Genomic DNA, 122,669 nt, shown 5'->3' with positions numbered 1-122,669 from the left:
CATTTGGAAACTACTTGTTACTCTTAGAAATATGACTTTCAGTTTTTCGAATTTTCTACAACATCACTTCAAATTATTATGAAAATAAAGCTTTAATGTATTTCATAAGTACAGAACCCTTGAAAAAGTCACGTATAAAATTTTCGAGAAATCGATTATTTTAACGCTGTAAATTCCTCAAATAAGCATATCATTATGAAGCACGAGAATGAAAAATATTGAAATTACAATAAGGGGGAAATACAGACTAATTTTAAAATTTCATTTCAGAGAGAGAAATTCTATTTGCAGATGGATGTAAGGAAATACATGAATTTAAAACAAGATTATAGTTCGAATTCCAACAAACTTTTCTAGCATTTATAAAATACAAAAGTTAAATAAAATGAATTATAGGAACGCTTTTTCTTTTCTTTTGAAAGAATATTCAGATTTCTGTTATCCCCGTTATTTTTCCATCTCTTTCTGCCAAGAATACACATAAGAAATAACAATCTTCTCATTAGGAGCAATTTCCAGGAAAAACAATCTTTCTTCAACAAGATTAAAATTATGTTTCGATAAATGAGGTATAATGACAACATTTTTGGCAAAACATTGGCAACGTCCCGTATTCCGTCGCATTCAATATTCCAATTTTCCGTATTTTTTGGCACTGAAATGTCGTCATCTAGTTTTAATTTTTTTTTTTCATGACATACATATTTGCTTACTGCGATTTGTATTAGCCCATAATTTCACCAATAATTGGAAATTTTAGTAAGAATTGACATGGTTTTTTGGCGCCAAATAGCAATATCCCATATTTAGGATCGCAATTTCCCGTATTGTCGATGAAATATGGCCGCCCGAAGTATGAGGGTTTAATTTTTCATTTGAACCCAAATGATTGATTATTAATGGTTATCAGTTAAGGTATCTGTCATTTTGGAAGAAAAATATCGATTCTTATATATTTTTCATGAAAGCCATATTTTTTGCGATTCCCAAACAGGCCTTGTTTTGTTTATATAACGCTTAGAAATGAAATTACATCCAGTTTAGCGTTGCGTTTTTACATACAAGTACGTTAGTAAAAATGTTAAACGCGTTTTAAGAATTAAATATGCTATTTTTGACATTTTACCTGAGTTTGAAACATGATTTAAAAAAATATATTCATTGCATCATTACGAAATTTTAATATTATATTCTGCTATGTATTTGTTGAGGTTATGAACCAGAATCTAAGATCTGTCATGTGTATTTGTCTAATAAAAGTGTTTTATGCAAGATATGTAGGATGAAATTTCAAAAAATTCACACGTACATGAACAGATTTCAGTGTAACTTATGACTCCACCATACCATCCTTTAAAATGTTGTTTTTATAACCTGCACCATTACTAGTTGAATGTACTGTGAAAAAGAAATTACTCTATTCATGGAATTTTTTTCGCAATCGTGTTTGGAATATTAAATGAATATTGCTTAAAATTTGACATTAAAAAAAATGAATTTTTTCATAAATAATGACATAGGTAGTCTAAAATGTATTATTGTTTTAACCATTTTGGGACATTTTCTATCAAAAATAACATATATCATAATAAATAATCTAAATATTCTATCAAAAAACATAATATATCGGTAAAGTTCTCTCTTGCACCATTTTATAGAAAAATGACAGGAAAGAGATAGTCGGATGCCTTAAACAATTGAATAATTTTTCATTCAATTAGAATTGAATTATAAAATCTACCTGCCGATCACTTGTTCCATCGTCACCAAAGCAGTATTAAGAGAACTTTCAAGCAGCTTTGATTGTCACGGACTACCTCTAGTCCGCAGACTATAGGTTGAGAAACACTGTTGTAGAACATCAAGTTTTCCATGAGGCTTTCACTTACATCGAAATTTATCGATACACATTCTCCCAAAACATTATTATAATCTATTAAACTTCTAAAAAAATGTTATGTAAAAGTAGAATTATCAATAAAGGCTTCAAGATAATATTAATTTACACAAAAATATCAATTTCAATACGTGTGTATGTGTCATGAATTCTGTTGAAGTTAAATAAAAATCATTGTTCTCTCTCTCTCTGGACATACAAGTAGATACGAATATTTCAGATTCAAGATAAGAGTTTTTTATGATACAGTCGTCCAGACTGAAACTAATTAGTACAGCCCGGAAGTTCGGGCAAGATGTCATGAATGTCTTTTTTTGCCTATTTTGAAACCTTTTTGTAAAACGGCCTTTTTTGAATTTTTCCTGCCATAAATGCGTATTTCAACATCGTTATATCTTGATCCGCGAATTTTAGATGCCATGTATTCTGCAGAACTTTGACATTTTCAGCATTGAGAATTCCAAAAGAATTGTTCTTTTTACAATCTTCAGCACTTTTAGCACAAATTTTTATCAAAAAGCCTCCTCCCAGCACATATATAAGCACATCAAAGCGTAAGTGCCTGAGACAGAAAACGATGTTATTCTAAGACATTCTTTCTCTGCTATACATAGCTTTCAGGTATCATAGAAATAAACAATCCGTTGAGCTCACATTGCGAAGTATTGTAAGAGTGTTCTCTAATTGTAACAAACAGAATTACAATTACAATTATTTACTAATGCATGAACTTTGCTTTAGCCGGATGGTGTCAGACAGGAATGTTTTGATCCAGACAGTTGCTGCACTATGTATATGAAAACCTGGGAATGAATTTTGAAGTTTTGTTTCCCCACGTACTTCACATAACATATCTTGCTTACACACTACACAGCATTGTAGATAGACCAGAGGACTCTATATCTGAAAGATGCTCATTGTTTATTTATTTTATTTTTTACTCTATGAATGCGCTGAAAACAACTATGCCAAGTCATTTTAGATGTGGAAAGAATCGTCGAAATAGGACAAATCTTCTCTTACAATGCAATACAAACCAGATCGAATACAAAGTTTAACGTTTGAAAATTCTGTGAAATATGTGGTTATTATGAAAATAATATGTTTTATAATAATTCCACATGAAAAAAAATTATAGTTCTGGTACAATTATTGTTCTTCAATATCAGCTAGCATTATTTTGCGTGTTAGCTAATAACGTATTTGACGTTCGAATAAATCACTCGTTTTACGATGACGGACATACTATTGCATTCAAACGCCAGTGGGAATAAATTCAATCCAGTTCTTTGTGTTTTCTTTCCTCTTTCTTCACCATCGTCAAGCTTTATAGTAACCCTATCAACTGAAGTTGCTTTTTTTTTCTTTTCCCCTCCTTTCTTTCTATATTCCTGTTAATGATTTTTTTACACATATAATGTATCTCTCTACTGTATTTGCATGTAAGAGCGAAAGAGAACACGTTGTGTGAGGGTGAAAAGAGACTCTAAAATTTTTTTTCTAATATACGCGTTATCTATATTATACTTTTTCTTTTATATTATTTTTCCTTTCCCATCCTTTCTCTTACGTGCGATTAGGTTAGTACGAGGTTACTAGATTTATCGCCGATTTGTCAAATAGAGATAATCCAAATTTGTTGCCAAAAGCTGGTACGTGAAGGTGATTAGGAACTTTTCCTTGAACAGTTTTCAATTTTCGGATCTGTAATATATCTTATATATTATATTATATCTTAATGTATCTCAGTTTTTGGTTACTTTATTTTTTCCATTAATTATAAATACTTCTTATTAGTGCCTATTGTAAGCATTTTTAATGGCTTTTCGACCTGCCTGTCTTGACTATTTTCAGTGCTTAAACTTCATGGTTCTACTAATTAGTTTCCAGCAAACTTGTAATTTTTTTTATTTTCGTCTTAATAGTAATTTTTACTTTTTGGGCTTTTTTTGTCGATTTCATCACTAACCGGAATTTCGTAAACAATCTAGTTAACATACATTTACTTTATTTTACCGACAATCTGACAAGAAACGCAAATGAAACAAAAGCGTTTTAATTGCTTAAACTGTTTCTCTCAGTTACAGAAAACCAATCTTAAGAGTAAAAAATAATCGAACTTTTTTTTTTGATTACGTTTCCCATCAGCTTTAACCTCGAATGAAGAATATACGAAAGATATTTGCACATTGCGTTTGCGGCTCAATTCTCGCACGTGTTGCGTTATGCTGGTATCAATGGTATTGATTTCCCTTTAGAGAAGAAAAAAAATTACATTTTATTTTTAGATTCAAATTTAATCAGATATCCCTTTAGGGAGAAAGGAAATGCATGACATGTAGACATGTAAACAACAGTCACATCACTGCAAAAAAAAATTGTCACTTGCATTGAATAAATGTTTAAAAAAAGTCATTTGTTTAGATAGAAAAATTAAATGGCTATTTTTAAGCAAAAAAAAAAGTTTTTTTTTCCGATGTTTCTCGGTGTTTGAAAACCAATTTAAAAGATGACGATGACATTTGTTGAGCACGTGGAAGAGAATCTTTTAAAGAAAGATGAACATTAAGAAACAAGAAAATTATTTTCCAATTAATTCCTGTTTTTTTTCCCTTCAGTACTCTCCCATGGATATGTAAAGCCCGGATTATAATCAAATGCATAAGTGCATATGCAATTGCATATTCTAGCGCTTTTTACGGTTAGCGCATACAAACGCATAAAATCAACGAAATTTTAGAATAAGTACATATTTCTTAGCATTTTTTCCTATTGATCGCATTCACTAATGTTTTCAAGATTATTTTTATCTTCTCTTTATCCTTCAAATTTAATCAAATTTCTTTAATTTTCTCAAAAAAATATTTCAACATAGAATGTTTTTCAGTTTAGAGAATTTTTTATATTCGTTTTCAAATGCCTATTTTTTTTCCACTCCAAATTGCTTGTTTTATTTTTATATTTTTCTTCTTATATTTTTTGCTATATGCAGTATATCATAGCCACCGTGAGTCACGCTGGCAATGAGTATATACGGTTGACACTGCTAATTAGAATCTTGCTTATAAGAATGATAACATTATCTATCTCATCTCTAGATAATGTTACCGCTTATTAGAATCTTGGATAATGTTATCATTCAGGTATTGTTATCGCTTTTGTAAAGTACGGAACAAACCGACACCATAACATAGAAAAAAATTCGTTTTTTGTTATCGAGACTTCGGTTTATGTTAAACAGGTTGATGATGCCTGCATTATAGATAGTTCTACTATTCTACTGCCTCACAAAGTTGTCCCGTTTTACCAATACTCCTTTACCATATGTCCCATTCAATCAAACGGGATGTACGGTATACTTGCAAACGGGACTTTTTTTTTCACTTGTCATATTCTGTTATTGTTTTCAGTCCCAATGTGATCACATTAAGGGGTGAGGACTATATTTTGTTAGTTTTATTGCATATTTTTCTTTTCTTTTAGCCCATACTTCAGTGCACTTAAAAATGCAGAAATATGCCCTAAAAAAGAAAAATATGTACAAAAATGGGAAACCAAAAAATATGCACATTTTTAAAAATTACCGCATTATGAAAGAGGCGAAATGAAAACGACGCTAGGTTCATTTCTGGTTTCATTAATATCATCTATAATCCCAGTATCAACGCCCTCAAAATCTCTGCCCTCAACACAATATCCCTCAAGTCAAAAACTTTATCAATGATAGCAAATGCAATACACAATTTGCAATATGATATGTAGAATATTAAAATAATGTTTTAAAAGTCATTAAGATGTTAATTTTGTGCTCTTCATTCAAAATAAAAATAATTGCAAAACATCTTTAAAAACGTTCCCTACTAAACCTATACTATCACCTCGCCCACATTTCCCTGTGGAACTGCTAATGAGTTCGTACATGTTCATGTTGTGAACCTGACGTAAAGTTTGCTTCTGTGTAATGCTTTTTATGTGTAGTGCTGTCATCTGCCATCGATATGACTAACTATGAGTGAAGTGAAGTGTAATGAATCATTACTAATGATTGAAGATTTTACCGTTATAGGTCTGTTGCTCCTAGTCATTCGCGTATGCAAGGGGGCCCCTTGAGGGAAGATTATAGTGTTATTTTGCAGGAAAAAACGTAAACCTCCTTTCTCAGAAGGGAAAAAAAATCTGAACCCCCCGAGAAAATTCTGCATATGCCTATGCTCCTAGTGAATAGACTTTTTAACGCAAAACGTTCCCTGGAAATGGCCTGCTAATGCATGGATCACACCAGGCCAGTCATTTGGGAGATCGGGGATGGGAAGCAATTGCCCCCATCTTTTTACAAAAATTTGAAAAATACAATAGAAATGCGCAAACAAGGTGAAACATATATACATATATTGTGCATATGTTCTTTGCCCCCCCCCCACTGCCTACCCGGAAAAAAGTTGAAATGAAGGGCCTGACTCACATAGTGGATAATAGGAGTCGTATTTGGGAGCGTGAACATTACCCCCAGATGAAATCAAATTTTTCAACTACAGTAGTTCTTCTCTCTCTCAAAAATAAAAAAAATAGCCACGTGAGACCACAGACTCTTCTGAAACATCCTTCCCTCAAGATTCAGTCCTCCTGTGTGTTCGTAAACCTAATTTTTCGTTGTTCGTAAACCACATTGTTCGCAAACAAAGCCGTTCGTAAACCGAGGGTTGATTGTACTACATGTGAGTAAATGTTAACCTGATTCAAGCTATACACAGCCTCGAAATTTTGGTTCAAGATTGAATTGGGTTTTATTTTCATCCGATTTTAGAGCTATGACAACTTTTCAGTTATTCGTATCCACTGAATAACATTTCTAATCACTTATTAATCTCTTCTAATGTAACAAATATGTTTGTCTTAAAAACTTCAAATATCCTTGTATAAATACACATTTTAAAAGCACAACAGACAAATTGCGCTGCATAATAACTTGAAGAAAAAAACTTAAAAAAGGAGATGAAAAACATTTAAAAAAATTTGGATTTCACAGAGACAATACAACAACCCGATTTAGAAGTAACTCAAGCAAAATAAACTAAGAAATGTTAGAAATTTTAAAAGGGATCATATCTTAAATGGAGAGAAATGTTTTTTAAATAATTATCTTTATAGGTATTCTTCGCAACATCGTAATTACTTCTTCGTGAAAGTTTAAAAGCAACTTTTTAATGACAATAACAGTTCCAAGAAGAACTTTAGATAATAATAGCTTCAAACTATTCTGTAGGTAACGAGGTGTATTATACCGTACTTTCGAACAATGTCTATAAAAAAGAAAGTTCTCAATCACTTCGAATGAAAATTGTTTAAAATTTTATTTCAGTAACCTTATTGAAAACTGGCACACTTAGACAACAATATTTTAGGCACAATATGGATCCCAACAATACATAATTTAAATGCAATATGTAGGGATACGTAAATTTCGCAAAAAAAAAAAATTCAGAACAGAAATTTCGCATTTATTCACAATAACGAATTCCAAATGAAAAGTTTCACTTTCGTTCACACACACACACACACAAAAACAACAACAACTCTAATAAATGAAACTGTTTAAATCAAAAATTTCGCATTTAAAAAAAAAGTATCTCTATTTTTTTCTATTAATTTAACCTTATTTTTCAAATGCTTTTTATAGCATCATTTTCCGAAATTCTTAAAATTTGGCCCATTCACGTCTATACATTTTCATCTCTGTTATAACATACAATGTGGATGTAACAAACCAAAAAATAATCCAGTTATAACACGGCAAAAACAAAGGACCCAGGGAAATATAGTCAAAAACAGCCTTTTATGGACAACATTCCTTGTATACGGGTGATATCTTAGACCTAAATTTTTTCAATAAACGCGAAAATACATGGATGGAACAGTTACACTTTCTAATCAACATATAGCACTGAATATTATAATTGACAAACTTTAGCGCCACCTGTCGATAATAAATGTAACTATTTTAACATTTAATAAAAATCCCGTTTTTCTGTGCAGAACTGTATCGTCTATGCTTTTTTTGAGTTATGGAATTTTTACTTGTTTTTATAACTTTGTGATCTTTTTATTGGTGGTCTCAATTCAAGTTGAAATTGGTGGAGTACTGGTATCTAATTCAAGTGTATTATTATTGATTGGTGAATTCATGAACATCAGTGGGATTATTTTTTCTGAATTTTTTTAATTGTACAATACTGTCAACTTCAAAGGGAAAAACCATTAGCTCAAACTCAAAAAAAATCATTAACATTTCAAAAAAATAAATAAATTTCCAAAATTTTCAGATACCAATCAAAAACTATATTCATGCTACATTATATTTCAATTATGTAAGGCATAAGCTTATTTTTTTCCACGACTATCTCAATAATGCATATATGTCATTGCTACGTAATCTAATTTCAACACCTCCCTTATAACATACACGTCGGTTATTACATACACTTCTCGAAACACCTAGGGGCTAACCGAACTCGACTGTATTTACATCTAACACAACATTAAAGGCGAAAGAAGTGATGCTTGTGGTTTCCCTTTCAAGCACGCTCACAAGTACTGAGCAAAATTACTTTTCCACTTCAAAAAGTGTAAATTACCTAGATTTCGCGAAAAAGTAGTAAAAAATCAAATTTGAGCATTTATTCGTCAAAGTTGGCAAATTTCGCATTTATTTCGTAAATTTCGTATTTATCGCGGTTATTTCGTAAATACGAAATTTACGTATCCTAGCAATATGGAATCCAACAATACATACATTATAGATATAATATGTGGATTCCACAATACATACTTTAGATACAAGGTTTTTCCATTCCAACAATACATACTTCACAATTTACATTCCAAAAACACTTTAGATACAATATGTATTCCAACAATACAAACTTTAGATACAATATGTATTTCAACAACACAAACTTTAGATACAATATGCATTCCAACAATACATACTTTAGATAACTATGGAACAACCCTTTTTAAACACAATATGTATTCTAAAGTATTGCTCGCTTCCAACAATACTTTAGATGCGATTATGAATTTCAACAATATTTTCAGTACAATTATGAGTTTCAACAATATTTTCATTACAACTATGAGTTTCAACAATATTTTCAGTACAATTATGGGTTTCAACAATACTTTGCAATATGTATTCCAACAACACTTTAGATACAGTATATATTTCAACAATACTTTAGATACAGTATATATTTCAACAATACTTTAGATACAATATGCATTCCAACAACACAAACTTTAGATATAATATGAATTTCAACAATATTTTCTCAATGCAATGTGAATTTTTCAACAATATTTTCAATGCAATGTGAATTTCAACAATATTTTCAATGCAGTGTGAATTTCAACAATATTTTAGATACAATTTGCATTTCAACAATACATATTTTAGATACAATTTGCATTCCAATAAACATATTTTAGATACAATTTGCATTCCAATAAACATATTTTAGATACAATTTGCATTCCAATGAACATATTTTAGATACAATTTGCATTCCAATGAACATATTTTAGATACCATATAAATTCCAACAATACTTTATTTGCAATATGGATTTCAACAATGCTTTATTTGCAATATGGATTTCAACAATGCTTTATTTGCAATATGGATTTCAACAATGCTTTATTCGCAATATGGATTTCAACAATGCTTTATTCGCAATATGGATTTCAACAATGCTTTATTTGTTGCAATATGGATTTCAACAATGCTTTATTTGCAATATAGATTTCAACAATGCTTTCGATACAATATATATTCCAACAATACTTTAGATACATTATGCATTCCAATATAATACTCTTGGATAATAAACTTCTAACTAAATTCTTTTGATGCAGTATTTTGTACAATAGTTCACAACAGTATAGTCAGTGCAAAAAGAATAATGTGTTAAGTCAGCACTTAGCAAACAAGAACAGTCAAAAACCGAAAATTTGGAGAAAAACGTTTTGAAAGAAATCTCACCATACTTTGACCATACTTTTTCTACCTTTAAAAACGCCATGCTTTCAAAGAAAAAGACTTTCCGTGTATACTGTATTAATGCAGAGACGAACTTTTTGAACAGAAGAGTTTGTAGTCTCCACCGGAAATCGAACCCAGTTGCTCATGTAATGTCAGCAAGCGCATTGACCAATATACCACAGAGACACAATATTTTCTCTCTTATAACACGTGCAATAGCGTGATTCACTGAGTTCAGGCAGAGTAGCCTCATTTCTCCCCGTTCTCTGTGTTTTTTCACCGAAGACTTTGATATGAATATTTTAGAGCAAGAAATATTACAAAATTATTTTCTATTTTTGAAAATAATTATCATAAAGTTTTTACAGAATAGTTTATTTTTACAGCAGTGACCCAATATATCACACATGCTATACCCATGGGCCTATAGGCCAAATGTGGCCTTCGGAGTCATCTGGTGTAGGCTATATCATGTGGCCAGTGAATTCAAACATTTTTTTTTTTAAATTAACTAATCGTCATATTTCCAGATCACTTAAGTGACTCGCGGTGCTGTTCCACCCCACTTGAGTGACCCGTGACATATTCCCAGATCATTTAAGTTACTCGTGGCATATTCCCAGATCATTTAAGTTACTCGTGGCATGTTTACAGATCATTTGATTGACCTGTGCCTCCAGATCATTTACGAGATCCGCGTCACATTCGCAGATCACTTAAGTCACCAGCGGCACATTCACGGATCACTTGAGGAACCAGTGATACAGGTACAGAGTTCTTAAGTGGCCTTTGGTACAGTTCTACTCATCAATCAAGTTACCCGCGGCACAGTTACAGATTACTGTTTCGCGACAAGCGACACATTTACGGGTCACTTAAGTGACATACGGCACAGTCCCAGATCACTTAGGCACGTTTTCGAAGCAATAAAGTGGCACACACTCTCCTAAAGCTTGAGCACCCTCTCGCTGTAAACAAATAATTTTTTTTTAAGAAGCTACGGAATAACGACTCTATATAAACCTATATATGATCGTATTTACAAAAAACTCTACAATGGAAAAATTAATTGGCGAAATAGTTCTCACATTAACCATGTCCTTGTGAAATCGTATATAGTCTGAGTTTTGAATTAATTCTTCTGTTTGAACTGAATCATAGTCAGTGTATGAATACCGAGGGTATTAATGAAGTTAATCAATTCTCCAGAACTTACGTTCCGCCGTTGTCATTCCCATAAGAGAAGAGGGGGGGGGGGAGAAATCAATTTTAAATTTTCTTAGCTATTCAAATGACGTCAATTGATCTCGTGGTATTTGAAAGCAGCGAATTTTCAAAATAAAGGGATGATTAAAGAATCGCCGAAGACATACGGCTCTTCGATATCTTGATTAGTTTTATTTCGTTGAAAATCTTTTGTGGGTTTTTTTTGTTTATTTCAAACGCAAACAAGAATTTTTCCACAAAACGACCCTAGAGGCGATGTCGGCCACGGGATCCGAAAATTTCGCCTCCGCCGTTTCGTCAAGGATAATTTCACCCCTGACCGTATGAGTGACCGTGTTATGAGTGATCAAGTGAATGGGTGTGACCATATTATGAGGGACCAAGTGTGTAACCATATGAATGATCGGGTGAGTGATTATATGAATGATCAAGTGAGTGGGTGAGTGACCACGTGACTGAACAAGTGAATGAGTGAGTGACCGTATGAGTTACCAAGTGAGTGACTGTATGAGTGATTGAATGGGACATTTTACCCCGGGCATTTCAGCTTTGACATTTTGCCGTACATAAACACAGTATAAGTATGATGCAAAAAATTTGAACAATAGGCCTACATATAATTTTTTTAATATAGTCAAATCACAATATGATATTTTATTGATTATACACAATATAACGATATCATATGGTCACTCACTTGGTTACCAGTACGGTCACTCGCACACTCAGTTAGTCACTCATACGGTCACTCGCACACTCAGTTGGTCACTCATACGGTCACTCGCACACTCAGTTGGTCATTCATGCGGTCACTCGCACCCTCAGTTGGTCACTCATACAGTCTTTCACTTAATCACTCACGGTAACTCTCACTCATACGGTCAGGGTTGGCGAAATGTACAGGGGACGAAACGTCAGGGTAAGAAATGTCGGAGGAGAAATTTCCGTAAACCGTCGGCAACATGTAATAAAGAAAGCATTTAAGGGTCGCGAAATACTTTCGAGTTGATACTCGAAATCGGTGGTCTTTTGTCATTGATTTCCTGCGCTTTTCTCACCCCACCGCAACATCACAAGAACATTGTCGAAGATTTCCGTAAAAGTTTCGATTGCTTTCACGCTACAGGTTTTACGCGTCTCGTGCGATTCCTTTTACCCACACGCACCCCCCTCCCCACCTGAACCTTTAAACGATATATATAAAACTGCTTTCTCTCTCTTTCTCTCCCAAGCAATTAATCTTTCACGTTTCACAACATATATTGATTAGCATTTAAACTGATCAATAAGATAGACAGGAAATTAAAATAATGTTCTCTTGAAAACTTCAAGCGCGAACTAATTGCCTCCTTCTCTCTCTGATGCGAATACCTTCGAACTTTGGGGAGTTTGGACGTTCACTTCGACTCGACAGAGTTTTAGCAGAGAGAGAGAAGTTTCGTGATTCTTGACAAAGTATACTGCTGATAGAATTTGATTGATAGTTAAATATGTATTTCTTCAGTTCCACCCCCCACCCCTAAATGTGGCCAGATTTCTCTGTTACTTGGAAGATCCCTATTAATTGATTGAGATGAATGTCTATGAAAAAGACATTGAAAAAAAATAATGAAAAAAATAAAACTTTCTGTGAATTTTCAGAACTCCAGGCTATGGGCATCTTGAGACCTCAATCGGATGCATTTTGACATCACGTGTGGAAAATTCATCTTCAAAAATTCACCGCCGGAAAACTCACCACCACACAATTTAAAAAAAAATTAAAATTCACCGCCACGCAATTCACCGATAAGAAAATTAACCGAGAAACAATTCCAGCAGCAAAGTGACATAGTAACGGCCGTATTCACCAACACGGTTTAAACTGCAATCGCAGGTGAAATTATTGAAAAAGATCGAAACGGATTGGTTAAATTGAGGATTTTAACCAATCCGTGTCGATCGCAAATCCTTTAACCTGCGATTGCTGTTTAAACGATGTTGGTGAATACGGCCGTAAATCGCTCACTCACTCGATAACTCCCGCACTTACTAGATCACTCATCCGCGGGACCGCAATTAGATACTTGGTCAGCCGGAGCAAGAACGCATTTTGGCGCTTTTTTTGTAATGTTGAAAAAGAGGTTAAACTGTAAAATTTGCCGTTTCCCTGGTTCGGCACCCGGGGCACCAGATCAGCCTGCTCCCCCCCCCCCCCAGTTGCAACCCTGCTCATACGATCTCGAAAACCATGGGATCAGGTCTCATCACGTAGGACCCCTCCCCCATTGACAACAAGCTGAGGCTCATGCCTAGATATGTCCATGTGCTAAGATGTCCCTGGTTCTACGCAGGGCCCTTTTAGCAGCACCAGGGGTGCCCCCTACCCAGCTGGGAACACCAGTGCATACAAATGAGTGTACTCTGGTGTATACAAATTTACATACTTATTCTCGAAAAAAATAGTATCAAATCTCATTATCGCGCGACCCTTCTAAGTGCTCAAGTCTCCGGGCTGTGTCCGGGTAGGCGAATGTGTTAAGATGGCCCTAGATCTATGGGCAGTTCTGCTTCATTCTAAAATAGTTACATTTTTCCCTATATTTCATTTGAAAGTTTGATTTCTTCACAACCAAATTTACTTTTTTCACAGCTCGCTGCTACCCCTTCAACATGTCATACCTCTCGTTTCATTTTATTTTCATCCGTGGGCCTCAAGGCCTCCCCACAAGGGCGAGACTGAAAAGAGCTCCAGCCCGGGGGGTGACTGCATGTGTGTGATTCTTATCTTTTTTTTTTATTTCACACTATAAATTCAATGTGTGTGCCGCTTACTTCATTCTTACAAAATTAGCTTTGAGGTCACGGGCCGCATCAAAAGACTCCGAAGGCCGAATTTGGCCCACGGGCTGTGGGGTGAGCATGTATGACAGGGCTGAACAAATAGCTAAAAAAATCTAGGTGCCAAAAACTTTTTACCCGAAGGAAAAGATCCAAAATAATGCTTCTTTTGACTTTTTCACGGCATAATGACCCTCTTTCATGTTGGCAGATATGCTGCTACAAATTCCAAACGTTTTGTGCTGCTCTCAGCCTGCAATCTAGTAACTACACAAAGAAAAATTTAAGCCCCAATACCAATTAACAATTTTTTAGTTGCCATACTGCTTATTCGGGAACGAAATTGAAAACATGGGGGAAATAAAAATGTAGATTATAACATACAATCTACATTGGTAGCATGTACTACAGGGGATTAACCCCCTTTTTAGCCACAACCCAAAATCAACAATATCAGCTCCGCGATCCATAGGGCTTTGTTTTTTACAGTTAGTGAAACCAGTGACGCAATAAGTGTATTTGTATCAGGTTTACAAGTGGATTTGTATGACTCATCTATAGGAAGCCCTTGCGAATCAAGTTTGAGTCGTTGCCCATACCTCAGTGACCTAACCCTGACAGTGAGTGGATTTCTACAGCCCTTCTCGGAATTTCTCAACCCCTACGACCCATTTCGGAAGTCCTTGGGACTTGGGTCACGTCCCATAGGTTAAGAACCTACATGTATCTACATCTGCATATTCCGATATAAATAAAATGCTATCACATGATTATAACATGCTACGATTTGTACGATAAAGGTAAGAATCAAGGAATCGAAATCTGGTTTTATTTCACTCGACAAATCATCTGACTTCAATAACGGCGGATGTACGTTATTACTACTGGATTAGTCTGAGAACGAGAATTTCCAACACTAAATTTTTTTTTTTTGGTCAATGTCTTTCCGGTCGAAATAGATGTAGGCAGGAGATCCAATCACATGGCCGGTACGGCGGGCTTCTTTTTCTTGGCGGCCGACTTCTTCTTCTTGCTGCTGGCTTTCTTCTTGGGCTTGGTCTTCTTCTTGGACTTCTTAGCGGAAGCCTTCTTCTTTTTCTTGGCGGCGGCAGCCTTCGCCTTGGCCTGTGTCTTCAAGACTTTTGCAGCAGCAGGTTTAGCGACTGGTTTCACGATCTTCTGGCTCGAAGCGACGGTGACGTTACCTTGCTGCTGCGTTTCTCCGGACGAGGACTTTTGGGTGATCTTCGGATCCATGATATTATGTATCACTGCTTGGCACTCGATTCCTGAAGGGCGAATAACTGATTGAAAGAGAGAGAGAGAGTTTTCTTCTCAAGCTTCTGATGAAGAGCTCTGACACTATTGGACGAATGAGATGGTTTCAGAACGTCTGTTCGTCTGGAAAATAATCCTCGAAGATCGAGATCACGTTAGTACGAAAATCCGCTCTCAGCCTTTTCAATGGACGTCGTTTTAATTATAATTTTAAATGAAAATTCGACAATGATTCCTGTTTAGTATACTGAATAATTCGTTTCAGGAGATATATCATGATTTTTTCCGACAGTGATTTCAGTGTAATTATTGTGCGATACAAAATTATTACAGTGGAACCTCCTGCATAACGGTCCCGGACACTTTCCATAAACGGACACTTTTTAAATTATGTCAACGGGCTCCGATGGGCTTTAACTGTCTATAAGCTCACACTCCCCGTTAGTGGACAGAATTTTTGGTCCCGAGGGTGTCCGTTATTGAGAAGTTCCACTGTACTGCTTACATGCACCTCATAAGCATTCCCCTGAACAATTTCTAACGAATTGGTGCATGTTATGTGTATGTATGTGTACGTGGTCCTAACGTATTTGGTTTTAGAGCTGGTCTTATACTGGTGCTGCTACCGGTCTTGCATATTTTGAACTAAAATGTATTATTTTGCACCCCCCCCCACGACCCAGCCCTTAACGCTGGTGCTAGAATAACATCCGCTAAAGGCAACTTGCGTTATCATTTCCGAAGAAATTTTAACGGCGATTGGTTAAAGCTCTTGTGTGAGAAACCAAACCTGTGAACACCCAATGATGAGCAACTTACCCCGACCCGGCGAATGTGATTCGCCGTACGGGGGTTCCCCGAAGGGAGCATTTATTTTCTCAATCAAAAAAAAAAATTACATGTTAAAAATATATACATTCTATATCACCGGAGCACCCAATGATGAAAAATATGTGTTTCGCAGTGAATTTTTTTTCTCTAGAAAGAAAAATTCCGGTTCTAGTAGGGCTACTGTCCTCCCAAAAATTGTGGACAAAACAGTGAGATTTCAAAAACGTATAAGGATACTAACAATGTCATAGAGAACGAGGATGTCTTGTAACCATCTTTTCTGGTTAGAAAAGCTATTGTTGTTTTTCAGTACAGTAGCGCCACCTGTTGGCAACAGATGTAAGTGAATCGTTACCGAGAGGGCGTGAGCGCGCATCCTCATTTCGGAGTTTTCGAATCTGGTAACCCAACTATGTATTTTTTTTCACGCCTCTTACCGGTGTAAATCTTATGCTTCAAAATACAAGTTGCCATGTTTTTGTGTGTTTGTCACATAAAGACTTTTTAATTTTCAGTACTTTTCAAACTTTCAGTACTTTCAAAACTTTTTAATTACTTGTAGCTGCATCATAATATAGTATTATCTTTTAATTTTAATTAACTCATTTAGGAATAGAGAATTATTTCTTTTTTCCCCATTATATTTCTACATAAGAAATTATTGCGCACGCTATTTGAAGAGGGCATGCTCCGATCTCTGAATATTCAGAATTCCCATATTTAAAAACCTCAGAAATCTAGCGTTTTGACAAAAGTTAGATAACTCTACAATCACTCTATGGCTCTTACTCACTACTGCCCGTTGCGGTTGTTCGTTGGTTCGGAGTACTGAGTCTGGGTTTACATCTTCATCACTGGCTTTTCCATTAGGAAAAGTGTAAAATCAAAGGTGGAAATTTGCCTACTTGAAAATGGACAAAACATACAAGATAGAAATACCCTTGGGTGAGAGTCGCAGGGATTTGATATTATACCTAATTTTTATCTCATTCCTTAACTTTCAGTGCTCCTAATCTTTAGACCGGGCACATGAAAACCGAAAAGAAAGCATGTCGCAGGAGCAGGGAAAAATTTGAAAAAAGGCACCTATCGGTGCATTTTTTTTCATTGTTTTCTCACTACATACCTTTACCTTATTTACCCCCATACTAGGATATGGTCAGTGCCGTCTTAACACGTGGGCCCAACCGGGTCTCAAGAAAAGAAGGACTTCACAAAAAAAAAAAAGAACCGGTTGAAATTTTCGACAATTGGCTAGGTAGAACCTCAAAAAAATTACTTGGCCCGGGGGCCCATGATGCTCTTAAGATGGCCCTGTGTATGGTATTGTAAAACTTGGTTATATTACTAAATGAAAATTTACATAACACTAAGCTAGCATATTAATAGGCCAACAAATTGCTGTAAAATTAATAGGTCAAATAATTGCCAACAATTTCTATAAATTTATCATGGATTAAATGCGATTAACATAAGATACTGTTACAATTATCAATACGAAATAATAAGCACAAATGAATATACAATATTCACAAACCGAAAAAGTGTAGATTCCATCACATTTACGGAACAGCATTAAAGAGTAAACTTAAACTTAATTACTAGTAACTTACTAATTAAGTACAATAATTCAGTAATTCAAACTCTAAAATTTAATTATAGTGCAGGGTGTTTCAAAAAGAATCATCCGACATGGAAAAATCCTAAATATTCAGCTTTTAATCCGTTTTGATAGAATAACGTATAGGTAGAAAGAGGGAAATCTCGAGTTCCACGCATCGTTTTGTGTTCTAACCTTCGCGAAATGCGAGTCCGTGACAACTGTTCATCGTGCTTGTCGTCGACAATTACCTGCTTTAACTTCCTACCGCTCAGAGCACGGCCGCAACTGGGGGGGGGGGAGAGCAGGCGGGTCTCGTGCCCCGGGCGCTGGACCAGAGGGGGTGCAACTTTTATTCTCAAACCTCTCCTTCAACATTACATGGGGGCACCAAAATGCGCCTTTGTCCCGGGTGACGAAGCATCTGGTTGCGGCCGTGGCTCAGGGCATTAGGTGATGGTATAAACAATTCCGAGACACGAGTTGTCTGTGTGAAGGGAAATCCCCTAGCCGTCCCCGCATGTCAGACGAGAATGTGGAGAGCATCCGACAGAATTTCGCACGTAGTCCACAGAAATCCGCTCGCATTGGGTGCAAACATGCTCGCAAAAGTTTGGGACGAATTTGACTACCGTATAGACATATATATGCCGTGCATCCCAAATTGGACATATTGAGCTCCTTTATTTCGTTTATAAAAAACTTTATGATTAGCCATGTAATATGATATTAATCTTAAGTGTTTATGTGTTCAATATTTTTCGTAATATACGAATTTCAAATCGGGTGATTCTTTTTGAAACACCCTGTAGATACACTGATACAAGAGTTAAAAAAAAACAAGTTTTTGTGCGTTTTCTTTTCCTCCTAGTGCATTCAGAGCTCGTAGTTCTTTTTGTATAGCCTTATAATCTTTATGCATCAGCATATAGACCTTTCCTGATCAATCGGATTTTCTGTTCATGTATGACACTGTCCGGTTGGAAACATTTGTAAATAGGAATGCAAAGGCTAATGCTATACGGTTGCTGCTAGCTGGTGAGACAGTTTAAAAATTTTCTCCCGGAGTGACAGGACAAACCTGACAAATATAGTCTATGATCTTTACTGAATAGGTAAAGGATGTGGAAGTTTCGGCTTTGACGGTACTTGCTTCAAAGATTCGGTAGAACAACAGTGAGGGAGTAAAAGACATGTGATTAAAGAACATGTACACAGTACTTGCTATAAAGAAAGAACAGATCCCGGATAATACAGATTAAGGAATTGATCGGATGATCTGGTATTTCAAGCTCTGCATAATATACAGTGTAACCTCTAGATATACATAACGATACCGAACCAAGAAAAAATATCTTTGTAGAGGAATTATCTTCAAATCGACAATCAAAATGATCATCACGTGTCACCAAATTTATGCTGCTGTTGGCCACTTTTCTAAATAGACGTTTTTAGTATCACCAAAAAAGGCGCTTTTGAGTATTTATTCGCTGTAAAATATTTTAATTGATTAGCTGATAAACGAAATTCAGTTATAAGTGTATTGCTTCTGTAAAGGCGTTTATCGTGATATACTTTGGTGTATCGCACAAAAAGTAGCAATATCAAACACTTTTGGTGATTAGGATAATTTAAAAATGCCTAACACCGATATTATTAGACGTCCTCGGAAGAACTGAAACGTGTGACATGAGTTAAAAAAATATATACCGAAGGATATTTCGAGCGAAAAATAAATAGAAATAATAAAAGTAGCGGTTTTTCAAAATCCTTATAAAAATATTGTTATAGAGGGGTTTAACATAGAAAAGTATATCGTTGTATCGAGAAAAGTTTAACATTACAGACTATAGGTTGTTCCAAACAATGTTTGAAAAAATACCGTTGTATAGGGATTTATCGTTATATCGAGTATTGTTGTAGCGAGATTTCACTGTATGTGAACCTTTTTTGAGGGGGGGGAGGCATTGTATGTAAATTGAGCATAAGATTTTTTTTTGTGACATTGAAAACCGTTATTTTGGCACGCTCCCCTGAAATGTACTTTTCCTGTCATATACCTCTATTCAGCGGTCACCTCCGCAGACGGCCACTTTTTTGCGGAACGCAGAGTGGCCGTCTTAAAGGAGTTTCACTGTGCGGAATGAAAACTGTATTTTTTGCGATTAAAACTTGAATAATTACTAATATCTGTACTTGAATTAAATTTTGGTTGGTCCAGATTTCCTCTCTACCGTTTTGAAAACCAATATTTAAAAATAAGCTGTTAAAAAGACAAACGACTTAAAGCAGGGGGGTTCTCAAACTTTTTCCACCCACGGTGCCCTCTTACTTTAATCAACGTTTATCCGCGACTCCCAAGAGCTTCAGATCATCTTAATCATACTGAAATAATTTTTGTATTTTATTGTATCTGAGTATATTTTTCATATTTAAAATTTCTGGAAAATGTCACACTCGGTTGTAACGACACCTCGGCTGTAACAGTAAGATTTCAAGAAATCTTTGATGTCGTTATAACCGAATTTGACTGTATAACTCGTACAGGTTGAGAGCTTATGATTTTCCAAAACTTTGATTCCTACTTCATGTGATGTTGATATAAAAAGGAGGATTCGTAAAAAAGGATTTGTTATTTATACAGTATAAAGATGGTTTAGCACCAAATATTTTGTAAAGTTCTTGAAAGCTCACGGGTGTTTTGTACGATTTTATCCAGAATTTAATTCATTATTATGTTCGTAATTTAAATTGCAAAATGCTTCGACTTTTTCATAAGTGTTAATCAAGTCTAAATATATGGTCCCTATTTTTAGAAAAAATAAATAAAATTATACTAAGGGGGGGGGGGGTGCGTTGATTTGCAATATCCTGTTATTTGGTTGGCTAAAAGTATTTGTGAAATATCCAAAATACAAGGGTTCCTCATTGATCAGGTTGTTGCATTGTAATATTGTATTCAAACTCTTCAGTTTGAATACATATCTGTATCATACACTACATACACATAATTACGTATTAATTTACACAAAAATTGCCAAGTTTTCCAGACAAATTCTTCAAGGCAATTTTTGTATAAATTAAAATCAGGCAAAGTTTCTAATTTTTGTGATAATTACGTATTAAATGAACTGCTACGTGTAAAAGAAAAAAAAGGTGAACTTAGACTGAAGAATATTGAATATAATCCTCTTTTGGGAAGGATAAAATCGATAAATCGATGCCTGAAGAACTCGTATGAAAAAGTTTTTGTGGAATAAGTCACTGGAATATGTGTTCACCGCGGTGCGGACAACAGGTGGCTGCTTCGGTGAAATCTCGTACAAGTTTTGAGAGGGAATCCAAGAGAGAAATTCAGATTCTCTCCGCTGAAAGAATAACAGGAAAAAAAATACACAATTATGTTTCGTAATATTAAATCACTTTATAATAAAAATGTGAAAGTGAAAATATCAGAAGTGAGAAAGTGACGCTGAAAGTGCGTGAGCGTGAAGAAGAATTATTGATAATTCTAAAAATAATAATCAGTGTTTCGGTTTACCTTGAGAGAAGTCTGATTTTTCTTACACAAGTTTTGGTACTCACACGCAGGGCCGTAACTAGGCATTTTTTTTCTTTTTTTTTGGGGTGGAGATGAATTTGCCGCCCACGCCACTGTAAAACTCGGATTTTATAGCAGTGTTTTTGTTCTAACCAAAACATTTTCCGGCTTCTAGCTCCCTATAGTTTCTGCGCACAGGTTTTGAAAAATCGAAACATACTACCGTATAAATAAAGACGTTAGAATGAACGTAAAATATTACTTTATTTCAAAATTCAGGAAGAAGATTCTACTAACAAATGGGAAAAGTTCTTTCTCGTTTTTCAGCGTGAATCGAAGATTATTTTTAATATCGAAGAATCGTATAATAATATGAAAGACTGCGTTTTTTTTTATGCATATAGAAAATATAATGAAAAATTCTCCACGTACACACCTCCATTTCTACAAAAAAGGACTCTTTTTTTTTTTTTTTTTTTTCATACTCCAATTTACCCTTACTGATTCTAAAATAGTCAGTGACCAAATAGTCAAAGATGAGAGATAGGTGGTTTTTTTTCCTCGGTCCACAATACATTAAATCCAGAGACTTCCTGGTTATTATGTCGAGGTGAAATTGGGAAGAAAAGTTTGTAAGGAAAGAAAGGTCTCGGTGGGGCATATTGCAGTACAAGTCTATTGCTGTATTATACCAGTGCATATGATATATTACAGTAATGGGTCAGGGCACTTGCCTGGTTTGTAAGAGATCCTGGATTCGTTTCTTGGTGGAGACACAACAAAATTTTCTTCCTAAGTTCACCTCAACAACATTGTTATCCGAAAATATAATTTTGGAGAGTAATTTTACTCCTCTCAAAATTTTAAGGTATATTTTTGTAAAACAAAAGGGGTGTTTTTTTTTTCATCAGTGAAAAATAACTATTAAAAACTTTCCCCTAAAATTTGAAGGAGTATTTTCACTCCTCAATGAAATTTGGAGGAGTAAAATGGAATTTTAATGCGCGAATCGCGCATCTAGATGAGTAATGGTAAATATTAACATGGGTAGCTTATGCGAGGATGAAAAGGGGTGCAGTGCACGCGGGTGGCACATCTTGAGCTTTATATGGACACCAAATTTTTAAAAATTTTCAAAAGTAAAATTCACATGACATCACATGACTTTTGAGCCATATCTTACAGGATTATGTCACAAGAGGCAAGTGTGCATTCTGGTGCCCTCTCCCTCCCACCCAGTAATTTTTCCGGTAGAATTGAATATAAGCGGAGGAAAATTTCGGCTTCTCACTTGTCCGGTGTCTCGAGCACCAAAAATGCCTTAGATATAAATTTCTTGGTAAATGTCACCTAGTTATACAGTCGAATCCCGTTTTAACGAATACCGTTACAGCAAAAATCTCGTTCCAGAAATCTGATCCCTCAGATAAGTTTACATAGGAACAATGCAAAAACCTGGAATTCCTTTATAATAAAATTTCGTTATAACGAAGTCATTTCCTCCTGTCTTTTGGAGTTCGTTGTAACGGGATTCGACTGTATTTCCTATTTGACCTTTACCGAGTAATTGTAAGTAATGATGGATCATCAATAAGAGCTGTAATGTAGATTAAGCAAACTGGCATAATTAAGAATGATTAGCAGGAACTTTATGGTCAGGATGTATGGCCACGCTTATTTTGCTTGCTCTGCAAACACTGCAGTCGAATCCCGTTATAACGAACTCCAAGAGACCGGAGAAATCACTTCGTTATAATAAAATTTCGTTATAAAGGAATTCCAGGTTTTTGCATTGTTCCTATGTAAACTTATCTGAGGGATCAGAAAAGTGTTCGTTAAAACGGGATTCGACTGCAGTGAGTGGCTTTATACTAAAAAAATCAGTTTTATCCCAGGGTCCCCTAGTCTAAAACATTGTCATCCTTCCACCAAGATCACCTTTGGGGGTGACACCTGAAACGTTGCACTCAGCATTCTGGTAAGTTTGAGTGGGCGGCATGTAAGTTCGAGCCATGGCCCCCACATCCTAGAGCAGGGGCCCTAGGCCAGACTTTTACGGGGCTCTTTATGATGAATTTATATTGTGAAAAACAAAAAATGATGAGAATCATCGCAGGCCCTGTCAGCCCTACCCTTGTGAGGGGCCATGGTTCGAGCCGCCCTGTGCAGATACGTAAATAAAGTAATAGAGATTAGAGGAGAATACAGCAGTACTGTCGGTTTTCTGAATCGACTGCGAGTTGCAATACGAGACCGATCGGAATCGGAATGATATGACGGCAGAATTAAAAGAAGCTCTGATTATTAGTTGAGTACCCAAACGATTAACAAAAAAGTTTTAGTCATTAAAAAATGTCCGTGAAATATATATTAACTGAGATCCAAAATTTCGAATTCTTCCAGGGTTGTATTAAAGAGAAATAACTTTTAGGTAAGAAGAGGGAATAGTGGATACAAATGCTTCGGGCGATATGTCTCAGAACTAATTTTTTTTTTCAAATGCATTTCATGTTAATAAACTGTGCTATGGTAAGTGAAAATAAACAGAACAAGTGACATACGCCACCAAGCCTGAATGATCATCAAGTCCAATCAGATTGAATGCTATTGATTAAATTTCGCGAGCGTAAAGTATCAACTAAGCCAGGTGATCTAATCTAATGATACTTTCGATCGGAAGTGTCACATAGCATCATTAGATTACAGCGATTGTTGATTGTTGAAGTTAAACACAGAAAAATTTGATTTGAAAAGCCCTGTTTTGAATATTTAAAGTGAGAACAAATCTCAATAAGAGCATCGCCAACTTTGGAACTTTGAGTTAATTACAGTCACAATATTTCTTTAAAACATTGATCTTTCATATGTAATTTCTATTTATTCAATACTATTTAAATTTTTTTTACCAAATTCCAAATTCGGCGATGCAATTGTTTTGCAGAATGCATAGGAAAGTCTTTTTTTCCTGGAATAACTCGCGAACCGTTGATCAGAGAGGCATACTTCCAATTTGAAGAAGTATCCAAACAACGTGTGGACCTCAGATGCGTCATTCATATTGCAAAGTTGTATAATATTGCAATTGTTGTAGAGTTATTGAAATAAAAAAAATGTTATATTTTTTTATTTGGTGTCTTTGTCCTTAAAAAACCCAATTAAAGAGTTGTTGTCATGTCTCTTATTGGGCCCAGCAAAAATAGCCACGGTTTTTAAGTGCAGTATTCAATGAGATATTGGAATTCGAAAATCACTGAAAATGAAGGGAATTTTCATAAAATAACGAACAAGCTTATTTTATGCTTCTTGTGCCTGTTCTTTCCCTCATTTAAAGCGTTTTGTGGATTCTAATATCTCAGCGAATATTGCGCTTAAAAACATGGATTTTTTTAATTGGGCTCTGGAGAGACATGAGAACAACTGCTCAATTGTTTTTTTTAATGGGTTAGGTGACAGAATAAAAAGTTATTTTTATTTTATTTTAACAGCTATAAATATTGCAATATTGCCCCTTGCAATATGAAAGACATCTGAGGTCCACACCTTATTTAGATAATTTTTCTAATTGAAAATATGCTTCTAGAATCAACGGTTTGCGAATTTCCCCGGGGTAAAAACACTTTCCTTGCACTTTTATGTACAGTATAGTACTGTATTATTCTAATAATATATACACAATTGAAAGATTGAAACAACGTCAACCTTTTTCGGCCAAGTGATCTTTGTCATAACTTATATTGATCTATCTCACAAGTCAAAATTCTATATGAAAACCGTGATTACACTTAAAAACTCTCTCATTTTATAAACTTTTATAAATTTTACTTCTTTAAATTTAGTTAGTGTGTGCATTCGAAAACTCATGACTGTTGAGAAACATCGTGTTCAAAGAGGTTCGGATTTCTTACTCCATGTTCAGAAATTTTTGTAAACTACAAGTACATCAAAAACGCTGTCAAATTTATCTAATTAAATTTGAAGAATTTATTCAATTGAAAATCCTGACCGTATAAATATTAAAAAATATGTATAAACTTACAGAAAATGTTTTGAATTCTATTTGTTTGGCTGTTTATTAGTTGTTTGGAAAAAAAAGGGCAAGTTGTATATTGCTGTAGAAAAAAACATCGCCATAACGATACTCGATATAACAATAAATCCTTCTACAACAATATTTTTTAAAAATCTTGTTTGGAACTGCTTGTGGTCCATTCTTAATACTACGGTAAATCCCTCTATAATATATTTTTAGGAGATTTTTGTAAAACCACATCAAAAAACGCTATTTTTTTATATTTTGCTCAGATTCATTTTGAATTTATTTTCAACTTTGTTACTTGATTGCGTCCTTCTAAAGGCGTCTAATAATATCGATTATTTGTATCAAAGGATCACACAAAAAGAGCGCTAAGGAAGTTATTCCTGTTGATACTTTCAGTGTAAGACACAAAAGTGCAATGCAGTAAACCGTTTTACGAGGGCAATGCATCTAACTGAAGTTTATTTTTATTAATGAACTAATCAATTACAGTTTTTCGTGACGAATAAATGCATAAAAGCACATTTTCTGGTGACACTAACAATGCCGCTATAGAAAAAATGACAACAGTAGCATAAATTTGATGGCACGTGATGATAATGTTGTCTCTCGATATTACGATAATCCTTCTACAACGGTATTTTTTCTTGGTCCGAAGAATATCTTTTTATATTGAGGTGCAAAAGATATAAATTTGAATCTTTATTCAAGTATGTTATTATGAATAACTGGAGACAAAAATGGGAGTAAAATGCTAGTTGAACTTCGTGTGTGTCTTCGAATACATTTCAAGCTCTCAAAAGATCATCAGCAAAATTATATTTGAAACTTCAATCTTCGGGTATTATTCTGTTTTTACTTAATTTCCTGTATTATCAAGTCAGAAATTTCACAACGCTAATTAATCACGATGTAGTCTATATGAACAGTTCGAGATATCAATTTCTTTATCTCACGGGGGACTGAACAAATTTTTCGTCAAACTAAATGAGAAATGAACATCCTTAATAGCTTCTTGTGAATGTTTCTGGCATAGAACTAAAAGCTCGAATCGTCAAAAGAAAAGAAAAAAATATGAAAAAAAACTTCATCAAAGCTCAGCAAAGCTTTCTATTTATTTATTTTATATTTATATGTATATTTTTTTCTTTTCTTTCTTTCTTTTTTTTTTGCTTCTACAAATCATCATCATTACCATAGGGCCTTTTTCTCCATCTTTCTACAATCCCCCATCCGAACATCCCATCACCATCGCCATTATTAAGAACCGTCGCCATCGTTATAGAGAGACGCGAAAACTTCGGCCCTCGTTCGGTAATGAACATACAGCAAAAGTCAGCGAAGCTTCGGCTGTAAATGATAACTGCACTGAGTTTCGGTGTTCTGATGTCTGAAAACAGATCATGTAGGTAAATTACTGAGTCGGAATTCACAGAGAATTCCCATGCAGAAACTATTAGTTTCGGATTGGTAGAATTCAAAACTGCTCTTACTTTCACGCAAATGATAAAAAGTATTCAAGCTTCTGGTTTTTTATTTTTTTCCCTCTTCCTTTTTCTAAATGTAGTAAAAAATAAAATTGATTATTCTAAACAATATTGATTCGTTTTTCAATTTATTTTTTATTTATCATATTAAATGTGAATAAATGGTGTAGTAAAAGTAAATCCTTGTAATATTTCGTTTTGCAACACCTGTATATCAAAACTTGACACACTGTGCCTATAATTATCTTTACCCCCCCCGTAAAAGTATTGGTTTTTTTTTTTTTTAGAAAATAGGGCTGTAAATGGTACCTTTAGCATATTTTTAATTGAAAACAATGCACCAGTACAGAAATTTAATTAACTAGAGTGGATTTTTAATTAGCTAAAATGGTTAATTAAGGTGGGAAATATACAGTTTGCCTTGATTTTAATGTTATTTATAAACAGATAAAATCTTGCTTAGCAAAGTTGGAATAGTTGTTACAGAGATTTATAAAATCGCAACACAAATTGAGGGAACAATTTATTTCGATTTTATAAATCTCTGAACACATAAAATTTCAGCAGGTCCCAAAACATGACACCGACAAAGAATCAACTCTTTCTACATGAAAAAATATTATATTTGTGTTGTATCATAGAAAAGTATGTATTTACATAGCCGTATTTTGCACTGAAATAGCACTAAAATACCAAAAAAATTTAGAAAAGAAATATGGGTATAATGGGTTTTTTTTAAACATGTATTTGCATGTATATTCAAATATACACGAGAACAGATGTTAACACATTATTAAGTGTAAAGCTGTTTAGATATTTTGCTACTTCTCACTTCAAAACAAAAATTGCCCTTTACAATCAGTCGACTTGTAAAATTTCCAAGGTCTGTATACAGTGCCAAATATTTATTTCTATCTCTATAAAATATGCGAACACTCCTTCCTTTAGAAATGGCATCCACTGTACACCAAAACAGAATATTATGTACAGTATTTGTTTATTCAGTTCGATTAAAATTGATTTCAACAACTATGTTCGAAAGAATTAGAGATATTGATGCATAGAAATCCAGACAACTTAATAAGCTATTTGTGCTTCACGAGTCTATAAAAAAGTTCTAATTAGCTTTTATTGAGGACTAAAAATCAAATGATAGAGATAAAAAAAAAATTGAAATAAAAAATTCACGATTACGATAAAAATATATTATGCATTTATAATGAAATATGTTAGATGTTAACATTATTCATGATATTTATTTCAAGAAAATTACAGACCGAGACATATAAGCCCCGTTCACATGTGCAAATATTACGGTAGCATTGGGAGTTCTAGCACCCGCTTGACGACTTTTTTCCTCTCGTAAGGAAAGAAATGGGGAGCAGTCCTTGGTGAAAACTCTTCAAGCGGGTTTTAAACCCGCTTTTTCTATTTCCCATGTGAATGGGGCTTTAATGTATTGCCGTATGAGTGACCGTATAATCATGTACCGTATGAGTGGAATTTTATCTTCGAATGATGATTATCACAAATTTCTAATGACAGATAATCTGGTTGCAAATCAGACGCAAAAGTTGGCACGAACGATCAAGAATTATTTCTACTATAATAAGAATCAATTGTAAAACCGACAATTCTTAAAACAATGTAACTTTATTTATTATGAACTGCCAGAGCCACCTTTAGGGGGTGTGCGATAGGTGCGCCCAAGGGGGAGGCCCCGTACTTATGATATTACAAGCGAAAAAATACACATAAGGTAAGTGAGTTTAATATGGCCATGCTAAGCCTTCAGTGATTTTTGCTGAATCCTATATAGTAAATTCTGAAAAACAGACAATGTTAAAAAATAGTTTGAAAAGTTTCTAAAACAAAAACATAATGATCCATAGTATATGTCAACGAAAAATATGGGAAAATCAGTTTTTTTTTTTTTTCAAAGAGTCTACCTCTTGGCCATATTCCCAACAGGTGAAGGTAAACCAACGATAAATCATTCAATCATAACACTTCACTCATAGTTAGAAAAACTGGTGGCAGATGGCAGCACTACACATAACAAGCATTACAGGGAAACAAAAAAAACTTCACGTCAGGTTTCATTACACGTACACGCACATTCCTGCATGTACCGATTCGTTGGGGGAGTTCCGCGGGGGGGTGTGTGTGTGGGCGGGGTGCATGTGTGGTGTAGCAGTACCAGGTAGGGCCTCCAAAAAATGGCTCGGGGGATCCATGATGTTCTTAAGTCAGCCACCTCGTTGGGCAATTTGCCTGTTGTGGCGTTGTATTTGTATTTGTATAATACGGCCAATGAAGTGCTAATCTGAACAAATTAACAGGAATTTTCACGAGAACTTATTAGTTTAAAAAATTTCTTCAATTGCAACAGCAAACTTTCAATTGAAAATTGAATACAAAAGGAAATATACTTCAACTAATTTGATTCTGGAATTTTTTTCATCAATTTTAGAATTATTTCTTTTCGTCAATTTTTTCTTCCATAAACTTTGAATTTACATCAATTCTGGAATTATTTCTCTCATCATTTCTGAATTTCCTAGAATTTTGGAATTATTTCCTTCACAAATTCTGAATTTCCATTGGTGCTGGAACTATATAACTTTCAATTATTTTTCATTTTTAAATCATCAACTCTAAATTTTCATTAGTTCTTAGATCATTAGATTCTAATTTTTTTATTAGTTTTGAAATAATTTCTTTCATCAATTTAAAACTTTCTTCCCCTATGAATCGATTAAAAATTTTCATTAGTTTTTGTGTTAATTTATATTTAATTGTGTGTGTATATTATTTTTGAGTAAATATTTGACAATGAATGAATCCCTTCCCTCGCAAAATATGTAAAATCGGGACTATAAGGATCCCCGAAATTATTTTCGCATCGGGCCCAGCGTCTGATAAGGGCTTCCCTGTATACTGTACTGCAAATGCAATTATCAAACATTCAGTCTTTCAATAATTCAGTCTATTTTGGGTAATTCCAATAAATTTGCCCTTAATCCATCATAAACCAGAATTCCATTCTAAATGTACAAAATTGTTTTGTCAGATCTAAATTCCGAAACTAATTCTACCCATTTTAAAGCAAATTTTATGCATGAAGTAAATCGCATGGTATCACTTTCTAAAACTTTTTTAAAACTTCCCTTCGATATCACGTAAAGTTATTCCGTTTTAAAAATTAATGTGATTTGGAAAAAAAAAAAAAAGAAAAAATGTGTTGAAATTCAATCCGTCAGGATAAAAAAAAGAGTTGAAGATTAGTCCAACACAGAGACAGAGTGCGTTCAATTCGTTAAAAATCTTTGATATTCTATTACCATAGTAGTTTCAATGCCCAATCACATCATAAATAGATCTTACTAAAGCCCCGAAGTTTAGGCAAAATGTCCTTAAGTGTATAGGCTTTTTTAGCCTATTTTCAAACATTTTTGTAAGAATGCCTTTTTTTAAATTTTTTCTGTCATGAATACCTATTTAGACTTTTTTATGTTTACCATGAATTTCGAGAACCATATTCTGTATAACTTGGATATTTTAGGCATTAAGAACTCCAAAGCAATTGCTCTTTTCTAAAATTTCAATTTTTAGCATTTATTCTTATCAGAAAGGCCGTCCTAGCCCCATTTGTATGCAAATAGACATAAATGTCTGGGAGATGGATATCTAACAAAACAGTGTTGTCAGGTATAGAAGTTACAAAGATTTTTCATCTCTGCTACGCTTATTTTTCAGATAGTGCAATCAATATACCAACAAACTCGCATAGATATTCTAAGAGTTCAAATTACAATAACAATCACAATTATATGACGAAATGTAAGTCACTTTTCCCAAAAGAATTGAGTTGTTCTCATTCCAGAATCTGGTTCGCCAAAATTTTGGAAGGTGGAAAAATTTCATCTTTCTCTTTCAGTTTATGAGGCAATTGAGGCAAATTGTAATAAGTCAGAAAGCCACAGCATCGCATTTTGGCAAAATATTGTTTTCAAATTTGCCATCATGAAATTTTGAAAATGTGACTTATAACATTTAACCATCTGAGCGCAGTATTATAAATCAATATGGAACAAAGACGGAGTAAGGGCAGCCAAATTTCTTGCCAATTTTTGGACCCTTAATATCCCAATGTTTAATTATTTTTCCTTTTTTTTTTACATTAATTATAAATCTTTTTAATTCCTATTTTAAGCATTTTAGTGCCGTTTTGCCTGCCTAGTTTTACAATTTTTAGTGCCTAAATTTCTGGTCTCTTACGCATGAAATAAATTGACAAATATACATAGAAAATTTTCTCAATAAAGATTGAATATTGGAAATTCATGATAAAGATATGGATGATCTGCATGTGTTTCCATTTGTAGTTTCGAATGTGGTCAGAAATGTTCTCAAATTTTGAAGAAGCTTCTGAAATTAAAAGTTTGTGGGAACCATTTTTTTCCTGTTGAAGAAGCTTCGATCAGATATAGAAGAGGAGAAAATTGAATAGACATAAGAATGTGCTGTATATTTCCATGGGATCTAAAATCATTTTGTTTTTTAACCAGTAACAAAAAATTTGTCGTAGTATAGAGACGTTACTGGGATTAAATTAGTTATCTATTTATATCCGGATTTTTTTTCCCGTCATTTTCTTCTTGGAAGAACTTCATCGCCCACACCAACTTTCACTGTGCGTTTATGGCATATGCGCAGATAGGGGAAACGTGTGCGTTCGGTGGGTGCGCGTTTCTCTTCTTTTCGCCCCTGAAAGGGAGAAAGAACCTGAAACCGATAAATCGAAAACGTAAACTTGGGAAATATCACCAAGTTTCACTTCGACGCCAAAACTAGCAGACCTTACCCCCACACACGCAACTACAGAGAGGGAGATCTAGAGCCCAGCACAGCACAGCAGCCAGTAGTAGTTGTAGCCCTATTCATCCGGGATGAGGGGAAAGTTGCGTTGATTGGGAAGGAAGAAGAGAGAGAGAGAGAGACCACTCCGCTATCGGAATATAGTTCTAGGATCACATCTCGACTATCTCGCTCGATTTGGTGAAACCCGTAATAACGTCAGGCCATCGCTGAAAGTTTCGTCATGTTTTATTCCGTTAAGTCGATTGTAGTTTCTATAATTTTTACCTCGAGGCACAAAAACTCCGGGTTCTAATGAACTCGCGAACACCTCGTCACGCTCCTACCCCCCGGTCCTATCCCCATTGGTGTTGCTGCTGCTGCTAGTCGGACTGTTGAGTGTTTTTACTTTCTTGGCTGGGTAGCACCACTAAACTCCGGTATCTGCGCGAGTCGTTGGCGGCGCAGTGTGTGTGTTGTGTTTGTTTTTATTAAATTTTGTAATTATTTATCTTTTTTTTTTTTTCTTCCTCTCTCTGTGTCGCGAGTAGATGTTATTTTTGAAGATTTAAAATGGATTTAGAAACTTTACAGTCTCAAATGAAAGTGGTCATACAAAAACATCAGGTAATAGTCTTATTTTTTTTATTATTATTTTGGTTATGGGCGTAGAGCTAAGTTCTGTTATAGCTGGGGGTCTAAAGAATATTATAATCTGACATTAGATCTTTTAATGCACTCGTTCGTGAGCGCTCCTAATTTTTATGTACAGTCCCGTTAGTAAAATAGCCCGTTAGTTTTGGTGAATAATTGAGGTATATGGGTTTTTATATCTTCTAACTTTTATGAATTTTCAAACCTAAACATTATCCCCAACTAATGATGTAAACTTTTTAGTGATTGTGTGGAAAACTTTTAATATTCAAATTGTTGATATATATTTTTCTTTTTTCAGATTGTTGTGACAGAAATGAAGAAGGATCCTCAGGTAGGCTTCATTTGTTATTATTTTATTAAATAAACACACGCTTTTGAAAAATTATTATCAAATAGCAGAAATATATTTTGTCGTCTGCTTTTGTTTTTATTTTCACCTCGAATTGTACTTGAGCTTAATAAATCTTTGCACAGACTGTCGTATGCATTTATTGTTTCGTTTTATTTTGTAGAATCCAGTTTTACAAAGACAGCTCCACGATTTGAATTCAGAAATTATGAGCTTGAGCGAAAAACAGGTCAGTGCTTTAACTATGACATACTGTGGCCGTTCTATGCAATGTGTATTTATAATGATAATATTATTAAATACAAGATTGTCTTAATATACAATGAAAACTTATGAAATACAATGAACCCTTTTGTATAACAATAATCTTATATATATATATATATATATATATATATATTGGCGTTGATCTTTGGGTCCAGAAAAATTTCTTATATCGATAATTTACACCCATTATATTCCATCTATAGTAAAAATCCATTTTACAGTGCCTTTCTAACAATGATCTCCGATGTATCAATACCCCCCCATAACAATAATTCCCTTTATAACAATACCCTCAAGGTGCTCAACCTTCAGGAGAGTGCGTGCCACACTTCATTGGTTTGAAACATGTTGTGGTCCATTTAAATAAGTGATCTGGAGCAGTACCGCAGCTTAAGTGATCTGCGAATGTGCTTCATGCTGCTTAAGTGATTTGCGAATGTGCTTCACGCTGCTTAAGTGATTTGCGAATGTGCTTCACGCTGCTTAAGTGATCTGTGAATGTGCTTCACGCTGCTTAAGTGCTCTGGAACTGAGCTATGAGTCACTTAACCCTTTAGGCAGTTTTTAAAATTTTCCTGATCCACATTATAACTGTCACATTAGAAGTAAAAGCATGTCAAGAACCCTATATATTTCAGGGTGACCGAAATAAAGCAGATCAAGTTTAACGAGATATCTCATGATTGCAGAAGTGATCTGTAAATGTGGGCCACTTAAATGAGCTGGAAATGTACTGCAGGATGCTTAAGTGATCTATAAATTTACTGTAGGATGCAGTGCAGCAGGTCACTTATCTGTATTATGCTGTGATCTGTAAATATGTTTTAGGTCACAAATGAAATGTAAATATGTCGCAGGTCACTCAAGTGATCTGGAAATTTGTTGCAGGACGCTTAAGTGGTCTTCAAATGTGTCATGAGCCACTAAAGTGATGTGGAACTGCACATCAGGTCACAGTGATCTCAAAATGTGTCGTTTAGTTCACTGTAAAAATTAGGTTTACTGTCAACATGTTGAGCTCTATAACAATAATCTAGAAAACAATATCCTTATAACAATAATTTCCAATAAAACTATGGGAATAGACAGAAATTTGTTTTTGAGGAGTACCAAAGTGATAAAACAATAAGCTTATGCATGTTATTCGATGTATATCTGTTATTTTCTAACATTTCGGGGGAAAGGCGAATCCCGCCTCTTTGCTATGGTATATGTAACAATGCCCTCCATAACAATAATTGCCTGTATAATATAATGATATTACTCTTTAGTACAGGGCTTAACAAATCGAAAGAATGTTAGGCGCCAGGCAATATTTTTATGAACCCCCCCCCCCCCAAGAATGATTTTAATCTCAGGAAAAACTGTGCTAAAATAATGTTTCCTTTTACTTTTACTTTCCCCCATGTTAAAAGACATTGTGTCATAGAATCCAACAATTTTGTGCCATTTATAGATTCCAATTGGGTAGTCTCTTTAGCCCCCTTCAGAGAGTCAGGATGAAAGTTGTTTATTTCAATGAAAGTCTGGTTATAAAAACTATAATTCTCATAGGACTGTGTGTAATGCAACAAGGTGTACAACAATTATATATAAAATGCAGTAGTTAGCTGTAGAAAGTGATAGTTCTATATCAGCGTTTCTCAATCTTTTTAAACTAAGGACCAGTAAACTGTCTGAAACATTTCTGCAGACCACTATGAATAGTGTGAGTTTAAGTTATTATTTGTTTTCACAATCATATTTTACTGGAAATTCATGCGCTTCTGGTTGGACTGAGAATTTTTCATATAATTGCTTCATTCATTCAACGAAGCTCATTTTAATCTGTTATCTTTCCTAATACAATGAATGCAGATTATTTTCATAACTTTAACATTGTGATTATTATAACTATAAATATGAATATTTATATCGCAAATATATGCCATATTTTTTTTCAAGGAACTGCATTTCAACTGCAGTTTTCAGTATCTTCTTCAGTTACCTACCATTGGTGATTTTTCCATAATAACTGATGATTTTGCCAACTTATAGTAACATATTTTGCTGTATTCGAGATCCAAATTTTCCTTAATGATATGCAATCACCAAAGTGCGATTTGCAACACCATTGACCCTTAATTTCTGTAACTTCAGCAGTAATTGGCAATTTCATTAAGAATTGCATGTTTGGCAGCAATTATCGATCAGAATTTCCCGTTATTGTAGGAAGTGCATGTTTTGTCAACAATTATCATCACCCCAAAGATTGAGGAATATTTTTTTTATTTAAACACAAGAATATCAGTTTCACAATCGATAATCTTTCATTCAGTTGGAATGAAATTGTCAATCCTGCCTGCGGACCACCTCTGGTCCATGACCCATAGGTTGTGAAACACTGGCATACATCAAATAAAAAATAGCGCCTCCAACATTGAATAAAATGTTGAATTGAAGTGTGTATGTATACACTGTATTAATGTAATTTTTCTGGCTGGTGAGAGTATGAATCATGCAGTGCATCAATATGTATGTAAAAAAAAAAGCAAAAACAACAACGATCAATGTTTAATCACTTGCTAGGAAATGTAAAACTCCTCAGATAAAAATAGTTTTTATTATTAAAATATTTTATTAACTGTCTGTTGTGAGTGATGTCTATCACAATGAGGTTCTACTGTATAGTGATAAATCTATATATATAAAATTGATTTTGTGTGTGTGTGTGTGTGTTCTCTATACAAATCTACTATTTCCGATCGATCATCGCCAAATTTTGCATGTATACCAAACGGGACCCGACTTGAATGATAGGCTACTTTAAAAGTTTGTGAGAAGTGGGCAACAATGGTTCCTGAGCCTCAACAATCACATTCGGAATATTTACTTTGGTTACCGTGGTAACCAAATTTCCCTAGCAATGCGTTTTGGACATGTATATGCCTTTACAATGATTTGTCACTTCTTTGATGTCACCATTATATGTATAATAGTTTATGCCTTTATGAAAGTTTTTCATTTTTTCTCAATCCTCCCAGTAATGAGACTTTTTGAATAAATGTCATCACATCAGCATCACTTTGTGGGTCAGGCAAAGGATGATCCCATAGAAGTCAATGCTAAAATTGCCAATTTTACTGTAGAAATGTGTGGTATGAATACAGCAAAAAATGTTACTATAAGTTGGCAATTAGTGGGGTTTTCCGCCACATCAATAATTTTATAAATTTGAATTTGAATTGAATTCTTTATTTTTGAAATATTTAGTTTGCTTACAGGTACAAAACCCAGAAAATTAAATATATATAGTAATTAGCGGACCTACTTTTGAGTTGGATATCCATGCAATAACACGATTTCAAGCGTTTATTTGTATCTTCTGAAAATTAGTGTCCCCATATTGTTGTTTATTAAACTGCATAAATTCATAAAATGTAGGATGTTTTTAAATTAATTATAGGCTCGTAAAGTACATTGAAGAAATTCCACAGCTTTAATTAAGCATTTTTCGAAGCAGAAACAGTCAGATGGATGACTTGAAATTCAAGAGAAGAAAAAAAAATTAAAATTAAATTGAAATACACCTAGCTCCCATCAAAACAAAAACTATTCATTTCTACGTTTCTTTAACCTTGATTTTTTTTCTTGTATGAGTCACGCAGAAGGTTGCCATATTGGTTAACTTAGACAGTTTTTATGCTGCTCAAAGAAAGAAATATGTGATCCAAAAGGCCTCATTGAAGCAAACCTTGGCAGCACCGGGTATTATAGCTAGTCCCTCATAATGCTAATTTTTTCCTGTCCCTTGAAAATTGTTCTGTAGAGATTCTCCACTTGGATTTATAAAGCCTGCTTGACAAATCCCAGGTTGTCACAGCAACTAAAATTTATATTGTCACAAAATTTTCTATGTGGCATTACTAAGTTGGAGTCAGGACAACACAGAAAGTGTGGAATTTATGTTAGCCTATATCTACCAGCATAAGTGGGATCAAGTCCTGCAAAAAACAAATTGGACCATGGTTATTGGGAATAAATATGCTTGCCTTTTCCAAGAAATTTGACTGATCAAGTTTTTTTACCATTTGTAAAGCCCTAATTTAAAATAATGCATTTGTATGACCCGCTTGCCACATTGAAAGTTCTGTGGTAACGTGTGTGATACAGTATAGCGTTGTGGCCCTATGTGCCTCATTAAAATTTCAAATATGATCCACACTGTGTCAGTGGTTGAAAGTGCCCGATGTAGAATTCAAACTTCATTATATTTTTTAGGGGGTTTCTGAATAACACTTATCAGTTTCAGCTCTTATAAAGATTGCATGTTGTTTAAAGTTTGTTTTGAGGTGTTGTAATAAAAATACTATACTAATACTGTACCTCAGTGTTTCTCAAAGTGCATCACCAACGTTTGTCAGGGTATCGCTATGACCTGTCTGTATTGATGTGTGCCTATTGAATTCTATGATGTGCTTCTTTTTGAGACAGTTCTGGGAGCCATGGATAAACAATGAGTTACGTAAGAAAGCTGCTGGTGATAAAAGGTCGAGAATTCCGCTGCATGTTGTAAAATAGGTTTGGGAGGGGGATAGAATACATGTCAACTTTTTCCAGTTTTTGTAAATCAAGGAATATTGTCGATTCCACACTGTATGTCATATCTGATTCTGTCAATGTATGTGTGTGAACGATTTAAAGCTGTTTTCTAAAGTGGGTGATATTGCTATCTCTCCCAGGAAATAGATCAGCATGGAAGATTAGAATTACGAATACTATATATGATGCTATGGGTTAACTCAAAGTACTTCTACAGACTTCTACACATTCATGTTATGTGAGTGTATCATAATAAGCAGTTTTCTGAGTGCTCTTATAATGTGAATGGGATGACAGGTTGCAATGTTTTATGAGACGAACAGTAAAAATTATACTCGCAAGGAGCTGTGGATGATAGATACCCCAAGCAGACTTGTATTGAGCCTCTTGCATTTGGTATTGCAGAAGACTGTGACACTGCAGTCATAATAGGTTTGTGCATGGATGGAGGGAAAAAAGAAAAAAGAACAGTCGGGCATATTTATTTATTTCCCCATGAAAAAACCAATGAATTTGCACGTATAAATGCATCTTCAGGATGGTTGGCAATTGGGAAAAAAGTTTGGCAGAGATGATTCAAATAGTGGCGTTTTCTTTGCTACAATAAAAAATAAGATTTAATATTTCAGTTTTAATAACTTTTTATTTTTGGGAATGTATTTACAGGAATTATAGTATAGTCTATTGACAATTTTTTCATGTTGTATGCATATACAAAGTAGGGTTTTTATTACTTATTTATGAAGTGATGTGTTTATAGAATTAATTTTTAATGCAATTAGACATAGTGTTTAGTGGAGGCAAGGGCGATCTGAATATTAGAACAAACTATAACCAGTAATGTGCATATGCATAGACAGGATTTCCTCAGTGGAAAGGGGGGGGGATAAATGCTAATTTTTGTCTTCGGACTGGGGGGGGGGAAGAGTTAGTTTTTTTTATTGCAAAAAAAAACACTAAAATCTTATCTTTGGGGAGGGGGAGCTATGTATGCCAATAGTCATGTGTAATTTGTTTTTGCAGTGATTTGAGTTTTGCATGTGTATATGCAACAAAAACCGATATCTGCCTACATGCTCGCCCAAAAAATTGTGTGAACTCTATTTTATCTTTTATTGGTTAGTGTGTTGTCCATGGGCTTAAATGTTCATCTTTGAGCATTTACTCTATAGAATAAAACTCTACAGAGTATAAAAAGGAAGAAATTTTTGTTTACCTTCTTTGATTTGTCCGCACTCATTCCATTTTCTGAACGTTTATCATATATGTGTTAGTGTGAGATGTGTACAATTTGTATTGTCAGTCAAGTTAATTTCTTTGCAATAAATATCATGTTTTGGTGAAAAAATATTAAGTTGAAACGCTATTTTTAGCACATATATAGTTTACAGTTTATTGGGTGAAGTGTTTTTCACACATATTCCAACAGGATACAGATGATTTTAGATAAAAAAATTTTATCATTATTAAAAAAAAAATTCATGAAAAAATGGAGCGCTTTAAAGGGGAAATCTTGATGAGTGTTAGTAAATGTTGGGACTGCAAAAAATTAGTCATACTAAGCAGGAAAACGTTCTAAGAGGGAATTAATAAGCAGGATCCACTGTAAGATTTGGAGCGTTATAATGGTTATCACATTAATCTCTTAGTGTAACAGGAACCTAAGTTGCATGTGTTTTGACTTTTGGGCTATGAGCAAAACATATTCATTAAAAATGTTTTTTTCTTGCAAGTTTTACTTATGAACTATAATATTGTGTAAGCCTAGTTGTTGGAAGTGTTTTAGACCTGTGAGTGCTCAGATTGAGCTTTATGCAAGAAATTGTCATTTGCCATTTAATTCTGGGAGTGTTCAATATGTTCCACAAAATTCTGTGGAGCACCCACAGCTCCAATGCCACTGCATGTAAAAGAAAAGTGCTTTGAACAAGTTTAAATGGAAAATTATTGATTGTGCTGTATACAATTACAAAGGCCATAACAGGCACATGTCGAACGAGATGGTTGAAAAAAAAGATGCCCAAAAGAATATGTATGTGAAATATAACCACAATACAGCAACCAATATAAAAGCATGTCACAAAAGAAAAATTTATAATTAATGCTGTATAATACACTGCCCATAAAAAGAATATGGTTGTCTTATTCTAAGTATAGATATCTTCTCTATTTATCCCAGTATGTTATCATACTTCTTTCTTTAGACGTGTCACACACAATTGTGTTAGAATTCATGACCCCTGGAGGTAAGGGGTTCTGCTGCTGGTATCCTAGTGGGACAGAGCGGGGGTCACGGTTGGTCTGGTGGTGGAAGTAAGCTATTCCATTTATTAACAGCCCAATTAGAGAAAAACATTTCTGCTACATCACAACCTGGAATTGTCCCCTACTAAACGGTACTGGTGTCCCCTTGTAGAAGCAGTTGATTGACTATATATTAATGGTCATATGGTGGTCAATGGTCTCGTAGTCCATTTTATCCATCTCATTGAAAATTTTAAGCAATTCAATCATATCCTCCCAACATCTGTGCTCTTCCAATGTAAACATTTTCCAAAAACCAAGTCTCTCTTCATAGCTTAAGCCCTGTGTGCCATCAAGAGCATGCTTGGCTCTTTTCTGCACCCCCTCGACCAAGTGAATGTCTGTAAAGCCCCATTCACATGGGAAATGGAAAAAGTGGGTTTAAAACCTGCTTCAAAAATTTTCACTAATGACTGCTTTCCATTTCTTTTCTTACGAATGAAAAAAGTAGTCAAGCAGGTGCTAGAACTCCCAATGCTACCTCCATATTTGCACATGTGAACAGGGCTTAAGTAGGTTATGGTCTCCACAGCCTGACGACATCCAGGACATACTAAGCCCTGGAAAAGTGGATCACTTTAGGAGAACATGAAGACATCTTTTTGAGGATGAAACAGAACATTCTATTTGCTTTTTGACCACTGCTGAACATTGTTCAGAAAACCTAAGCTGCTTGTCAGTGAGAATTACCAAACTATGACCTTAGTTGCATCTGGGTAGTAATACCATTTAACTGGTTAGTGAAAAGGCCTGTTCAAACCAAAATAAGCGGCCATGCACTTATCAACACCAAAGGTCATGCCCATGCTGCAATCATATTCACATTTGTCTGAAGCATCTCCCTGTTGCTTAGATTCCCCTCTATTCCCCATTAGCTTTACGTCATCCACAAATTTTCTAACAATCCCTTCGATACTTTGATTGAGTTTATTGATAAAAAGTGAAAAGTATAGACCGGAAAAGTATAAAACACACTTTCTTGAGAGACTCCCCTCTTCTGTGTTCTTCTTCAGTAGGAAAATTCCTCATTTTTTGAAATATAAAAGCAATCTCACATGCTGCTTGGCTGGTTTTTCTATTGTCGATTGTTCAGATAACTGATCAATACTGGATGTTTGCTGTAGCATATTAATTGTTTTTCATATCAGTGTTAATATTCTGGAAATGTGAGAGGAATTAATCGGATATCCATAATTTCAAAAGGAAAAGTTTGTTTTTGAGACATTACGTTTTTATGATATGAGTAACTTTTGGCAGAAGCATATGCAGGATCTACCTTTAGGGAAAAAGTCATGAGGAATTTCTTTCAGAGAAATTTACCATCCTACAAAAAAGCATTTTAAAAATGAACAGAAATTTATTAAAATAGTATATAAAGGTATTTTGTTTCACTTTTTTTTACAAAAATGTTTAAAAAAATTGAAGTTTTTTTAATTGACTTGGGGGGCATTCTCCCTTCCCTGAAAAATTCATAATATGGGGGTATTACCACTAAACTATGCATATCAGAATGTGTTGTACCTGTATGTATGTTCTAACTTGGGGATCAGCAAAAAAATTTAACTGGGGATTTAACTTAATAAAATTACTCTATGACATTTTGAATTACTAAAAATATCAATCCTGATGTGTTGTGCAAGTCCCTGCTATCTTGTCTTCCTATGCACAGCTGAACCCAGCTATAGCAAACCTTGGTTAAAATGAACCTTTAAATATAACAAACAAAATTTTTCGCCCATCCCATAGGATAGAAATCAATCTCTTCAGCAAGTCTACGAAATGTAGAATTTTCAAAATTAACTCAATCAACTCGTATGATGTGTTGTTCACATGCCCTCTATTAACCATCTTGGAAGTTAGGTGCTTTATACATGGTGCATGACATTCACGTCAACAGAATTAAAGGCCCAGTAATGGAAAAGGTATGTGAACATTGCATCATACTAGTTGATTGGGTAAAATCTAAGTGCAGTGTTTACATCAGGGCTGGACAAATCCCAAAAAATCTAGGCTCCAGAAAAATTTTTTAGAGAAGCAAAAACTTTTTTACCTGAAGGAAAAGGTCCAAAAATAATGGGTTTTTTTTAACGATTCTAACAAAGGTCATCTTAACAGCACCAAATACCCCCCCCCCCCCCCAGCAAAGTGATGTTTTGGGCCCACCTACTAGGGTGGAAATACCTATTATTACTCTCATTCTAAATCAAACATGCACCTCGTAAACATTCCTCTGGGGAAATCCTAATAAATCTATGCATACCAGAAAATGCTATATGCAAGGGAGCTAAGCTCGTATCTAACTGGTGACACCTGAACATCCTTTGGTACCATAGGCAAGAGTCTTATTGGCCTGACCTACCACACTCCTCAAAACAAATATCTAAAGATAGATACATGCAACATAATTGAAATTGCATACTTACTACTCATTATCTCTGTAATTTAAAAGATGGAAATAGTTGTAAAGCAGATATCAGAATATTACTTTAGATGATTATGAATTTTGTTCATTATGTGATGTGCAAAGGGAAGGTATTTTGCTACTGAACTGTTTTCAGTCAAAACTACAGCTCAGGATCATCAACTTTTTAATTTTACCTGATGTTATAAAATGGGAGTGCTGCTATTTGTATTTTTTTTGATTGCTTAAAAACTTGCCAAAATAGGTGCTTGTAATTAGTCACTCATTCATTTTGCTGATGTGTGTTCGTCATTATCACAAGTGAAAAATTAAAAGATTTATTCATCGTTCATTGAAAATCAATGAAACAAAAAATTATTTATGTAGTCCCATTAAAACCGCTCTGAACCTTTTACTGCCCAAATTAAGATTTGAATTGATTTTTAAATTTTTTTTGGTTATTTTCTCCTGATCCTTTAGTTTAGAGATATCAACCATAAAATTCACAGAAAAAAATTTTCTTGTATGTTTTCTGGATTTACTCATGTCCATAGAAACAACAATAAAATCAAAACAAAAAAATTAATTTTATTCTTGGTTAAAAATAGGTGATTTTAAAAAATTAAATTTATGGTGCAAGTGCTGAAATGAATAAAATCTTTGTTTTGTAAGTTGAGTTTGGAATTTCATGCATTCAGGACAAGAAAAATAAAATACTTTGATGTAAGAAAAATATTTTTTCTAATTAATAAAATCTATGTTTCAGATCGAGAACATTGGCCATTAAAAGGTTAATCATATACGACAGGTACAGCTGCATCAGGCTCCACGCTTTGGGGATGGGGAACGATCTTGCTTTCACTGTAATTAAAAAAAAATTAAAAATATTGTTTCCCCTATAAAAGGAGCCCCTTCCACCCCCACTTGTGCACCAAGTTCCTATCTAGTAAGGGCAGCTCTTAGTCCCATATTACTTCTCCCTTGTATGGTAATCATGTTATGAAAATATTCTTCTAATGCAGGAACCAATCTCTAGTTTCATTGACAATTGCCCGCCTCCCCAATTCCAGAATTCAAGATTGAAACCGTTGACTTTCTTCAGAACATTGAATGCAGGATCCTCACAGATCCTACCCAACTCCAGTTGCCCTTAGAAAGCTGTTGTCAATTGTTGTTCTAGTATGTTTAGAATGACTTGGGTATGGTGTATAGAATTTTTTACAAACATAAAACCATGTATTTAGATGTGTTTCTTTATTCTGTTTTTCCTGTTTGGTATGGCCTATACCAGGAGTCTTTGCACCCACCCTAAACCTGCCAAGTCCTTTGTTGTGGCTCATCAACCATTTTGAAAATTAACTGTTGTATAGCTTAATAATAAGGTAACATTCTTATAGTAAAGGGGGCTGCAAGCTATTTAGGTACCCTAGTGTTAAGTTGCAGGGAGCGTTAAATTGGTAATTCTGTACCCCTTTGGTTTGGCGCCCAGACCTATCTATTCCCTCCTAGTTTAGACCTGCTGTCAGACCTTGTTAATACAAAACATCATTATGCGAAATACGACTTTATGTTAACATGTGGTTAGTCTGGCTGAAGTAAATTGGTTTTCAAATCTAAATTGTATATCAGAAAATTTTTGGTTGCTGTGAAATTATCTTCTTGGTCCCATCAGTTTTGCGTGGGATAGTGCTTATGTATGCATTGATGAGGTGCAGCTCTATAAGTTTTGTGACATATTTTATCACCTGTGGAAATAATTAGGTCACAGACTAGAATTGTCATAGTCTTAGGATGTATTCAGTCTTCCTATATGAAATCAAATAGGCCTACAATAGTTATAACAAAATTAAATGATTATATAATGCAAAGAGAGAAAAAAAGAAATCTGTAGGGAGTAACTCTCCTAATCTGTATGAATTAACTTGATTCAGAATGCAGTTTTTCATATTTTCATCTTTTTGTCTATTTTTTCAATACAGACATAAGATATTCACCTGCCATGAGTTGATATCCACCTAATTGCAACATAGAAGTGTGGTATAGCACAGATCAATAAAACATCTATCGAAATCACTTATGTACTCTTTTTTTTCCCTCTTGGTTGGGATGCAAGTTTAATCATGTAACTCTTCTAATAGCAATTACTTCATTCTAAAAGTTTCTGACATTTCAGGAAGGGGGAAGATTGGCTTCAAATATTTTGAATTAGATGATGTCTGCTTCAATAACAGATGAAATATATTTTTGGATTTTAATTTCTTGACACCTCATAATAACTCAGAATAAGCATGAAATATTGCAATTATTACCTCTAGCTAAATTTTACTATTTACTCAAGGAAAAAAAAGATATACGCTTGGCAACAAAAAATTCATTCTCAACGCCAACATCAGAACTTTCCAGGTACACTTTTTAAGTGCATGCATAGTATGAGACATTCTGATTATGATTATAACCTGTCTAAGCTAAGCAGCAGCCATTAGCTGAGAGATAAATAAAGGCTTTATGTAGGGTGATGTTTGGCAAGATGATCCAGTATGATAGAATCAATTCATTTAATTTACATCCTTTTTTTAATTCTGTTTTTATATGCAATATCAATAGCATATTTATTATATTGTGCATGACGGGACACAAAGAAAAAGGATGCTGTAATCGACAACTTTACGTAGAGTTCAATTTTTATCACTTCAATTCATTCTAATCTTAGTTAAATATTTTACAAGTGGTTCTGCAAAAAAACGAAATAAGAGGCTATATTATGTATAACTTTTATTGATCACTCTTAACCATAAAGTTTTAATGAGTGAGATCATGTCTTAACATGATCTCACAAGTTTTTAAACATGTATTGAACTGTCTGAAAATTTTTTTCTGAAATTTTGATTACAGAGTTTCTTAAATTTATTATTAAAAGAAAAAAGAAATTGCATGCAGTTACTTGATAAAATATATTATGCTGAGTAATATTAATGTCCAATAAAATATGCTATAAATAACCCAAATGATTGGATCAATAAGCATAGATAATATAAAATATCCCTAAAGCAAAAAATTTAAAATCTGACAAAAAAAAATGCAATGAAACATTTTTTTATTATTTCATAAACTGTTGAATGTTGCTTCATGAGAAATTTCAAAAAATCTCATTAATTTGATTGAACATCTTTTCAGAAGCACTTGGTCTAACCTATAGTGCTTGTGATCATGAATACTGCTAACTTGCTTGTATAATTAGTGCTTTCTCGTTTTATAATTTTATTTTTTTGCAATGTCCAGGCATGCTTGAAATTATATTTTTTATTTAGATTTGCAGCTAATCAGGTTTTTGCAATTTTTATCCAATGAGGGAATTTTTTTTGAGCAAAAATATATTTCAACTATTGTTTGCTTGATTTTATGCTCTACCAAACTTTACACTTAGAATTGTTATTTAATAAATTGGCAACTGTGTCAGAAGTGATTTACAGGTACTCGGCTTGAGCTGTATGTACAAGATTTTTATTTCTGAAGCGTGCTCGGCTCGAGACTATAAAATAATATGAGCACTCCAAGCTCCAATGCCATGGTGAATTGTTTGGGTCTTTTATTGTTATGTGTTTCACATAACCTTTCACATTAGTGTGAAACCATATTGAAAATTTCATTGAAGCCTGTGACCACTAAGCTACAGGTATAATGATATGATATATAGTATTAATATTACCACATTATGCTATAATGATCAGTTGATTTTCAAAAAGGCTGCCATGCTTCTACCAAGAGCTCAGCAGGCCATGCATTGAACACCCCTGAATTATGTTGTGAATCAAATTTGATATATATAATGCTTTATGACCCAAAAATCTGAAAGTCCATGCTGTGCCAATGCTTCGTCTTAGCATCAACAAAACTACTATTGTATAAGATAATTGACTGATAGCATTTTACTTTTGCCTGCTGCTTTCTGAGTTTGAGCTTTGCGTTTTTGTGGAGGCCAATAAAAATACCAGTATTTGGAGACACTGAATTATATTTTTTGCAAAACTTCATCTGTATCAATAACAGCACAATCTGAGCTTAACGGATAAAAAAAACAAACCTTTTAGGTTCATAAAATGTGTTTTCAGTCCCATCCCATTCTCATATGTTAATATGGGAAAAATCAAATGAAGGAATACCATTTTGGTGGATAGAACCACTAAACTAAATGCTCATTTTCAGTTCAAAATCTTCAAGCACAATGTAATAACACTAAGTGTATACTGAATTTTCTGCTTCTAATTTTATTATAAAGTGAAGAAGTTTAATGAAGTAATTTCACGGTATTTTGCACGATTAGGGGAGTGGGTAAATAGCTTTTGTGAATATTTTTTCAAATTCCAATAGAGATTCTATCACTTGGATATATTTTCCACACATTAGCTTTGTAAAATAAAATCTGTATAATGTTTTTACCTTGAATTATTATACATGTTCATGTTATTTCCAGACAAAAAAAAGAGATGTTTTGGGAATTTTTCTAGGCTGTTTTCAAAATCACAATGCATCTGATCTCAATAATAATCAGTTGATTATTGATTGATTAATAGTTGATTATTCTGAATCAGCTGGGCTTTATTTTTATATCAAAACATCATTAATGTAAGCATGTTATTATAGAATGAATATATTAAACATGGCTTCACATATTTTCCAGTAGCATGTTTTTTTTGTTTTATTTTTTGGGGAATAAGTTTTTAAAATTATTAGAACCATCAAAAAAAACGGATCTGCTCTTATTTATATTTTGCAATCCCCCAGGATTGCAAAATATAAATAAGGGAGCTGCAGCCAAGTTATGTTCAAGTTGATTGATATTTCTGTAGCATTATTAAAAACATTTTTGTCTCAGTAATTGGGAGATTAGTTTGGTTTTATATTCACTCTGAATTTCCCTCCCCCCCCCCCAATAATATTTTTATTCAGTTTGAGGATAATTTTCTTGATTGAATGATAAAGTGTTTCTTATTTTCCTTAAAGTTTTGTCAAGCCTACCAACCACTATTTGAGAGGGGGGAAAAAATCGATGAACTTGACTAATAAATTCAGTATTCTTTGTTAAGAAAGATAAATGAAAATACAATGTTGATTGACAAAAACAAAGTTGAGAAATAGAAAATTTAGCTAACTGTATGTTTGCTATTATTGTGATTATTATTCATGTAAAATATCAGGGCTTGACAAATCCCAGGTGCTAGGTCACCATAGCAACTAAAAAAATTTATATTGGTGCCTAATATTTTCTGTGATTACTAGCTTGGATAGAGAGAAATAGACCTGGCTCCTAAAGTATCCGGTTGGCGCCTAGATTTTTGCTCCGTTTGTCATGACCTGAAAATATATTTTAATAGTAATGAATTGGAATATGTTATGTGTTTGTATGAATTGTATATGTTTGTTAGTTGGTACTTACGTTACGTTTGTAAGCCTCATGGCATAGTTTATGGAACACGAGTTGTTCCTGTAGAACCCGAATTAAAAAAAATACTAATGAATAATATGGTTTTTTCATAAGAAAAACTTCAGTGTGGGGAGAGGGGCGGTCGTGAATTGTAAATGTAAGAAAGCCTGAAGTACAGTGAAAAAAATTCTCCTTGAAGTTAAGTAGATATTGAAAAATATAAAACTTTTAATACTCTCAATTATACCTCATTATTATTTTGAATTCCAATAGAAATAATTCTATTGAAAAAAAAAGTGAAAATTTTCTCTTTGTGTATTTAAATTTTCAAATAAACGGTGCTCGAACACCCCCCCCCCCCAGCTTGACCAACAAAAGCGGCGACATGACCAAAAAAAAATTGCTATCGCAGGGAGTCCCACACCGAAAGGTTAGGGCACCAACCTCTCGGTAAGCATAACAAAGACTGCCATTCGGAATCGGCAATAAATTGTTGGTCCCGGTCTAATAAGCCCTCGTGTGCGGAAAATGACCGTGGGAGACAAAAATCATCAAAATGATTAAATTTTTAATTTATTTATTTGAAGCTATTTACTGCAAATGTTTTGTTCATTTATGTAGAATTTTAGTTAATGAAATTTAATTTGTATTTTATTCTTTTTTAAAGTTCTGAACTCTGATGAAAAAATAATTATTATTTGTTCATTAAAAATTTATCTCGAAGATCGAAACTTGTTTAGTGCAGTAGATGTTATAAAAAACATAAAACTTATAGCTTAAAAACATACAATTTATTATTATTATTTTCCTTTTTTATCATATTTTCTTTTTTTCCTCTCTCTTGTACAACTTTTCTTTTTCTTATGAAAACTATTTATTTTTCAAATTACTGTATATTTTCTTGTGTGAATTCGAGATTTGCGTTAACCCGAAGTGAAGAAAAAAGAAAAGGTGAGATAGTGTGAAAAATGGTCATATGAAATACGATTATTCCTGTTTATTTTGCGTGAAACCTGCTGATTTATTATCAATTGTGTAAATTATGTTCACGAAAGATTCGGAATGGGATTTATGTCATGGAAATGCGTTCTTCTTTTGGTAAATAGATTTAATTCCTTTTCCTGCTGAACTCATGCTTCTCCTAATATCATTCAATCTTGAATGGTTGCTTAAAATGAAATTCCATTCGTTTTTTTTCCTTCCCCCCACTCACAGTTTCTCGGTTTTCTCGCCATCAAGAATGAGAATACTGTAATATCAAACAATTGCAGGAAGAAATCGGTTTATATTTACATCGGTGACTCACTCCTATTTGAGATTTTCATTTTGTTCTCGAGCGAATAGGAATAGGAAGTGTATGAAAAGTGGAGGGGGGGGGAGAAAAATTATTCACTTAGTTCACTATCCCATTTTTCGAAACTGTAGAAGTCCTCTGTGTGTTGAATTATCGAACACACATGATTCAAAATTTTAATCTTTCACCGCCATCGTAGCTGACTCAAATACTATTGGAACAACATCATATATATATATATATATATATATATTATGCATATACGTCTTTAACCATAATCGATGTTGACTAGAATTTTTTATTCTCTCGATGCCTTCATTTTTAATCTTTTACACATATATTCGATTAGAATTCAACTTCCACCGCAAAGATCTTCAGTTAATCTTAGTTTTCGAGTAGCGTGTGTTTCAAGACTTTTATTAAATAATATCCTTTCAAACAAAAAAATGTAGCTCTCGTCTTAATACCAGTGATATAGCTTATTTTGTACCTCCCTTTCTATTCATTTCTCTTATATTCCGTGTCTCATTATCTGCGAGCGTATTACCGAGTCCTACCCTCCCTCGGTCTCTTTTTGTAGATCCGTCTGTTTCTTGCAGTGTCTCATCCTCTTTCTTACTTTTCAACCTGAGCATTAATAAACACCTTTATGTGTGCCCGGAATGCTTCTTGCATTCTGAAAGAGGAAGGGAGAGGTTAAGAGGTGTAAAGTGTTGGATGGAGTTTGAGGTGGTGATGATTTTGAGCAAAAGAGAACGCGCGTCAGATAGAGAGAGGGAGAGTATTTTGCTCCCGCGCCTCTACAGTCCATAGCAAGAATTCTTCTTCCCGCTCCTCCTCCTTGGACTAGAGGAAGAGTGAGAGAAAGAGGGCATATGAGACGGGAGTGAGTGAGGTTGCTCGTTTCCATGGTAATGGGAAGAAACATCCCAGAGAGAAGAGCCTTCTACCTTCTCTCTTGTTCGCTAAGAAGGAGCAACAGGCTGCATATGTTCCAGAGAGAGAGAAAAAGAGCGAAACAGAGGAAAGGCCAGAGGATATACGAGTATATTCGACGGGATGTGAAGCAATCCCTTCCTTCTCTGAATAAATAACTTTTTAAATGAATTTCTGAATATCTTTCGTTTTGCTCGGCATCATTTTCGACCGCACTCTCCGTGTCCTTTTCCCTCTTCAATCGTCTATTGCTATGTTGTACTTTGAAATGGGACGCGAGGAATTGATTCGACTGCATTCGTCATATTCCGTTACAACGGATCTCGTATCTTAAAAGATTCCGAAATGTCGATATTATATATCCATATTACTACAGCCTATGCTTGATATATTTTTTATTGGAATAAAAGCGCAGTTCTGATTAAATTCTTTGCATACGATATATTGTAACGTATTGATAACTTTCAGTAAAATAGAGAGAATATTTCTCGCGAGGGAACCAGAAACCAGTTTTTGTAGAAAATTTGTTTTGATCGAGACTTGTGATTTTTTCTGTACATATAGTTGATCCACTTAGATCGTTTTCCCTCTTAGTACGACTTGTTTTCGTACTCTTACTAATATTAATCGAGATTTCCCGTTTACAAGTTTTTTCATGACGGTTTTTGAAAAACGTTATAAGTGGGGTCCACTACAATATTTTACTTTTTTTTTGCTATTTTGATACTCGTGTAACGTGTGCATGCATATATATATATATATTTTTCCTTAATGAGTGATTTGAACCTTTTGACCAAAAAAACATCAGTTTTTGATAACTTGATATTTGAATTAAATTTTTTGAAACTGGTGTACCTATCGTGCTGTGTATATTAATTCCTTCTTTAACGAACACATTTCGCGGGCTAGATGGAACCCCTCAGTTTGCCACAGGTTGTGTAGTTATGCTCTAACTTTACAAAAGCTATCAAAACAACTAACTAACTAAATTGTAAATCTTAGCAGGAATCGTAAAATTTAGCACATCCATAATATTATTGGCATTCATGTATGTAGCACTTGTGTTGCAATAAAAGAGACAAGTTAATCGCTTAATAGACCAGACGCTTCTAGCTCCGATAGAATTTCCAAGAAATAAAAGATCTAAGTAATAAGAAAAATATGTTTTATGAACGAAACTAAAATATTTTTGTCAGAATTGTAATAACTAGATACATAAATATTTAACCAATGAAGCCCATGTACTTTCTCATTGTATATCAAAAACTGAGCATTAAAATTCGAGTGGTTATCTTACATAATGGCTTGACGCGCTGGCCGGAGTACCACCATACCTATGAGGGAAAATTTGAGTTAATTCGAACTATGCGCATCAAGTTTTAGTTAAGCAAAACAGCTACTCATACAACTTTTTTTTTCCTTTTAACTGCCGTATTTCTCTTAATGTCTTGTCTCATATTTAACCTAATTTTTGCTAATAAAGAGCGAGGATGGATTAGGTTTCATTTAATTATTGTGCCTCTCCCCACCTCTCCTTTTGAAAGTGATATTTTTCGCAAATGAGAGAAAAAATTTTCGTAATTAATTAGTTTGAAATCAGTTTTATTTGAAATCAGTATCTTTTTGATACATCGAATAGAGCTGTCTTTTAAAGATATGCAATCTATGAATTCCATCACTGTATTTGTCATTATTCTTTGTGAAGTTAACGACTGTTGTTTGCAGCACTTTGTTTCATGACTGTGTGAAATTTGTATACATTACTGAATGTATACGTATTCGATGTTAGATATTTGTTTTGTTCCGTACTAAAAAATAAAATAAAATTTTTAACTGTATTTAAAGAAGTTGTTTCCGCGCTTTTTTTACTCTCTCAAACTTTTTCAACTTCTCTCATTTTTACATTGTTGGAGTTGTCTTCTTGTCGTTATGGTGACTTTTATGAACTTTTCTCCCCCTCCCCTTTCCTTCCTCATTGTATATCAAAAACTGGGCATTAAAAATCGAGTGGCTATCTTAGAAAACCGACAGTATACAAGTGTGAGAGTCAAGTAGGTATTTCGTATGCGCTGTAATGGTAAAAGTGACGGTCTTCTTCACTGTCTACCGAAAGGAGAGAAAAAACCCTCAGGCATTGCGCTTTCACAAATGCAGTTAATAAATAACAATAAAAAGGCGGTTTTGTCTTCCCTTCAGGCATTATTTATCAAGTTGCTCGTTCTCTGCATAGGGGCCAGCAAATACATACACACGATCATAGAGAAAGACATCCACAGCGCTTGCGCATTAAAAGTCTTTTCTACTGCTGCTCTGGAGTGGAACAATTCGTGGTACTGGATGAATCGTGGTCGGGAGTCGGATCTGATCTAGCTTGTTATGTGGGCCGACTTCAGGAAAGTCGCCAAAATATTCGCCAAGGTGAGTTGATTGCCATAGCTCCTCTCAGCGCTCGATATCCTATTTACTTCTTAACCCCCCCCCCCTCCATCCCGGTACAATGAAATGTGTGCTAGAGTTGTTAATATACCCAAGTTTCCGAAACCTGGTTGAATAGAAATGCAAGAAAATTGGATTTTTTTTTATTTTTTTTTATGTAATGTCTTTCGTCAATAATGAAAAAATGACGAGTACATGTAAAGAGAGTTCGAATGAATCATCTACAAAATGTATCAGAAACATACTATTCGCTGTTAGTTGGAAATAGTTGATTTAGAGCACAGTGACGTCGGAAATTTTTCAAACCTGTGGATGCTCGGCTTGAGTTTTATGGGGAACATTTCAATCTCAATTAATTTTGGGGGGGGGGGGGTTTGCTCGTCCTCATGCTACAAAATACTAAATCGCTGCCACAGCATTCCCGTCTCTGATGCGACTGTTACGGTACGAATTTCGGATAATGAATAATAAAATCTTTAAATTTTGCGGCTTCCAGTTTTCTTTTTGATGCCGCATTCCTATTCGCAGTTTTGTGGTTTTTTAAAGATATACATCTCTCTCTCTCTCTCTCTCTCTCTCTCTCTCTCTCTCTCTCTCTCTCTCTCTCTCTCTTAAAAACAACGTAGATTTTGACTTGTGTTAATGTGAAGTAATTCTCTGGTTCTCTTTCAAACACTACAGCATTTGGGAGAAAAATTATTTGTTATGATTTAATGTAGCATGGTAAGTTTGTTAATACATTTTTGTTAGCTTATAGATGTTTCTTTTAGATGCAAACAGGGCTTGTGATACTGTAATGGGAAAAGTTGAGAGAAACGTTATTAACATTATGTTGGACTACTTTTCTGGAATGGGGGGGGGGTGGAAAGAGATATGCTCTTGCTCTTGTCCTGAAATATTTGGCTGGCATCTAGGGGTTTCCTAATTTGTTCAGCCCTGATGTAGTTATTTTTATTAATCATCTTATTTTGGTGCCCAGTTGTCTCGTTGCCATCGTCTTTCAACCGAGATTTTTTGACTGTACCAGTGGTCGCATAGCACTTGCTGACCGATGTAACAATATTCCATCCGCAGCACACCGATTGGGTATTACTGCTTTGACAGTGCAGTGCTCACTTCACCACCGCCGTGCTGTCGTGTGGGCATCATGCTGGACTCTCATCCTGAGGATCCAGGTTCGAATCCCGTTGACGGCACAGTGGTGGTCGGCTGAAGTTGGTTTTGTACGGTTTTCCAGCTTCGGGCTCGAATGCGAGCCGGTCTTCCATTTGAAAAAGTCTCTCCGCAGAGCGCAGGCAGACCTACAACATGATACTGACATAACATGGAAATTCAAGCATTTCCATCTTTATTTCAGAAAAGGCATTTGAACACGAAACAAGCGCAAATCGACAACGTAAATACGTTAGAGCCACACATGCACTCAGAATACACATTCCGGCATGTGCCAGTTCGTTAAAAATTCCGTAGAGAAATGCGTACGAGGTGTATGTACGGTTAAGTAGCAGTAGTCCTCACTTCACAAGGTATTCTTAATGAGTTCAGTGACCTAATTAATCTGAGTTACGTGTTAGAACTTTTGCTGTGTGTTTTTATCAAAATCTCTAATGATTTAGAGAGGTTGCCCTTTTTCTGACTTAAGAAGACCCGGGCCGCGCTGGGGGGGCCCCCACTAATTTTACTATGTATGGAATCGCTGATATTTCATTGAAGCATATTACATTACAAAAATACTATTTGCATATGAGCAAATAAGTTAAATTAAAAAAAAATTATGGATTGTTTTATAGTGGGAAAATAGAGTATCTTGTTTTATTGTTAATTCATTTAATCCTATTCGGCCACTTATATACAATTTTTTAAATCAAATTTATAGTGTAAAAAAAGGTCAATTCCCAGGGATAAAGTCCCCTCCTAGCAACCTCCCTCATGGGGGGGGGGGGGAGGTTAAAAATTGACTTTTATTTACGCTGCAGTTTATAGTCTATTGAATTTTAGGAACATTGTCTCAAATTTTCACCAAATCTCGAGTAGTACCATCATTCCGTGTGTTTCGAAATTGTGTATCCTATTGTACTGACACCACTTCAGATAAGTTTATAATACCATAAATTTTTCAAAGGTCATTATAACCAGGGCTTAAAAAATCAGGGGAAAGAATATATAATGAGCTAGTGAAATTTCGTAGGAGCCAAGAACATTTTTTTTTTCAGACAAACGACCAATTTTTTATTTATTTTTTGTTCAATTTAATCTTTTGGGTAATTCTAAGGAAAAAACTACGATTTTAGCCAAAGAAAATTTCATCTATACACATTGTGGGCCGAAACACGAGCAAGCCATATTTTCGTAAAGCAGGCATTAAGCATAGGAAAAATTTTTTACGGAGTTGTCAGTTGATGGATGTGGGCAGGTTCTTTGTGGTCTGTATTTGGCGGCCGTATAAAACTGAAATTCGAACCCAAAATGAATTTTCGTATGCACTCGTATAATTTTTTTTTTTTTTGAAAAACTTTGTTCTACATGTGAACAAAGTTTTTGAAAAAGTTTCTACGTCTTACTTCCTACGTTTAAGTGGGGGAAGGATCAACTTATATACAGGTCAGTTTCTGAGGGAAAAAAATTCAACCCGAGTTTTGCCAAAGTCTTCGCTATATATCAGGGGTGGTTAACAGCTGGCCCGTGACTATGCAAAATTACTGTGCATTAAATTGATTTTCTTATTATTTAAGCCATCATTTTCCACAGCAGACCTGATTAACAGACTATTTGCATTCATTATTTCTAGTAACGATAGTGATTAGCTATGTGCGTATCACACTGCCTTTTCGTAGCACGTGTTGCTGTTAAAGTTTCTTATAGACATTTTTATCCCATTTCTTTCCGCCACCTCGTTGGGCAAGTTGCCTAATAAAGTGTAGTATTCAGATATGTCATTCATATTTCAAGGGGTTGTATAGTTATTAGAATAAAAAAATTAACTTTTTATTCGGACACCCTGTCCCTCCTGGGGCTAACAAAGAAAATGCAATGTTTCTAAGTGCAATGTTTGCAGAGATATTAGAATTCAAAAATCTGAAGAAAGTTGGGAAAGAACAGTATAAATAGTATTGAGTTTTTGAGAACAAGGTGTCCGTTTAAAAAGTTATTTTTTTTTTCTTTTATACAACCCCTTGCAACATGAGTGACGTATCTGAGTTTTACACGTTATTTAGATAGTTTTTCTAATTGGAAGTATGCCTCTAGGATCAATGGTTCGCCAGTAAAATGCGGTAAGGTGAATTAAGTGATCACCTTGTATATCATACATAATACAATGAGCTATTTAATTAATGTCGTTCATCGAAAATATTGGGGGATATGTTATGGTCTATATATGGTCGCTATGCTAGTTTTTCGTTTTCTTGAAAATGAAAATCATTTATGCTTGTGATTACAAAAATTATAAATTAAGCGAAACTGTCCCAAAAAACTTTTGTTTTAAAGGAAGGAAATGCATAAAGCATTTTAAAAGTGTTTTCTGAAAATTCATTAAAAATAATAATATATCTTATTTACTAACAATATACTTACATAGTTATATTATCTGATAGTTTTTCTATTGGGGCTCTGCAGTATCAAAAGCTGTAAAAATTTCATTAGTGGTGCAATAAAAATATTTCTGTTGCAGAAATGTCTATTTTTCTTTGGGTTTCTCTCTCTCTCTCATATGAACTAACTCTCATATGAAAGGCTAAAACTTTAGCCTTATAGTGAGAAAAAATCTCAGCTGATTTATTGTAAAAATTTTGCACCATGCACACTGATATGTAATTTCAACATTGTTACACTTATTTTATCATCAGTATGTATTTTCAAACTGGCCGAAAAACATTTTAAGTTAAATCCCATTGCTGTATTGTCAAATTAAAATCAAAAAATACTGCTTTTTTTTTTTTCCTCTTAGAACCATAGTCATGCGTGTTTTAAGAAATGCTGTACGTACAATCGCGATTTTGTGTAAATATTGAAATCTGTTGAATATTTATGGAACCCCTTTTGCATCACAGTTCACTTGTTTTTCCCCTCATATCCTTGCAGTGATTTTTGTTGTTTCCGTCCGACTCTTATTTGCAATCGTTATTTCTTCTTCCATGAATTTCTTCTTCGATGAATACCAGAACGCCTCAATTATACCTCTCTCTCTGTCTCTCTCTACCGTAGAATCGCAACTTGTTTTTTGTAGTTTACAAATAGCTCGACATAAATCCGAGCGTGTTATTTATTCTATTTTTTCGGAGTATTTATAAGAATTCTAGCCTGTTTTTGAATGTGAGTTATTGTGGGATTTCTATGGAATGTGTGTGTGGCTGTGAAAGAGAAACATCTTATGCACCTACGCACAGATATCAAATGTATCAGCAATTGGCCTCCTACTGCCATCCGTTTTCAGCCACTTTAGCTGGAGAAAAGAGAACTTTTAGTTTAGCGACAGGGAAACTAAAATCGATAACAGAATGAACGACTCTCTTGGTCTTGTACAGGATGAAGCTTTTCGCCATTTCTGGAGCAAGGAGCACGTGATGCTTTGCTCCTTCTCCTCCGTGTACTTAACACTGTTGAGCAAAGTTTTCTATGTGTGTGTGTGTGTGAACTCTTTTTTCCCTTCCCCTTTCCAAGGAAAGAGAGAAGGGAATGGTAATGTACAATATGATGGTAGGTTTCGAAAATGGAAGAAAGACAGATAGACATGGTACATATTTCACCATCTTCCTGGCGAGAATTTTTTCTCTCAAAGCATTTGTGCTTTGAAAAATATTAACAGATTCTGTGAATGATCGGTCAATTGCAGGTGTTCGATCTTTTACTACACTTTGAAACTGTCTATTTGTGAGATATACAAGATGCCTATACATTTTTCTACCTCTAATTACTTTTTCTTTCTTTTCGAAACGTTTCAATCCAACATTTATAAGTTATATATGTGTGATAATTGAAGAAAATTAATATAAATATTAAGAAGTTAACAATTTATGTGAATGAAATTTTTGTTGTCTCAAATATAAGTTTTACTACGTATAGGTTCAGTAAATATAGATTTTTTTTTTTGAAGTGCAGTCAAATATGAACTTTTTTATCAATAATTTAACGGTTAAAAAAGATGATTTGAAAGGATGTACGTGATAATTGAAACGACTTAAACTCGTAGAACAAGAAAATTGACGAGAATAAAATTCCTCGTTCTAAAGCAGTGGTTCTCATCGCGGCTCCTAGGAGCGTACCAGTGAATATAATTTCTCAAGTTTTTTTTTCGTATCGTGTACAGTATTCGGTATCATCTTAATTTTTATACTTCGCTGGGAAGAAAATATGCGACAAAAATCAAGGCATGGTCAAGTATTGACATATAAGGCACAGTAGGATATTAACCCTCTATGGTTCACCCCCACAAAAACGTATTGAAATTTTTTTTCCGGAAAATATGGGTGCTATTAGAATGTTTTTAATTGAAACTATACACCAGCACAGCAATTTAATTAATTATATTGGTTTTTTAACTAGCTTAAATGGTTAGTTAAGAGTAAAATATACAGTTTGCTTTGTTTTATTGTTAGTTATGAACAGATAAATTATTGCTTTAAAGTTAAATAGCTTTTACATTGAATTTTTTCAATCCTCTCAATTTTGTGTGATTTCATAAATCTCTGAACACGTAAAATTTCAGCAGCGCTCAGAAAATGACACCATCGAGTAATCGACTTTTCTAAATAAAAAAGTATTGTACTTGTATAGACGTATTTTGAACTGAAATTACACACTAAAAAACATTTTCTAGAATACCAAAAAATTGAGAAAAGAAATAGGTATAATAATTTTTTTTATCATGTATTTGTCATGTACATTCGGCCTCCCCGTATTTGTGGTTTTTTTTCTTTCTTTATTGGGATTTTTTTTTTGCAACACTCAGAAATCGTCATTAATGTGTTTTGTTTACAAAATTTGAGTTGTGTATTTTTAGGAGTTTAGGAGATGGCTCGCTAATGGCATTACTGTCATCACTGGCAGCTCCCAAGAGAGAAACAGTTAGGATTGGATTAACCTTTTGCCACAATGTGCGCTAAAGGCCACAACCATTTCTACAGAGCCAACTGAAGAGACTATAAAAGACATTGTCACGTTAGCGAAACAGGTGGGTGGAGAAGGATTCAATGATATGGATATAGAAGTCGAACAGAGCTAATTAAATGCAATTCAGAGGTATTGACCGAGAAGGAATTAATGCAGTTGACTGCTCCTGAAACTGAAGCGGTACCAGATGAAGAAGATCAAGATAAAGAAGTGGAAGACAAGTTCACCATGAGTAACATAGCGGAAGGGCTTCACACGTTCAAATCAGCAATAGATTGTTTTCATGACATAGATCCCTTTTTGGTACGCTCGTCACATGTAGATGTCAAAATTGGTAGAAGAAGCCTTGCCATCACATTCCAATATACTTGATGATATGAAGAAGAAACGGCAAACAGAAATCACAATGTTCTTTCAGAAAACATCGCCAATAATCGTTGCACCCTCTTTTACATTCCCTTATACCTCTGCGTTACCCCGCTCTTCTCATGCTGTTCAGTAAACGAGATATACAAGAAAAAAAACGATGGTTTCGGTTATTCGTGGATTTCCCGTATTCTCGGTCACCCCCGAAACGTAACCCCCGCGAATACGGGGGACCGACTGTTTATTTAAACATACACGGGACCATAGAGGCTTTAGCTCTTATTTTTTTAACTTTCTTGTGTGATTTGCCTTATATTTCCTGGCAAATATTTTGAATTGTTCCCTTCCATAAAAAATTGAATTCCGGTTTTTTTTAATTTATCGTATAACAACAGAAGTTAACCCTCGGATATCAGTGTGCTGGAGAATACAGCTGTAGATGTGAAGAATACATTCAAATACTTCTATTCAAAATACATTTCACTAGTTTCTAATTTAAAATTATTCGATATGTGTACGGCAGAATTGTTCACCTTTCCTTCGATCATTTTATGTTCTGAATGGGTTACTTAGACCTGTACTTATAGTTTTATGTTTAAATTAAATTTATACAATCTGTTCCGAATGGCCACATAAATTTCTTAACCACGGCCGAGTCTAGGATTAGAACCAGACTTGTATATTCATACTTGCGTTGTGATTCTAATTGAATGAGTCAAGTTAAATTTATGTCGTGAGTTGGAACAGCAAATATATGTATTCATGTGTACGTTTTTGAGTAAACGATACGTCTTCTTTGAAACATAAAAATGTAGATGTAAGGTACGTTCAATTCTAAACTGCCACCTAAATTCAGACTGTGTATGAACTTGAGAACTAATTTCAAAAGAAAGTGGTTGTACTGTACCAATATTCATTAGGTTTGGCAAATTTCGAAAAACTGCATATAAACTCGCTTTTTAGTTATTTCAATTTTTGCGCTATGGTTCGATTTCCACATCGGTGAGAGATGGTTTCATAAGACCTAAATTTTAAGCAGAAAATAAATTTAACCCAAGAAAATCTATCCCAAGAAAAGATATTGGCTTGATTTTCCTGCAAAATTCAAAATTAAGAGCCCCGAAGACATCGCATTCATTTAAGGGGGTGTCACGACCCCCTGAAATCGATTTTTCAAAAATTTACGTTAAAAAATATTTCATTCAATTGCAAATCAAATGCAAAAAATTTCGTGTCAATCGGTTAATTTGTTTTTTCAAAATAAAAGAAAGAAATATAATGAATTATAGTGTAAATGTATATAAGAAAAAACACTTTTAACACGATTTTCTCAGATTGCAGTTTTTGAGTTCATCTGTTAAGATTAAAAAAATACTGCAACTAAAATTCTGAAAGTGCAGAAATGTTTATTCAATATATGTCAATAAAATGAACTTCCGATTTAACGTTTGATCGATGGGCAGTATTTTTTTTTAATGTTGAATTTGTTGATTTGATGTGTTTTTGGAAATTTGTGTATTTTTGTAACAAAAAATTCATAAAATTCTAACGAATTGTCATATCTAAGTTTGAGGTTAATTTTACCAGCACATTTTGAATAAACATTTCTGCAAAATTTTTGATAAATTTTGTCTTTTAATCTTACGGACGAACTCAAAACTGCAATCTGCGAAAATGGCGTTCGAAGTGTTTCTTCTTGTATACATTTACATTATAATTCATTATTTCTTTCCCATATTTTAAAAGAACAAACCAAGCGATTGATACGAAATTTTTTGCATTTGATTTGCGATCGAATAAAATACTTTTTAGTCATTTTTGAAAACGACTTCAGGAGTCGTGACACCCCTCAAGACCTCTTTTTCAGCCATACAGGTCGGGCTCGTGGTCATACAGAAATAATAGCTTTAATAAAACAAGCAAATAATATTTAATATATTTCTTAACGCTTAACCATTGGAAATGTAATTTCCTTTCACTTTTGCTACAGAAATCATGAGTGTCACATCTCCCATAAAATATGCCTGCTTCTGAAAACCATCATATATATATACTGTGTGTGTATATATATAAAGGCAAAAAGCTTCTATCTTATCTAAGGTGTGTTATTGTGTTTGCACACATTGTATGTCTCAATCGCATCTAATGAGGATGTAATTATCATCATTGCGTAATAATTTTCACATTATTTGATGGAATCAAATGTAATATTAATGTAGAACTTCTGGTATACATGTATCGCAACGTCTAGTGTTCTAGTCGAATGGCATGCTGACTTGAACGTCTTTTCATCCATCATTGTAACATACATATACGCTTTGGATTTCATATGGCCGCAACAACTTTCGGGATTCAGGGCAAAAGAAAAATGCGCGTGCTTTGAATCGCCCATTTTGGGGGCTTTCTACTGATGCTGCAGACTTGAATGCTGGCCAAAACAAAAACGATCGCTTTTGAAGACGCTTGCCCATAGAAGCTCATCTTGAGAGAAATAGATAACTTTAAAGACAAACCTAACGTAAACCAAAACCTTGTATTCTTTTGGTATCTTTAACACAATTTAACGTGCGCTGGAAATCGAAGAAAGTCGGTTCATTCGTACGTACAGTACTTTTAAAAATCCTCTCTCGTGAAAAAAATCTTTCATCATACGTGTTTGTATTGTAAGTTTGATTGGAACGTAGCTCATGACGAACTATGCAAGGGTGTTCAAAAATTGAAAATTCTTTATTCTCACAACAGAGAGATGTTTTAAATTTTTCTGGATGAAAAAAAAATCTCGAATAGTTTTAGCCACAAAATAAATATTCGAAAATACATTTTAGCTTGACTAAATGCTTGTACCTTTTTCGCATGATTCATTGAAGTTTTTATTGTTGATAATACATAGGTTCACTCAAATAACTTATTGGTTGCACCTTAAGTATCGTAGATGAAATTAATTTAAGATTGAGATGATACGGATTGTGATTGCTCCATTAGAAATTCCATGGTTTCGGAAAAACTGTTAAATCGCTTATTTTATTATATTAAATTTCAAAAAAGAAGAAACAAATTTTATTCGAACCTATTTTAAATTTAGTTTACAGTTTTAAATGCAATTGGGTGTATCAAAATGAAAACGTATGATATCTAGAATCTGCTGCTTTTATCTGACATTTCGACATCGGTATTCCATATTTCCTCCCATAATTGAGTGCATAATTGCGTCTTTCATACATATTTATATTGTATGTGATTGCGCGCTTACTTAACTAAAATGTAGTTGAATTATTGGGAGGAACGTTTGTAATTTAGAAATACATAAGTGTAATTTTGTAATATAAAGTTATATCCACATTGAGAGTGACTGAAAAAAATGTATGAATTTTTTTTTTTTTTAAAATTAACCGTAATTTCTTGCGTATGAATCACGGATTATACGTCAGAAAATATCTAAATTTGCTTCGGATTATGGGCGTATTATCTGCTTGCTTTTTTTTATTTTATTCGCAGATTAAACGCCGTTTCGGAATATATTTGAGGAGTTTTATGCCTCAAATTAACAAAAGTCGCAAATGCGGATTATGCGTAAGCTATAATTGTAAAATGATATTCGGTTTTTTTTTTAATTCGATGTTAATTGAAAGTACGTACATCATTGACTTTGCAAGGACTTACTTTTAGTTTAGTTTATTAACTAGATAAAGGAAAATTTATCACGAATGCCAAGTTTCCCAGGAGTTATTTGGAGAGTAATAAAAAAACAGTATTTTTTTCAAAGAATACGGCAGAGAAATGTCAAATTGTTTTCAGTTAAACTCTGTGAATTTTGAGTTTTACGCAATAACAATCGTATCGAATTTCAATTTTAAAAATTTTTAAATTGTCTTGGTTTTGTATGATCTGTTCTCATATTATCCCCCCCCCCTTTTTTTTCCATTCATAAACCTTTCTTCGTTTTCAACGTTTGCGATCGATCTCTCAAATCTTCCTTTGACATGTTGCCAACCATAAAACGAATGCATGTGCTCAGATCTGATTCATGAATGCTCCCAAAGTTTCTATATCCAGATACGCAACAGGAATGAGAGGCATTTTTTATTGCATGATAATGTTTTCTGCCGTATAAGCTTTTCATAAAACTACCGAGAAATACAATATTAAATCCTCCAAACTTTCATGAGTTCTAATTTTTATGTAAAAACTGCACGTATATCCAAGTAGAAAAGGCTTGAAACTTTGAAAATGTCAACCGCCCTTCTACTCCCCTTCTTCCCTGACACTAATGCCATTCGCCTATCGCTTTGCTCTGAAGGGGGTAAGGGTGAGATCGTCCCAGTGTATTATTCCGCCATTGTACTTCCACTTTGCCTCCTGGATTCGAGATGTGGTGACTTCTAACAAGGGGGAAGATGGGAGCGTATGAGAAGACAACCCTTCGCGAAGAAACGCCAATATTGGCGAGCTGCCAGCTCTAACTTCGGTTAAGGAAAGCTTTCTTGCAACTTTGTACGGAGGTCCCGTGCGTCCTTTCTCTCTCTCACTGGCTGTTTCAGTTACTTGAATATACAGTACTGTAGGTTTAAACCATACAGACATGCATGCACAGACTGAAAGGATGTATGAGCGAGGGGAATCGCCGCAGTCCGGAACAAAAATCAATATAAGAAAGTCGCGCAGGCGCAGGTTGGCTGCCACCTCAAAACTGTTCCTTGGGATCAGGTGGGAGAAGAGCAGAGAGAACAACTTCTCTTTCTTTTTCCTCTCTGTGCTCTCTTCTATGGAGGAGTAGGAGGAGCAGCCTTGTGCTAAGAGTTGTTGTTCTCTCCCCACAGAAGTTCTCTTTGGAGAAAAGATGGCAAAACTAAAATAAAAAAAGCACCAAAGTCATGGCAACGTTTTTTTTTATTCTGATGCTGGGGATGATGCATCTTTTTTTTCTGACCATTTTTTTGATCATCTGTCAATTTTTTTTCCTCTGTACCTCTCTCATCTCCTTGAAATGTAATTCGATTATATTTCCCTCAAACTAGAGTAATTTTTCTCAATGTTAAAACAAATGTGTAGGAATACAAAGAAAATTGGAATTTCTATAACAAAAAAGTTATACTCTGTTACAGCAATTATTATTAGTATCAATCTCGTCTCCCAACATGCAACATAATTGAATGATTTTTTTCCTGATTGCTGTATGAAGATAGTTATTGGGTGGGGGGGGTTTTTTCCGGTATTATACTGTCCTTTTAGTCCCTTATCTCAATTAAGTTTTTGTATGTGATATTTTTTGTTAATTTTCCTTTTTTATTTATTTTTTCCGATTTATTTATTTGTTTTTCTGTTAATTATGGTAATTTTTTTCACTATTGCTGTTCACTGGTAGGCTTTTTTAGAATTTTCTGAATTCTTTTATTCCAATTACATAGTCACATTTTAAAAATTATAGCATTGGCATCTGTGGGTAAGATAAATAGGGAGTGGGGGCAGAAAAGACTATCCATTCTTCCTCACACATTTAATAGCAAAAAGCAGATTTAAAAATTCACTTAAATTTATCTAAATCATAATTTCTTAGTTTGAAAATTATTAATTATGAAAAAAATTCACCACTTTGATGAAAAAATTCATTTTTAATATATTTCATTAATTAATAATATTTAATTATTGATTAATTAATATATATATTATTATATTATATTTCAATAATATATATATTATTATATTATATTTCATTAATATATATATTATTATATTATATTTCATAAATTAATTATATTTCACTAATTTTATTTATTAATTAAAAAATTATCTCAGTTTGTGTTTAATAGTAAGAAGTATCATGACACATCAAATCAAACTGTTTGCCATAAATACAGGGTGTCCAATTCAAATTTCCATATTTCAGAGCAGTTCCTACACTTCACAAGTTGGAAAAGATAAGTGTGAACAGAAAGTAACATTCTCCTTCTTTTTTTTTAATCAGTGCACTTCCATGTTTGCTCCTTTTGTTGCTCAAATGAAAAATGGCCATATCAAGTGTAAGCGCACCACACATTGATTTTGGGATTGTCTCTTTCTATTTCAAAAATTTTACTAGGATTTTCTGAGCCATAAATTCAGTAATTGTGCTCATTAACCTGTTGGAAACAAAGAATGTTGCCTTATCTGAAATAATATTCCTGGAGAGGGAAGCATGTTTCCCTTCTATGAGTGCTAATATTTCCACAGAATAATTTGGGTCTACTCCTATGGTCACACTATTTTTCCTATTTGTTTGGTTGTAACAATGACAATTTATTTAATTATGCTTTTAGAAAATTTGTTGTCAAACTCTAAGGGTTGAGCAGCCAAGTTATTCTAATATTGTCACCCTAGATGGCATTACTGGTTTTTAATCGCTGTTTGAAATGAGGCACATTTGATCCACACAACCCTGTGTAGCGCTCGAATGGTGCAGTGGTAAAATGTTCGTCTTACTGTCAAGGTCCACAGGTTCGAATCTGGGAAGAACATCAGAAACAAGTTCTCTACCTATTGAGCCTGGGTTAACTGACAATAGATGGCACCTTCATTTCCCACCCAAATCCACCGATTGTAAATTACCTTAAGGCAAGATATGATCAGAGTTGGTGTACAGCAAAGTAGACAGCCTGTGTAACAGTCAGTGGTTCCACTCCTATTCACATGGGTCCTGGAAAACTGCAGTTCAAAAACCTTTGTCTTAACTAAACAAAAGTGCCTCAATGAGATACCCTAGTCAAATTTTCACACATCCTTTTCTGGGGTTATTGATGTGTTTTAGAACTTCTATGACTTCTCTGCTAACTATGAGGTATTTATTTGGTTATTTGTAGGTTAAAAAAGTAAATAATTAATTTAATTTTTTATTTGGGAACTCATGTCGATAAAAAAAGTGCATCAGCTATTTTGTCTTATCTCATATCATTCAATATGTATTCTTGCAGAAGCAAATAATGCAACAACTGCGAAATAATTTGCAAAAGAAACAGTGCCCAGTGACATCTAGCTCAGGAAATCAAGTGGCTGCTGTTAGCATTGCTGCTAACAATCAGAATTCAGTACCAGATATGCATATGGTATGTGCGACTCAGAAGACTGTTGTAAATCACAGACTTGCTTCACCAGTAAGTTAAATTTGCACTTTGACTTTACATCACTTTTAACTTATTACATGCCTTGTCAGTTATGCTGAGGGACTTCCTGTTCAAGCTGTGTCAGTCAACTGCTCTTAACATATTGATGAATTCTTTGGAACTTTTTTTTTTAAATGGGAATTCGTAATTTACTATATTCACTTCTGCTGTTTTGTTGTAAACATAAAAATGGGCATGCTATGTTAACAGTGGCTGGAAATAATTACTTCAATGAATGATCATTTATCATTAAAAAAAAATAAAAAAAAGTACTTGCAATTACAATTTATTATTATTTTTTCACTTTTTCACTTTCAACGGTAAAATCAAAAGTGAAAAGTTCTGCAGAAAATTCCATATTAACTTTCCATAGCAGAATTTTCTACTCACTAGCAACAGGTTTTGGCCTTGATAAATTCAACCTTTGTTAGCATTATTTTTAGGCCCTAAAATATGCCGTACTAAAAATAACTGTATTAAAGAAATGGCAATCTGATTCGCATTGGATTCTTTACTAACTCATACATGTAGTCTAGCCTATGTATTTGTGAAAAAATCAATGAAAAAAGTAATTGATTTGCGGCAGCTTTAAATTAACAACAAAAGCCGAAAATTAACTTTTAAAACTGGGTTTTATTATTTGTGGTACAAATAAAAGAGATCAACATTTATGTTAACATAATTCTTATCTCTGAATTTTTCTTTCATTTTCAGGCTATATGTTGATATTGATTTATTTTTTTCATTTGCTAGGTTCAGACAGTTACCTTAGCACCAAACCAGGTGCCAAATTTCATCAATTCTCTACACCAGCCAGTGCCAGCAAGCATAAACAACCTTGTTTCTTCATCAGCGTTCACATTCAAAGCACCAGTTGGTACTGTGGTTTTACCTAATTGTAGCGGTACTCCTACTTTGATTGCTAATAAGACTGTTGATCATCAAAAATTACATCCAGTTCTTGTTGTACCATCTCCGTCAACCCGTTCTGTTGATGGTTCTCAGACTGGAGTGCTCCTGAATATTGTACCACCTATCAGAGTGCCTCAATATCCACCACCACCATTACAGCCTGTACCTAGGCAGCCACAGTCTGCTGTAAGCTAAATGGTTCTATTTTTATTTTCCCCTCTTACTGACATTCAGTGATGGTAACCACAACTAGCAAAATTTCCCTCAAAATTTTCCCATTTGAGCCATATTTTAACGTGTATAAGGAACCCTTTTTTGCCAGACAATTGGGTTCCAAAAATAGGGAGTTCTTATACATGGATAGTATAATAGATATATATATTTTTCAACTTTTTCCAAATTTTAAGCTCAAAAAAATCAGTTACTCTTATGCATGTTAAAATACAGTAAATTTTTCCCACATTTTGAAAAATGTGCTGTCATCTACTGATGAAAATATGTAGTGAAGTATTTATCATTTGTAAATTATTGCACTGCATTTGTTTGATGAACTTCCAAAATTTCCCATGTAGACCAATTTCTGCAAATATTTCTCACGAATATGGGAAATTCCCCATGCGTTACCATCACTGCTGACACTATAATTTTATTAAGAATTTATTAAGAACCTTGTAAAATAAATTAGTTAATAAGTAAAAATACAAATATGGTTTATTTCACAAAAACATATTTTATAGGGTTTTTAGAAAAAAACATGTTCACATGTTCCATTCACTATTTGCATAAATATATAATCCATTTTTTCAACCTAAAAATTGAACTAAAAATCTTAAATGATTAAGGCATTTTTGTGACAAAAAAATCCATGAAATTTCTGTAAACCAGGGTTGGGTTTTTGACATGACAAGTGTCAAAAACTGGTTTAAACTGTCAGAAACTGGTTTAAACCGTCAAAACTGTCGAAAACCGTCAAAAACCTAAATGAATGCCTTTTGATAATGTTTTGAACATAATAGGTGTACAACATGATGAAAAACTTACTTTTTGGCATATTACGATGTTTTATTTTTAAACATTAATTTATTACAATAATTAAAACAAAATATTAATTATAATTTGCACTTTTGAATTTTTCAACATATCTAGTCTAGAACATATAAAATATAATTTTATGGTTTATTTATCTAAGCTACTCATTACCTGTGTTCAATTTGTAAAGTGGATTAGAGCTGCTTATTCAAAATATGTATGATAGGGCATCAGGGTTAGGTTTTTGACCCCAGAAACTAACTCGGTATTAAAACTATCAAAATCTTACTGTCAATGATGTCAAATAGTTTTTGTTAACTTGATAGATATGTTAAATAACAAAATACTTACTTTTATTTAGATTAAAGAGTTTTATATTCAGAATTATAATTACTGAGGAAAAATATATATTTTGATATTTTAAATTTTCTGATCTGCCCAAAATTTTATTCCATATAAAATTTCTGACACAGCATCTGTTAATGCACTAACTAAACTCATTTATTTTCGCCTGAAAATTTCTTAGATCAGTGTGTATAAATTCACACAGCTTTAAAGAGTATTTTCAACCAAAGCAGAGCTGACAAGACTTGATACCCAAAGCATTTGTTTTGCACGTTTGAATACAGCTTCAATTGGAAAACCATTGCATTATAAATACTAGTAAATGTACCATATCATAGTGCAAAAGTAAGAATAAACCAAGTTTGACATATACAAGCTAGCATTGCCAAATTAAATGACATTTTAGTTCTACAATTTAGTATTTTGATCGCTAGATATATTTCAATGTTATGTGCAATAAGAGTATTGTTTTAAGTATCAGTGGTTATCTAGATAATTTAATAATAACAGAAATCAACATTACATACATGATGTAATAAACTTTTTTAAACACTTATCTGTTGTAAAAAGAGTACAGCAGATAGTTTATATCAATGCATATATATAAGCAGTTTTGGAAGGTCAAGAATCATCTTGAATCAAAGAATGTCAAATCGTTCCACAGTTTTCCATTCAATGTTCATGTTATGCTTTATTCAAATTTTATAAGAAAAAAAAACATATATTGTCCAAAATAATTCTGTCTGGAGTAGAAAATTATTTTAGAATCTTATTAAATATTTATTCTTTGTATAACATAGTCACTTTAAACATTACATGCAATTAACGTGTGCATTTTCAATGGGAATTTTTATATCGAAAAGCAATATTTGAGGTTTTTGACAGTTTTTGACAAAGGTTTTTGATGGAGGGTTTTTGACGTGACAGTTTAAACTGCGGTTTAAACCGTCAAAAACTGCCATGTGTCAAAAACCTGCCAACCCTGCTGTAAACGTTGTCAATTTACTTCTAGCTCTCAATTTTAATTTATTAATTTCCAATTTTTTTATACATTCCTCAAATTAGCTAAGTGTTATTAAAATTCTTATCAACAATGCTTTGTAAAAGTACCATTTAATTTTTTTTTCAAGTGAAATATTTTTATTTAAAAAGAGTATATAAATACAAACAAACCCTAATTTAATGAATCGGAAGAAAAAAACAATTTTATTTGTTAAATTGAGGAAATCGTTAAATTTGGGTCAAATTTATCAGCAGCATAAACACTAGAAACAACAAATCTTAAAAGCTATTTACTTGGGGTTGCTCTTACAACTTATTTCTGCCAACACTTGTGAAAAATATACAGTGGAACTCAGGAATAAAGTTAAAATTACATGAAAAAAATTTTGTTTAGTACGTCTAACATTTCTATCAAATTTTGTAGAAAAATTATTTGTAGTTATTTTTTCACTTACCAAAAAAAATGTTTTCTCTTCAGATAACCCACCATTCTTTGGCTTGTCAAGACAGAGTGTACAAACTTGAAGTAACTTCATTTCTTTACTAACATCTAAACCTGCAGACAGCACAATGTTTTATGATTGTGGTGTACATCGATAGGCCACTGAAATTTTCCGACACGCACTCTAAATGACTTTATTGTTGTCACCTTTACTCAAAAAGGAAGAGAAGCAAATTTCTCGCAAATGCGAGCCAATCTCTCCCTTTAAAAAGTCTCACCACAGAGAGCAGCAGACCTACAAACAGTGCAAATGTAATTCAATCATAACACATCACTCACTTCCCTTCTGAAATACACTCACTGATGGCAGCCATGAAAAATTAAACACAACACTGCATATGCACTCAAGATTGTTAGGTACACACGCACAGTTACACTTCCGGCACAACTTACTAGGTAGTAAATCACCCATAAATGGTGATAGACCTGAGTTGTGCTCGGTTTGAAAGAAAGATGATGTAGGTTCAATGCCAATTGCATACAACATGAAAAAAGGCATGCGAATAGCTCTTCTTTCCTCTCTCTTGGATGAAAGTTCTCACCACAGTACCATCTATGATCTTAAATTGGTACCGCAGCTTTTGAAAATAAGATAACAGTGACCTGACTCAGAGATAAGAATGTGTGTGCATATGTCACTTCCCCTCCCCAATACACGCACTCTCAGGGGCAATAAAACCCTCTCCCTAATGACAACCAAGGTCGTGCTCCAGTTGTCTAACCCATTAATGACATTCACCCAACCCTTAGCTTCCCAGAACTTTTATACAGTATTTTTTTATTCAGGTTGACAAATCCTTTAACGTTACGTGATCTTCCATTGAAGAGCTTCATGTTAAGAGCATTTTTCAACATTATATCACCATACAGAATGACTGGACCGAGAATTTTTTTCACATTAACCAGAGTTTCATGTTAAGGAGGTTCATGTTTAGGAGCGAGGTTCCACTGCATATATATATACATACAATAAGCACAATGATCAGCCTGTTTGATTATTTGATACAATATAAAATGTTTATATAATTTTAAGACAACATAGCAATATTAATTATATGCAGGATGATCCAGAAAAATCATCAAATTTCAAAATTATACATACTTTTAGGATTAACTACATAAAAGGGTAAGTTCCATTTCAAATTATAATCAGCAGCATGTTCAAGTTTCAAAGAACATTGAATAGTTAGAAGCAATAAAACTGTGGGGGTGAATTCTTTTTTTAATTTCTCGTAAAACGTTAAAGGAATAAAAAAAAATGGTAATAAAGTTATGGCATAATATGCTGGGGAAAAAGAATACTTGAAGTATGAAAAGATGGTAACTACTACTACTACCAAACATTCACCTCATACACATTCCTCTGCATAATTTCCAATGAATCGGTAGATGTTGGAACATGTTGTTTGAGTGTATGTACATGCATGGCCTTAACATATATATGTTGTCTGACTTTTTTTTTCCCCCTTTTTTGTGTACTTGCTAGTGCTACCATCTGTGTTCCATATTTTGAAGTAAAGATGGTAAATGCTTGAATTTTCATGTTATGTCAGTATCATGTTGTAGGACTGCCTGCTCTCCATGGAGAGACTTTTTTAAATGGGCGACCGTGGCTTTCATTCGCATCTCAAATAGTGGTGGCAACCACTGAGTAGATAGTTTTGTTTGTATTTTATAGGACTGGACATTCACAGTTAGAAAATGAAACTCGTGATTATACCTTTTCTCTTTTTTTACAGGTACCACTGAAATTCCAGAACTCAAATAACTATCTTCCTGTATGTGCCACGATCTCAGCCACTACAACTGTAACAAGTGCAACTTCTTCACAAACTCTGCCAGCAGTCTCTAGTCCATGTGAGCAAATGAATCGTTTGCCATCGCCTTCATCCAACTCAATAATCCACAAGCCAAACATTCATCAAGAAAAACCACAACCAATCGAGATAGATCCTCAGGTACTCATAACTTTTGTTTTTCCACTTTGCAAATATGTACTTGATGTAACAGCATTTCATTTTTCACAACTGAAGTTGTGAGTTCATGAATTAATATTATTTCAATATAAACTTTTTATGCTTTGATAAATGAATAAATAAATAAATTGTTTATTTTGCTAATAATTCACATTTTGCTAAATATAGCAAATTTGAATATTTATCGTAAAAATTTAGTTAAATGAAATGTAATACTTATACACAGTGCTCCTAATATACAGATGACTACTTGCTGATTGGTGATTTTTCTTTAGAAAAAAGCCTTCATGTTGTCTCTGGGATTGGCTACAAGGGATGTTCTCTCTGATATGAAGAACAAAAAGAATGAACGTAAACGTCGCACAACAGCTAATCCTCAATTTTCAAATGCAGCACTAGAAGAAAAATTGCAGAAAGCAGCGGCTTTACAAGCAGCCGGGGGACCACCAATCAAAAGGCCAAGAGGTAAATATACATGTATTACACAATATTTTAACTATCTAATTTAGTAATCTATTTTATGAAACTAGAAGTGATACTATTATTATCACTTATACCATTCATTTTTACTTATGATTTTTTGTAAAACTGACCTGTGTCCAATCCTTAAAATGACCTATTATTTAGTCAAAATTAATGTTTATGATTTGACTGTGTGCTGTTATATTTTATATTGTTAAATTTATTATTTTATATCAATATCGGTTTTAATGTACAAAAATATAGTGATCAGTACTAGAAAGAAAAGCCATTATACAAGCACATTACAGCATAAATATTATAATAATCACTATCATTAACCAATAATGACTTTCAAAATAGACATAATTGAAGCCAGGATATTATTAATGCAATTGGGTTTAAAAACAAATTACAATGATGTTGAATTAACTGTTAAAAGTTTTGTTTCATTACTTTTGTACATATTCTTTTCTTTTCTTTTCATCATACTCTTTTGCCGCAGTCACAAAGTCAAACAGTCGTAAGTCTGTGACTACCTTTATATTGAATTCATGAATTAAAAATAACTGAGTAATGAATGTACAGTCACTAAACGTACACATGAATCAAGTATACATGCTACTGTGAATGTCTGAAGTCTAGACTCTTTGCAAAGTGGTCATCCAGTTGCTGGCCACTTTGCAGAATGTCCAGACGTCAGACTTTTGTTTTAGCTTTTTTTTGTGTGTAATTTTTTTGACTTTGATAAAATTATTATTTTCACAAAAACTAGTTTATTTTATTATCATTAGCATGTTTTTTTAGATTTGAAAACATTTTCATCAGAGAATATAAATAGCATTAGTAAGCATAACTACTAAATAAAACAATGGTATTATAGGTATTATACAAATTGCATATGAAAATATAAATAGTATAGATTTTGTAGTAAGGTTTGAATCATATTTTTCTTTTTCTTTTCTCTCTCAATTTTTATGGGATAATTTTAGGGAGGCCTAGGCTAGATTCAAAGCCAGTCACATGCCCCACAAATGGCATTAGCTCAGCAACAGATCCCAAATCAGCAGCATCCAGTAAACCACCATCCCCAGCTATTACAATGCCTTCTACAGCAAATCCCACTCCAAGTACAACAGCTGTTCGGTCATCCTCATCGCCCACCATAGTGAATGGAATGCATCATAGAATCAGCCCATCTGCAGATGACAAGGTGAAAAAATTCTCAGTAATTCAGGCCTATTTTTCATATGAGAACTCAACTTTCTTGATTTTTTTTTTCTTTTGGGTGGGGGGGGTCATTCATTAAAGATTCATATTCATCTTTTAAGTGAAAATTATTGCTTTTAAAAGAAAATAATAAGTAGTCTTAAGGGAGAAGAATTTTTCATTAGAATGAACTCGTATTCACAATGCTGTTTTCCTTTCATTATTAACTGAATTGTGTTTGTTTTTAAGTAAAATGTTTAGTTCATTATGTAGAAAATGCTTTAGTTAGGAAAAAAATATGTTTATTTTGATTGATGAACATTAAGTTCTTATATCTATGTGCAGATATTTTTCTTCTTTGACTCATTGTTCAAAAAGTCATTCATCCTCTCACTGAATTTTTTTAAACAATTTTCAAACTCTTTTTACTCCTTTTACACTGTTTGCCATGTAAACATGAAACTTTGAACTTTTATAATTGTATAAATTGTTTGTTTATGTTTTTGCAGAAGGTTGAGGAACTTCTTTCAAACCTTTGCATGGTTTGCACACAACCGGGTGACTTGGTCAAATGTGACTCTTGTGCCAAACAGCAGCACCCAAAATGTATGCAGCCACCACTACCATCAAGGCCAGAGGGTAAATGGCAATGCTCTGAGTGTCAATCAAGAACAGATGCATTGGCAGCTGTACATAGTTATGAAGTTCTTAAGACAGGTAAAATACTTTGCTGATAGTATATTTGCAGATACTACTATGTTATCATACACAGTATCCATGATCGAAGTTCCCCTATTACTGAACTGTCTACAGCTGTAACTATTTATCTGAAAGTACAAAACTTTAAGCATGTATTTCTGTACAGCCCTGAGTAACTCATAAGAGGATGTAAACCCTCTGTTTGCCAAAGCTTGTCTATACTGATCAGCACATCACCGAATAGCCCTACAACCAAGGGTGGGTGTTGGCAAATGAATAAATCAGTTTTATTTTTATACAACAAAAAAATACTGTTAAACTGTTAAGAATCAACTGTAAATTTTGTAAACCACATTTTACCATCCCATTTCTTCATATAGCTAGCGCTGAAAACCCCATACCAATCATTCATCTTTATATATAAAATTGATTTTCTGTCTGTGTATGTTCTCTATACAAATCTCCAATTTCAGACCGATCGTCACCAAATTTTTTGCATATATACCAAACAGGACCCGACTTGAACGATAGAAATTTGCCAGAGCTGGGCAAATGCCTGAAATGGGTAAAAAACTGGTGGTGGGGGGGGCGCAACAATGGTTCGTGGGACTCAACAATGACTTTTGAAATTCTTATGTTGGTTACTGTGGTTCCCAAACAATGTATTTCAGACATACTGGCACTTCCTATTTTTAACTGATTTGTGATTGCTACATGTATTTTATTTTTAAGCATCTTTAACAGATGTTCAGTCTCTCGTTTTGCTTCCAAGTTTTCTATCATTCATTTTCTACTATTCTTTCTCTTGATATGTCATTTCCTTTTACGTCATTCACCAGCATATTTAGTATTCAATCGTAAACGGTTTCCAGCTGCACATTAATTAAAATTATTTTGCCTAGACTATGGTCGTGGTTGGTTTGAAAGGTAAGTGATATAAGATTCCAGCAAAGCTTATTTAGGCAGACAAGCAGAGGTCAACAAAATTCTCGAAACTTTTCTTTGGGTATGTAGTAAACTCTGATAATGAAAATAATATGGTAATAAGCTAGCATCCCTCGCAGCTACAGTGACCATTTTTGTCACATCATTATAATATTCTGCATACCAGGGTTAATTGTATTGGGATCTACAGTTTATAACCGATTCCAAAGCAGATATAGTTCCAAAGGGCGGTGATCGCCCATTCCAAGATCAAAAAAATACTATGAGAAACATTGCTCTGTATCATAAAATACGAGCTGATCAACCTATGAAATAAATCGCCCTTCATTCTGTCCTTTTTTTAATGGCTATCCCACGCAGGCTACAATACTTTGGGATAAAGCAGTTATACAGACAGCTAGGGGCTTCCACATCTGGGAATGTGGTTTGCCTAGGTCGTTATTTTCTATGGACACCCGGGTCACAATTTTTCACGGGTCCCTTTATTAAAAAATATATAATTGCCCCTTTGCAATCATGTGAAGGAGTAGGGAAGGCTTGAGACAAAATTCTCACTTGTGCAAGACATCATTTTGGTGCCCCTCTGGCATAAGCCGCATGAGTAAAATTATCTGGGGGAAACTCGCAGATTTTTGTGCATGCCATGAATAATATGGTGAGAGATAACATAGGCAGTTTAGTCATTAAAGCTCTTATCCTGGGAAACTTACATGTATTTATTGTAAAAAATTCTGAGTTGTGTTCCAGCTAGATGAAATGAATCATAAATTACAATGGTTTCTGCAAATTATTTCATCCAATGCAGTCGTAGTTTGAAATTTGCAGAAAAAATTTTCATTCTCATTTTTGATTTTGAAGATAGAAAGATAGATAGCAACACTTGAACACATAACAAGCACATCACTTACATGAATTATCTTTTCGTTTCTTTGAAACCAACCACAAACATGGTCTAGACCAGCGGTTCTCAACCGGTGTTCCGCAGAGCCCTAGGGCCTCCTTGGACACTCCCCAGGGGCTCCACTGCAGCACGAGAAAAATAAAAAAAACTATGTAATTTCTCTATCTCTATGTATCTTCTCTAAAATCTCTATGTATTTTGTGTCTTAACGGGAACGGAACAGCTCCTTCTTCCGAGTTAAGATAACACTGTGTTTTGAAGTAAAAAGTAATCCTGTGTACGCTACTGCACATATGTGTATAAAAACAGTGTATTTCATTTACTGCCAAAATTTTAAAGTGCTACAAAACTGATAAATGCTGCTACAAAAACTACATTTTTGCTGCTGTGGAAATAATTTATCCTGTTACAAAAATCAAATTTTCATTTTCCACCCCTGTATTATGCATAATCAATAGCTATTATTCATAGTTACCACTCATTTTTGTAAGTGTAATAAATTTTGTTTTTTTGCATTTACCAGTGATTTTATACAATCCTTAGCTTGTAATGGAAAATATGATAAATCATCAATAAATTATTTAAATTTACCAGAAATTTTGCTCAAATTTCAGCCTAGGTGATGGATTCGATCAGTGATGTTTATGTTTAAAAATGTTGATAAATGTGAAGAAAATACGCAATTCTATGCATCCTTTAATTTCATGCATTTGTGTGTGTTAATACTGAAAAGTTCAAAATTTGCAATGAGTAAAATGCATATGCACGTATGCATTTCCATATATATTCTGGACTATAGTTATGAGAATGGTTATTTGAACTCATCTGATAAGTTGTCAACAAAGAGAGGAACAAATATTGATGATGCAATAGATGTTTGTGAAGTGGAACTATCATAATCTGCAAAAAAAGTAATATGTCGCTCCTACAGTTGTCAAGTTCATTTAATGTTGCCATCCATTGGTTAACTTTTTTTTTCCTTCAGAGTTTCTGACCAAGTAGAAAGGGGAGTAGGATGATGATGGCCAAAAAGCTATACAATAGTCTTGGGACTGAAACGTCCCAGCGTTTTGACATATGTCTAGCACAGACATTACCAGTTGGAGTGAAAAAGAAAAAAATAACAATCCTCTTCCCCTCACTTTTAATAAATTGTGCCCGCCATCTGGGTCAGTTTTATTACTTTGCGTGAAGCAAGGAGAGGGTTTCTTTTTATAAGTAATTTTAGAATCTTTTTCTGTAATTTTCTGTAAAAATTTTTCATGCTTAGAATAATTCCTTGATCCAGTTCTACTTAAGTGGAGTTAAGCCAAGCATGCATCGAGTTAGAGAGTTTTTCCTACATTGAAATTAGTATTGTGCCAACCAAGGGAATAATAGATGTCGAGTTATCTACATGTCTAGTTATCAAGATTCTACTGCACTATTGCATAATGCACCGTTTAGAAGTTTTTTTGTTATCTTTTGGGAGTGTTGTTTGGTTTGTTTTGCCAGAGGAGTCATCATTGAGTGTTGTTTGCATCCTATTTTTTCCCTATTTGCATCCTATTTCTGAATGGAATAGGGTAACCCCCTCCACCCACACTTCATTTCACGGCATCTGCTGTTGGTGAACAAACAATGGTATTCTCAAAATGGATATTGCTGTTTCCTTCTTTCAAAGCTGTTTTTCCCGACTTTTCCCTTTTTCATGTTATTCTGAGCAAGCTGTGCCATGGTTAAAATAACATCTACCCTGCTTGGAGGCAACTTTGATTTGTCTGGGAATTTCGAGGGCATTGCATGGTCAAAGCATGTAAAAATGTGTGTGAAAAAAACCACATAAACACTCATGCGACTGAAGAGATATGCTACTGAGAGTGAAAAAAAATCCCCTGCAAAAAAAAGAATGATTCTGAAAATCTGAAAAGGAAGACAAAAGGACTAATTTTCTAAAACATAGGAGGATGCTTGAAATGACACCAAAAGGGAGGATAAATGGTAACCCTAGGTTTAGTTGTAGTCATATACAGTGAAACCTCTCTTTTGTAGACATCAGTGGGGGAAAAAAAATTTCATAAAAGAGGGGTGACCGTTAATCAGGGGTTCAAAAAAGCATAGTTTTATTATACAAAGGGGAAATTATTATATTTGGCCGTAAGGTGGCCACATCTGATGGGTTTTACTGTATATGCCTTTATAATGGTTTGTAACTTCTGTAATGTTCTCAATATATTGAGGAAACCCAGGCAGCACTGGGTATTGTAGTGTTGTACAATAAATCAAGAGAAGCTGTTTCTCTTTTTCGGGTTCAAATCACAAAAACTCTTCAAGATATCATAAGCATATGTCCATAAAAGATGTTTTTTGTCATTTTTATTAAGAACACTGTAATTTTACTTCTGTTTATTTCGAACTGTTTGATTTCAGCTAAAGAGGACGAAAAAAGAAAATTGCTTAAGAAAAGTTTAGAACTGAGGCTGAAGCGATCTCAACTTGAAGCAAAACTCTATCAGCTGAAAGAAATTGTTACGGTATGGAAAAATCAGATATTTATACTTCTTTTAACACATCTTCTCTCCTATATTCCATTCTTCTAATATGTTTCCTTTATTTTGAGACATCAAAGGAGGAAATTCAACAGAGAAAAAAAAAATACAGCCATGACTGGTGGAAAATTTTTCATCATGGCTTGGTTTTTTAGTTCAGTTCAAATTAAACATGGTTCCTTGCAGAAGGTTGAGTATTTCTGATTTTTGGGTATGTTGTAGAGACCAAAGCTACTAATAAAAAACCAAGTTTGCAGAAACGAAAGCCCTGTGCAAGTAGAGTTACATTGAAAAAAACTTCAAAATTTTCAGAACTTTTTCAGTTTTTGTTCAATATCTCTGTTCCTATGCACACACACACTGGAGAGTAAAAATGTTAGTTACAATATTATAGAAGATAACATTTGCTCAAACTTTTGTATTTATGACTTTTTCCTACAGGCTATAGTTATCGAGCTACAGAGCTGTGAAATTAAAATAATTTTCTGAAAATCACAAAACATGCGCATATTCTAGAAATATTTATGCACATCTTTTTAATATTAATGACTAAATACTATTAATTTATTTTTATGTAATTAAACTTTAAATATTAATAAATTTTTTAAGTAAACACATCAATTCAAAAATTGGTGAATACAAACACAATGAAATATTATATGTTATCACTTAATGATATAATAATGTATCGCCTGTTAAAAAAATAAAATTTTCAACACAATCTCACTCTTTATTTATATCTTGATTCATCACAGTGATAAAATTCAGTTCGCTTTGAAGGTCCAAATGTCTAATGATTCTCTTCATCACTCATTATGATGACTGTAATGGGAGTGTGCTGATGATTGGCCTCATATATATCACTGTCTTCCAAAACAGGAGTAGAAGTATTTTGACATGACTGGCGGAGACAGAAAATGCAAAGGCTTGAATACTTCAGCCTTCTGATATTTCTTCCATGAAATTATATTGAACATATGTTCCTCTTTAGAGCGCATAATGGCACTTTAGAGGAATCACTGATGTGTCTCAAGATATTTAATGTTTAAATTTAGCTCCAAGGAGGATGTGGTGGTTATAAAAAGTTTGAGAGTCAATGGTCCAAATTAGAGGTATTCAATTGTTATAAAATCGAGAGTAAGATTCATGGTCAGGATCAAAAGAAAAAGAGCACAAATGCTTTTGATTCAACACAATTTATTTTAATTTCAGCTAGGACCATGAATATCTTTTCCAACTTTTTGGAATCGACTCTTACTTTCTGACTTAACTCTCTCACAACGACTAATAACAGTTGTGGTCAGTCCAAAGAAGTGATATGAGATTAAATCTATATATCTTAATATGCTCAACTAAACCTTTAATTAGCTTGATTCAGTTATGTCTTTGTAAGCACAAAATCAGGCACAGGCATTGAACAATTGTGAGTGCTTCAGTGAGCACCACATTGCTCAAAAGCAAGAAGTTGAAGATACCTGATCTGGAGCTGTTGTTCTTGGAATCAGCCGTAAATTGCCTCAATGGCAATAGACTCGCGTTGTGAGCCCTTCGCGGATAAGATTAACTCTTTGCGGTCCAGAGCTATTTTTTGATACTTATTGGAACTTCATAATTTGTACTTTTTAGCGGACCCCTGCAGTCATGATTGCAAGAAGCCCCACCCCCGTTTGTGTATATACTCTTTAGTAAACATACCTACACATTTTTCATGTCTTACAATAATTAGTATATAGTTCTTTTGTACAGATTGTACAGAATAATGAAAATGCATTGCACAGTAAATGCAATTAAAGTAAAGTAAGAAGTTCTAGCTTTAAAGTAGAAATTTTTTTACTTGTTTAACAGTCGATACATATATCATTACGATACATATACATTATATCATTAAGTAATAACATTTAATATTTGATTGTGTTTGTATTTACCTATTTTTGAACCTTATGTTTACTTTAAAAATGTATTAATATTTAAAATTTAATTAAAGAAAAACAAATTAATAGTACTTGTAATCATTAATATAAAAAAAATATGTGCATGTTTTGTGATTTTCAGAAAATTATTGTACTTATACTGCTCTGTAGCTCGATAACTATAGCCCGTAGGGAAAAGTCATAAATACAATTTTTTTTCTACAATGTGTGCCTCTGGAGCAGAGATATTGAACAAAAACCGAAAAGTCCGAGAATTGTGATTTTTTTTTCAATAGAACTCTACTTGCTTTCGTTTCTGCAAACTTGGTTTTTTTATTAGTGGTGTTAATCCCTACAACATACCCAAAAATCAAAAATACTTTACCTTTTGCATGGAAACCCATTTTTTTGGTACATATTGACTGGTTCTTATTCTGTTATGGATCTTATAAAAAATTGAAGTTCATTTTATGTTTTTTGAACCTTTTTTGAATTATGTTTCTTGAATTTAAATTGAAATATATCATTTGAAGTTTTAATTAAAAATTAACAATCAAGACTTTTAGGGTTATATGCTTGTGTCTTAATTTTACAGGATGTTATGAAACGGAAATATAAGTAATTTTCTCTGTAACTATATATATTTAATTTACTCTGTGAATGTTTCTAAATTTTAAATTGTTTTTGGATAGGTTTTTGAAAATATTTAAAAAAAAAACATTATTTCATAATCAAGCCAGTTTTCTATTCATAGAGATTTTTTTTGCTTCATGTTTTTCATTAATATCATGTAAAACATGTTCTAATCTTTTTACATTTTCTTTCATTTACATTTGCTTAAAGAAACAGAATGAAAGACAATCAGAGCTTCACATGACTCTTCAAAGAATAGAAGAATCAATCGAGCTCTTTCAGAGCGTCTTCTCACATGTCCAAAAGTGTTCTTGACTCGTCCAATGTGGAAGATTCCTTTCATGCCAAATCATTTTTTCAAATGGACATTTATTCATAATCTTAACATTGGTGCATTTCCTGTACCTTGTGCCAGTGAGAGAATAAGAAAATATATATATATCAATTAAGATTTATTGGATTTCTTCCCCCATCAAAGAGTGCAACATTTTATGTATATAAAATTTCTGTATTATAATAATATGTATACCTGTGAATTTGCTCATGCTGAAATTTATCATTTATTTACTTATTTATTTGAGGAGAAGAATTTTATTTATTTGTGGAATTTTGTGGAGTTTGATGGTAAAAATCTGCTAGTGCTAGTATACGAAATAGATTTATATTTTCACTACTTGTACATAGATACAAATAAATTTATATATATGTATGTGTGTGCATTGTATACTAAATGCTTGGGTTGAAGGAAATATTCTGGCAACATTTGTTATCACACCAAAGAATACTGAAATTAGGATTTTGTAGATAAATTTGAAAATGTATTCTAATCTGTAGCCTCAGTGATGTTAGAAATTAAAACTTCACGAAGGTATTGTGTATGTGTATGTGTACATATATACATTACAAGTCTTTCATCTCTCTGATATATGGAGATTTTTTTTTTTAATTGTTATAGCTCTGCATTATAAAATCTGATTTATCTTTATGTGCGTGTATAACATTGGATTTTTGCCAGTTTGCAGTTATTTATTCAATGTGCAAAATTCAAGGAAACAGCGACAAATATGTATGTGATGTTATTTCATAGCTCAATCACAACGAACCCTAAAGTGATAGTTTTATTACATTTCACATAATAACTAATGTATATGTATATGTATATTTGTAGTTAACATGATAAATCTGTGAAATTCAGGTTAAGAAGAAAAGAACAGCCATTAAGCTATTTGATATCCGGTTTCCTAACAGGACTTTATGTGAACATAGGTGAAAGTAAATTAATTGAAGTATCCATTTATAGGTTATTGTTTTGTTTTTCTAAAAGTTTTTGAGGATATTTAACTTTTTTTTTCTTGCAAATTTCTGTGTTGCCAGCACCTGTTAAAAAAAATAAGCAACTGTGAACAACTAATTTGAAAGTTTATTAGTTTTTTCCTCTTTATAATCAGGATTTCCGAGATTGAGAAATGCCTACTTAACACATGCTGTAGTAAACACATTTACCTATAAATTAATTTTCTTGTATATTTTTAAAAGCAAAGTGCAAAACTTTATGGTCCTGAGATCTGATGCTAAAGCTTTTGTAAGGAAAAAATGTAATCAAATTTTAAACTTTTAAAGGTTTCTCTGCACTAAAAAGCGACAGTACAGATTATACACACAAGCTATACTTTTTTTCTGTCAAGTTTTTGATTATGAATGCTTTACGTTTGGAGTTAATGATCCATTGGAGTGTAGGAGGGAAATTTTGCTCAATATTTTGTTATTCCCGGTGATTGACATGTTTGTATAATGAGTTTTGTTTAGTGAGATAATTAGTTTCTTTTAATCACTTTATCCTTCAGTAAATATAACTTAAGGTGAATAAATGCTTCCCTCTGCCCCCTCCCCCCAAAAATATTCCTTAATTTTAGTAGTGTGCACAGTATTGAATTTCATAAATTAGATTATCATACAAGAATTAGTATCATGTGGTTTTTGCCAATCATTTGAATAGATAGAGACAACCTGCAGTCTGAGTAATTTTTACATGTATCCAAAAAGGGGTTTAAATGAAATAAGTATACTGTATGCTCTAGAGACATTCCAAATGTCACTTGAGAAGGTACTGAGGGCTAAAATAGATCAGCTATTCCGTAAGAGGATGGCTTTATCAAAATATGGTGAACTGTAAGAAAATACAACAAATATTCTTTTATTATTTTCTGAAATAGCAAAGCTGTATTAGTGAAAGAACTTTGGTTAGTAATCACAATAAGTAATAATAAGTTATTAATAAAGTAATCTTTGGTTAATAAATTTGTTGTGGCAAGAGTCTCATAGAACTACTCTGATGTATTTATAAGGGATTATTAATGAGGAAAAAATAATTACTGCAAATAATAATGAAAGGTTTATGGAATGAAGGAAATGTAAAATTCCATTTTAATAAATGTTCATACACTAATGGTTAAAATACATGTAAATATGTGTGTAAAAAATATTAATGATCCTCTGAAGTAAATTATAATTCTCTTTTTTTTTTATTCAATTTTATGATTTGAATGCAAATAAACTGAAATCATTCTGGAATTTAAAAAAATAAAATTGAGGTTTACGTATTTTCTTTGAGACAAAGCAACACTCTAAACATGACAACAGATGTGTATTTGGGTGATCTTGATTACAGGCATTAAAATATTTATGAATCTTTTTTGAACTGATTTTTACTATCTTCAATTTCATAAAATCAGTATTGCTTTTGAATTTTTACTCTTGGTAAGGAGTAAAAATAATATAGGTGTAAAGGGGAGCAATATAAGAAAAACTAAAAACCTTTTCAAACTAAGTAATGATGCAAAGAAAACAGTAACTGTCAGCTGGCCCTAAAATGAAACATATGCATGTGTAGAGTTCTTCATTTGTCCTTTGGTATTAACAATTAGCTATTATTTCTTTTGACAACTTATTGATATTTCTGACATCATGTTGAGAGTGTAACATACATAAAATCACACATTTTACCATTTTATTTGTTTCTATTTCTGCACATGAAAATTACAATTTATTATAATTTGGTTGTACGAAATGTTGCTGTTTTCATGGGAAGTGTATTCTCACCCTTATAATTTTGTTTTTAAACCCTCTTATAGTTTATTTTCTCAAAGACTTGATAATTCATTGAATATGCATTCAGGGTGTTTACAAATGATTGAAGCAATTTCAAGATGTTATTTCTGTCATATTATTTTGCATGTGATCACAAATTTTTTCCAATCAAATAGAAAATATTAACTTTTTTTTAAATACTATTAGAGGTTGAATGGAGGAAATAAAGAGACTTTAACTGCAATTAATGATCATCATTCATGATCATCACCATGAGATGTGGACAGAGCTCTACCATGTTGTTGGATGAAATCCACACTGTCAGTCTTCAAGGTTTGGCATGAATTAATTTTCCAACAGACACATTTCAAAACATTCCCAGATACATTTCTCTTTCAGCTTGCAAAGAATAGAAAATTATTTTTTGACTTTTGAACCATCCACTATAAGACAACTACTGTCTTCTTATGGCTACAAGCAAAAAACCAAGTAAAACTTTGAGGCATACTTGTCTTGTAGCATTAAACTTTTTCACAGTTTCTCTAATATTGCAGCTAGTTGTCCATTCATCTCTCAACAGAGAGCAGGCAGACCAACACAATACTTACATAATGTGAATAATTCAGACATTTGTCATTTTCACTTCAAAATACAGAAGACAGGTGGTAGAATCAGTATAACATAAAAACCACATATAAAGCTGACATTATAAATATGTCAAGGCACACATACACTCAGAACACGCACACACACTTTCGAGCATGTACTAATTCATTTGAAATTTTTCAGAGGAATGTTTATGAGGTGCATCTTTTTGGTCAAATTGTAGTAACCGTAAAAAAATGACAGAAAAACCCTCCAGTCATTTGTGGACATCTTTTAGTTAATAGCTTTGTAAATCAAGATTTAAGATGGTTCTTCAAGATCAATGAAAATTTTTTTAAGTAACTATGTGAAAATAATTGTTTTTTAACAGCATAAATAGTACAGTTAACGCTCGTTATAACGATCCCATATTATATTGATCAATCCATTACAATGACCAGTAGGATAAGTTCCAAATCCACTATCATTTATGTTTTCCTTTGGTACAATGATCCTCCAAATATACGGTCTGTTTTCAACTTGAAGAAGGAGAGTCATTATATCGAGCATGTGTGGGCTGTATGAAGTGTTCTAGGTTCTGAAAATGTGAATTCAGCATGTGCCATAGTTCCTTCCAGAACAAAAATTCTCAAGAAGTGACCATTGTTTAATCATTTGATTGATGAATTCATGAGTTTGTGAGCACACATGAGTTTTCTGCTATCAAAACACTTAATTGAAATGAAAATCTGACTAATCTATTCTCACGATTCCAAATGTGCCTTCAGCTAACTCCATCAATGAATAAAATTATAGTAGGACATGTTTTTCATCTCCATTGGTCATGTTTCTTAATATAAACAGTTGAAACCCATGTAAGGAATAGGTTTATTACAAATGGTATTTTTTGGCTTAGCATTTTGTATTTATCAATTATATTATTGCTGTAGCCATTTCTTTCACATTGAAGTACTAGCTGAAAATGTAATAATTATTAGAAATGAACTAAGAATCTAGGTAGGAAACTGGTTGTTATTTTCAGTTTTTACTTTTTTGTAGTTGCTGGTATGCATATATCGTATATAGGCTGAATTTCATTTATGTCATGATAGATTTTATTTTTTTGGCATGACTGGGACCAATTTAATTTTTTGATTTGGGGTTTTTCCTCCCTAATAAAATCATGGTGCTTAAGAGAAATGACAATGATTATTTTTCAAATTTTATTACTAGTACTGATAAATAGCTTTACTGACTTTAGGATCTTTGTAAAGTTGAGTATTCACTTGATGTTTTACCAACTTCTCATCAGATGTTTTTACTTTTTGAATATTTGGCAAAAAAGCCCTCATAACAAATCTTTTTGCCGAAGTTCCAAGAAACAAAAAAATATCTTTTGTTAATGTTAATCACTGGAGTTGACAAAGTTAATGCTTAAATTTACCTTTAGCACAAAAAACCATTGATCGGATGACAGATACAAAACCTTTTGACTATATTTTATAATAGCAGTTATATGTGTTTCAACTTTTTATCTCTCCCTTCTATAAAGTATACTGCAGCTGTCGATTTCTGAACTTGATAAATGTTTATTAAGCTGTTCCTTGCTTAATCTTCGAAATAGTAAAAAATGCTCTTGGTAAAAATAAATTAACAGTCATTGCTTTATAATGCATAAATTTAGGTGATAAAATACTAGATAAAATACTAGATAAAATATAAGATAAGATACTAGATAAAATATAAGATAAGATACTAGATATAAGATAAGATACTAGATATAAGATAAGATACTAGATAAAATATAAAGATAAAATACTAGATAAAATATAAAGATAAAATACTAGATAAAATATAAAGACAAAATACTAGATAAAATATAAAGTAATTTAGGTGATAAAATACTTCCCCCCCCCCACTTCAGAAGTTATACAAAAAGTTGAAATTTCAAACAAGCATGAGAGTAAAGTAGTTGTGACATGTAGGGAAGATGTGTGTTCTTAATGCTGCATTCCCCCTCATTAGCCAGCATGCCAGGAAATCCGAGTCACAGAGCCTAGAAAATTCTTGAATATCTTTATTCTGAAAATCTATTGAATGGGCTAAATGCATATTGTGATCCTTATTGAACCTCAATTTTCCTGGCCTGCTGGGAATGAACCAGACCCCCAGCATTTCAAAAGCTGGTGACAGAGTTTTATAGCATGCCATCTGATAAGGGGGAATACAGTACATATCTATTTTACAGTTCAGATCCAAAGTCTAGCATCTTCACATAGTGGTCTGAGGAATTTGTGAAGTGGCTGTCCACTTCATGAAGACAATAGACTTCAGACTTAGAACATATATTTATTTATTTATCCTAAATCTTCATGCTGTTGCTTACGTAATGACAACAATTTTTTGAATTCAATAGCACAACATTACATTTCTGTTGAGCGCATGTGTATTGTCAATTACAATGCTTTTCCCTGATAATTTGATACTGTATTTTATTTTACTTCAACTACAGATGAATTTTGGTATCTAGAAATGCTTAGAGATTGGTATTACTTTTTGAATCATTGAAAATTCAAATTTTAGAACTTTGAAATTAGTAAGGGAGTGAAAGAAGTTACATACTACAAATTATATATTTATACAATACAATGAATTGCTGTACTATACCATAGTAATACTAAAGTAACATACTATCAAATAAACAGATTTTTTTATACCGGTGTAGAAAAATAGACAGGGTGTTCTGTTAAAATGGGCCGACAAACTCAGAGGGTTGTTAGTGGACATCAAGAGGAACAAAAGTTGCAATGGAAACACGGTGTCACAAACCATGTTGAGAGGGTGAAAATCTCGAAAAATGCATGTAGGTTTTGACATCACGCTGGAATGACAAAAATACAATAATAACTACAAAAAGATTTATTTGATTAATTATTACAAGAGTTGTTGGAAGTGGCAGCTGCTGACGTCATTGCACAGTCTACAACACCGTAAAAATTATTTCCGAATACGCTCAAAGATACCAGGTATGCTTTTCATGTCTGCCACAGCTGCAACAATCTGCACTATGAGATCCTCTGGTGGGTCCACAGGCATCGCATAAACAAGGGATTTAAGAGTGTCCCCATATGAAAAAGTCACACAGATTGAGATCCGGCGAAGGGAGAGGCCAAGCAACGGGTCCAGCACGTCCAACAACGAGCATGCAGGCTCTAACAAACTCAGAGCTTGCATGCGTTTTTTGCAATTTTCTCCCTCTCTATGTGGTTTGCAACACCATGTTCCATTGCAATTTTTGTTCCTCTTGATGCCTATTAACAACCCTTTGAGTTTGTCAGTCCATTAACAGAACACCCTGTATGTCTAAAGGATGCTGATCAAGAGAGGTTGTACTATTATACAAAACTCACAATTACCCATTATTTCAGTGGTTTTTCTTTCGTCGCATTGTACTTGCTCTAAGAAATATGATAATTATAAATGTGTAACCATTTCTTAGTATTCTCGAATGTTGTATGTTAATAATGCATAAAAATATATCGCAAAGAAAAGGCAAAATCATAATGAAAAATTTGAGGTTAATATTCTGTGGTTGGGAAAACAGATCTGGTATTCCTGAATTATTTTGTATAAAAAAATTTCAGTTCTTTTTCTCATTCTGTTCCATGTAGTAATGTAAAGAAAAGAAAACTTTCAAAGCATTTTTTGTTGTAATCAAGTTACGAAACATGATTGACATTGATGTTAAAGTTCAACAAATATCTTTTGGTAGATGAATCAAAAAGTATAGAACTTTTTTACTTTTGTGCTATACATATGACATTATTTTATAGAATTCTATCCATTGTGCCCTTGAATTCATTGCCCCAACGTGAGGGAATGGTGGTATGCATGGAACCCACTAATATTCAGCTTAGAATATGTGGTTGCAAACATTGCCCAGCTCCAGTAGGAGGGTGTGAAAGCCATAGATTACCAAAGATCACTTTAACCTGAGATAGTTTACAAATGAAGAGCTACAACCATGCAACTTAGATAATGGTATAATGATGTAATACTATGCTCTATCAAATGGCAATGAGTGGTGAGTTAGCAGTTAAAAATCTTACATGAAGTGAAATTTATATGTATGCATAATTTTGTACTCATTAAATGATGCATTTTGTAATTGGAAGGTAAGCTTTATCTCCCTTTATTTCCAATTTTCAATGGTTAACTTCTGAAATTCACCTCTAGAGCACTGCTTCTTTGCTGCATGTGATATGGCATACTTATTTTACCATACTGTTAGTTAAATTGCATAGATATGTAGCTCTCTCTATTCCTAGGCAGTTTCAGGTTTAAGTGATTTTTCGTGCTGCCTCATCTGCCACATATTTTATGACAGTAATTAATATTGGTAGATTCCTGTGTGCTCTATCATTTCCATAATTGAACCATAAAAATTTTGGCATCCACCTTATACAAGAATCCAGCAACCATTTTAGAAAATAATGCAAAATTTTGTCTTTTTTTTTCATAAGATTGTTGTGTAGTTGTTTATTTTCATTAAAAAACTACACAACAATCTTTAACTAACAAAATTTTAATATTTGTGAGATGACAATGACAGCTAACATACTTGTATAAAGATTTAAAATTTCCCTTTTTTAAAAAATAGTTCAATTAAGATTCCATCAAAATATTCAAATGACAACTTTTTTTCCCAATAATAATGTGGCTAGATAGCCTATTTTTTTATACAGGATATTCTCGATTAATTGATTAATTTTTTTTAAGAGGATTGAGTTTTTATTGTCTCTATCAAAATAAAAATAAAAAGAGTATTTTTCAGAGCAACGATGAGGAGTGAATGAGGTTTTTCCTCTATATAGACATTTAAACAATGTAGAAACATCCTCTCCACTTGTCAATACAAGATTCATCGAAAGACTGGTTATTTGTGGAGATGAAGATTACAAGGAAGAAAATTCATCACTGCCCCCACGGGGACTCGAACCTCAGTCTCTCGCTTGCCGGGTGCAAATGTCATAAAAAAAATCATTTTTCAACTGTCAGGAAATGCTTTATGTTAGTGTTTCCCAAGTGATATGCTGTAACACTGCTATGAGATTGGTCAGGGATGTCATGTCAAGATATTTCATGGATGATAAATAGAAATATATAGAGGGATATGATTTCTCATCCAGGGTTTTACCACACTATTTGGGTGCCACAAAGTATTTATAGTTTCAGTTTCATCAGCAAGGGTGCCATAAATAGTTTTTAATTGCTATAAATTATCATTTATTTCTATAAAAATATTGACTCCAAACTTTTACATTCAAATTTATAGTATCTTGTTAATAATGCGACAAAATCAACTGTACCAATACCTCCTTTGTTTTGGATTTTTTAATACAATGGGCAATTAAGAAAACTTATATAGTTTTTTTTTCACTCTATGAGTATTCATGAATCAGTGGACTTTCTGCGTAACCACTTCCACAGTGATGTGCCTTGTTCTTCACTAAGATATGGTCACCTTTATGATTGGCATGTTTTTTGCGGGTTTTTATTTTTCCTTGTCCACTTATTAAGCAGCTGTGTCATTATTTATGTGTCATAACATTGTATTATTACTATTGAAAATACCAAGTTCAGACACAAATCTCTTTGACTTCATATACTTGCTTTATGTTCAACAAAATACGTAGTATTTGAAACTCCGTGAATATCTGCTTCATATGAACAGGAATCTGATTCGTTGTTTAGGAATTGTTACAAAATTCAGGTTCTTGCTGAATCTATTAAGAATAATTTATTTTGCAGATATCTCTCTAGAGCAGTAGTTCCTGATCTTCCAAGCTTCAAATACTCCTTGGAAATGCATTGTAGTTCATACCCTCTCAAAAGGTGTAAGAGGTTTGTTGTACTCTACAAATGCTTGGAAGACCTCTTGAAATGTCTGAGACTTTCATGTTTCTAGAAATGCACAGGAGGCATTTGTACGTGTAGATGTGCATGGAAATGTGTACAAGGCCCTATTTCTGAGTGAGCAAGTAGAGCATTCGCCCGGGGCTTCATGATCTTGAAACCCCCCAAAACCCAAAAAACATACATTCACGCCACTAAAAAAAGCCATCTTTGACTCTAGTTGTAAGGCTTCTCCCTCTAACTCTTGCTTTTCTCAGGGTCCCCTCATGTCAAAGCAGGCCCTAGATGTGTATTTCTTTGTATACTATGCTATGACAAGTGGTTTGTACTTTTGTATTACTTTACTTGGTTTTTCCCTTCATTGCTTAATATTTTTTGCAGGCCTCTAAATAACTACTTCACCACGCACCAACTCCGGCCATATCGCTTTGCACAATTTACTGCCTTAACGAGTTGGGTTGGAAATGAAGGTGCCATCTATCAGTGGTTGCCTCTAGCTCGTTAGGAAAAATATCTATATTCTTCCCCGGGATTGAACCTGAGACCTAACAGCAACCTTCAATTACTCTTCAAAATCATTTTTTCAGATGATATTGGTCAAGATAGTAGTGAATTTCCCAAAAGCAATAGACTGGAGTTAAAGTCAGTTCAAAAGACAAAGGGGTACTTGTACCACAGGCTGGGAACCACTAATCTAGAGTTAGAAAGATGTTCATCCATTTGGGGAGTCTTTTTTTTTTTTCAACATGTTATTAGAAAACAATATTGAAACGCAACCGATATATATTTGTCACTAGTCAAGTTTTTCCCCCATCTCATATATTCACTTTCCTGTATATAATAAACCTAGTCATTGCTGATATCATTTGATGTGTATCTCATGCTGATTTTCTTCTACATTGTTGTTTATGATACCTTACAATTAAAAAAAATTATGAACAATTTTTTTTTTAAATAAATTTTTACAAAAATATATTATTTCGGAATTAATAATATATTTCATTCTTTGATGTATAAAAACACAAATATTTAATATAAATATTGAATTCTTAAAGTTATTCGTTCTGATGCTTATTCTATAATTAGTTGTTATTTGATTCCCCTTGTGTGCAATATCTACCTCATTTCTCACCTAATTTCATTAATTCATGTCAGTTATCATTTTGAATAACTTGATATTCATTCCACTTTGTTTGATTTAAGGAATTTAAATGCATATTATGTGTAAGCCTATCCTCATGAATTTAAATTTCTATATAATGAACAAAATCTTCTTGCTTTTTTTTCAATTTCTGTGTTAATATGCAGCTGATATTTTGTAAACGGGAGAGAATACATTACAAAGCCAATCAGTGTGCATTGAAAAGGAGAAAGTGATGAAATTATATTTTTTAATACTGTTATAATGGACTTTTTTTTCCGCACTTTAATAATTATCTAATATCATATTGTATAGTAGGCATAGGCAAATGTTTGCTGGTTCTTAAGCCAAATTATTATCCTCTCAACAACGCGAAAGCTTAACAACAGTTTTTGAAATGCACCTTGTGAGTTAATTTTTAATTTTGTCTTGTTCCCACAATGGCCTTGGACCCTAGCTCCCACAGAATTAATTCAGAAATCAAAATCGCCTACGTAAAAATCAAGACAAACACCCACAAGCTCCAAACACTTTAGATACCCCCTGCGTTTCTGCCCAGACCTGTCGAGTGGATAATAAATACCTGGCTTGGTAAATTTCCAATATACTGTGTACCACTTCTTGGCGACTATATTTTTATTACCAAACCTGATCTGATTTGACACTATTTGCTATGATTACTGCAGAACAATAGGGACATCTAATAATGTTTGAAAATGTGCCAGAGGGGAAGATGTTGGCAATAATATCACTTTTAGTATAGTCAAAAAAAAAACTTGGCAATGAAATGGTAAACTGTATATTGGAAATTAGCTGCATGGCTTTTATTATGACATAATACCATCGGGGAAGGGGGGGGGGTAAGAAAGAGTCACTACTGCTGTACAGATTGATATTTAGAAAAATATCCAAATCTAATGCAGTTCAAATATCTTTTTTCAGAATTGACCTGTTATTGTCCATGCCTACTGTACATTAAAAAACCTTCAAAGTTTATTGTATAAATTGCAATGTACACTACTTGATGTAAATATATATATTTTGTGAAAATATCGAAGAAAAAAAAAGAGGTTTTTAGACGTGAATTTGAGCATGAAAGTTGCACTCCAAGTAATACTTTTCTCAATGTTTTATGGCACTTGTTAAGTCACTTCTTGATTATGTAAACCACTCGTCACTAACTATGTGAACTTTCTGAGAAATTTCATTAATAGAAACTCCCGTGCGTGTATATATTCCACATATTTGTGCTCATTCAACTACTGCCTTATCAACATATCATAACTCAATTTCAAATTTTGCAATTTTTGTAATGTTTTAAAATAAATTACCTCTTGATACGAATGTTTTGTGTTTGTTCTCTGTCAACTAGAAAATGGGAAAAATGAATGATAAACAAAATGAGACACCATAGCAGGAAAAAGAATACACCAGGTAATTATTTAACTTTTTATTGTTGGGGGCCATTAAGAACAACTAAAAAGTTTCAGCACTTGAAGCAGTGAGAAAACATTCATTACAAGATCGGCATTAGCTTCTTTTCTTTCTTCACCTGTATCGTCTACCAGTAAGTGATACAAGTCACTGCAAAACTAAAAATATAATGAAAACATCAATATATTTTTTGTGAAACCAATTATATGCCCAATATATTTTGATGCCCTTGAATGTAGATCAACATAAACATTCATAACATCAATACCAATTTCACATCGATAATTTATGGGGTTTATGTTACATCTGATTGAAACAAATAGAGGAAAGAATTTGAACACCAAAAGGTAATTATTTTGTACTGCAGAATCCCATTATTTCTAGGCTTCTGGCAGGCTGGGCTACACTTACCAGATGCAGGACCTAGTGTAGTATGCGAATATCATATTGAGGGTCTGCTTGCTCTCTGTGGAGAGACTTTTTCAAATGAGAAACTGGCTCACATTTGCCTCAAAGTTAGAAAACTGCTGAAAACCAACTTTTGCCTGCCACCACTATGCCATTAGTGAGGTCTCAAACCTGAATCCTCACAATGAGAATCCAGCATGATGCCTAGGGGTACAAATATACCATAGAATGTTTCCTAATTCCTTGTATTATTTAGATTCTCATGAGCATTTCAATTGAAGTGTGGCCTGATTGTTTTTAATCACAAGTATTATTCCCAGAGGAATGTTTACGAGTCATGTAGGATTCAGTAATAGTAGAGTAATCGCAAGTTAATTTCCCCAAATACAGGTCTTCCTAAGAGAGCGGGGACCTGGTACACTTCTAAGCACAGCTCTCACTTCTGACAAGCTAAGTCACCAGGATCGGAAAAAAATCATTTTTTTTAAACTGAAAATAACTGACTGCTTATTAATTAAAACAAATCTGGTTTTATATTTTCATATCAAAACTGTTTTTTTTCCTTCTAATTGCTCAAATTTAATTCAACATTGATGAATAAACTACAAACGAATTACAAGCAAAAAATATGAACACCGAAAATCTGTGTTTATGTAACATGAAAGAATGTTGAGTACCATATTAACTTCATAGATTAACCACTAAAGTGAATCAGTAGTGGCAACTCAGTATCACACATATGTGATGCAGGTATCGCAATTCACTCAATGTACAACCAAGGAGCCATTCAGCATCAATTAAATAAAAACTATTGACAAGATTGTTTCTTGCACAATTGGTGGATGTGTTTCGGACTTGCATGATGTTGCTTAATTGTTTACACATTTTTATTCTTTCACAGATTTTATGAGTTTTGGTAAAAAACGAGCAAACTAAAAATTTTAATATGAAACATAAAGTCAAAAGTCCAATGATATTTATGTTGTGGTACAACATCTATTGTTATTTTAAATCAGCAATTAGGGTATAGAATTCAATACAAAAAAGTTTTCCTCTGTTTTTTGATCAGGGGAACCCTAGTGCCACATTGTAATGCATTGAAAATACTTTAGTGTAATTTAGTTAAGTGCTTAGTTCAACTCCCTATATTTTTCTGCAATGTTTTCCGTTCAATATCATTGAAGTTATGTAAAGAAAAACCAAGATTTAAATTTCGTGATTTAAATCAATGATTTTTTTTTAAGAATCAAGTGATTTAAATCATCATTTTAATCGCTGTACCTTGTGAGTCACATCAGCAGAGCGTGTTCCAAAAAGCCACAAATTTCTTGTGGTTTTTTTTTTTACCTTAACATTTTCTTTTTCTTTTTTTTTTAATTTATTAATCATGATGAAATGTTAACGATAATGGGAAGAAGCAAATTCATCAAGAGATCACCATGGATCGATACCTATAAACACAAAGTATGACGTCATGAAGCACATGGAGTATGAAGCATGTACTTTTGAGTACTACCCAATGTGCTTGATGGAATGTATGATATTGAGTTTACTTACGTTCTAAAAAAGGGGGGCTTTCAACAAATGCTTATTAATTTTGATTCGATTATTTTTTATTTCATAAATAATCAAGGTTTGTTCAAAATGTATCTGATCATAATTTTTTGTTCATAAATCAATGAAGCCAGGGAGAGGTGGTTTAGTGCACATGCTTGAATTTTTACCTGCTTGCAGAAGCCGGCAGATTAGATGAATGAGAAGTGCGAGTGAGCACGTCGCATTTTAATTTTTGACAAAATAAGCAGAAAAAACTTGAACAATGCTTCTGCATTAAATTTTGGGTGAAGCTTAGTGACTCCTGAGGGGAAACAATCCACAAGATTCAACAGACCTTCAGAGATGAGGAAATGGGCACCACACATTAAAGGAGTGGTGCAACCGCTTCAGAGATAGCTGCACATCAATGGAGAGTGAAGAATGTTCTAGTAGGCCTTCAACATCCAGAAATGAGAACTTTATTGGTCAAGTGAGGACTCTGATGATGCAGGATCATCGAATCACAATCAGAGAACTTGGAGATGAGGCAATCATTGGCATTGGATCCATTCATTTCATCTTCACTGGTATGAAGATTTGGTCTTCAGGAGATGCAATGTCAAAGTCATGATGACTGTCTTCTTCAACTCCAGTGGCAGGGGTTCATGGACATGTGCAGCGCACAACACAACCATCACCAAGTACTACCAAAAAGTTTTGCATTGCAATTGGCAGCTCCATCAGGATTAATGCGGTAGTGTTCAAGTTTTTAATGCCATTTTGTCAAAAGCAAAAAGGTGACAGCGCTCAATTACACTTCTTTACTCATTGGCAGGCTGCCAGCTCCCGGCTTCTTTTGCATACAGGGAAAAATTCAAGTACGTGCACTAGGGTTGCCTATATATTTGCACGAAACCATGCCCCCTTAGCTTCATTGGTTCACTCAAGAAAAATTATGGTTGGGTACTTGTTGAACAGGACTCATAGTTGAACTTTGATATCTTTGAGTGCTTCTATGACTGTAATGTGAATTCAAACTCAAAATAAGTGAACCTTTTGATTGTCTTCTGGAGCATCACTAAATGAATCATCATTATCTGTAACTTTCAAGTAATAAGCTCTTTCAGGTGTCACGAGAATCAGGCGTTCAGCTCCCTAAAAGCAAATAACTTGTGTATATAATTACCTGGGAAGACAATGTTTGTATATATATACATACATGACATTTACCAAAAACGGACTCAATCTAACTTAAAACTAGCAATCCAAAGCTTTTATCCATGGCAATTTACCCTGATGCATTTTTTTATTCTGTTTGATGGAAGCTCATAAAATAAAATCTAAAGTCAGTGAAAAATAAAATCTAACATGGTCAGCAAAATACACACAAACTTTTTCACAAGAACGTTAAAATCTATTTCATTTCAAAGAATGAAAAGCTAATGGTGATTAATTCTAAGTAAGTTCATTTTTCTTTGTTGTACATACATATTTTAAAATGCTGCAAAGAACTGAGACAAATCATGGTCAGTGAATAACATTATTGGCAACTTCAATTAGGAAATTGTATAAATGAAGTTTGGTGTGATTATTTCTTTAATCTTAGTTCCCTTTGTGAATTATCAATGAAAAAATGGCAGAGTGCTTCGTGGGTAGGGGGGTATTCGAAAATATTAATTATAATAAATTACCTGTTCTGAAACATCTCTGCAACACAAGACTATTCCATCTGATCGCCAGTTGGGATTCCATTTACTCCGTGAGAAGGTGAAAGTGTTACAAATGATAGACATGCACATGTGTGTCCATGATTCAAAATCATCTAGCTGAAAATTGAATAAGCACATATTAATTTAACTCAATAGCACACTATAATCTTGATTGGGGATGGATTTCAATAATTGAATTAGTTACAATTTAAATGATATTGTAGGCTTGTCAAGAAGAGTTTTGATGCCAACTACCTTCTATATTAATGCTTGCATATACTGAGACTTTCTTTATGGTAACTGTATTGGGTAAATACGAAATATTTCACTTTTTTTTCCCACATCACCCGTACATCACATTTTCCCCTTGTATAATACCGTATCCAAGATAAATTTTTTTAACACCCTTCTAAACATTAATATCTGAAATTTTTCTTTTATGGGGAAAAAATATGAAAGTGTTAAACTATCGACTCACCTTGGGCTCCATCTTTATTTGCTCTGATCCATTCTTATCATATGTAATACAAATGCCCACAGATAGCAGTTTCTTAAACATGAAAAGAGGGGAGAAAAATTGAAGTAATAAGTAATTGAAAAATCAAGCGCATCATATAAATTGCATACATATGGGTTTAAGCAAATAATTAAACAATAAATGAAAAACTGTCTTTGAATAGAAAAAAAAATTCAGTGAAAAAGTAAAGTTACTTAAAAAAATATTTTGCACATATGAACGAGGCAAACATGAATTCTGTATCTACTCATGAACTTTGAATACAAGGGAAAACGCTATAATTACAGAATTTACTTAACTCGATTTAAAAAAAAAAAAAAAATTGACATGAAAATTCATTACCTAAAATTTGTATAAACAAATTTAGAAAAAATCGTAACAAAATTTTTTTGAGTTTGCGCACAAATTTTTTTTCAAATTTCAAATAATTACAAAAAAATAAAGCATCTTTCATATACAAGTACAAAACGACCAAGGAAACATTAGTCCCATACTGGTTGTTGCAATCAAAATGTTTGTGTATGTTAAGATTACTACAATAAGTTAGAATTCTTGACAAATAAATAGAAAAATTACAATTAATGAAACAAAAGGTCAAAATATGTATTATAAAGATAAGTTAAAAATAAATTACAGAAAACAAAATAAAATAAGAGAAAGGAAAGAGAAATGTAATTAAATTTAGTATAACAGTAGGTGGTAGCAAGATATATACAATTGGTGTGAATAATAAACATGTAACGGGGTTGAAGGTGCTGTGACGCTCGAGCGATATTGAGAACATGAATCAACAAATGCAGAATACATAAGAAATACAAAGAAACATATTTATGTCATCGAAAAGCAATATGTATTTACTTGCGTCAATTGATCAGGAGTCATGCTTATGCCATAAAGTTCTTGCAAAACATCCTTCTTTTCACCTTTCATACGAATTTGTTTAATGAAGCAACCCACATTATTAACACATATATTCAAAGTGAGCTTGGTCCCAACTAATAGAACTCTGACAGAATTTGGAGCATCGCCTTTTCTCAACTCCCATGACTGCAAAAAAAAAATTATAATATATGTAGAATATATACTATCAATAATACAAGGGGAAATTTTTTTTTTTTTTTAAAGCAATTTCTTTTTGATTTATAAACTACTATAAAAGAGTTATAAGAGGAAAATGAAATGCGCTCAATTCTTTAGTTAGCTTTTTTCCTATCAAATCACACAGCATTCAGCAAACAGATTTATTTTCTATTGAGGAGATTCGCTATCTGTTTTTTGATAAACAGCTTGTGATATTAGAATTTATTCATAAAAATGTGCATGTTGTTTTTTTTTTTTAATTTTATGTTTATCTTTGACAGGGGGTTCTTAACCTTTTTTTGTTAGATGAAGGCTACTGACCCATTTACTGAATAACATTCAGCACATAATGATGTGAAGGCAATGTCACTTATTTTCTGATCCCAACTGACTGCGTGAAACCTCTCCAAAGTACCCCCAGTAACCAATGACCCCTGGGTTAAGAACAGCTGATTTATATATATGAATAAAAAGATATGTTCCTCCAAATTTTATTAATATATTGAATATTGATTGTAATCTAATACAAAGGTTCTTAACCTTTTTCAGCTGCAACCCAAAATCAACAACAAGGTCAGCTTTGCAACCCACGGGACGGTCTATTCTTTGAAATTTAAGTGCATTGATAACAGACTATAAATGGATTCCTATGACTCATCTAGGAAGTGCTTGCAAATCAAGTTTGGGGTCATGACCCATAGGTCAAGAAACCCTTGGCTACAGATTTGTGCAACCTTTCTTGGAAATCCCAGCGACCCATAGGTTCAGAATCCCTATTATATGATGATATGTAATTCATATAAAATTATGCAATGTGTTTAACACAAAACTGTTAAAACGAATACTTGTAAAATTAGTTGCGGTAAAAATAGATGCAAAAACCGCTTGTTACGTTTCAGATTCAAACCACTCTCTTCCATCATAAATAGATGATGAGCGTAATAGCCAGCTGAGCCCCTTTCTGAAGATTTGTAACGTGGAGGTAGGGGATTTTTTTTTCTTTTGCAGATAGAAAGGTATATTTCCCACTATTTACACAGTTTAAGGGTTAATTACGGTGGAAACTGTCTCGCACAAAATCAAAAGATAGTCTCGTCAATGATTAGTGCTTTCATGTGTTCCTTTATAAAGCTTAAAATTATTTCCATCCCTCAATGTTCGTTTCATACAGGTTTTTCATTGTATTTCATTTCAGGTTCTTGAAGTACAGTGCACAATGCTTGATGTGATCACTTATCATATTGGGACTTAAGGTTTCTGATAACAATAACTGATCGATAATTATATCCAAAAGTGAATATGATAACCACACATCCTGTGTGATAACACAGTTTTTTGTTTTTTCCACGTAACTGGTTGCAAAATGTTCAGTTTTCCTTTTTTTTCATATTGTTCTAAAATAGTATATTTTTACTTTAAACTAAAATCCTGCAGTTTTTAATTAATATTCAGCCATTGAGGATTTTGAACGTAACTGACTAATGTATTTTAAAAATTATGATAATTTTTCTTTAATGTATGATACATTCCCTAAATCCCCTGAGGAAGTCTTTCAGCCAAGAAACCGTGAAACTGGCCAAGAACTGTAGAAAGATGTTTTTTTTTTAAATTACATTTGTATCTACTATAGACAGGTCATTGCAAAAGTAGCTTCATGCGTACATGGATTATAGTGGCGACTACTGTCCGAATAGGGCATTGTAAACCGAGTATGGAAATATTTATAAACGGGAGAGGGAGGGAGGGAGGGTACACACCTTCTGACCTATTACATAGTCTTGCAAGTTCATAATGGTAACTTATATTAGGGAAAGAAATAAGTCTGGTTCTACTTTAGCTTCCAAATGCACAAAAATATACTTTTTGACTGAAAAAAAAATTGATACCATAAACCACGTAATCTTGATAACTATAAATGAATGTTTTTTTTCCCCCACGTTGTGATATTGATACGTTCCATGCTTTGGGAAGTGACAACAATGCCCAAATGATAACACCACCCGTGATATAATAAATAAATAAGTGTCGTCTACTGTGCATATTTCGGACAATTCAACTACATTCTATCACATTCACTCTTTTCAATCAAATGCTGTATACATATTCTTACTTCGAAAGGATGATTAGCATATTTTCTCTGAAACAATCCGATCTTCCCAAATTTTTCCATTTTGAAAGATATCAGGTCATCCTCTTCTAAATTGCCAAAGTAAAAAAGATAGAGGGAGGGAAAAATTATTATCCCGTTTTCACACCTACTAAACAAAAAAAAAAGTTGAATTTTGAAACGAATACTATAAATGCATACTAAAAAACATAATATAATCAGTGACACGTGAAAAATTAACGAAAAACATTTCAATTTTTTTCTTCAGTTACGAATGTTTGATGCGTGAACCTTTTGTAACACAACAAACACCTAAATTTGTAATCAAGTTCATTCCAACATATTTTGCAGTTTTATACAGTCAGGGGTTTAAAAAATGGTTGAAAATGCACCACACAGATGTGTTCTCTAAGTTCATTGAGTAATTGAGTAAATTTATAATGAACTTAATCGCCAAAAACACAATGTACTTAAAGAACACATTGGGGCTGCATTTTGAACCATTTTTTAAACCATTGACTGTATAAAGCTGCAGAATGTGTGGAATGAACTTGATTATAAATTAGATGGTTCTTGTGTTACGAAAGGTTCATACATAGAACATTTGCAATTGGGAAAAAAAGAAGCTTGGAATGTTTTTCTTTATTTTTATGTGTTACTGATTATATTATGCGCAATAGTTTTGAAAATATGAAATTTTTAAATCGCGTCAAACATGCCCTTAGGGGGTGTGTAACAGGCAGGCGCAGTTGCGCTGGGCCTTGCACTCACTGTAAATTGTTGGAGGCTTTCACTAATTCTGCGATTATTTCCCACATTAATTCTGAATTTTCAGGGATTCTAGAATTTCTTTCTACCATTAATTCTGAAAATTTTCATCAATTCTGGAATTATTTATTTTAGTTATTTTGAATTCATCGAGTCTAAAAGTTAGTTTCGGGAATTTTTTCTCTCATACATTAGTTTAAAATTAGCTTCAGTGTTGAATTTCCAGCAATTTTTGTGTTAAAATTTTCATTTAATTGTGTGCGTGAGTTAAAGTTTTTTTTGTGTGTGTGGATTTTCTCAGCATTCCCATATATTCTGAAGTAATAAATGTCTATTTTTATCCCCCACAAAATATATAAAATTGTGACGGGGCGTGCCATCGTAACGCAACGCGTGGGCCCACCCGGTCCTCACGAGGAGAGGGGCCTCAAAGATGAGAAGTAGTTAATTTTTCGAGAATTTCTAAGGTGGGGTCTCAGAAAAAGCGCTTGGCCCGAGACCCATGATGCTCTTAAGACGGCCCTGGCCATGACCCCCCCCCCCACAAAGGTGAGGCTGGCAGGGCCTCAGCCTTGGGCCGATTCTTATTTTTTTTGTTTTCATGATATAAATTCACTATTGGGGCCAGTGAAACATCTGGCCGGGGGGGGGGGGTCCACACAAAAATCCTAGCCTAGGAGTCCTGCTGAAAATGGGGGTTCTAAGCATTCTTGGTGCCCAAAATTGCTGAAACGCACCTGGTTCAGTTATTATTTTCGCGCCGGGAATCGCATTTGGTAAGGGAGGCCCTGAATCGTGTCATTCATTTATGCGCTCTAACTCTGTTCTTTTTTCTTTTCTATTTCTAAAAAAATAGCTGAATAATTAAAATTTTTAAATTTTACCATCAAATTCTCAATCATTTCAAGCTGATATAAATTTCAAATAATTCTTTTATAAAAGAAATGTATACCAACTAAGTTGATGTCAAAGAATCCATCACTCCTAAAGCGATGATTTTGTGATTCCCAAATAGCCGGCACGGGTCTTTCCAGAAAGATAACATCTTTTGGCAAGCTGAAAAATTGTATTCAATACACCTTGTAACTCGTGAATTAAAATTTTAAGAATACAAATCCCAATAACTAGTGCCCACCCAGGCATAGCATGATGATGCAGCCTAATGATAGTGAGATCTAGTTGCAATTTTCAAGATCAGGCAGGTAAATCGGTTTGCAGGTTGGTGGGGCTTCCAGAAAAATAACTTTGCCTGAGGAGGAGGGGGGTGCTGTTATGCTTTCTTTCTTATTGAGCGCAAATCTGGTCTATCGCCATGGGCTGTTTACTACCGAATGAGTTGTGCCAGAAGTGCGCATATGTACTTTACAGTCTGAGTGTGTATCTAGTGTTGTGTATGAATTTTTAGTGCTGCCATATCTATTTTTCGAACTATGAATGAAGTGTAATGACTAAATATGTGTACCGTTATTATCTGTATATGTCTTATTCCCTGTAAGGAGACTTCAATGTGGAGATCGGTTCGCATTCACGCCTCAAAATTGGGAACCACAGAAAACCAGCTGGGGTGTGTTAGGCTGTTAAGACAGCCATGGAAACAACAGCCCCAGAAGCTACCGATTATGATTTAATAATTTGGTTGAATAAAAGTGAAACTGCAGTAGGCACAAAGCTAAGGAATCTTACGGAGCTTCGTGCTCTGGAAAAAAGAGAAATGTTCAAAAGGAAATAATTGGTGTGGGCTAACACCAGTGAAGTTCCCATTCTGCCAATAGTTTTGTATTCAATGAAAAAGTAAAAATTATTGGACGAAGGTGGCAGTGGAGTGATCACGTGAAAATTCAGGCATTTACAATTTTCACTACAAAATGTGAAAGACAAGTGGCAGTTCGAGTATAACAACTCTGTCAACAGAAAAAAAACGCGCATGTACGCTCATAACACATTCCGGGATGTACCAAGTCATCAGAAATTCTCCAGAGGAATGTTTATGAAGTAGGTGCATGTGCGGTTAACTAGTAATATAGGGTAATAATGGTACAGAGATTGAGATAAACTTCAGTTTTAAAACGAGCATTACCAGAAAGATACGTGTATGGCGGAAGCCATTTCTCTCTCAAAACGTTTAATTTCGGAGTCAGAAAATTCTGCTGCTGCTGCAAGGGACATTGCTGGCAAAGGCTGGCGTATTGGAGTGATGTCTGTTTCATATGGAATCTTTGTTGGCCTTTTATCTTCACCTATGGAAGAAAAAATTGAAATAAATTCGTAAGAAAACTTAAAAAAAATTTAAAAATTTGTCTATCTTCAATTCATCCAGAAAGTGATCTGTGTCAGAGAGAATACTTAAAGCAGCGGTTCTCAATCTTTTTTGACTCGCGGAGCCCTCTTTAGTAAAAAATTCTATGGCGGAGCCCTGTAGGCCCATTTTTTAATTATCCATAAAAGTTACTGATTTATTTTTACTGTTTAAAAATATTTATAATAATTTTTTTAAATTTTACTGTATTTTTATTTTTCTCGAGCGGTCGCGGAGTCCCTGGAGAGTGCACAAGGATCCTCAAGGGCTCCGCGGAGCACCGGTTGAGAACCGCTGACTTAAAGTATGGCACAGGAAGTTGTAAAAAAAAGTTTAAAATATTTCATATACATAATTCATAATAGCAATTTGTTATGATAACTCTGTCTCAATTTGATTAATAAGTTATTTCTGGTTAGTTTTTGTGGGTACATGAAAATCTGTGTAAAAAATGAGGAAGAGATGGTTGTTTAAGATTTTAAATACAGTCGAACTTGGTTAATTCGAAGCTCAAGGGGACAACAAAAAAGTTCAAATTATCCAAAATTTGAATTACTAATTCATTGACATAGGATACAGTGCTTTCACAAATAGTAAAAGGAAGGGTTGTTCTTAGTGGGATCTAATGAAGTCATCCAAGAACTGGTGAAACTCCAGCTGCCCACAGAAAGACAAAAGATAGTGTGTGGAACTGGTAACGAAAACATTGCTTCTTACTCAAATCTACAGTAAAAAGTTCAGATTTTATTAATTGTAATTTTTTTCAATGTTGGCCACATGTTATATATTCTGGAAAAGATAAGTAAGCAACGGAATAAAGAAAAGAATGACCAAAATTGAGTCGGAAATTCTGAAAAAAATAGACATTTTGCAAATGAAATATCTGAAATTATTAAATAATATCTTCAAATTATCCAAAAAATGAGGGGAAAATATCGAACTAAACAAGAGATTTTGACATTAAGTTGAAAACTCGAGGGGGAATTCCTAAAATTTGAACTGTCCAAAAAAATTCAAAATGATCAATTTTGAATTCACCTGTATATGATTTACTTTAAAAGGTACTTCTAACTCAATTGTTTCAATTGATTTTCCGAAATACCACTGAATAACATATCATGGTAAAGCGCAACTTACAAAGAGTCATAACCCACGATCCAACTTCCACTGGTTGATAGGGAATCGCCAACATCTCAAAGTGGAAGATTCCTCCCACCAAAAAGTATTTATCATAGCTTAGGTAAGATTTCTCTTTCACCATGGCTGAAAATGAAATAACCTCATTAAAATATGCAAATAAATGTGCTTTTTTTTGCGTAGTGTTAAAACTTTTTGTGTGATGGAGTGTTTGTTACCTAGCAACTACCGACAAGAACAAAATGGCATAGAATTGTTAAAACTGCCTGAACAAAACTATACAAGAAAATTGCCTGTGTGTGATTTTTTTTTTTTCGCACTTTTGAAGAAAAAGTTAATGAATTCCATAAAGAAAAATTTATTTTGAAATTGGATTCGATTGATTATTGTTTTGATCACTACTTTCGATATAGTTTCGGCCTTAAAGTAGGCCTATGTTTAGTTTCCACCAGGGACTGCGAAGATCGTTCAGAGTGATAGGGTGCTCAATCTTTAAGAGAATTCGAACAACTTTATTGGTTTGAAAATGTGTCCTGGGCCACAGGTGATCAGTAAATATGCAGCGGGCCACTTGAGTGATCTAGAACTGTGCCGGAGATAACTTGAATGATGTGCAACTTCATCAAGAACCACCCGGGAGATCTGGAACGGAGCTAACTGCTCCACAAGAACCGCTCAGGTGCTCTGGAACTGTGCAGCAGGTCACTCAGGGGATCTGTAAATATACCGCGGGTCACTCTAGTGATCTGTAAATATGTCACGTATCACTTGAGACACCTGGAACATTAATTAAATGCCGCATAGCACTCGAGAGACCTGGAACATTAATTAAATGCCGCATAGCACTCGAGAGACCTGGAACATTAATTAAGTGCCACGGGCCCCAAGCGATGTGGAACTGCACTGTGAGTCACTTAAGTGATGTGGGACTGCACTGCGGCTCACTTTAGTGATATGTAAATGTGTTGCTTAGTTCATTTTTACAAAATTAGGTTTCAGGTCGCTGGCCACATCAGATAACTGTGACGGCCACATTTGGTCAACAGGCTGAGCATATATGGGTTTAATGTCAATGCATTATAACTGCTGCCGGATTATTACTGCATTAACATTACTGCCGCAAAGTATTGTTATCATATAAGTAAATGCGGGGAAACTTTTAACGATATTCTGTGGACCAAGAAAAAAATGTCGTTGTAGAGGAATTACTGTTACATCGAGGGGCAACATTATCATCACGTGCCATCAAATTTATGCTGCTGTTGGCATCTTTTCAAAATCGGTGTTGTTAGGTTGTTAGCACCACCAAAAAATGCGCTTTTGAGTATTTATTTGCCGCAAAAAATTTTAATTGATGAAGCTGTTAAACAAAATTCAGTTAGATGTATTGCCCCTGTAAAGGGGTTTATCACGATACACCTTATCACGCAAAAAGTAGAGTTAACGAAAACACTTTCGGTATCAGGTGCTACCAGGTACCGATGTTATTAGACGTACTCGGAAGAACAAAAATATGTGACCAGCAGAGGTGCATTTATGGTTTTGCCGAATGTGGGCTACAAACATTTTGCCGCCCCTCTCTCATACCAGTCTGATTTTCTTGATCACTCATTCCTCGAATTCGCCTCCCTGTGTGAAAATCCGCTTGACCCCTCCTCCACCCTTGTTATTAGCCTGTACACTCTTTTGATCACTCGCATGCTTTCACACACTGTAGGTTACTCTTTTTGGTCCTTAACTGGCCTGGTCCCTCACTTTCCAGCTCACTCTTTTGGTCATTCACATACTCTCACACATCTCTCTCTCTCTCTTGGTCACTCTTTTAGTCCCTCACTGACATGGTCTCTTTTCAGTTCCCTAGGCGGCTACTCTTTCGGTCAACTACATGCTTGCACACACTCTAGGTCATTCACTGACGTGGCTCCTCGCTCTCTCTAGGTCAGCGGTTCTCAACCGGTGCTCCGCGGAGCCCCAAGGGCTCGTGTGCACCTGCCAGCGGCTCGAGGAAAATAAAATGAATCAGTAAATTTGATAAGTAAATAAGAGATGCCTACAAGGTTCTGCCATAAAAATTAAGTACAAAAAGGGCTCCTCGAGTCAAACAGGGCTCCGCCATAGACATTATATACTGAAAAGGGCTCCGCGAGTAAAAAAGGGTAAGAACCGCTGCTCTAGGTAATTATTTTGGTCTTTCATATACTTACACATACTCTAGGTCCCTCTTTTGGTCATTCACACGCTTCCAAACTCTCTAGGTCACCCGTTTCATCACTCACTTACCTAGTCTCTCGCTCTCTAGTTAGAGATGGATTTAAGGTTTTACTACCTGGGTCTCTATACAAATTTTGCCATTCTTTCTACTAATTTCACCACTCATTCCTCAAATTTGCCGCCCTGGGCTATAGCCTGCTAAGCCCCTCCCCCCTTCCGGTAAATATGCCACTGGTGACGAGTTTAGAATTATATTAAGAAGGCTATTTCGATCAAAATTTTAAAAAAGTATCGTTGTAGCTGTTTTCATCTCAAAAAATATCGTTCTAGAGGGATTTATCGTTATATCGAGTACCGTTGTAGTAAGGTTTCCCTGTATTGGATTAAAACTATTTTTAATAAGATGGCAGCTTCTCTTAAAATCAGATGAAAGTTGTTCACAAAGTAATTTTGTTCACAAAGTAATAATGGAATTCATAATTTTTCTCATTTAAGAATAAAAATTACTGTCTAAATATAAATTTTTAAACTACAAAAAACTTCACCAAAGTCTTTTTTTTTCTTTTTTCTGTAAATAAATAAATGTGTAAAGGACTCACATGTCGATAAATATTCTGATGTAGGTTCATATGCTCTGCTATGCAGTGTAGTTGACGACAAACAACTTGCAGCGTCTTCATCAACATATTCTGTGGTCACATCTGAGTACGGTGCAGCCTATGGAAATGCAATGAAATGTGATCAAGAAGGTAAAATAGTCACGAAAATAGTTACTTTCTTGGAACTTTTCATTATTTTTAATTGTTGCATGAATATTAATTTCGCGGATAAATATGGATAATAATTCTGTAAAGCGGGGGCTACTTTGTGACACGTATGCCCCATAACACACTTTAAAATTTGCCTGACTTTCGAAAAGTGGTTGAGGGAGAAAATATTTCAGCAAAGTGCAAAGCCGCTTGAAGACTCTTAATGCAGCTTCGGCAAAGTGCGTCCAGGAGATTCTGGCATCTGTTGGTAGTCTTTTAAAAATGTGGAGCAACATAATGACAAAATAAGTTTTAAGAATTTTGCTTTAAGAAAGCTAGAATACACCTGGGCGCGGTAGCCAAGGTCAATAAGATACTCGCCTAAAGTACCAAAGGATGTTTAGAAGTGTCGCGAGTTCGATACCCGGTTCGTCCTTGTCAGAAAACTTTCCTGACGCAGGGGTACAACAGAAACGGTGACATGATCGCAGAAAAAATTACTACCGCAGGAAGACCCCCATGGAGGGGTTAGCGCACCAACCTCTCGGATGAGTATAGAAAACAAGCCTGCCGTTCGGAATCTGCAATAAATTGTAGGTCCCGGCCTAATTAGCCCTCGTATGCAGAAAATGACCGCGGTGAGACAAAAATGATCAAATGATCTACAATACACTTCCTGAACAAAGCAGTTCTAAATTAATGACGTGTGTGTGTGTGTTCAAGAGCGAGAAAATGAATCTGTAAGTGAAAGCTTTATAGTGCCCCTGAATCAGCGAAGAACTGATTTGACAGGGAAAAGGTAGACAAGAAACTGAAGAATCAATGTGACTAAAATGGGAAGAGCATCTCTGTGTTGCAGGGTTGGATTTCGATGTCAAAAATCCACGATGCAAGGATTTGATGCAATAGCGATAAAAAACCAAGCCATTGTACACAGACTGTATTGTTACTGTTGCTGCCAGCAGCTGTGCTTTGTCGTGAAGGATACGAGGTTCTGACATGACTTTGGAAGCAATTTAAATGTAGAATAGCTGAAGAATATTTTTGAGTAGTACTCCCCCTCATTAAAAATGCATTGAGTTTGTGTCGAAAAAGTGACAAGAATTTGTTCTTCATCGGTGGAAATATAAGCAGGGCCTCCCCCGATAAATTTAGGGGGGTGACAAATTTTAGGTGAACACATAGAACACCGTTATAAAATTATAGAATTTTGAATTGGTAGGGGCGAGAAGATCGTTTGCCCCAGGCGGCAAATAATACAAAAATTAAAGTATGGGAAAACTTGTACGCATTTACTTCCTAACTCTCCTTTGAATACAAGCATTCGCACACACAATACGTATAGATACCTCAGTTGAAGATGTTAACGCACTGATAGATGCAATAGAGGTTGATCTTGATGTACCCATGATATCTGGATCCAAAATATGCTCTTTAATTAGTTCATCAGTTTTATCATCTGGTTCAGAGGAAAGCAAGTGTTCCTCTACTTCTGCGTTTTCTTGCTTTCCTTCGTCCTCTTCTTCTTTCGTTTCTTTTGCTTCAGTTTGCTCCGGTTTGTGATTTTGTGCTTTGGCTGCCATCATCAAAAAAGAGTTGAGTTAACACAAAACCCCTCAAAAAAAAACTACATCATCATTAAAGTCCGGATAATATGCAAATGCATAAGTGCATATTTTAGCACTTTTTATAGCTAGTGCATATAAATGCTTTATAGTAGGTGCATATTTTTATCATTTTTTTTCTATGTATTGATTATGTTGTATTAATGTGTGCAAGATTATTTTCATTCTTCAAATTTAATCAAATTTCTTTATTTTGTCATTGAGAGCATATTCTTCATTTTAGAGCATATTTTTTAAATGGACATTTTTGCACTCCTAAATACAAGGGTTCTTCATTTTTTGGGCACATTTTTTAGTATTACTTCATATTTTTATTTTCCTCTTAGTTCAATTCAGCGATTTTACACTCCATTTTTGTGCATGTTTATCATTTTTAGGGAAACTTCAGCATTTCTAAATGCGTATTTTTCAAAAAACGTATAATGGTCCTTTAGAGCACATTGAAAAAAATTTAAGGCATTTTTTCGAAAGCATATTTTCACAATTTTATTAATTTTTTTTTTCTTTTTTCTTCACTTTCAAATGCGTGGTTTTTTTTTCTTTTTTGCATATATTTTTTTCATGTTTCGTGCCATATGCTTTACCATTATTACATTTATTTGTTCTCATTTGTTACGCATATTTTTGATTTCTTGTCATACAGTAGAACCTCTCGATAACGGACACTCATGTGGCCAAAACTTTTGTCCGCTAAAGGGGAGTGTCCGCTATTGGGGAGGTACGACATGCAATACAACCTCGTTTATACGACTTTCACATTTATACGTTTGGCTTAGGTTGCAATTGGTTCCTATATGTTGCTGTGTGTAAAAGTGAAACACTGGTGGTTATGCATAATTATCAATCATCTCGATAAGGAAAGTTTGATTAAATTTCACTACATTTATCACTTTTACTGGCAACAACTTTCTAATTAGGTTTTTTAGGACAGGGTGGGAAAATAAAAAGTTTTTTTTAAATAACTATATACAACCCCTTGCAACATTAACGATGTATCTGAGTTCTACCCACACCCCCTGAGCGCGGTAGCCCAGGTTGATAAGATACTCGCCTAAAGTTCCAAAGGATGTTTAGAGGTGTCGATCGCGAGTTCGATACCCGGTTCGTCCTTGTCAGAAACGTTCCTGACACAGGGTTATAGCCGAAACGGCGACGACCACAGAAAAAAATTGCTACCGCAGGGAGTACCACACCGAGGGACTAGCGCACCAACCTCTCGGTGAGTATAAAAAAAGGCGAAATTTCCAACGCTGCCGTTCGGAATCATCAATAAATTGTTGGTCCCGGTCTAATTAGCCCTCGTGTGCAGAAAATGGCCGTTAGTGCGTCAAAAAATGCCCAATTGTGTGTGGTTCTACGCGCTGTTTGGATAATTTTTCCAATTGGAAGTATGTTTCTGGGATCAACGGTTCGCGAGTTATTGCAGGATAAAGGGACTTTCCCAGGCACCCTGTATATGTATATTGAATACAGGTTGTTGGGAGAAATATATATCTCACACATCACCTCGAAAACTTTTGATCAGCTCCTCATACTCTGAAGTCACCTCGTAGTTTTCATCTAAATCCTCAAAGATGGAAACAGTATCCACAGGGATGTGTAAAAATCGAACAGCACATGGTATCTTGACTAAAGATTCGGGCAATTCGAATTTAAAACAAAGATCGAGCAGTTCCATTCCTTTGTAGCGTATGTTTTTCACGAAATTCGCCCACAAGAAAACCATCAACTGAGGACATTTAGTTTTTCCATCCTTCAAAAAGTCCGTGTCCACCACTCCATACTCCATATTGTAAGAGTCTGGGCTGATATTAGATGCTGCATCCTACAGAGAGAGAGAAACAAATCACAAGAGGGAAGGACAATTATTTCTTTTAGTTACAAAATTCCCATAGAATTAATTCAAATTTATAAGTGTTTTTAGCATTTATAAATATTATTTCTAGCACTAGTAATCTCTTTCTAAGCATTTTTGCATAAAAAATAAGTCCCAAACGGCTTCAGTTCTCTCATTTTCATAGGCAACTCAAAGTATTGTATACCCACGCTGAGTTTGCCTCTGGCTACGTCATGAAACGTCACAATGGGTGATTCTATTTATCTTCTTTTGGTAAAAGGGTCGCAGGGAAAAGGAGCAGGTTGGTATTTTCGGTTGGCGTCTTTTGCGCTATTTTAGTGAGTTTTTTCCGCTATTTTAGTGAGTTTTTTCCGCTATTTTAGTGAGTTTTTTCCGCTATTTTAGTGAGTTTTTTCCGCCTTTCCCCCCGTTTCCCCTTTTTGGAAAATGAACCCTCCCTTCTCTCGCGTCAAGGTCAGAGGCCAACTCAGTAGGGCATACAATATTATGCTGGTGCAAGGTAAAAAGAAACAAAAAACAAATCCAGATTGAGGAAGAAAATACAGCGTTTAACCTCGATACCCCTCCAGAGGAATTAAAAAAATGTCAAGTTAGCGAGTTTTTATTTCAGTTCACCTTTATCAATTTTTAAAAAACCGTTTGTATAATGTTATATGTCCCTGTATAGTTCATCTATTCCTGTAATATCATCTACAAAGTCATAAAATGTTTTGATCAGCAATTTTCTATGCAAAGTTTGGGAGTAATCCCGAATTAGTTGGAAAAAGCATATTTCGATTTCCAGACGGTCTATTATTTGTGAATGTGCAATACTGTGTCATTGAGCATTTGTCTGAAATAACTTTCCTCCCTCTCACTTAAAACATTTCAAATTAGCTTTCTCGACCATTTCTAGCTCAGAAATTTCATAAATCATTCACATCCAACTGTGGCTTTCGTAGGTTCACAGGATGAGTTTTCAGGTTCCAAACAGAAGGATAACGGGAATCGACAAACAAACGGCAGAAACAATGAAGCGTAGTATTTTTAAAACACACAAGAATAATGTAGTAAAATTTTTCGAACTGATAAACAACTCGAACGATTTCTAAAAATGAGTTGTGGTATGAATCGTAGTTGACTTATATGAGATGTAGTCATCATGTGTTGAGTTAGCAAGGTCCCCCCCCCCCCCAAGTGAATTTAGCATTGTGGGAATAATAAATAGTGAGTTACTGGGATAGAGTCGAGTTATCCGCATGTAGAGTGTACTAGAGTGCATGTAGATGCACTGCAAACAGTATATAACAAAAATAAAGTGTTATTATCATCAAAACATTTCAAATGATAAGTGGAGTTAAGAGGCAATAAACGATATTAATAAAATTCAAATAAAAAGTTCAAGCTTCTGATATCCTTCTTGAAATCATAATCTATAAGAACCTAATATCAAGAGACACACACATATTAACCAATTATTCGAACATGCATGCACAAGCTTTTTGCTCCGAAAATTCACTCACCCTTAAGAGTAGAAAAGTTATGCTGTCGAACTTCCTATTCAAAGCCCTTTTCAAGTTTGTCTGAATCTGAAAAATTTCTCTACGATAAATATAGTTCATGTAAACCAAAGTATTTTAATAGAAATCCTAATCAACAAAACCAAAAGAAAACAAAAAAAATGTTATCTCAGATTATATAGATCTGACATATGTGATGATCTTTGAAAAACATGGTAAGAATTATACCCACAAATTTGTTATTATATAAATTCTGGTTGGTAAATTGCTATAGCATTGAAATTTTAACTAATTGAATTCCACACTCATATTAGAAATCAGTAATGAATCTATGAAATTGCTTTGTCGTCCGTCAAGAGTTTTTAAACTAACCAAATGTCAAGAATAACCCACTGCAAATGAAAAACTCGTGACAAATGCACAGTAAAAGTGAAATGCATCTATACAAAACCTTAAAATTCGACTCTTCGTAAAGATAATTAATTTTGGGGAGAAAAAAGACAGTATTTTTATAATATTTGTACCTCTTTCCAATTACTTTCCGTCTTTGAATCCACGTCTGGGCAGTTCAAAAGAGCCGTTTCTACTTGTTGAATAATCTGCAAGTTAAATGCAATGTGAATTTTTTTAGAAGCGTATTTGACAGGGATAAATTAAAACCAAATATCGTGAACCGGAACAACTTTGATAGTTTTTGAAAAAGATGTTGTTTTGCTCCCTTCAAACTCCCCATGAACCAATCGATAGAGGCGCCAATATTTTCATCGCACAGAGAAGACATTGAATGATAGCCTTTTCGTGCACTTTCAGCCTCACCAGTTGTTTACAGGTTTTTGTCAGTAGTTTTGTTTTCGATTTTTGGTAGTGTACAAAAGTGTCTAGCCCTGCCCGTCCATTCAGAGGCAAATAAAAACTACTTGTTTTGCTTGATACAGCATATAATCCTCTCTCAGAATCACTTTTAGATGTAAATTTTATGTTGTATTTAGGTTCAATGATATTACTTGTCAATATTGCACCAAGAAACCTGTTGAATATGCGGGCAACTTTGCCAAGAATTTTGCAACCTAGAATTTCGCCACTTTCTCAAATTCTTGCATACTTTTTTCAAATCGCGCATTTTTCGTGTTTGTTTTAGAGGTCGTTTAGATGTCAAGACGCATTAGTATCAAGCCGGTATCAAAATTATGATGATACACTACGCTACAGCCAGATTCTATAGAAAAGAAAAAGACTGTGAATTGATGTGGCACCGGACCATTGGCGAGAATTGCACTTGATAGAGAAGGACCAGTCCCTTCCGAATATCTCTACAACGAATGAAATTGAGGGAAGTCGTAAAAGTAAGAGCAATAAGATGAACGACTATCACAGTAGTGATGATGAATCGAATTGTGCGTTTTCTTTACGTGGCACTTCTGAATCAGAGAGAACCGAGCAAGATGCAGAACTTACTGAAGAGTTTTGACAGGAATTCGTCTCTCCTGCTGTTTCTGCTGCTTTCCTATGAAGATGAACATGATTCAACCATAGACGAACATGAGCCTTTCTTTACAATATAGAGTAAATACTAATGTGTAAGACAAGGGTTTTCAAACTTTTTCCACCCGCAGTGCCCCTTACTCCCAATCAATGTTTATCCGCGGCTCCCCAGAGCAGTTTAACAAAGGATCTATTCGAAAAACTTTTGTCGGAAGAGTTGAGAACCTCTGGTGTAAAGTGTTTTCACAGTTAAAAGAAAAACATTTCTGGTGTTTTTCGGGTGATTTCCACACAGATGGCAAAGTTACCCCGTTTGCAGGGTAACTTTTTCAACGCTGCTTTTTATTTAGTTAATGTATAAATGTTCACTTAAGGTGTCGTGTTTCCACAGATTATGAAACTAGAGATCAACATTAATGTTTTATGATGGGTTTTGAAGCATTTTCGTACATTATCAGTTAATAAAGCATTTTAAAGAAGAAAAAAAAAGTGACAAAGTTGTCCCGGTTGACGGTAAATCAACTGCACAGATCAGCTTTCAAAAATGAAGCATCTAAATATATATTTTTTTGGTGGCGCATGAAAATCATAAAAGAGGTTGACATACTGTTAGACATTTCCATGTTTACGTTACACAAAATGGGAAACACAATTTTATGATTGCACGATGGTTTCAGAAAAGTGTACGAATGTGTATAAAATTGGATTTTGCTGGTGGGTAATAATTATACGAAGACAGATCCGATATCCCTGTGCATAAAAACACTGTACGAACTCTACTCAACAAATCTACATTGGCTTTTTTTAATCAAAAACCATTGTTCCTACTACAAAGATTTATTAGCTGGGACTTCAATTGGGCAGCTATTTCATGCAAGAGTTGATGTGTCTTCATGATGACAGGAAAGGAAAATTCAATTTTAAATAAACTCTTACAAATGAACACTTCGAACACCAAAAATTTTTTGGTTCAAAAACAATACGAAAAAAACTATTAATTACAGAGTAAAAAAAAAACTCACATCTAGGCAAGAGTGGCAGACTGAGAAAAATTCCTTCATCTCATAAGACTCCTCTTGCTCATCCCATTCAGACAGGAAAGAGTTGACCATTGGCAGAGATAATGGGTTTATCGTCTTCCATTCATTGACATAACAATGCCACTGGTATAAAACAAAGTTTCATTCGGTTACTTGATACATTTTCTTACTGTCTAAATAATGTTATGCATCCAAAAATGCCTATTATAGTTCCTAAAAACTTAATAACTGTGAAAAAGAATAATACTGTTTGTATATTTGGTTTGAGATAGTTGTTTCCCCAGGGGCGGCTTAAGCGTGGGTGCATGGGGTTTGTGCCGCACCCGGGCGACAGGTTGTAAGGGTCAGCAGCGTAGACTTTAGTTAAGAAAAAATTTAACACAGTAAAAATTCACGTGACGTCACGCTTTTGAGTCATACCGTAAAAGTTGAGAAAATAGACAGGGCTTCTGACCGTAAATACCAGAAATAAGAATGTAAGCTATCGGGGCTGCTCAAGATAAAATTTGTAGCCGTGCAGGACATTTTTTGCGCCTCCTACCTATTGACACCCCCCCCCCATAGCCCTACGTCGTGCGTCAGGGCTTCTAGGCTGGAATCTTTCGCGGGTCCTAAGCCAAATTTTCCATGGGCGGGAGGGGGGGCCTTCTACAGTTAATTTATAGTGAAAAAAAGAAAAATTCTGAGGGTTTAGTCCCGGGTTTCAAGCTGGAGCCCTGTCAGCCCTACCCTTGGGGGTCATGCCCCTCCCTCACAATTTATCCAGACAATTCCCAACAAAAACATTTTTTTCACCCTTTCATCTCGGATTTTGCGTCCCTCCAGAGCCGACAGAAAACATTTTCTTTGATTTTTTCGGTCAATGGAACTTTTTTTTGCCCATTCATCTTGGATTTAGTTTTTAATTCTACGAATAGAATATTTTGTTATTTTCACATCTAGTAGTAATGGTGCAGGTTATGAACCAAAATTTAAAGGATTGTATGATACGCTCGTAAATTGCACGACATAACTTCAGTTTTAAGGAGCCATATAAACAAAACAAGGCTAATTTGGGGATCACAAAAAATACGGCTTTCATAAAAAATGAGAATTTTTTTTATCATTTTCCATCATTCAATCAGAAAATTCATTATTTTCTTACAAAATTACTTTTTCGACGTAGTCGGATACCTTAACTATACAAGGGCCTATTATTTTACATGCTTTACTAATGATAATTGTATAGTTAAGTTGTATAACTCTTAAAAGAAATTTTTTCATATTAAAAGAAATTTTTTCATATTAAAAGAAATTTTTTCATATTAAAAGAAATTTAACATTTATATACGGTATATATACAGGGTGTTCTGTAAGTTCTAGCACGGCCTTTATCTCATCAACCGTCTGTCATAGAGGTACTATTCCCATTTATAAAATGCTCAACAGTCGTTCAAAAATTACCCTGTAGCAGTTTTGAGAGCGAAAATACAGTGTGTCACAAAATAAAGAAAATCTAAAGTTTTACACTGTTCCCCTTTGCTATAACTTTCAATTAAAAAGTTGCTGCCCTGTTTCTCCCAATGCCAACAAAAAAAAAATTCCACGTTTCTAAGTGCGATATTCATAGAGATATTTAAATTCGAAAAATGAAGGAAGGTCGGGAAAAACTGCTCTAAAAATGCGTAAAAGCCGTTTTACCCGCAATTAACGCTGTTCTTTCCCAAATTTCCTCCGTTTTTCGAATTCGCATATCTGTGAATATCGCACCTAGAAGCGTGGAATTTGTTTTCGTTAGCATCGGGAGAGATAGGGCAACAACTTTCTTATTGGAAGTTATAGCAAAGGGGACCATGTAAAAATTTAGATTTTTCTTATTTTGTGAAACACACTGTATTTCCACTCTCAAAACTGCTATAGGGTAATTGAAAGCCTGTTGAGCATTTTATAAATTGGAATAGTACCTCTATGACGGACGGTTGATGAGATAAAGAGGCTGTGCTAGCACTTACAGAACACCCTGTATATACACATATGAAAATATAAATTAACAACCTCCCATTCTTCCCATATAAGGCTTCTATTTGCTTTGTGTATCAGCTCAATAGATTGAAAAATTGACAACAACCTAGGCTGCTGTTTCTCTCTGATTTCAGCTTCCTGAAACAAGAATTATACATTAGAATATTTATAACGTTTCACAAAATTTACAGTAAGGTAGAATTTACATGCATAAACACCTTGAGAAAAATAAAAAAAGATTAAGACACAAAACGCATACGCGATACAGAATGCATTTGAACTTCTATTTACTCGAAATTTCAAATATCTCGAACTACGTAGTTTGCTTTTACTTCTGTGTAAAAACTCAAGGCAATACCAATACTGTGATACCTCGGATAACGAAGATGATTCGCTCCTCAATCACGTTCGTTAGCCGGAACGTGATGTCCCATAGATTTTTCTATGGAAAATTGTTTAATTCGTTCTGGGTAATGCACAAAATTTAAAGATTATAAGTTTTTTAAAACACCGAGGATGCTTTAAAAAAAGACTAAAACTGACTAAAGGCTAAAATGAACAGCTTTAAAATTGGATGAGTAAGAATCTACGAGAAGAGAGACGAGAGATATTACAGATTCTTTTCATTTTCCCACTAGTGTACATACACCTACTAAAGCTGGTTTTGACACAACCCAGTCGAGTTTTTAGGTGTCCTCCCCCCCCCCCCCACAAGCCAAGATTATAGTGTGTTATTTTGCAGTAAAAAATTTGAAAACTCCCCCTTGAGAAAATTTTTCCCCATCCATTTGTGATTTGGTAAGCTCATATCTGTGTCTCATACATTGCAGATAGGAAAGGTAAGTTCCTAGAAAATGCTCAGACGAATCAGTTTGATGCTGAAAAAGGGTTTTCCTAGAAGTCAGTATTTTGCGTCGTGCGTGAACCAAACAAGACCATTTCGCTTCGGCAGAAACGGAAAACTGTATATTGGAGACAGAAAAGAAGGGAAAGAAAACGCAACAAAAATGAACAGAAGATGGGCGAAACGCGCGGCGCACGACGCATTTGACTCCTCCAGAAGCAGTCCGCCAATCACGCCCGGTGTTAAGCGCGGGCAAGAGGCGTGTTGCGCTCTGTAGGAGACCAGTCGTACTGCTTTTCCAATTAATGAGTGGACGGCGTGTCATGCGGTCCGAAAACCTGCACCTAGGAAAACCCGGTTTTTAGTGTCTTGCACAACATGTGCTCCGAAAGCATACGGGTATAATATAGGATCCTATGTGTTGGGGCAATGGGAGAAAAAATTCTAAAGAAGGGGGCGATGGGACAAAAATGGTTGGGAAACTATGCTATAAATTAACAATAGAAGGGCCCGTGAAAAGTCTGACCGGGCTCCTGCAAAAGATCCCAGCCTGGACGCCTACTCCAAAGCGCTCCAGTACTACTACTCCAAACTAAGTGCTCCAGTACTACTACTACTCCAAGTACTACTACTCCAAACTACTTTGGTGCTACTCTGCAAGCGCTTTGGCCTACTCCAGAATGTGGGGGGGGGGGAGCATGCTTCCCCAATTACACCACAATAGAAATCGAATTTCGGCTGTTAGTAAAATCTCAAGGCATCATTTGTTTTCTGACGTGCCTACAATGCAGTTTTTACATTACCTACCCTCTCTATCTAGCTGCACCATCTACCGCGATAAACGTGCATTAAGCCGTGACGTGTAGATGAGTTAGTTTTGCTTTCGAACGGGCTCAGTGGCTCTTCCCTAATTTTTTTTTCACATTTTTTATGGTTTTCGTCTCATATTTTGTAGTGATCCGTTCATTTCCTGCTGTTTCTAGCCGTCTCCATTTTTCGGGATCGTAATTTTTTACTCCCCATAGTGAGGGAGGATCTGTAAGAAACCAGGATCATTCTGTCTTATCTTATTATTTTGTCCATCTGCCAAGAAAACCGAAAAGAAAGCTCAAGCATTGGGGTCGTGTCTTCAGATAAAATCATAATAAAAAATTGAAATCACATGATATAAGGCTGTAGTTAAATAGATTAAAAAAAACGCGCCATTCAACTTCGCCAAATTGAAAATCGCCAACCATGTTTTTATAAATGACATATTGGTTCATTGTGACCAACCATGCGACGCTTAATTTCTCTAGCCTTCTCTTCTCTTTTGCCTAGTATACATCTAGGAATGTAAACTTTTGTTTGTACGCCCCCCCCCCCTCGGCTCCGACGTCACTGAATATACTTTATATTCCACAAGGTATACTTTATACAGGTATAAAATATTTCGAACCTCAAGACGTATCCGTTCTAATTCTTCGAGCCGCAACCGCTCTTCTTCTTCTCTTTTTTTCTCTTCTATTTCAGCCAAACGTTGAGCCTCTTCTGCGGAAAGAACCAAAATATATTAAATGAAATCGAATGAATCAGATTCAACATGGTCTTTAATACCTTCGCCTGACATTGTGATAATTTTGTGTCCTCAAGTTTCCAAAACTCTTATACATGGTTATCTGGGAGTATCTGTGATAACTATGATGATGTCAGTTCATATATACGCATATACATTAGATCAGTAAGCTCCATCTCTGACGCTGGGGGGGGGGGGGGGGGGAACTGAGACTATAAAGTTCTGACCAGCAAGGAAAAGACTCGTGTTTAGTAGACAATTTTTTTTTCGGGCACTTTCCCCTAGTTTTTTTTTTTTTTTTTTTTTCTTGATCTGTTGTGATTTTCTTGTATGGGGACGTCTCAAACGATATTGGTCTTCTCCATGAGAATTTACTACCAAATGAGTTGTGCCGGAAGTATGCATAAATGTACCTTACAGTACTTGTTATAACATACTTGTTATAACATACTTGTTGATATAATATTATCCATGTACAGGAGACCCCTTTGGAACCTCATTTTTCACAAAAAGGGGGGGGGGGTCCTTATACTCTTGAAATACGGTAATATTTTATCATGAGAAAAAAATAATAACTGATTTGTGTGTTTCATCGCACCTGTTTTGACCTTTTTTGAAACATCCTGTAGAACTTCAGAGGGTTTTATGAGATCAATATAATACTCACAATAAATAATACTTGATGTGTGTATACAAATTATTATTTTTTATCCACAAGAATATTATAATTGAATTTCTGTACTCTTGTTATAATTAATTTTCTTACCCGCTTGTATTCTGAGCTGTTCCTCTTTTTCTTTCTTACGCGCTAATTTCTGGGCTTTCGTCAACTTTTCTTTCTTCTTTTTCGGCTTGAAGAAAAAGTAAAGATGGTTTTTTATTAATCAAAAATGAACCACTTGGAGACTGAAACTATCGCAAGTTTTATAGACCTCCTATAAGTCGTGACGTTGATCGCATCACGTCTCACAATCGTGCCTAGAAGTTGGGAACTACATAAAATCAATCGCATCTTCAATTCACCACGCATCTTCAATTTATAGCCGGGGCCTCTTAAGAGCATTATGGGCTTCCAGTCAAATTCATTTTCCCTGAAGCCCTCTAGCTCAGTGATTCTCAACGTTTGGAAGCCTGCGGCCCGGTTGATTTCTTTTTTGTGAATGGAAGGCACGGTCATGCTAACGGGACATGAATGGATGAAAATGAAATAGTGAACCACTGACGGGCAGGTTCAACTGCTGTCAGGGGCACGACGGTTGGGAAATACTGCCTAGCTGAATAAAAATGTCTGCTTAACATGGCGCTCTCTCGGAAATCTCAACAAAATCGCATTATAATGAGGGCCCTCCCTAAACACCCGAAAGGCCCCGGTTGGGCCCACCAGACGCCACTGTCGATAGCAAGCACCGTGGTGCATTCTATCGACCGTGGTGCGGGAAATTCGAGTCACAGATTCTGAAAAATTTTGAAATGTCTTTATTCAGAAAATCCATTGAATTCAGTGAAATGAGTGAAGTATAATGATTGTAATATTTATACTGGTTTTGTAGGCCTGTTGCTCTCTCTGTGGTGAGACTTTTTAACGGGGAGATCGGCTCACAATCGTGCCTAGAAGTTGGGAACTACATAAAATCAATTTCAACCGACCACGTCAGTGGGGTTCAATCCCTGGCCCTCGCACAATGCGGGTTTGTCACTGACCACTCACAGAGGCAAGAGTATGTGAATTGGGTAGCATGTATTTCTAGCCAGGTTGGGAGGCAGAAAAATCACACTTATTCATCAGAAAAATCATCCGGGGCCTGTGATGCTGTTAAAACGGCCCCAGCCTTGATAAACTTAATTTTTTCCGTAAAGTACATTTCAAATCCCTGCAGACCAGGGCCTCAACTAGATCTTCGGTCACCCGGGGCAAGTGCGCATTTTGGCGCCTCCTTTCACTGTTGAGGGAGAGGTTTGAGAATAAAATTTGCGCCCCCCTCTGGTCCAGCTCCCGCGGCACGAGACCCACCTGCTCCCCCCTAGTTGAGGCCGTGCTGTACAGCATTTCTCTCCGCAAAACTTATTTATAGATATCCAGTATTTTTCATGATCAAATATGGCCTCTCCAATTATGATAAAAGGGAACTTAATGCACACAGGGCCTGTTTCTCGCATGGGCAAAGGGGTGCCCAGTGCCCACAAATTTTTAGAGCCCCCAAAACGAACTGCTTTTTGTATTTTCAACACGGGTTCACATGCCCCGTTCCTCTGCATATGCCTCTGCTTCGAAGAGTAAGATATAAGAGATCCCCCAGAAAAAACATATTTGCCCAGAGCCCGAAGATATAAGGAACGGGCCCTGCATATACACTATTTTATTGCATCTGATTATATTTTTCATACTTAAAAGGTCTTAAAAACACCAGCCTCGGTTATAACGACAAAATTTCGCGGAATCTTCGATGTCGTAATAACCGAGTTTTTGATTGTATATTATTTTTATTTTTTATGAAAAGTCCTTCTCGAAGTACGATAACACATTACGATACACATTAGCGTCTTCTGCGCCTGCTCCAAGTATGATCATTGATCATTTTTGTCGCACCACGGTCATTTTCTGCGCACGAGGGCTAATTAGACCGGGACCTACAATTTATTGCCGATTCCGAACGGCAGGCTTGTTTTTATACTCATCGAGAGGTTGGTGCGCTAACCCCTCGATGGGGGAACTCCCTGCGGTAGCAATTTTTTGCTGCGGTCAAGTCGCCGTTTTTTGTTGTACCCTGTATCAGGAAAGTTTCCTGACAAGGACGAACCGGGTATCAAACTCGCGACACCTCTAAACATCCTTCGGTACTTTAGGCGAGTATTTTATCGACCGGGCTACCGCGCCCCGCTCCAAGTATGAAAAGCTCTTTTAAATCTCATTCATGGACGACTATGACCTTAATTTCTAGTTCTTTTTTTTTTTAATATCTATAGAAATGTAATCAATCTTTTTAAATTAATGAATACAACGCATTCACAGATACTGAACATGAATTTAACACACACGCACACAAAAAGAAGTGCGGAAAAAAATATTGTTATAATCTTTATGAAAAATTCCAGTTATTATTTTCTAATAGAAATTAATAAGAAATGGGAGAATCGGTTCACAGATCGGAATATCGCTGATAATTA

At 34.3% G+C, this 122,669-nt stretch overlaps 3 protein-coding genes across 4 annotated transcripts in view; 1 reads left to right on the top strand and 2 right to left on the bottom strand.

Annotated features, from left to right (window-relative positions):
* The first annotated feature begins 31,717 nt into the window (after positions 1-31,717).
* LOC149086405 (PHD finger protein 21A-like) lies at positions 31,718-92,992 on the top strand. 2 transcript variants are annotated; one of them, XM_089255354.1, is made up of 11 exons: positions 31,718-32,242; positions 32,571-32,603; positions 32,785-32,850; positions 65,681-65,860; positions 66,623-66,967; positions 71,399-71,617; positions 71,911-72,100; positions 73,087-73,307; positions 73,813-74,020; positions 78,258-78,361; positions 81,136-92,992. In XM_089255354.1, exons 1-11 carry the CDS (start codon positions 32,189-32,191, stop codon positions 81,232-81,234), a joined length of 1,719 nt encoding a protein of 572 aa, XP_089111480.1. In that variant the 5' UTR covers positions 31,718-32,188; the 3' UTR covers positions 81,235-92,992. The 2 variants fall into 2 exon arrangements, with proteins under 2 accessions (XP_089111480.1, XP_089111475.1); XM_089255349.1 differs by having other exon boundaries at positions 81,130-92,992.
* A 93-nt stretch (positions 92,993-93,085) lies between these two features.
* On the bottom strand, positions 93,086-100,527 carry LOC149086404 (dynein axonemal intermediate chain 7-like). Its single transcript, XM_089231808.1, has 6 exons — positions 100,443-100,527; positions 98,111-98,299; positions 97,214-97,285; positions 96,718-96,852; positions 96,080-96,181; positions 93,086-93,240 (listed from the first exon to the last, which is right to left on the bottom strand). Exons 1-6 carry the CDS (start codon positions 100,500-100,502, stop codon positions 93,115-93,117), a joined length of 684 nt encoding a protein of 227 aa, XP_089087934.1. The 5' UTR covers positions 100,503-100,527; the 3' UTR covers positions 93,086-93,114.
* A 10,193-nt stretch (positions 100,528-110,720) lies between these two features.
* The window catches only part of LOC149086403 (dynein axonemal intermediate chain 7-like), a 12,017-nt gene continuing 68 nt past the window's right edge, over positions 110,721-122,669 (bottom strand). Inside the window, exons 2-8 of the mRNA XM_089231772.1 lie at positions 120,271-120,355; positions 119,388-119,479; positions 117,139-117,243; positions 115,087-115,227; positions 113,107-113,181; positions 112,586-112,651; positions 110,721-111,050 (exon numbers count right to left, since the gene is read on the bottom strand). Of these exons, the coding sequence (XP_089087898.1) occupies positions 110,721-111,050; positions 112,586-112,651; positions 113,107-113,181; positions 115,087-115,227; positions 117,139-117,243; positions 119,388-119,479; positions 120,271-120,355 (894 nt within the window). The remainder of the gene's footprint in view (positions 111,051-112,585; positions 112,652-113,106; positions 113,182-115,086; positions 115,228-117,138; positions 117,244-119,387; positions 119,480-120,270; positions 120,356-122,669) is intronic.

This window comes from Pholcus phalangioides, unplaced genomic scaffold (genome assembly GCF_987345545.1).
Source record: "Pholcus phalangioides strain wild (caught in Gottingen) unplaced genomic scaffold, Ppha-v1.0 ptg000004l_1, whole genome shotgun sequence".
In the NCBI taxonomy this organism is placed as follows: Eukaryota; Metazoa; Arthropoda; class Arachnida; order Araneae; family Pholcidae; genus Pholcus; species Pholcus phalangioides.
This window is presented reverse-complemented; position numbering and strand designations above follow the sequence as displayed.

Bases quoted from the DNA above. Each gene is read 5' to 3' on its own strand.
- LOC149086405 (XM_089255349.1), top strand. From the start codon at position 32,189: ATGGATTTAGAAACTTTACAGTCTCAAATGAAAGTGGTCATACAAAAA. The intron at 32,604-32,784 runs GTAGGCTTCATT...TTTATTTTGTAG, and splicing joins AAATGAAGAAGGATCCTCAG to AATCCAGTTTTACAAAGACA. The intron at 71,618-71,910 runs GTACTCATAACT...ATTTTTCTTTAG, and splicing joins CAATCGAGATAGATCCTCAG to AAAAAAGCCTTCATGTTGTC.
- LOC149086404 (XM_089231808.1), bottom strand. From the start codon at position 100,502: ATGGAAAAATTTGGGAAGATCGGATTGTTTCAGAGAAAATATGCTAAT. The intron at 98,300-100,442 runs GTAAGAATATGT...TTTTTTTTGCAG, and splicing joins ATGCTAATCATCCTTTCGAA to TCATGGGAGTTGAGAAAAGG. The intron at 96,853-97,213 runs GTGAGTCGATAG...TTCAATTTTCAG, and splicing joins AAATAAAGATGGAGCCCAAG to CTAGATGATTTTGAATCATG.